General features: G+C 34.2%; 15 protein-coding genes, 1 non-coding gene and 1 pseudogene across 22 annotated transcripts in view; 16 read left to right on the top strand and 1 right to left on the bottom strand.

Annotated features, from left to right (window-relative positions):
* The first annotated feature begins 9,409 nt into the window (after positions 1-9,409).
* On the top strand, positions 9,410-9,516 carry LOC120579830 (small nucleolar RNA R71). The gene has a single exon (XR_005645573.1). It is a non-coding gene; the product is annotated as a small nucleolar RNA R71 (small nucleolar RNA).
* Positions 9,517-11,842: 2,326 nt separating this feature from the next.
* Positions 11,843-13,957, bottom strand: LOC25488486 (DPH4 homolog). Its single transcript, XM_013603344.3, has 2 exons — positions 13,754-13,957; positions 11,843-12,988 (listed from the first exon to the last, which is right to left on the bottom strand). The coding sequence occupies exon 2, from the start codon at positions 12,972-12,974 to the stop codon at positions 12,438-12,440; it is 537 nt and encodes a 178-aa protein (XP_013458798.1). The 5' UTR covers positions 12,975-12,988; positions 13,754-13,957; the 3' UTR covers positions 11,843-12,437.
* Positions 13,958-17,152: 3,195 nt separating this feature from the next.
* LOC25488485 (pentatricopeptide repeat-containing protein At3g24000, mitochondrial) lies at positions 17,153-21,753 on the top strand. Of its 5 annotated transcripts, none has more exons than XR_003010688.2 (4): positions 17,153-17,743; positions 18,480-20,273; positions 20,905-20,939; positions 21,274-21,751. XR_003010688.2 is itself a non-coding variant. In XM_013603343.3 (2 exons), exons 1-2 carry the CDS (start codon positions 17,247-17,249, stop codon positions 19,498-19,500), a joined length of 1,518 nt encoding a protein of 505 aa, XP_013458797.1. In that variant the 5' UTR covers positions 17,153-17,246; the 3' UTR covers positions 19,501-20,872. The 5 variants fall into 5 exon arrangements, 1 of the variants encoding a protein (XP_013458797.1); XR_003010687.2 differs by having other exon boundaries at positions 20,895-20,939; XR_003010686.2 differs by having other exon boundaries at positions 20,905-21,753.
* Positions 21,754-23,416: 1,663 nt separating this feature from the next.
* Positions 23,417-26,574, top strand: LOC25488484 (uncharacterized). Its single transcript, XM_013603342.3, has 4 exons — positions 23,417-23,645; positions 24,743-24,836; positions 24,948-25,052; positions 26,036-26,574. The coding sequence occupies exons 1-4, from the start codon at positions 23,500-23,502 to the stop codon at positions 26,303-26,305; spliced, it is 615 nt and encodes a 204-aa protein (XP_013458796.1). The 5' UTR covers positions 23,417-23,499; the 3' UTR covers positions 26,306-26,574.
* Positions 26,575-40,912: 14,338 nt separating this feature from the next.
* On the top strand, positions 40,913-48,450 carry LOC25488483 (serrate RNA effector molecule). Its single transcript, XM_013603340.3, has 12 exons — positions 40,913-41,457; positions 42,633-42,754; positions 43,914-43,965; positions 44,976-45,050; positions 45,155-45,229; positions 45,372-45,419; positions 45,570-45,638; positions 45,747-46,544; positions 46,644-46,689; positions 47,054-47,289; positions 47,378-47,557; positions 47,998-48,450. Exons 1-12 carry the CDS (start codon positions 41,105-41,107, stop codon positions 48,056-48,058), a joined length of 2,115 nt encoding a protein of 704 aa, XP_013458794.1. The 5' UTR covers positions 40,913-41,104; the 3' UTR covers positions 48,059-48,450.
* A 6,620-nt stretch (positions 48,451-55,070) lies between these two features.
* Positions 55,071-60,016, top strand: LOC25488482 (glycine--tRNA ligase, mitochondrial 1). The gene is made up of 9 exons (XM_013603339.3): positions 55,071-55,506; positions 56,413-56,795; positions 57,712-57,829; positions 57,917-58,111; positions 58,185-58,409; positions 58,559-58,618; positions 58,725-58,805; positions 58,900-59,305; positions 59,403-60,016. Exons 1-9 carry the CDS (start codon positions 55,141-55,143, stop codon positions 59,681-59,683), a joined length of 2,115 nt encoding a protein of 704 aa, XP_013458793.1. The 5' UTR covers positions 55,071-55,140; the 3' UTR covers positions 59,684-60,016.
* Positions 60,017-61,171: 1,155 nt separating this feature from the next.
* Positions 61,172-67,142, top strand: LOC25488481 (glycine--tRNA ligase, mitochondrial 1). Its single transcript, XM_013603338.3, has 9 exons — positions 61,172-61,507; positions 62,783-63,165; positions 64,243-64,360; positions 64,468-64,662; positions 64,768-64,992; positions 65,230-65,289; positions 65,395-65,475; positions 65,571-65,976; positions 66,402-67,142. The coding sequence occupies exons 1-9, from the start codon at positions 61,286-61,288 to the stop codon at positions 66,632-66,634; spliced, it is 1,923 nt and encodes a 640-aa protein (XP_013458792.2). The 5' UTR covers positions 61,172-61,285; the 3' UTR covers positions 66,635-67,142.
* Positions 67,143-74,667: 7,525 nt separating this feature from the next.
* Positions 74,668-80,813, top strand: LOC25488479 (CTD small phosphatase-like protein 2-A). Its single transcript, XM_013603335.3, has 7 exons — positions 74,668-74,821; positions 76,276-76,517; positions 76,667-76,797; positions 78,168-78,267; positions 78,994-79,500; positions 79,632-79,969; positions 80,346-80,813. Exons 2-7 carry the CDS (start codon positions 76,346-76,348, stop codon positions 80,505-80,507), a joined length of 1,410 nt encoding a protein of 469 aa, XP_013458789.1. The 5' UTR covers positions 74,668-74,821; positions 76,276-76,345; the 3' UTR covers positions 80,508-80,813.
* Positions 80,814-87,575: 6,762 nt separating this feature from the next.
* LOC25488478 (F-box/kelch-repeat protein At3g23880) lies at positions 87,576-88,814 on the top strand. The gene has a single exon (XM_013603334.1). It carries the CDS (start codon positions 87,576-87,578, stop codon positions 88,812-88,814), a length of 1,239 nt encoding a protein of 412 aa, XP_013458788.1.
* Positions 88,815-100,432: 11,618 nt separating this feature from the next.
* Positions 100,433-101,320, top strand: LOC25488475 (F-box/kelch-repeat protein At3g23880). Its single transcript, XM_013603331.1, has one exon. It carries the CDS (start codon positions 100,433-100,435, stop codon positions 101,318-101,320), a length of 888 nt encoding a protein of 295 aa, XP_013458785.1.
* Positions 101,321-104,209: 2,889 nt separating this feature from the next.
* LOC120579770 (uncharacterized) lies at positions 104,210-104,854 on the top strand. The gene is made up of 2 exons (XM_039832508.1): positions 104,210-104,392; positions 104,555-104,854. The coding sequence occupies exons 1-2, from the start codon at positions 104,290-104,292 to the stop codon at positions 104,785-104,787; spliced, it is 336 nt and encodes a 111-aa protein (XP_039688442.1). The 5' UTR covers positions 104,210-104,289; the 3' UTR covers positions 104,788-104,854.
* A 4,560-nt stretch (positions 104,855-109,414) lies between these two features.
* On the top strand, positions 109,415-110,395 carry LOC112420484 (F-box/kelch-repeat protein At3g23880). Its single transcript, XM_024780192.1, has 2 exons — positions 109,415-109,510; positions 109,847-110,395. The coding sequence occupies exons 1-2, from the start codon at positions 109,415-109,417 to the stop codon at positions 110,393-110,395; spliced, it is 645 nt and encodes a 214-aa protein (XP_024635960.1).
* Positions 110,396-115,313: 4,918 nt separating this feature from the next.
* Positions 115,314-116,834, top strand: LOC25488469 (F-box/FBD/LRR-repeat protein At1g78750). The gene is made up of 3 exons (XM_013603325.1): positions 115,314-115,345; positions 115,606-116,563; positions 116,661-116,834. Exons 1-3 carry the CDS (start codon positions 115,314-115,316, stop codon positions 116,832-116,834), a joined length of 1,164 nt encoding a protein of 387 aa, XP_013458779.1.
* A 4,676-nt stretch (positions 116,835-121,510) lies between these two features.
* On the top strand, positions 121,511-122,728 carry LOC25488468 (F-box/kelch-repeat protein At3g23880). Its single transcript, XM_013603324.3, has one exon. It carries the CDS (start codon positions 121,538-121,540, stop codon positions 122,726-122,728), a length of 1,191 nt encoding a protein of 396 aa, XP_013458778.2. The 5' UTR covers positions 121,511-121,537.
* A 1,077-nt stretch (positions 122,729-123,805) lies between these two features.
* LOC25488467 (F-box/kelch-repeat protein At3g06240-like) lies at positions 123,806-125,882 on the top strand (annotated as a pseudogene).
* Positions 125,883-129,458: 3,576 nt separating this feature from the next.
* On the top strand, positions 129,459-130,658 carry LOC25488466 (F-box/kelch-repeat protein At3g23880). The gene has a single exon (XM_013603322.1). The coding sequence runs from the start codon at positions 129,459-129,461 to the stop codon at positions 130,656-130,658; it is 1,200 nt and encodes a 399-aa protein (XP_013458776.1).
* Positions 130,659-138,397: 7,739 nt separating this feature from the next.
* Positions 138,398-144,179, top strand: part of LOC25488464 (F-box/kelch-repeat protein At3g23880) — a 14,601-nt gene continuing 8,819 nt past the window's right edge. For 2 of the 3 annotated variants that reach the window (XM_039832274.1, XM_013603320.3), the window contains exon 1: positions 138,398-139,641. In XM_039832274.1, coding sequence (XP_039688208.1) covers positions 138,501-139,613 — 1,113 coding nt within the window. In that variant the 5' untranslated portion in view covers positions 138,398-138,500 and the 3' untranslated portion in view covers positions 139,614-139,641. Of the gene's footprint in view, positions 139,642-140,837; positions 142,071-144,179 lie in introns of those variants that run through there. The other variant, XM_039832275.1, reaches the window with a different exon arrangement.

Here is a 144,179-nt window from a genome sequence, read left to right as displayed (position 1 = left end):
AAACCACTTGATAAAAATGAAAACATAGCAGCGGAATAGTTTTCAAAATCCAACAACAGCCTACGGCATTAAAGGCCTTAGCTTAATTCAACAACATTATTCAAAAGACAATACGGCTCCACATCAACAAGTTCCCAAATTCGATACATGGAAAAGAAACAACAACAATATAAATAACAGTTCCCATCCCACGTATCAGAGCCCTAGACACGACATTGAGCCACCACCAACTACTCAGGATCACCTGCAAGTTACCCATAGGAAGGGCAACATTTTCAAGCAGAAGGGGTGAGATTCACAACAATAAATATAGATATTAAAATCTTCAATTGAATCTAACACCCTAATCAACAACACATCATCTTGTAAACATATATGTGTATAAGTCACAAGCAACAACAACATCAACCACATACCATGATCACAATGAATATATATATAAATGCATATTCAACACCAACATCATCCATCAGATAATAACTGAAATCAACAGCTAAGACTCATGCAAATGACATGACCACTGCTAAGACACCCTCTTAGACTCCTTAATGAAATGCAATATGCATGTGGTACCAAACAGGACCGAAGCCCTCACCGCTTTTGAATGGTTAAAGCATTCATCAGGACCGAAGCCCTCACCGCTGTTGAGCAACTAGTACTCCAGGACCGAAGCCCTCACCGCTGTTTTATGCATATGCAATGGACCTACTTGTGTATATCTACATACAACTGACCATGCAATGCAACTCAATATGACTCCACTTTAATAATATGTATGATTCAACAATTGGCATACATTTCAACCATCATCAGTAATCATTAATCCAGTAGTTCAATCAACCAAAATAATGCATAATTATATATAACCATGCTCAAAAACAACAACATCAACCACTACTATTCGAGCTAGCAAAACAACATTCAGGAACTGTGCAGCTCGCCATGGCGAGTTCACAAAACACTAGCTCGCCATGGCGAGTTCAAGGCGAACTCGAGGCGAGTGGAAATCAGGTGCTCTCGGAAAAAATGCCATTTTCTCACTCAAATCCCAATTCTAAGTTCCCTATTCATCTTTTTAACCTAAAGCTTCCACCATTCATCTTTATTATCATCTAGGTACCTTAAACCATCCCCAAAACATCTTATAACAACTTTTCAAAAATCAAGTTTTAATCTGGGCTAATCGCCATGGCGAGTTGGACTGCTCGCGAGGCGAGCTATGAAGTTGCTCACTCGCCATGGCGAGCACAGCTACTCGCGAGGCGAGCGATGAACTTCTGTACGGGCAGAAAACTGGTTTTTCCCAAAAATCCCATTTTCCTTCCAATCACTCCCCAAATCAGTTTATAGATACATAATTAAGTGTTCTATGCAATCAGAAACCAATTCTAACATCAAAAACATGCTTACAACTTCAAAATCCTCATTCTATCATAAAACCCCAAATTCTCAATTCCTCACCAAAACTCTGTTAAACACAAAATCAGAATTCAATAACTACATTCTTGAAGTAAACCTCACCCTTACCTTAGAAATTGCAGAAAATTGCACAGCACAAAAGATTCCTTGAGTTCTACTTGCTCTTCTCTCCTTTCTCCCAAACTGTCAGTTCTTACGTACAACTGCTTCTAATCTTTCTTTTCCTAACTTCCCATTACTTAACTCCCTATATTTTCACTTAACTACCCATTAATTTTAATAATTATTAAATAACTCCCCAAACTCCAAAATAACTAATATTTCATACTTATTCTAATTATTATTAAATAAACTATATAATAAAATAATACATCACATAAATCACCCAAAATCACATATATACATATAATATAAGCATATACTCCGCATAAATCACCAACATCATATATAAATATATATATACTCCACATAAATTAAAATAATTAATTATAACAACTAGGGCGTTACCGAGAACATTGAGGTGCGTCTTGAGGATGAGGGTGCTCTGGTGGTGTGGTGTTGTTTGGAAGATGAAGAAGGTGATGTGTCTCGCCTTTGGAGTGATGCCTAGTGGAGCGGTGGTCGTTTGGAGAGACGTTAAACACTCGACATCATCTTGGAGAGGCGGTGGTAAGAATACTCATGATTAGTCTGGAGAGGCGGAGACAACAATACTCATGATCTACCTGTTGAGGTGGAGTTTCAAGGTTGAAGACATAATGGGATGTACACATTTTCTCGTTGATGTAGAGCACTCTCAGCTTGAGGTGGAGTTGAACACACCGGTAATGGTACGACTATGGAGTACCTTGGGTGCTATGCTCTAGTGGTGAGCAAGGGATTTCTTCATGAAGACGGAAGACATTCCGGAGGTTGAAGAATGTATAGCACAGCTTGCGGGATTACCCTAAAAAAAGGCCAAGAGTGATTGGATGCAAGAAGACCTTCAAGAAAACGGGAGATATCCTGTGTTAAAGATGTTATGGTGAATGCTTGTGGAACTACCTAAAATTCCTAGCGTAGTCTGACTGCAAGGATCTTCGAGAAGGCGGAAGACATTCCGATGGCTGAAGGGGGTTAAGGTGTTTACTTGTGGATTACTCTAAAATCCAAGGGTGATTGGCCACAAGTAGATCTTCAAGGAAGCGGGAGATGTCATGTGTTGAAGAAGTATGGTATAGTCTTGTAGAACTACCTGAAATAACTAGCGTAGTTGGATTACAAGAATCTTTGAGAAGGGGGAAGGCATTCCGATGGCTGAAGAGGTTAAGGTGTGCACTTGTGGAACTACCTAAAATTCCTTGAGTAGTCTGGACTCAAGGATCTTCAAAGGGCGGAAGGCATTCCGATGGTTGAAGAGGTTAGGGTGTAAACTTGTGGAGCTACTTGGTGTAGTGGGAAGCAAGGGAAAGAGCAGCAAGGTGGTTGATGGTTTGACATCATCACTAATTTAGAGTCAAGGTGGAGATTGTTATGAAAGTGACTCAAAATTGGAGAAATTGAAGTTTGTTGAAGCTGTCAAAATCGGACCACAATTTTTGGAGTAGAATTGGCACTTTCATTCGTAAAAAATCAGAGCACGATATGGAAAAATCATAGCACGATTTTGCGCAGAAGAATAAAAACAAAATGTATTTTTATGGGCCTGATTTGGTTCCAATTTATGAGGGATGCTTTTACTATAAATATAGATATTGTATCAGTGTAAACCTTGAGATAGAGGAAGCTGAAACAAGGGTTTAGAATGGCAACAAAACCTAGGGTTTGTATAGAGTTTGTCTATTTGGCAACAAACACTGGGGTTTGATGGTTGATTCACCTTGGGAAACACTATTAGGATTGAGTCTCTTGGTTACGGGAAGAGTTGGGGCTTTGGGTAGAATTAGGCAGGAGAGTTATTCTTGTAACCCACTGATATCTCTTTTGTAAAGTTACTCATCATATAGTGAAACGGAGGGCTGATTTCTCCCGCAGACTAGGTCAATTTGGACCGAACTGGTGATGAGATAAAACCGCAAGTGCACGGTCTTACCGAAGTAGTATAAAAGAGTATCGTTCCGACAGGGAGTAGTTCAATTCAATTAACTTTTTAGAGATGATTAGAAGAGAGAAGAGAATTGTAAGTTGGGGGTTTTCAAGCGTTTGAAAGATAATAATAATAAAAAGAGCCTTGGGATTGTTGGTTTCCTCTAAATGACAAGTCCTTCTCAAACCAAAACTATAAGCTTATAATGTTATGTTAGACCTAATTTCTCAAGACAGTTTCTCTTATGTTCCTCTAGCAACCAAGCCTATTTCGCTGACTTGATTACTATTAGATTTTGGTTCCTCTAACAACCAAGCCTATTTCGCTGACTTGATTGTTATTAGTTCCCTTGAAGATCGAAACTATATGTCTCAAAGATTGCAAATTCACTTGTTCGAATATCAAAGCTCCACTTTCGTTTTATGAATTGATATTTGGAATAATGGATAAACAATTATCAAACCCTCCACTTTCGTTTCCACAGTTTGATAATGGTTGATCCATGTTAAGACGGTGAATTCAGATAAGAAATTAGGGTTACATAAGATTAAGGCTTAGAGCTTGGTTTGATTAGGATTATGTCATTTAGACTTATCCAACAATCCCAAGACAAGGAGAAGTCTACTCACTCATGTTCATCGTAGACATGGGGGAGAAGAGAGAAAACATAAAAGTAATGACAAGAAAATAAAGGAAAAGAAAAGAACTTTAATTAGAAAAGCAATTGTCACTTATTGTATTCCCAGTAAAGATGAATATTTGTGATGGATGGCTACTCTATTTATAGCATTTGATCGACTTAAAATCTAAGCTATTACATTTGGGCTAAAAATATAGTAGCCTAAAATCTAAGCAAAAGCAGCAAAAGACACTCTGGAGGGTGGCACGGCCGTGCCTAGGCTAGCACGGGCCGTGCCAAGCTTCTGACTTGTGGGAGACATATTTTGTCTCTCAATCTTCATATTTTTGTGTCCAATCGGCTCCAAGTCCCTTTCTTTTGCTCCAAGACTCAATCCATCCAATATTCTTTCCTGAAATATAATAAAATGCAATTTAAAGTAAACTATCCTAAAAAGGAAATAATACTAATATAAAATTATATAAAATCTAAATAAAACTAAACTAAAAAGCATATTAAAATAGTCAATAAATGACTCATCAAACTCCCCCACACTTGAATCTTTGCTTGTCCTCAAGCAAAAGGCATAGACATGGCAGCAACAAAAGGATTAATATATGACACTTTGAATAAAAGCTTATGTCTCTCTCGAGGTTTCATTTCAATGTACACTAATCACAACTTCAAGCATTCCTTGTAAACTTATTCAACCCGATAACAAATTTCAAGTGAGTGTGTGTGTGTAGTCCAACCCTTTTCTTGCTCCTGTATAAGATAGATATTATGAGGAACAGGTTCTAACCTTAACACTAAAATGACCGAGAAATTTTTTTTCTTCATTTCATATAAGAGAAGTGGGAGAGTTAAGATAGACTTGATGAATTTATACATTTGGGGGCTTGTAGATGCCTAGGGGCTATCATTTCACATTGGAAGTCCGTGAGGGGGTATCCTTTCCTCCAAGTTTCTATGATCACCCTAAGTAGTGCTACAACTTGTTTACTTCACTTAGGAAGTTCCTCTTTTTAGAGGGTTTAATTCAAGCACAATTTATTTGAGAAGTCATCACCACATTTAGGAAGTTAGTGAGAGGGTATCCTTTCCTCCACGTGTGGTGATATCCTTCCGCCCCATTTCGGTTTACACATTTCATCACATTAGAATTATTCCCACATAAACTTATACTACTTTTACTTTGAAGATTTTTAAGGGTCCAGGTTACCATTAAAGCTAGAACGTGTTCCTTAAAATACCTACTCATACACTTACTCAAGGATTGCAACTAGGTGCTTTTCTCATTGGAGAATTAATTTCACAATAAAACTAAATGTGGGTATAGCAAGAATACTTATAATCACAAGAAATCACTTTCATGTACAAGAAACGACCATTGAAGAGACAACAAAAAAATTTATGTCATAATAAAACAATAAAAACAAGCTGCTTATTCATGCCTTTTACAATAAAACAAAACAAAAGAATAAAGTTCAAGGGAGTTTGGAAACACTACGACTAAGGACACTTTATTAGGCTCCCCCCACACTTAGTAGAAGCATTGTCCTCAATGATTCAAGATAGAAAAATAAAAGAGAAGGAGAGGAGGAAGAAGAAGAAGAAGAAGAAGAAGAAAAAGAAGGAGGAGGAGAAAGAAGGGAAGAGAGGAAGAGGAAAGCTCACATTTTTATCATTGGGGTCCATATGGAGGACCTTGGAGGTGAAAGTGGTGCATCATGTTCCGAAGCATTTGGTTGTTTTCTTCGGATATGTGGTTGCCCCTTTGGACATCGTTCCTTATGCCCATTAGTTCAACACCTTGCCTTTGTTGCTCGGTGCTTATTCTTTCGACCTCGGTAGTCATCCATGCCCATCTTGCATTTTCATTTGTGTCACCTTCATCAGGGTCAAGGTGCTCCTCATCATGGTGCAATTGTGCACCTTCCTCTTCTTGGTGCAAGTGTGCACCTTCTGCTTCTTCATGATGTTGGTCTATGTGCACCTGTGGGTCATCATGAACATACAACAAATTTTCTTCCACCTCGGTGTTAGTCCGAGATGGGTTAGGCAATAAAATCAAAGTGGGCACATTGAGCTTGAGTGTATAAACAAAGGGGATTCGGGGTTTTATGAAATTCATAGAGATAAGGGTTTCTATGTTGAGTCTATTGTTACCCTCAATCTTGTTTATCCCTTGGTCTTCACTCACGCCTAACCGTCCAGCTATGTATGTTATGATACCACCAACTACTATTTCTCCCCTACTATCGGACCTATTTCCTATAAGGGAAAGGTAGTCAAGCAAGTAAAAACAAGTGTTAATGGGTTGGTTGTGCAGCATAGCCCAAAGCATGAAGAGTTCATCGTTCCTAGTGTTCCCTAGTTCTGTCCTTCCCCTAATAGTGCAAGCCATTACCCTTTGAAGGTACCTAAGTACGGGGTTGTGAATGTTGCTAGCTTTGTTGGCACGTGTGTTAAATTGGTCAAGACCTGTAATTCGCTCCCAAAAGGCGGCGGGTTGATAGTTAACCGGTTTCAAATTTTGATCCCAAGAGTCGTGGATGAACCCCGCATTGGCGAAGCCCATCTCATCACAGAAGTGTTGAAGAGACATCTCGTAATCAATATTCATCAGCCAGAAAGAAACTCTATAATTAGGGTTATCGAAATTCAAACTATCTTTCGTAAAAAAATAGAACTTAAAAATTCATAGGTGAAATTCTCATACCCTCTCATAGGTTTCAACATATCAACCCATCCTAACCTTTCTAGCAGATTAAACACATTATCTTTGATTCCTAGCTTATTCAAGTCATGGTTATCAGGGTATCGGCAAGGGTGTAAAGGTTTAGAGATTAGAATTTTATACCTATCCCTTTGCATGTTATCCCTGAAGGTGATGCCATGATTCTTAGCTTGCGTTTTCTTCTTTGGAGGAGGTCCCCCGGATGTGCTTGCAACTTCTTTACCACTTCTATTTGAAGCCATTGCCTTGACCTTACTTTTGGTGTGGTGGTGGTGATGGTTTGGGTGTGGGTTGTTTTGGTGGAAAAAGGTTGGTTTAGTGATGCGGTGAAGGTTTAAGTGAGTTGTAGGGGTTGGGTTGTGGAGATTGGTGAAGAATTTCTGGTTTTTGGGTTAGGTTTATGAGGGTTACGAATTTGGATGATGTTGTTTGGATGGATGAAAGTGGTTTTTGAATGGTGGGTTATGATTGGAATGGTGTTTGTGATTGATTGGGTGGAGAAATTTTGGGAATTGGTGAGATTTGGGGTGGGTGTGGAGGTTTGAGGTTGTATGGTTATGGAGGTTTTAGAGAGAAGGTTGAAGGTAGAGAGATGTTTGTGTTTGAGAGTGAAGGAAGAAGAAGGCCAAAAGGTGTGGTTATACCTACTTGGGATCGGGCACGGCCGTGCCAAGCTTAGCACGGGCCGTGCCAACATTCTGGAATGCTGGCCTGTTTTGGTGTGTCAAGGTCTGGCACGGCCGTGCCAGTGTGAGCACGGGCCGTGCCAAGGTTCTGGAGGGCGAGGCTTCAAAATTTTCTGTTTTCTTGAATTTTACTCGGACAATTACCTACAAAATAATTTAAAATAACAAAAACAAAATAAAATAAAAGCAGTTAAATGCGTGGGTTGCCTCCCACGAAACGCTTCTTTATAGTCATTAGCTTGACGTTTAAAGAAAGTGTCCATTAGAAAGGATCAAAGATGTTGTATTGTGTAGATGACGCTAAAAAGCGTTCTTTCACATCATGTTCTTTGACCATATTGCAATAATAAAGGGCGGGACGTTCCTTAATGTTTTCAAACTCAAATCCTACCATGTCTTCACTCACTTGAAAAACTATCCTACCACTCTTAACGTCAACTATAGCACCCGCAGTAGCGAGGAAGGGTCTTCCTAGGATCATAGGGCAATCATGGTCTTCCTCGATGTCAACAACCACAAAGTCAGTTGGGATGTATATTCCTTCTATCTGAACAGGGATGTCTTCAACATATCCAGCTATTGGGATAACAGAACGGTCGGCTAACTTTAATATCATCTCGGTAGGTTTCAACTCTCCTATTCCCATCTTTTTAAAGAGGGATAGAGGCAACAAACTAACACTGGCTCCTAAATCACACAAGGCTTTGTCAACGGTTTCTTTTCCTATCACACAAGGGATGGCAAAACTACCTGGATCTCTAAGCTTTTGGGGTTGCTTCTTGATGATTGCACTACTTTCCCTAGTTAAAGCTATTGTCTCTTTGTGATCTATAGCCTTTTTCTTTGAAAAAATTTCTTTTAAAAACTTGGCGTATAGAGGCATACGAGACAAAGCTTCAGCAAAGGGAATCTTAATGCAAATCTTTTTAAGTATGTTTAAGAATTTAGCGAATTGAGCCTCCAAGTTGAGCTTAGTAACCTTTAATGGGTTAAGGGCCTTGTTCTTATCAAGTGGTTTCTTTATCGCATCCTCCTCACCTAGAAGCTTAACACTCCCTCCCTTGACACTTTTGGCTTTAGTAATGGTCTCTTCTAACTTACTGCCCCCAAGAGAAATAGCATTGACATGGGCTTTGGGGTTTGTTTCAGGTTGACCAGGAAAGACTCCTGGTGTTTGAGAAGAGGTGGCCACTTGTTGGGCCACTTGGGAGATTTGGGTCTCAAGCATTTTGGTGTGTGTGGCGATGGAATCAACTTTGGTATTGAGTTTGGAGAGAGAGTCGTTCAGAAATCCTGTTTGGTTTTTCAATTCTTGAAGATTTTTATTTTGATTAGCAATGCAGTTTTCCAATAAAATCTCCAAACTTGATTTCTGAGCCACTCTCTGGTTGTTTGTATAGCCAGGTGGTGCTGCTTGTCCATAGGAACCTTGAGGATTTTTGTAAAAGTTTTGATTTGGCCTCATTCCTTGGTTGTATTGAGCGTAATTCAGTTGCTCAATATTGGCAGCACTACCTAACTGACAATCAACACCTATATGACCGGTTATACCACAGATTTCACAAGGAGGGGATGCAAAAGAAGGTGCGATAGCATTAACATTAAGTTTTTCAAATTTTTGGGTTAATGGCTCGACCTTAGCAACAAGGTGGTTATATTCAGAGACTTCGTATATACCTGCCTCTTTCTTAGAGGGAGTAGGAGTGGTGACGGTTCTCTCGTTGGTCCATTGGTAGTGATTCTGAGCCATGTCTTCAATCAAAGCATAAGCCTCCGTGTAGTTTTTGTTCATTAGAGCTCCACCTGCAGCTGCATCAACAGACATCTTAGTGGTATAAGACAAGCCATTATAAAACGTGTGGACTATAAGCCACTTCTCTAGGCCATGGTGGGGACAAAGTCTAAGCATTTCCTTGAAACGCTCCCACGCCTCATAGAGAGATTCCCCATCTTTTTGATTGAAACGCGTGATTTGGTCTCTAAGCTTAGCGGTTTTAGATGGGGGGAAAAATCGGGCGAGGAATGCTCGCCTCATATCGTCCCATGAAGTAATGGAACCGACTTCTAGGGAATGGAACCAAGCGCTAGCTCTATCCCTTAAGGAAAAGGGAAAGAGATGAAGTCTTACGGCTTCTTGGTTCTCTTTTATGGTGCCACTGAGTCTTAGGAAGGAAGAAATATGGAGATTTGGATCCTCAGTGGGTGATCCAGAAAACTGATTTTGCTGCACCAAATTGAGTAGTGCAGGCTTGATTTCGAAGTTATTACCCGCAACCGTTGGGTACACGATAATAGCTTGTGGCTCTTCCGTTGTAGGAGTAGCATACTCTTTGAGAGTGCGTTCAGCCATAGCAGTATTATTTTGTGCCTCTCTCTTTTTCTTATGCAAAAACCTTTCGATCTCAGGAATAAATTCTCTGAGACTTTTACTTCTTCGCATAAGAAACCGAGAACCCAAGAAGTTAGTGGTAATACAAAAGAAAGAAGTAGAAGAAAAGAAGAAGAGAAGAGAGTTCTAATCACAAAGAAAGAGTTAATCAAATTAGTTTACTCCCCGGCAGCGGCGCCAAAAACTTGATGAGATAAAACCGCAAGTGCACGGTCTTACCGAAGTAGTATAAAAGAGTATCGTTCCGACAGGGAGTAGTTCAATTCAATTAACTTTTTAGAGATGATTAGAAGAGAGAAGAGAATTGTAAGTTGGGGGTTTTCAAGCGTTTGAAAGATAATAATAATAAAAAGATCCTTGGGATTGTTAGTTTCCTCTAAATGACAAGTCCTTCTCAAACCAAAACTATAAGCTTATAATGTTATGTTAGACCTAATTTCTCAAGACAGTTTCTCTTATGTTCCTCTAGCAACCAAGCCTATTTCGCTGACTTGATTACTATTAGATTTTGGTTCCTCTAACAACCAAACCTATTTCGCTGACTTGATTGTTATTAGTTCCCTTGAAGATCGAAACTATATGTCTCAAAGATTGCAAAGCCTATTTCGCTGACTTTGCAATCCTTGTCTGAATTCACTTGTTCGAATATCAAAGCTCCACTTTCGTTTGATATTTGGAATAATGGATAAACAATTATCAAACCCTCCACTTTCGTTTCCACAGTTTGATAATGGTTGATCCATGTTAAGACGGTGAATTCAGATAAGAAATTAGGGTTACATAAGATTAAGGCTTAGAGCTTGGTTTGATTAGGATTATGTCATTTAGACTTATCCAACAATCCCAAGACAAGGAGAAGTCTACTCACTCATGTTCATCGTAGACATGGGGGAGAAGAGAGAAAACATAAAAGTAATGACAAGAAAATAAAGGAAAAGAAAAGAACTTTAATTAGAAAAGCAATTGTCACTTATTGTATTCCCAGTAAAGATGAATATTTGTGATGGATGGCTACTCTATTTATAGCATTTGATCGACTTAAAATCTAAGCTATTACATTTGGGCTAAAAATAGAGTAGCCTAAAATCTAAGCAAAAGCAGCAAAAGACACTCTGGAGGGTGGCACGGCCGTGCCTAGGCTAGCACGGGCCGTGCCAAGCTTCTGACTTGTGGGAGACATATTTTGTCTCTCAATCTTCATATTTTTGTGCCCAATCGGCTCCAAGTCCCTTTCTTTTGCTCCAAGACTCAATCCATCCAATATTCTTTCCTGAAATATAATAAAATGCAATTTAAAGTAAACTATCCTAAAAAGGAAATAATACTAATATAAAATTATATAAAATCTAAATAAAACTAAACTAAAAAGCATATTAAAATAGTCAATAAATGACTCATCAACTAGGTCAACAAATTCTTTTGTGTTCTCTCTTCTTTTCTCTCGTTGTTTTCTACTTTTGGTTTGTGATTATAACTGTTTCATACACTTTGTTTTCTTTGCTTGATTATTCCTTACTCCACACATCAAGTTTATTATTGGTGTGACTTTTTCATCGAATTCGCACCAATGTTGTTACCGAATTTAATGACGTGCCCTAGGTGTGTCAAAACAAGGAAAAAAATTGGTGCACTTGTTCGAGTTGTCTGACACATGTTATATGAGCATCATACAGGTGTTGGACACCGATCCATGGAGTGTCGAAGCAAAGCAAAAAAACAATTTTTTGGGATATCAGTCAGAGTTGGTCTGACACATGTCGTACGAGTGTCAAACACCAACATGTGTCGGACACTGCGACACACCTAATCCTAAAGTTGTTTGTGCTTCATGGTAAATAAGTTGGTAATGATAAGCACAACCCCAACCCTGAAAATATAAGATCATAGAAATTAACCTAAGTATAAGTAAAGAACAATCACAATGTGAGTATAGAAGTTAGAAACTTCACAAAGGATAAATATTAAAACTGATAAATCACTGAATAGCTAAGCACAATTGTAGTAGCTCATAATACACAGTGGCTGGTGCTCAATATTCAAATAGTACATATTTGAAAACGTCTCAATTTTTCTTAGTTTAAAAGAAAATCTTTCCTAATACTGTGAATTGATTATAATAAGTGAGTGGACAATAAACTAATATCATCCTTTCTTAAAAAATAAAAAAAAAATAAAAACTAATATCATCCAATCCCAATTTTGAAACTCTACAATGAAAATGGCAGTTCCTGTTTCTGCCGAAGGATTTTTTTTACCAACAATGGTGATGTTGTCGAGTAGCATATAGCGGCACAACAGCGCTACATCGTAACTAGTGTCCTGTGAAACGCAATTCAGTAAATTGTTCTCAAATTGCGGCTATGGCAGCATCGTAGCATGGAGAAATTTGAACCAGTTACTACTTTCCGCGATTCGCAATTCACAGCACTTGATAATGAGCAGCTGCCATTAGTTTGCTATCTTCTGTAAACATAATAATAATCTCAATCCTCCTCAGTCATGCAAAAAATGTCAATAATTCAATTGTTATCCATACTGAGTATCAAACGAGCTTTTAACGAACAAGATCCACAAGGAAGAATCACGGATCCTGGTAAAGTATCACCATTGAGTATAGATATACTATTTCCATTTCTCAATAAGGAATACCCCATTTTCAACAATTCCAATGAGTCGACGGAGAAGTAATCACCACATCGACATTGATAAAACAGTTCTAATGCTTCATCGGCATCTTCAACTGTCATATCATGTAAGCTTAAATCTTCTGCGACTTCGGCAGCCAATGCATCACGCCTTGATCTTTGAAGCTCCTTGTCATATAACAAACGAGAGCTTGAATTGCTTAGAATTTCCCAGGCCTTTTGTACTTTGAGAAATCTCTCTGAAGTTGTTTGATTACTGTCGGATGTATCGTATGTCTTCAATAACTTATCAGGATGTAAATTGAGTACAGCACTTCGGTAACTAGCACGAATTTCTTCATAATCTGCATCTTCCTTAACATTGAGAACCTCATAATGAGTTTCCTCAATGCCATGATTGTCAAGAATCATTTTCGCAACGTTGTCTGCATTCAGCAAAGAAATGTCAGAAACAACAAACAGTCATACTATCACGTAAAAAGTACTAGTCTAGTCAACACAACTCGAACCATATTCCACAAATCCTCTTGTTTGGAACAAATCCTAAAATCCACGAAAATTGTATTTTTAGTTTCATATAATCATCAATAACAAGCGAAGAAAATCTGAAATATCTTAGCGAGTTAAAAAAAAAACATTCAGAAGGTTCAGTCCTCCAATAATGCACTTTTGAGCCCTTAAATCTCGAACAACACCTACGAAAATTTAACCGAAAACCACTAACATATTCGTCTAATAATCATGTTTCAATTCAAACAGGTACTGTTCCAAAATAGAACCCTTAAAATGACAACTTTCTAATCATTTTCAAATGTGAAATACTTCAATTTTAAACACTTCATCTTCAAAATGAACATAAAGCATATAAACTCAGAACACTGTTTGATTCATGATTTTTTTTCTTCTCAAGCAACTCAGAAATCATAATGCAATTATACAGAAACAATTCTTAAAGCATAAAAATGATATTTTGTTTTTTAATGCACTAAAATACTTATATACATTTCATTTAAATTTCCATTATCAAATTAATGAATACACTAAATACTTATTTCAAATTATAGAATTTTGGGGGAAATGGGATTTGATCATGAAGAAGTGAAATTAGACTAGGGAGTTAACAATTAAATACAGTGTTAATTTCATGATTAATGGAAAATAATCTAGGGTTTGGTCCAAAATTAACTTACTGAGATGGAGAGAACCCAGATGGTGGCAACGAAGGTCTTCGCCGTTTGTGGTGAAGGAGAGAGAGAGAGAGAGAGAGAGAGAGAGAGAGACAAGAGTGATGGGAGAGAGAGTATTATGGAAAAATTGAAGTAATCGTGAGGCTAGAATTTGATCTTAAAGGGAAAAAGGATCTTGGCTATTGATTTGGAGTTTATAATTTCTTTATGATTTTGCCGGCACTCTCTTTTCTTAAATGAAGAGATAAACATCACTATAATTCACATACACAATTTCCTTTTTTTTTTTTTTTAAAGATAAAATTCACTTACACAATTGTAAATATATATGGATACATTCGGATTCAAATCAAGTTGTTCGACATAATAATATCTACGTTTTCTATCGAATATGAGTTATGTAACATGCTCTTTTGAACATATACTTCTAACTTTTTAAAATTTAAAATGAGTGTCAATAAAATTTAAAAGTTAGTAATAATATTATTTTAAAAGAAAAGTGAAAATCAAGGTAATTATTTGAATATTAATATAAGTTGGGGGTTTAAACTCAAATTTACAACATTTCTATCAAGTGAGTTATGAGTTGCACTCCAACATTCGTTACTTTTTATAAAGGGTTTTTTCTTTTGACAACTGTCATTTTTCTATACTATAAATTGAAAACAACTTATAAATATGTTCCCCTAAAAGAAAGAATAAATCATTTAGGTCCCAAAACGTATCACATGCTATCAAAAACAATTTAACAAATCAAAAACAACCCATTATTTGATATATTAGTCAAATCAATCCAAAACATTAACTTGATGTTAACAATCGAACAATTTTTTTTTTCAAGAATTAGAGGGTTAAATATATAAAATATAAAAGCTTAAATGTTCTTTTGATCCCTTAACTATTTAATTGGTATAGCTTTGGTCCCTTAACTAAAAAAAAAATTGTTTGAGGATTTTAAGTTTATTTTTAGTCTCGTTTTGGTCCCTTCTGTTAGGTTTCCGTTAGGGTTTTAAAAAAAAGTTAACTCCTGGACACGTGTCACCTTGTCATTGGCTCTGAGTTTTTTTTTTTACAAAAAAAATCTCAAAGCCAATGATAACGTGACACGTGTTCCAGAGTTAACATGTGTCACCTTGTCATTGGTTCTGGAAATTTTTTACAAAAAAATAAAATATATATATTTAAAAAAAGGCAAATTATATGGTACACCCAACAATTTAAGTGTATTGGTACACCAAATCCTTAAATTAATAGTTAAATGAGTTATTTTTTGAAGGAAAAAATTATTTTCTATCACCTATAATTATAATAACTAAATCTTATTTGCCAAAAACGTCAACGCAATAAAATTTGATTTTTCTGAATTCTTATTACTCATAATAGAGAATTTTGATTATTTTTTACAATAAAATGTAAAAAAAATTACGATGATTTTTATAAAAAATGAAATGATGTTTTATCTTATAAAATGATATTTTCTAAAATATATATGTCAACAAACAACTATTTTCTTCATAAAAAATGATAGTTAAATTATAAAAATTATAAGCGAGAGTACCAGTACATCGTAATTTGCGGGTGTACCGTAGAAGTTCCCTTAAAAAAAATTAAATTTCTTTTTTATAAAAAAATATATATATTTTAAAAAAATAAATAAATAAATCTCAGAGCCAATGACGAGGTGACACGTGTCCACATTTAACGTTTTTTATTAAAACTAACGGAAACCTAACAGAAATAACCAAAACGAGACTAAAAAAAAAACTTAAAATTCTCAAACAATTTTTTTTTAGTTAAGGGACTAAAGCGATACCAATTAAATAGTTAAGGGACCAAAAGATCATTTAAGCCAAAATATAAATGTCTGGTACCGTTTGGCCAGACTTTTTTTCGGTCTAAAAGCTACTTTAAAACAAAGTTAAAATAAAGCTCTTTAAGAGCTGTTTGGCAAAATATTGTACAAAACTTTGAATTTATTTTTTGGTGGTGTCTGGGGTTCGAACCCGGAACCTTGCATATATTTATGCATTGTCTATAAATAAAAAAACTTTGAATACATTATGAATTAACATAATAAATAAAAAAATATCTAAAATATTTTTTGAAGGGAAAAAATGTTTAAAATATAAAAGATATATTTTTACCAATACTATATTTACTCAATGACGTTTATTTTGTGTAACATGAATACAAATTTGTATCATCATATAAACGACTTGTTAAATATTTGAATAGGATAAATAATTTAAGGAGGCTCAAATAATAACATAAATAATATCAAAGTAGTTTGGAAAATTAAAAACAATAATCATTTTTTTTTAAAGACATAAATCATCACAAACTCAAATATTTCTACTCTCCATCAACGCAACTCCTATTTGATTTCTAACTTTATTCATGTAGCCTCCATTTTGCACTCTTCCTGGATTATATGAACTGATTTCTTCATTTATATTGTTTTCTTCGTCACGCTCAATCATATCTATAATATGTATATGTGTGTATATATAATGAGAATAATTGGTTTTTTCTTTTCCAATTATACTCTATAACAAATTTTGTTATAAGAATACCATATTTTTAGTGTTGGTCAAAAAGATAAGAATTTATATATATAATATTATATTTGTTTACATTTGCTGGTGTCATTGAAAAAGATATGTTTAGTTTTTTTAATAAGAAAAAGATATGCATAGTTTGTTACAATACAAATGTGTAAATTATATATAAGTATAATTTTTTAGGCAACTACACTTGTACTTTTAATTAAAATCAAAATTTTATAAAAATAATTATACGCATTACACAACACTAACAAAAATTATACGCATTAGCATAACAAAACAAAAAAAAAACAGAAAGAGGAACATAAAGTATTACTCTAAACACTAATGTATGTGTATTTCCGTGGTTGAAGAAAGAGAATAAAAATATTCGGTGTCATTCATTGACAGCGTGAATACAAATATTTGCGTGGTTGTGATGATCAAAAGATATTGAAATTAATATATAAGTGATAAAAAGATAATAAAATTCCTTAAAAAAATAGATAATAAACTTAAATGGAAAAAATTAAATGGACCGGTTAAAAAAAATAAAAAAAAATAAAATGGATGAAAAAAGCGTATTGAAAAAATAAAACAAAAGGTTGCCGGCGGGAGTTGAAGAGAGGTGCTTGTGAAATAAATTGGGAAGAAATAGTTTTTTGAAGTAGCATTCAACAACTTTTGGTTAAAGCTCATTCCATTCAATTTTATGCATTCTAAAAAAAGTACTCTTTTTCGAAGATACTTTATTGATATTGTGTTTGGCCTAGCTTCTCCTTAAAAACGTAGAAAAATGAAAAAAAGTCGGGCCAAACGGTATCTTATAATTTGTCCTTCTAGCCTCACAAATGTTTGTGTCAATCATTCTTTCAAAAAAAAAAAAACATTGTTTGTGTCAATCATGTAAGAATTACCTTTGCTGAACCAAATTCACAACACAGTCAATAACAATGTCACGTAAACTCTTATCGTCACTACTTCGAACTTGCAAAACCCATTCCACTGTCTCACAATGCCATGCCCAAACCCTCCTCCAATCTCTCCTTCCAAACGTCATTCTTGAAACAGACCTTTTACTAGCCTACACAAAATTGGGTCTAATAAGCCACGCTCGCAAACTGTTCGACAAAATGCCACAAAGAAACATGCATTCTTGGAACATAATGATTGCTTCTTACACTCATAATTCAATGTATTTCGATGCATTAACTGTTTTTGAAGCTTTTAAACGATGTGGGGTGTTGCCGGATTGTTACACATTGCCGCCATTGTTTAAAATTTCTATTAGAATAGATGAATGTTGCTTGGGATGGATGTGTCATGGTTTGGTTGTTAAGCTTGGTTATGAGGAAATTGTTGTTGTAAATAACTCTGTACTTGAGTTTTATGTCAAATGTGGGACCATGTCTCAGGCTTTGTCTGTCTTCTCCAATCATAATGCTCCTCGGTATGAAAAATGTTTTTATAATTTATGCACCGTTGTTATAGTTATATGCCCAATAAGGGTCTTGTTTGAACTTATCTTATGGCTAATCCATCCAAAAGATATAAGCAAAATTTCATATACATTTTTGTTTATATTTCATTCTAGAGGGAGTGTGTATTTGCGAAAGTGTTTTTGAAGAGCATATGAAAATAGTTAGCTTATTTTTTGAAGGATTCATATGCTAAATGTGGAAGAGATTTTAAAAATAGCTTATTATTCTGTCCACTAATTGTTTTTAGCTTATTTTGATAAGCTTCTGCATATAGCTTATTGTCATAAGCTTTTATTAGCTCTTTAATTGTAGAAATACTCAAGCAACTTATACTTAAGTACTTATTAAATAGGTGCTTAATTGATTTGTGTATCCAAACTCTCCCTTAGTGATGCATCAATGCGCCAATAGCTATAGGTTGTACTTGTGGACACATCTAACATGCTGGAAGCACTTTAAATGCGATGGCACAACAACATTTTCTTGTTCTGGCATTGTGTCTAATGTGCTTCGATGCACATTTTCCACGTGAAGTGGTGCATGGTACGTGTCCATACCATTTTGTGAATCCAACAATGGTCAAAATTTGTAATGAATCCAATGGTACTTATCCATACGCACTTTGTAATGATTACCTACCTAGTCTCTTTCGTAACATATTTGTCAATCTATCTTGAATACCTTGTTTTCTGATATGTTTTGTAGAGACTCAGCGACATGGAATTTGATGATTTCTGGGTTTGGAAAGGCTGGCTTGTATTCTGAGGCTGTCCATTGTTTCAGAGAAATGTTGAAGTATCGAAATGGGATTGAGTTAGATCACATGACACTCCCTAGCATTTTGAGTGCTTGTGGGAAGGAAGGGGATTTGTTGAAAGTGAAGGAAGTGCATGGCTTTATTGTTAGGAACTTTGGTTTTGATGCTGATGCTCCCATTGGGAATGCATTGATTGATAATTACGGTAAATGTGGTAGCTTGAAGGATTCAGAAAATATCTTCAAGACCGTGTGCTATGTAAATTTAGTGACATGGACAACTATGATATCTTGTTATGGGATGCATGGAAAGGGGCAGGAATCAGTTGTTCTGTTTGAGAAGATGATGGATGAGGGGTTTAGACCAAATGCTGTTACTCTCACAGCTATTTTAGCTAGTTGTAGCCACTGTGGTTTGTTGGATCAAGGCAAGAAGATTTTTGGCTCAATGATTTCAGATTATGGATTAGAGCCCACTGCTGAGCATTATGCCTGTATGGTGGATCTTTTTAGCCGTTGTGGACGTCTTGAGGAAGCGCTTCAGTTGTTGGAAAGAATGAAATCTTCATCAGTGACAGGAAGCATGTGGGGTGCCCTTCTTGCTGGTTGTGTCATGCACCAGAATGTCAAAATTGGAGAAGTTGCAGCACATCATTTATTTCAATTAGAGCCAAATAATACTAGCAACTATGTAGCTTTGTGGGGAATCTATCAGTCCCGTGGTATGGTTCTTGGGGTTTCAACTATTAGAGGAAAGATGAGGGATTTAGGTTTGGTTAAAACTCCTGGCTGTAGCTGGATAAATATTGCAGGAAGGGCTCATAAATTCTACCAAGGGGACCTTTCTCATCCACTTTCTCATATAATTTGCAAGAGAGTATATGAAATTAGCAATACTTTGCTATCAACTAATGATTTGGGAGCAGCATATTTGCTACATGATGATGATACCTTTGCCATGCCTTTGTAGAACATTAGAGCAGGTTCATCTGAATAGAGTCAGGAAGATATCGACATCAAAGTAGTGTCTTTGCTAAATGATATGCTTATAAGTTATGATTCTTTTTGGTTACGACCGTCACCAATACTGTGTACAAGGCTTTATGTCTCAAATCATCTTTTGTGAAGATTGTGAGTCAAAATTTGATAGTTGGATGCAGCAGAAGACAAAGTATGTTAATTGAAGCAGTTGCCTGTTTACGAAAGTGTTCCAGTCATGACTTAGAATAAGAGTTTCAACCTCATTGATTGAAATAAGACCGAATTTCCGCTGATTAACGAGATTGTGAACTCATATTCTTGAGGAAAGCCTTCAAAAGTTATATCTAATTGTTCTTTGATTGAAATGGAGTCGCCAATTGTATTGCGTGAATCGATGAATCATTGAATTCAAAGTAGAAATTCGGAGGCAGAACAAATCTCCAGAGTAGAGAGGCGAAGTTGAGAACGAAGCCGACGAGCCTCAACATTGGTGTGTGCGTGAAAATACACATGAATCTTTTCCCAAAGATGCTAAAAGTGCTTGCAACCAATGGCTCGTGTTAGTATTTTGCTTGAGATTGTGGATTGCAACCAAGACAGCAACAATTACTCTTGCTGCTCCCATTTCAGATATTCTTCTGAGGTTCAATTGTTCTCACAGCCTTCAATGGTGTACAGTTTCATCAGAATTGAAGGATTGACGAGAAAATGATGAAGACGATGAGCTTTGATCACTGGTTCCACTTGCCAACACCACAGAAGGTAGTTCATAGATTCAAGCTTGCCATGGATCGAATTATACTCGCGATACCATTTTAGTTTCAGTGTTCATCACTAAATAGCAGAAAAAGAAACACTGGAACTGAAAAGTTCTTTTCTATGGTATTGATCTTGATTGATTTGATAAAATGGTGCAATCCCTTATCTATAGGGATGCAGTTAAGTTACAACTGTGTCAGCTCGGCATAACAAACTGACAGCCTGGCAATTGTTAAGAATACTATACATTAACATTTGAACTAAAGGTGTAACTACTCTAATAGGGTAGCAATTATCATAAGTAAGATGGTAGAAACCCACGATTTGGATATATGTGAAGACCTATATAGACCCTGGTAAGCTGAAATGTAAGATAGCTTAATTGTCATAGGTGGAGGAAGAGAAAGAAAAAAAAAACTAGACTTAAGTATTAAAAAGGATTTAGATTTAGATGGTTGGTCATTAGACATGATACATAGAAAGTTATTGTTGTATTGTTTGATTTATGTCTCTTATTTCAATTAGTGGTAAACAGCTTTTGTTGCTATTGTTAAAACTCTTTGCTAACTTGCTATCAATGTTTTTCCTATTCTCTTCAATGACTTTGGATGCTTTGTTTCTAAGGGTCATCCAGATCTAAACCAGTGCTAAGGTTTATGGAAATTATAGGTACGTTCCTTTTGGAAGGGATCCAAACATATCTGATGGTTATTTGGGTTATGCACTTTACTGGCAGCTTCAGCTAACCAATGCTTACTAGCTGCTTCTTGATTAGCTTTGTCTCTTCTACTATCTATATCACTTTCCTACATGATTTGGGCTATACTCAGATTATTCATTGTTTATTAAGTCTAGTAATTCTCATTCAACAAGATTGTTAATCTATGTGGATGACATATTGTTAATCTTGAGAAGATTCATGAAACCAAATCATTCTTAGACAATGGCCCTCAACTCTATCTTATCAACACTAGGCCTGATTGACTTTTGCTACTATTAACAGAGTCACACACTCTGTTTTGAATTTGAAGCAAGCACACTATGATGCAGCAGTTCGGATTCTGCATTACATCACTCAGAACAGGAGGCATGTCCTGAATTCAGAATGTCTGTAACTGGTTTCTCCGTCTTTCAGGGTCCTCCCTCATCATGTATTGGAACTCTGGAAGTCAAAAAAGCAGACTACATTATCTAGAACTTCATTGAAGCTGAATATCGTGTCTTGCTAACATTTCATGCGAAATTCAGTTGCTTTGACTATTAGCGGATCTCGAGCTTCTTGTGTCAGTGTCATGTCCTCTATTGTAATAATAAGTCTGCAATTTAAATTCTCCTAAATCCAACTTTTCACGAGCACACTAAGCATATTCAACTTGATTGTCACTTGGTTTGATGAATACTGAAAGTTACTTTTTTTAATACCATACTGAAGGTTACTTACTTTTGTGTTAGGAGTTTGGTTAATTCAGTTTTTTTAGTTTTGATTGGTCAGTTGTATATCTTTTTTGAATTTTTTTTTTTGGTTAATTAAGTTTTTGGTCCCTATAAATATCTGCAGTTTTGTTTTTAGCCCCTATAAAAATAAATCACACTTTTTAGTCCCTACAAAATTTTCCGTTAGTGTTTTTAGTCCCTGTTAAATTAAAATTTGTTTAATTATGCTTAAAATTTTAAATTTTTTAATGATTTTTTATATACTTGTTTAAAACATTATTTAAGGTTCCGCCAAAATAAATTACCTCAAAATTTTATTTTTAGATCCAAATTTTCGTTAGTTTTATCTTGAATTTTTGACGTTTTAAAAAAATTATATTTAATTCATTACATGTTAAAAAATTATGATTTTTTATAAAAGAGATTATTATAATGTTCTTAACATGTCTGTTAAAAATCATTTAAAAATATAAAAATTTAAGTATAATTAAACAAATTTCAATTTAACAGGGACCAACACATACTTTTAGTCTTTATAAAATTAAAATTTGCTTAATTGTGCTTAAACTTTTAAATTTGTAACATATATTTTTCACATACTTACTTAGAATATTATACTAAGTTCCTCCGCAAAAAAAGTAACTTAAAATTTTATTATTAGGTCCAAATTTTAATTAATATAATTTTGAAAATTTGGCTTTTAGAAAAATTCATATTTAATTCATTACATGTTAAAAAAACTAAAAAAATTTACAAAAGAGTGTCTTACGATGTTATGAACATGTATGTAAAAAATATTTCAAAAATTTAGAAGTTTAAGTATAATTAAACAAATTTTAATTTAACAGGGACTAAAAACACTAACAGAAAATTTTGTAGGGACTAAAAAGTGTGATTTATTTTTATAGGGACTAAAAACAAAACTGCAGATATTTATAGGGATCAAAAACTTAATTAACCCTTTTTTTTTTTTCTTCCGTCAGTTGTATTTCGAGTAATGGTCTAATGGATGACTGCTCTTGTGAACTTGAATATTTATCTTTTTTTCTTTGTAGTTACTTGAATATTTATCTTATTCGCATTGAATTGAAGAAATTCATTTAGCTATTCTCAATTTCAGATTTTTATAATTTTTTTTCCAGCTATATTCTTTCAAAGAAATTTACGGCAAAATAAATAACTCATACGGGTAATAAATTTACACTTTTAATTGAAGAGAGCTGGTCTGTAGGGAATACATTTTGGTACACTCTAGTCCTTCAACATTTAAAAATATGTCTCACTAAATTATGTGGATCTTACATAAACTCATTAAGATCTATACCAATTTCCCTTAAAAAAAAAAAAAAAAATCTATACCAATTTCTCCCTTAAAAAATCTATACAAATTTCTATTAAGAATGTGTTAAAAAGAATGAATTTCTGGTATTTTTGGTTTAGAAAACATTTCTCATTTTGTTTCCTTTCAAAATTATTTATTTTTACAAGAATTTAGTCTTTAAATGATTAAATCTAAACTACTAAAAAAAAAAAATCAATTTAATTCTTAAACTATCATAAAAACAACCAAATTTGTTAATCGATTAACTCTAAATAATTGGTGCGAGGATTTTTTTAAAGACTTTATACTAGTTGATTTTGTTAATTTATTTTTAAACGGTAAATTGATTTATTTATTTATTTTTGTGACATTTTAGAGACTCGTTTACGTCACAAAAACGACACAAGAAGGGTGCCGTTTTGGTAAAGAGAAGGAACAAAGCTGAGTTGAAAGAAAACGCGAAAAATCGGAGGGATGGAAGAAGATTTGGATTTCGGGAAGAAGGTTTCGATAAACGACGACACGATGGAAGTAGTTGATTCCACCAAAATCGTTGTTTTGCTTCGTAGTTTTCTCGATATTCAACAACGCAGAGCTCAAGCTTATTCCAAACTCAAAAGGTTCGTTACTTTTGTTTTTGATTCCGCGAAATTGCACAAAAATTCAACTTAATTTCTTCTATTTTTTTCATCTTATATTTACTTTACCTTATATCTATTTTGTGAGTATCTTTTGATCTGTAACCTATGGCAAATAATAATTGAAGATGACGACTCAGTTATCAATCCCAGAGAGCAAGATGACTGTTATTTTGAAATGTTAGTAGCTATGTTAGTTTCCGGAGATAAACCCGACACCTCCTAGTTTAATGTCCCTTAGCTCACCAACTGAGCTACCTACACGGAACTTTTATATAGGGGTGGGCATAGTTTGGTTCCGGATGAAAATTGAACCAAACCGAACTGTTTGGTAAATTTAAAATAACTGAACTGAACCGAACTGTTATTATAGGTTAAGTTGAAAAAATATAAAAAAAACCATCGAATTTTAGTTACCGAACTGTTTTATACAGTCAATATAATTTAAACCGTATCAATGCTGTCAACCGTGGAGTTGTTATTTGACAACACTATGTAGTTTGTACTGAAAGTCGTATCGTGAAACAATAACAAAATATGTTCAAATTCTGTTACGCTATAGTGACTATTAGACCACATTGTTCCATAATACATAAAAACTCAGGAACTGGATGTGACGTGACTATTGGTGAAAAATGATAGCAGGAACGAGACAGCCTAACGTTTAAATCTTGCCGGCTTGTTTTTGGAATTTTGACCTGATTCTGAGATGTGGTACTATAGCGGTTGTGGAAGCTATTATTTTGGCTGCTGCATCAGCCGCTATACTAGATTGTGCTGCCATTGTGTGCCATGTAGACACCACGGACTGATTTACTCTGTTATATTATGTAATTAAAGTCTAAAAATATAATTAAATTTCTAGGTTTAAGTTGGTTGTTTTTTTAAAAGGTTTTGTAAATTAAAATTTTACTTGTAAGTTAACTTCAATCTTAGGGAGTAATGCTAGTGTGCAGTGTGCACCTTTTTCGATTACGAAAATTCATACATTGTAGTAATAGGGCTAGTGGATCTCTGATAGTGTGTCCATGTTACTTGCCAAATGTTTCGTAATGACATTGAAATTTGACACTTGGCAGTGGATTTTCTGACTACATGACTTCTGGAGGGGAATTGGCTTATCAGCAGCTTTGCGGTGGAATCACATCAGAGTTTAATGATTGCTCAAAAAAGGTTTGACACATAATCCTAACATTATCGTTTTCTTTTAATATAAGAAGATTTTGTTTAATTTTACTGCATTCTTTAACAATGTTTTTTTTTTCTTTTTCTGATTTAGCATAGGTCCGTGAAATGGAGTCACTGTTTCAGAGCCCTGACTATAGCCGCATTGATCTAGCACAAATCCTTAGAGCTGTTCAAGAACAGGAAAAGCAGAAACTGCATCTGGTAACCCTCTAGTTTAAGGACATTTCTTCTACTAAAAACAAACTTCATTTGTTTGTATTGATGCATAAAACCTATGATCATTCTGTATGAATGTTCTTTTCTGTACTGTGTTCTTTTTATATCTTCTATCTGGCTGATGTTAAAGTTCAAACTCAAACATGCTGCCATTTATGTTTATGATGTTTTATGTGCATTATTGGTATATCGAGTGGGAACTCTTTGACCATTAAATCTTCGGCAATTCTTCTATTGTTAAATTATTGAAGTGTTTGTTAAGGTGGTAAGCACAGAAAACCTGTTTAATTTAATCAGCTATAATTAGTATTAGTGACATAGTAACTTGATCCTGTTGGAATGTTTAGTCAAATGTATCGAAGTTTCATACCCTCAAGGATGTTCCTTTATTTCCATGTTTGTTCAACCTGTTGAGGCATTCTTTGTTTGGTTAAAATATTAGCTCAACCTGGTGAATATCTAAATGTAGCCTTCTTTTTTAAGTTAAATCAACTTTTTACGAAAGTGCATCCTTGTTTATACCAAGATTAAGGCTTTTTCTTTCTTCTATATGACATGCTACCTCAAATCACCTGTTTTCGGAAGAAAAAAAATTATGAACTGTGTAACACCCTTGGTTGGATTGGATTAGGGTAGTTTCTCTTACTTAATACAAAAACTTCAGTCCTGGTGCGAAATCAGAAAACTTCTCCTTGATCAGACTTAACACATTACTTCTACACAAATACATTTCCGATCACACTAAGAAAAACAGTAATGATTTTGTTGAATCACTTGAACGGAACGATTATATTTACTTTGCTGTTCTTTCTCAAGTGGCGTTGCTTGCAGTTGGTTGACCTTGGATACCAGTTAGTTATTCTGCTTGCTCTTAATTGTCGACGTGATTTGAACTCTTATTGCTTTTAATCTGCACTCACCTCAATTCAAGTGTTTTGTATTTTGCTGATAATCACTTCACTTTAAAGACAGCTACCCTTCAGCTGTTAAAAAAAGCTGGTCGGCCATCTGAACGACTGGTGAGCCATGAGAATTGCAAATTTACAAAGCCAACAGAGCATGAGTGCGTCCATGTTAAGGAGATCACTGAAGCTTCTGGGACTGAAGAAGCAGAAGCAGATGCCGAGTATGATAATGCTTTGAATGAAGCTATTAGAGGTGTCCAGGATGCTGTCAATGTCATCAATGAACATCTAGAAGAAGTCAGATATGAGATTGCAGCACTTGAAGTAGAGTGATACTTTGCTGATTCAATACTTAAATGCTCTGTGCTAAGAGATATTGGCAGGTGTCTACAACCAGTGAAATGTACATAGGCACACTAAAATGCAGTTTGTGAATTTTGTTGTCACAATTTATATATTAAAATGCTGAAAAAATTGATTAAGAAAATTGATTTAGATGTGTTTTTAACACTTCCTTACTTGATTGTAATTGATGGTTATTTGGATGAGTACTCAAATTCAGACTTAAGTTTTAGTTGAGTCAAGTTTTTGTTTATGATAAACGAGCAGGATCATTCATGTTCTTTACATCTTCCCCTTTTGCTATTTTATAAATTAATGTCATTTATTCAACAATGTGAAATAAAAACCAAGCCTAGTTTCATTTACATGGGCATGGCAACCGGGTGGGGACAGTTTTTTCATTCCGGATCCCCATCGGATGGATTTGAGTATCCTCGCACCCGATCTCTAACTGGAGTGAAAAATATAACACAACCCCGTACCTAATGGGATTCAGGTATCCTCGCATGAAGTTGGACAACATATTGGTTAATTTTTTTATTAAAAAAATACTTAATTGCATTTTTAGACCTTTTTTATCACCATTTTGCATAATTATTAATTAGTCCATTTGTTTTAAAATTTGACAAATTTGGTCCCTCGATCAAATAATTAGTCTAAAATATAGTGATATGACATGTTTTAAATTGAAATTTTTAAGGAGTTTTTAAACAATTTCATTAGTGTTTTTTTGAAAAGGACAATTTTATTAGTGTTGATCTTTTCTCACCATCGAATCATATATCATATATCATGTCTTTCAAAACATATTATATCACCCGTTTTTTTGTCTAAAAATATGATGAAAGGATGAAAACTGTCAAATTTTAAAATAGAAGGACCAAATCTGCAAAATGGTCAAAATTGAAGGATCAAAATTGCAATAAGCAACAAAAAAAAACAAGTAAACACAACAATGTCATTACAACAATCTGATTTTTTTTTTTAAAAGAAAATTTCGAAGAAACGGCTTCTTTTTCAACCCCATAATTTTTAAAAACCCTTCTTGTTTGGATTTACTCATTCGGACAGAAAAAAATAATACTTTTTTGATCGAATTTATTCAAATGCGAGAAAAAATTATATTGTTTTTCTATTAAGAGGGGTGCAATATAATTGTTGTTTTCCTATTATGAGGCTAATTTGGTTTTGAACTTTTTTAACTTGACTGTTTTATTTGTTTTAATCACACAGAAATTTAAAAAATGATTTTAAACTAAACTCTCATAAGTGTAGAAAAAATTACATAATAATTTGTGGAAATAACTTACTCAAAATATAGAGAACAATCCAATTGTTTGTCACATTGTACAAGAGCTAATCTAAATGTGAGTTTGGCCCTAAATGATAAAATAATAGGCTCCCATGAAGCACACCTTCTTGGATTGGCGCATAGTGATGTCACCCAAAACGCTATGAGAATTTGAAGATGGAAAGATTAAGTGCAAGTATACATTGTCCAAGTTATAGTTTAAAAAGATATTGATCCCACAAGGATAGGGAGCTATAACTTCCTATAGCTTTTTAACATACAAATTGTTTGCAAGAAAATAAAATAAAGGTTAAAATATGGTTTTGGTCCCTGCAAATATGTTTCGTTTTGATTTTAGTCCCTGTAAAAAAAATTTGTTGTTTTTGGTCCCTGCAAATATGTCTCATTTTGGTTTTGGTCCCTGACCCCACTTTTATTATGATTTGCACACATGGCACATGATGACTGGACTCATTTATTTAAGAAATAGTCCCTGCAAAATCTTTTGATTTTCAAAAAGGTTCCTGCAAAATATATATTTTTTTAAAAATAGTCCCTAGAGGGAAGGGACTATTTTCAAAAACAAAATATTTTGCAGGGACCAAAAACAACAATTTTTTTTTACAGAGACTAAAACTAAAACGAGACATATTTGCATGGACCAAAATCATATTTTAGCCTAAAATAAATTATTTGTCACAACAATAAAGTAAAGATAAAGGTTTGAGAAAACAATTAGAAAGACTTAGAAACTCTCAAAGGTAAAAACGTGGTTTAAACAAAGAATCAATTATGACAAAGCTTTGCTACGATATACAAAGTTATAGCTTTTCATGGCTTCTTGACAACCTGGTGGCCTCTAGGAGATGTTTCACTCGACAATCATGTTAAGCACGTGAAGACTTCCTCTTGGAGGCACAATCACATAATCTTGACCCGCAACATTGCTAGGTTAGGTCATTAACAGTTCGAACCGAAGTAATACTATGTTGAGCCTTTTGCCTATCACAAGAGTCCTAGTTGGATCTTAGCGCTTCCAGGCTCCTCCAAGATCTAGTACTCGTGCAAAGTAACCTCTTTTTTTCTCATCACCTTTCGGTTCATAGGAACGTAACTCATATCAAACAAACATTTTCCATTCCTATACCTTTTCGGTTTCAGGGAACAATATCATCTAAAGCAAAATAGATCAAGTTTCACTTTTAAAGATTTTGAGTTAAAACAATTTGTTTGAAAAAAGCACGAAGTTGTAGCTTTTAAATCTTAAGCAAAGAATATCATAATTTTATCATGTTTAAACCACAGGAAGGGGTTTAGTTCATGATAAGTTTAACCAAGAAGATGAAGGTAATATGCAACATAAATAAAATCATGAAAAGCTAAATTGATAGATAAAATAGTGCTAACAATATATTACAATCCAAGAAAAAAAGGTGAGTTTGAAGTATCACCCAAATAATTTGTAACTCTAAATCACTAAGAACTGACACTCATGCTCATCTATGAAGAAGATGAGATGGAGTGAAAACTCTAGTGATGCTAACCCTAGCTGGACTTCCCCACTCAATTCACAAGTGTAAAATTTCGGACCTTTGGCACTAATGTGTGGTTGTCCTTTTGTGGTACAAGGTCAACCACTACAAGTTGTACCATTTGATCAGTTCCTCTGTGAGTTGTCCTTATCTTATCCTACCTACTCCAAGCATATTCATTTATTCCAAGTACTATCAATCATCGGCATGAGCTCATATAACTTAATCATTAAGCAGTGAGAAAGAGTCCCATGGACTTGTACTGCTGTATGACTCGGTTGGCGGTCATGAATGCTACATCCTTCCATATCTTCAACGATGCATCATCCATTCCACGTTGTCGCTTGTCATATCTCCAATGTCATTCTTCACCTTGTTCCATCAAACATCTAAAACAAGCATTACTAGTTCAAAATGGTCAAATAACACAAAAACTAATTAAACCATAAAATCTTGAATAGACATTGTTTAGATGCTTTAGGCCATGCATTCATTCAATTTCTCGTTCATTATGGGAGATAAGTGCAACATGATAACCTATACTTAAATAGGATAGACCTGATGCAAGCCAATAAAAAATTTGAAGCCACAAAAAGTCAAAAACCATCCTCTCCTACATATTAACTTAAAAAATGTTACTCTTTGAGAAATATACTTTTTTGCCTTAACACTAGCTTAAAGCTTCACATTATTGCTTTCAAACATCATACACTCTCTGACTCAATGAAACAGAAAACTCATCACTTTTTGAGAGAACCCTTGAAGCAACATGACACTTTTTCGTTAATCTCGATAGACCTTTCGCCGTTATAAGAAAAAGGTGCATCAGGTTACCCTACAATACCCCCTTTTGAGCTACAAACTCCTTAGTGGGATTGAAGAACAGAAATCGACACCAAATTCAAACAAGACTGCATCCACTTTTGCCATAAACCAATCCTCCCTAACACTTTCTCTATTTTTTTATGACAAATGTTCGTATATTAATTGTTGATATTAGTAATTTTTCTATTGTCATGATTCGAACCTTAATCCTTTAACTCCTTAACCAACATGTAATCAAGTCAATAAAACTCATTTTAATATCAAAATTAACATAATTAATCAATTATTTAAAAATTGCATAAAACTCAAACGAGATTGGTTTTTATAGAGACAATATTTCAAGTTTTACTTGTATGTCTTTGAATTCGATGACTTTGTCTCTATCTTTCTCATAATCAACAATTCTCTCTCATAAAATAATTTATTTCAATATTTCATTTATCAATTAAATACATAAAAACTCAAAATCTTCAAAAAGTATTTTCTCAATATTATCTTTTTTTTGTACGCAAAAGACAATAGTCATCAGAAGAATAATAATATTTAAACATGAAAAGTTGACAACATTTTAAGATAATTCTCGATTTTTTTTTTTTTGCAATAAAAACAAGGGTTATGCTAACCGGTGCTCCAGGTTAAGAAGTCGAATATAGGAATATTTTTATTAAATGTTTAAATAATGACCTAAAAATGGTAATGTTTGCATTCAAAGTTGTGTAATAAATATATTAAATATTTTCTCTTTTGACTTAAAACTTCCTCTTCTGACTCTCTGAACACGGGATACTAGTTAACATTACCCTAAAAACAATAACGAGACAGTAAAAACAACTAGATTTTTTACCCGTGCTCCGCTCTGGTTTATTGTAAAGAGATTGACATACGAATAATAAAATGCAATATATAATTGGTAACGGTGAAAAAATAATTTGTAAGGTCACGTCTTTCCATTTGTAAAGTTCTAAATATCAAAATATATGATTTTTGTGTTGTGTGTGAAATTTTTACACGGTTTAGGAATTTTTTTTTGGAGAGAAACACGTTTAGGCCTTGGTATATATAACCAAGTTTACATGGAAATTAGGGAAGCCGAGTTTGCATGAAAATTAGGGTATTCTGTTTGTGTTGTGTGTGAAAAAATATTGTAAAAAAAAAAAAAGCAAGAGGATAGCAAAAAAAAAAGGCAAGAGGATAGGAATGAAATTGGTACGATCTATTTTTTTAGTATTAAATAAGTACAAAATATTTCCTTAAACAAGAAAGTGTACAAAAAATTGTAAAAAAAAAATGTATAAAATAGAAGGCTTCAAACGTGATCATTGATAGATATGCTCATAGTTTCTAGAATAAATGTGCAGCATCAAATAAGTGTAGAATGATTAAAAAAAATAGACCATTGACCCGTGCTAACGTACGGGTCATTTTAAGAAGTAAATATTCATCGTAAAAATAAAACAATGTAGTTCGCTTGAATGTAAAAATTGTCGTGAATCAAAACATAATGTCAATTACGATAGACTTTGTTATTGTTCCATAATTCTAAGACGCAGTTCCTGTTACTTTAACATAACATATAATTTTAAAAGGGAAATTGAAGTTCGTTGACATGCAAATAGTTTCAATAAATAAGAAAATGAATAGTACACAAAAAAGTCATACACATTACGGAAAACTTCTATGTAGACTATGTAGACCACATTTGATGCAACATCGGTATCATCGCCGTCCTCGTCATTAATCAATATATCTTTAAACCACCCCTCGAGCAATACGTGTGAGTAGGATATGATGGTTGAGCAATAAAGAGTATTACTTATCACTATAAGCACAAAATAGTGGAACAAAATTAGGAAATGCCCAACATTTTAGGATAAAGATTAATATGAATAAAATGAAATTAATATTTTTGATGGGGCATTTCTTTTTTTTTTTCTTAAGAATTGGCATGTAAATAGGGAGGGCGCAGAACAAATGGATGCGCTTGAAGTGGAATAAATTTAGGAAATGCCCAACATTTTAGGATAAAGATAAATACAAATAATATGAAATTAATATTCTTGATGGGGCACTGTGTTTGACTTAAGAATTGGCTTGTAAATAGGGTTTAGGGGCGCATAACAAATTATTAGGATAGTTGACTCGGGTTAAATGTAGTAGTTACTTGAATGAGAGGAATTAAGATTTTTAGTTTGTTTCCACCCAAAACATATTTTAGAGATGTGGATGAAATCTCTTACTTATTTAAATGAGAGAAATTAGGATTTTAGTTTGTTTCCATCCAAAAGATACTTTAGAGATGTGGATGAAATCTCTTAGTTACTTGAATGTGAGAAATTAGGATTAGGATTTTAGTTTGTTTCCACCCAAAACATATTTTAGAGATGTGGATGAAATCTCTTACTTATTTGAATGAGAGAAATTAGGATTTTAGTTTGTTTACATCCAAAAGATACTTTAGAGATATGGATGAAATCTCTTAGTTACTTGAATGAGAGAAATTAGGATTATGATTTTAATTTGTTTCCACCTAAAACATACTTTAGAGATGTGGATAAATCTCTTACTTATTTGAATGAAAGAAATTAGGATTTTAGTTTATTTCCACCCAAAAGATATTTTAGAGATGTGGATGGTATTTCTTAACTACTTGAATGAGAGAAATTAGGCTTCAATTTATTATTGCCACAAAAAAAAAAAAAAGGAAGGGCGCATACCCCTTAAAGGAAGGAATTTTTTTTGCCATTGATGGAAAAGGTTTGCAATACATTTTTAAAGGATTCTAATGTTGACTAAAAATTCCCATTTTAAGTTTAACATATTACAAATAGGGTCCGGCTAACCGGTGCCCCCGGGGCACGGGTTAAGCATACCATAAAAGGAAATTATTACCATAAAAGGAAACTGTTTTTGACTTTATTATCAATTAATTACACAATTTCAATGCATTAACTACTATATAATTTCCTTTTTCATATCCTTAACTAGTGCACTGGGGGCACCGGTTTGCATTTCCCTTACAAATAAGACAATTAATTATTTGAATATATGCTCTTTTAGGAATGTTACTAAAATGAAATAATTGTCACCGAAAGGTAGTAATTGTTAGTAATAATGTTACTAAAAGTGTCACCAAAAGGTAGTAATTGTTACTAATAATGTTACCAAAAGTCATGTTACTAAAATGTTTTAGTAACTCAGCCATGCTACTAAATTGATTCAGCAACACAAAAACATACACAAACATATAAGTTTCCCTTGTTAGCAAAATTCACGTTACTAAATTGTTTGAGCAGCACAAACACAAATATATAAATCAAAAAGCAAAGCAAGCAAGGCTAAATTATTTATGAAATTCAAGGGACATTTGCTAAATTCAAAGACAAAAAAAATTAGATTCTTCCAAAACTCTAAGAAACTAAAACTTAAAATTCAAACTGGAAAAGTCTTGCACAATTTATCTAAACATGGACTAATTGTAAATAATATCAAGGTAAATGGTATCATGTGACCCAACCATCGGAGTACCCCCCTCTAATCTTCACACCTTCGCGGAGCCAGCGAGCTTCCACAAACCTTTTCCAACGCCCTCCTATCTTGATGTGTTCATAAGGAATAGTTACAAAAGTTAGCTCACACACCCATATGTTACCGCAATCGTCAATAATGTTCACAATTGTTAAGAGTGTATCAAGCATCTACGGAACATTGCCGGTGTAAAAAAGAATCTGCAAAATTAGAAATCCATGTAACTTATATCAACTAAACGGAAAAGGAACAAAAAAAGTTAAGGTGGACACGAAAAGTGTATCATACCATGCAACCTTTAGTAACATCATACTCAGTTAATTTTTTTTCGAAATCAAGAACAATGTCACTGATATTGTGACGATAAGCGAGAAGAGATGTTATTGGGGGGAGATAGTCATCGAAAGTTGCTTGCAAATTCATCTTGTCAAGAAGGAAATGCATAGGGGATCAAAAACCGGGTAGGGGATACTCTTGTGAAACCTATCAGTCAACCGTATATCAAACTGTCCGTCACCCACAAAAACCAAGGTAATCCAGGCACCAAGACCGATTTCGTAAAAGTCACGAATCGCTTTCCATCCCTTTGTGAGAAAAAATGCTCTGTTTACTTTGACGACCAATACTTCAAACTTGTTGGACTTAGGATCAGTCAAGATTGCATAGCGCCCAATTTGATCTCCGAAATCACCGCCAAACATGTTTGGCAAGTGTAACGCCCACTTTTAATTAATCGATTATTTAATTGAGTCTAGACGAGTTATATTATATTTATATAACATATATGTGATTTACGATGATTTGAGATGATTTATGTGATATGATGATTTTTATGAGAAGATGAGACTTATTTTGTTGTTTAATAAAATAAGATTTGAAAATAAAATAAAATAAAATATTTAGTTAGGGGTTGTTTTGAGATTTTAGAGAGTTTTGGGGGAGAAAGTGAGATAAGATAAGATTTTAGGAGGAGATATAAAAAAGAGAAAAAAACCTAGTTTTTAGAAACACTATGTACGTACGACTGTTTTTGGAGAAAAGGGAGAAAAAGCCATAGAAGGGAGAAGTCAAGGTAGAAAGCTGCGATTTCATCAACTAAGGTAAGGGTGAGACTAATGATTCAGTAGTATTAATCCATGTAATTTTGATGATCAAATTAACAAGTTAGGATTGAATTAAAAAGTTTATGAAATTAGGGTTAATAGGTGATTTTGATGATCCAATGATGTTAGGTTGTTAGATTGATGCTTAAAACGTCCTTTGACCTTAGATCATGAATAGGATGAATTCTGGAATCGAAATTAGGCTTTAAACCATGTGAGTTGTGGAATTTTCGTGAAAAACTGCATTCTGCCCGAGCCTATATTCATCGCTCGCCCTCGCGAGTTACAAGTCGTCGCTCGCCACAGCGAACAACCTTACCCGCCGTAGCGAGCATGACCAGAGAACATGTTGAATTCTGTATTTTTGACTTTTTAGTTGAACCTTAGATGCTTTTGAGTGCCTAAAGATGTTTATTAAAGATTAAATGATAACTTAGAATGAGATTGAACCTGGTTTAGCTTAGAACAATTTTAGTTGGGATTCTGGCTTGTACTCGCTGTGGCGAGCAGATGCTCTCGCCTCGCGAGCACTTCCAGAACTGAGTGCAAGTGAGAATGTTGTGATCTGTGTTGCTTGAATTGATTAGGGATGGACCCTTAGGTAGTAATGAGACCTATATAAGAAGTTAACTGCAATCTGTGAAGCTTATATGAGATGTTTGTGTCGAATATGATGTATTATAATGTTTATGTATTACTTGAAGATTAATTGTATACATAAGATGTTGTTGAATTGAATTGGTATAATTATCATGATTGTTGTTGTAATCTGCCTATGTTGCTATTGTTATTCAACTAAGTTGCATGAGTCGATATAAGATGATTAAGATGATGTTGAACCTCCAAATTATTGGATATATATGAGATGATGATTAAGATGTTTTAAGAGATTGAGTCCATGCATTAACATACATTTGTTGGAGGCTCATGCCCTGGAGCTTTGTACTCACCACGATGGAGCATTAGCTCAAAATAACGATGGGGGCTCATGCCTTGAAAGTATATTAATACTAAAATAATGTTGGGGGCTCATGCCCTGAATTGGTACCACATGCATATAAGAGGTCTAAGTTGCATAGTCGCATAGTCGAGTCAATGATGAATGATGTTAAGATGTTATGAGATTTATGATGCCTTAATGAAGTGATTACTTGATATATTATTATCTATGATGCTATGATGTTTTAAGATGCTTATGTTGAAGATTTATGATGTTAATTATGATTTTTGAATTATATTGATTAATATTATTGTTTTGTGAAATCTCACCCCTTCTGCTTGGAAACGTTGCTCTTTGTATGAGTAACCTGCAGGTGATCGAGCGTAAGTTGCTGTTGTGCTGTCGTGAGTGGCCTTGCCTCACTGAGTCTTAGGTTGCTCTGATACGTAACGGGATGGGGTTTATGATATGCATGCTTCATTTCTTTTACGTATTTGACTATGATGTTTATGACTTGTTTTGCTTAACTAAATTTATTTGAGATATTATGATGGGGCCTGCGTGCCAAGACAATTTATGATTTTAAATTAACTCCGGTGCGATGATTGAGATATTTTGTTGGAAGTTAAATTATTATTTAACTATTTTAGATTAGGTGAAATGTGATATCCCGTCTTGTGATGTTTACTCTGATTTATGTTAAGAAATTTTTACGTTGGGAAAACGGGATGTTACAGCAAGCACACTGCACCCTAAAAAAATAACAAACAAAAACATCACAAACGTTAATAAAATAGAAACAGTACAAACATTGATAAAATATAATGCAAATTAATAATTAAGAATATATGGAAATCAATTAGGTAGGTTTTAGGAGGAGGGAAATTAGGAAATCATAGTTAGAGTTTGGAGGAGGGGAATTAGGAAATATGGTTAGGTTTTGAAGGAGGGAAAAGTGTCTACAATTTTTTAGGTAAAAAATATGGCAAAAGAAAATATGGAAATCAATTAAGTAGGTTTTAGGAGGAGGGAAATTAGGAAATCATGGTTAGGGTTTGGAGGAGGGGAATTAGAAAATACTAGACCATTGACCCGTGCTAACGCACGTGTCATTTAAAAAAGATAATATTCACTGAAAAATAAGACACTGTAGTTCGTGTGAATCTAAAAATTGTCGTGAATCAAAGCAAAATGTCAATACCAAAGACTTTGTTATTGTTCCATATAATTCTAGTACGTAGTTCCTATTACTTTAAAATAACATATAATTTTGAAGGGGAAATTGAAGTTCGTTGACATGCAAATACTTTCAATAAGTAAGAAAATGAACAGTACACAAAAAAGTCCTACACATTACGGAAAACTTCTCTGTAGACCACATTTGATGCAACATTGATATCATCGCCGTCGTCGTCATTAATCAATATTTTTAAACCACCCCTCGAAGTAACCCGTGATATTGCGACGTACAATTGTCCATGTGAAAAAATAGGAGACGGTAGGTAGACACCAACATGTTCTAGCGACTGACCCTGCCTCTTGTTAATAGTCATTGCAAATAAGACAGATATCGGAAACTGCCTTCGTTTAAATTCGAAAGGAATTCTATTATCAGATGGTGTTAGCGATAACCTTGGAATAAACACCTTCTCACCGATATTAGAATCATATATTACCCGTCCTTCGAGCTGATATGTACCCCTTTCTTCAACCATGGACCTGAACTTTGCCACCAAATCTTTTCTAGCTGTGGCGTGAATACGTCCACCCTATTGACGAAAACAAAAACATTAAACAGCTGGTTAAATTACATAACTAAAAAACAACGATGACATTACTTTAATTTTAAAGCTAAGAGTGCAAACATGCAGAAACCTTTTCATCGACCAGTAACATGTTCATGAAAATGATGCTAGTGGGGGACCTTCTTCTCTCGAATCAACCAAATGTGAGCAACTCGCACACACATCTTGAGATTCTTTCTTCCTCCAGAAACAGCTGAGATTGGAGTGTATTTGGCAGACATCATTGGCTTGTTTTTTCCTTTCCAAGAAAGAGGATGCTTATTTAGATTGAGATGGTTTGGCTAATAGGTTATGATATATTTATAGGAAAAAGGTGCAATACGTGTTAGTAGGATATGTCGGTTGAGCAATAAAGAGTATTAGTTATCAGGATAAGCACAAAAAAGTGGAACAAAATTAGGAAGTGGCCAACATTTTAGGATAAAGATTAATATGAATAAAATGAAATTAATATTGTTGATGGGGCACTTTGTTTTACTTAAGAATTGGCATGGAAATAGGGAAGAGGCGCAGAACAAAGGGATGTAGTTGAAGTGGAATAAAATTATGCTCAACAATTTTGGATAAAGATTAATATGAATAAAATGAAATTAATATTTTTGATGGGGCATTTTTTTTTTACTTAAGAATTACCATAGTAGACTCGCCAAAACATATTTTAGGGATGTTGATTAAATCTCTTAGTTACTTGAATGAGAGAAATTAGGATTAGGATTTCAATTTGTTTCCACCCAAAACATATTTTAGAGATGTGGATGAAATCTTTAGTTGTTACTTGAATGAGAGGAATTAGGATTTTTAGTTTATTTCCACCCAAAACATATTTTAGAGATGTGGATGAAATCCCCTAATTATTTGAATGAGAGAAATAAGGATTTTAGTTTGTTTGCACCAAAAAGTTACTTTAGAGATGTGGATGAAATCTCTTAGTTACTTGAATGAGAGAAATTAGGATTAGGAATTTAGTTTGTTTCCACCCAAAACATATTTTAGAGATGTGGATGAAATCCCCTACTTATTTGAATGAGAGAAATAAGGATTTTAGTTTGTTTCCACCAAAAAGTTACTTTAGAGATGTGGATGAAATCTCTTGGTTACTTGAATGAGAGAAATTAGGATTAGGATTTTAGTTTGTTTCCACCTAAAAAATATTTTTGAGATGTGGATGAAATCTTTAGTAGTTACTTGAATGAGAGGAATTAGGATTTTTAGTTTGTTTCCACCCAAAACATATTTTAGAGATGTGGATGAAATCCTGTAATTATTTGAATGAGAGAAATAAGGATTTTAGTTTGTTTCCACCAAAAAGTTACTTTAGAGATGTGGATGAAATTTCTTAGTTACTTGAATGAGAGAAATTATGATTAGGATTTTAGTTTGATTCCACCCAAAACATATTTTAGAGATTAGGATTAGTAATTGTTAGTAATAATGTTACTAAAAGTGTCACCAAAAGGTAGTAATTGTTACTAATAATGTTACTAAAAGCTATGCTACTAAAATGCTTCAATAACACATCAATGCTACTAAATATAGTTTGAGGAGCACAAACACAAATATATAAATTAAAAACCAAAGCAAGCAAGGCTAAATTATTTATGAAATTCAAGGGACATTTGCTAAATTCAAAGACAAAAAAAATTAGATTCTTCCAAAACTCTAAGAAACTAAAACTTAAAATTCAAACTGGAAAAGTCTTGCACAATTTATCTAAACATGGACTAATTGTAAATAATATCAAGGTAAATGGTATCATGTGACCCAACCATCGGAGTACCCCCCTCTAATCTTCACACCTTCGCGGAGCCAGCGAGCTTCCACAAACCTTTTCCAACGCCCTCCTATCTTGATGTGTTCATAAGGAATAGTTACAAAAGTTAGCTCACACACCCATATGTTACCGCAATCGTCGATAATATTCACAGTTGTCTTGAGTGTATCAAGCATCTGCGGAACATTGCCGGTGTAAAGTAGAATCTGCAAAATTAGAAATCCAAGTAACTTATATCAACTAAACGAAAAAGGAATAAAAGAAGTTAAGGTGGACACGAAAAGTGTATCATACCATGCAACCTTTAGTAACATCATACTCAGTTAATTTTTTTTCGAAATCAAGAACCATGTCAGTGATATTGTGACGATAAGCAAGAAGAGATGTTATTGGGGGGAGATAGTCATCGAAAGTTGCTTGCAAATTCATCTTGTCAAGAAGGAAATGCATAGGGGGATCAAAAACCGGGTAGGGGATACTCTTGTGAAACCTATCAGTCAACTGTATATCAAACTGTCCGTCACCAACAAAAATCAAGGTAATTCAGGCACCAAGATCGATTCCGTAAAAGTCACGAATCGCTTTCCATCCCTTTGTGAGAAAAAATGCTCTGTTTACTCTGTCGACCAATACTTCAAACTTGTTGGACTTAGGATCAGTCAATATTGCATAGCGCCCAATTTGATCTCCAAAATCACCGCCAAACATGTTTGGCAAGCATACTGCACCCTAAAAAAATAACAAACAAAAACATCACAAACGTTGATAAAATAGAATGCAAATAATTAAGAATGGGTATATTTCGCAAAAAACACATACAACATCAATGTCATATTCAATGATATATGATCTGTATTTCAGTCTCAGCTTGTTGATTGCTTTGTCAAGATCGGAAAGAGGGTTTTTCACCAACAGACCTACAAAAGATTAAAAGGGATTGAAAGAATGATTTATACTTTACAACATCGAGGAATAAGAGCAAAAGTCTATATATTTAGTATAAACCAGAGTGGAATGAAGATATTGTTATCAGTGAGGCAGTGGTATGACAGCAAAGTCTGAATGTTTCTGGAAGCCATGTTGATTAAGAAATTTTGGTTTAAGAGAAATGTATGGTTTTAGAAAGAGATTTCAGTTTAGGAGAAAGGATTAAAATATATTGGTGAGGGTTTGGAGGAGGGGAGTTAGGAGATATGGTTAATGGAAATCAATTAGATAGGTTTTAGGAGGAGTGAAGTTAGCAAATTATGGTTAGAGTTTGGAGGAGGGGAATTAGAGAATATGGTTAGGTTTTGAAGGAGGGAAAAGTTGCTAAAATATTAGGTTAAAATTAGGGCAACAAAGCTTTGTTTAAGAATAAGAAGATAGTTAGGTTTTGAAGGAGGGAAAAGTGGCTACAATTTTTTAGGTTAAATATTAGGTGGAATTAGGGCAACGGTGTTAGGTTTATAAATAAAAGAAATCAAATAACTGTAGAAAATTGGTGCGATGCATTCTTTTAGATGAAATTTGTTAGGTTAAATAATTTATTTTAGATGAAATTTGTTAACTTAAATAATTGCAAACCTAATAAAATAAATGAGCGGAAAAAAATTAAGTTAAATTGCTACAAATGTACAAAAATTAATAAATAAGGATTATGTTAAATTGCTTCCTATCTAACAAAATTAATAAATAAGATAAAATAATGAAACATAATTATTCATAAAGTTTGTGTAAAAAAATAAAATAAATTTATCCATAAAGTTCGTACTAACTTTTTGGTGGTTGAAATACTAAATTCTTGTCTAAACTCTACAAATTGACTCCCGTATCCGTATCCTGCAGCTACGATGGTCCACACATGAAGATGCCATCGAGACAAAAGTAAAAGAAATCAACACTCTCATCTCATCTCATTTCTAAACGCATAAAACCCAAACTCTCAAAATCAAAACCAAACCCATTTCATCATCCTCTTCTCTCCATTCCTAGCTAGGGTTTCCATTCATCTCTTCAATGGCCGAAGTCGAAAATCTCCCTCCCGAATCACACGACCGATCTCCCACCATCACCACCGCTCCACCTCCTCCCGACGACGATCTCCCACCTCCACCTAATCCCAACCCTCGTCGTCGCGATTTCGACCGTCGTGACGACAGAGATTTCGACCGCCGTCCTCACCGTGGCGGCCGTGGTGGCCGCGGTGGCGGTGGTTACTACAACAACCGTGATAGAGACATCAAACGCCGTCGTAGTCCTAGCCCTAACTATCGTGACCGCCGCTATTCTCCTCCTCCGCAACAGTCTCGTCGTTCTCCTCCGCCGTATAAGAGATCTAGAAGGGGTAGTCCTCATAGACCTAACGACAGGTAATTGCATAATTTAATTGAATGCTTTAATCGTTTAGTAATTGAGGTTTTTATGAGTAATTGATAGCATTTAATTTAGGGTTAGGTTTTATTTATCTTAACTGTAGATTAGGGTTACTTGTTTTAATTTTGAATTTTGTGCATGAAATTTTAGATTGCGGTAGTAATTATAAGCTTATACAAGTATTTATGACGAAGTTAAACTTCAGAGCTTGTAAAAATTATGAAAAGCTATTGTTTACAAAACAATTTTTTTGTTTGTTTGTTAAGATTCAGTTTTTTTTCTCTCTTATTCTTTAGCATAATTGTTTATTGGGATGATTATCTAATGAAAAGCCATCGTTTATAGTTCTAAGGCCTGTTTGGATTGACTTATTTGAATTTATCTACTGGAGTAAGTTTCGAGGTAATGTTTGGGAGAACTTATGAAAGTAGCTATTGACACTTTTCAATTTTCAGCTTAATTTCATAAGTTCTCCAAGATAAAACTTATTTGAAATTAAATTTTTTGCAGCTTAATTTCACAAGTTCTAGCATATGAGAACAATTTATAGCATATTCAAAAACAATTTAACTTTATTTTATCTTTTCCGATAGAAATGACTTATGTAAGCTTTTGAGTGTTTGTGCTATAAGCTGCAAATAAGTTGTTTATCCAAACAGGTCCAGAAGTTATTTATATTCAACATGTTTAAATGAAATTGTGTGCCTATGGACTTTTATGGTTTCTGATGTCTTACAAATTGCACCAATTGTAACTGACTACTTTATAATGAAAGGTTATATGTTGAGAGTCATCAGTCATGCACTTTTTTGATTTTTCATGGGATTTGTTCGAAGGATTTTGTTCTTGTTTGTTGTATAATGTAAAGGATTTAACTTGTATACACTGTTAGTGTAAAGATGTTTTACGCTGCTAATCAATCTTAACTGGCGGATCATTAAAAACATTGGACTTTATTCATAACTATTTTTGAAGTCATGTATTTGATTGGTTGTTGGTTGTGATTTGCTGACAGTGAATACAAATTACACTCATATAAAAATCTATTTAGATTATATAGTATGTATACTTTCCTGTATTATTTGTTTTCTTTACATCCATTTACCCTATGCATCAGAAACTATGTTAATATATTCCCTCCTCCAATTGCTTTGTTATGTGCGTAAAACAGGTTTGGCCATGATCACTTTGGTGGCTATGAACGGGGAGGTGGAAGGGGTGGCTATGCAGATGATAGACCTGGTGGCAGATTTCCACATCGATCTGGAGGGGGATATCAAAACGGAATTTCTGGTATGTCATTAGTTGCAAATAATTATCAAATATTGTTATTCTAAAATACCTATAAATGCAATTTTTTTTAGCTTTAGTTTCTGACTTTTTGGTTTGATTGAACTTATTAGACTCAGCGATACCCATCATTGTTTACTGATACATATGTATGCATAGCAGCGTAGTTTCTTTTCTTGCTTTTTATGTTGGGGTTTCAGTGTTGCATTTGCTCTTGCTCCCAAAGCAAATGTTAGTTAGTGGGTATAGGTTGATATTTCAGTATCCCTAATCTGAGTTGCTGCACACTTTTGTAACCCAATCAATGTGATTGTTGTTTTGGAGACTATTCTTTCAGCACTAGTAGCATGTAAATTAACATGATTAGTCCAGATGTGTGAAACATACTGTCTAAAAGATATTTTTCATTATCACATATATTATTATCATAATCCCATAATTCAGTATGTATTTTATGATTCTCTTTAGTCTATTCAGTGTTTTTGGGGTTGGCCGCTTGAGGGTCACTATGCTCCGGTGTCATTTGTAGTTCTTTCATGCATCATGTTTAATAAAATACTTCTGTAGTAAAAGGTTACTTCTTCAGACGGTGCATAGAAAATATTAGTATATCATTATGAGTTATAAATTACTCGATCTCTTTTTTTTATGTATATCCTCTATTGATTTTTTTATTTTATTTTATTCTTTTCTCCTGATGGAAGTCAAATTATTTCCATTCTTGTCATTCAAAATTGAGCATCAAATCAATTTTTTGCGCTGTAATATTGCGACATTCAATGGCAAGCATGCTGTTTTTCAGCAGTCTTAAAAAAGAAAATAAATATCAGATTGAAAAGATTGTCTTTGTTTGCTGTTCAGTGGTTTAAGTGGGTATTGTTTCTCTCACGTCCCCTGCATGGCATTCTTAAACCAATACTGTTTTTTTTTTTATTCTCTCCCCACCTCTTAATGGAGGGGTGTGTTTGTGTCCCCCTGGCTGTTGTTTGGTATTTATATATCAAGCTTACCGTTATCTAGTTCTAAATCTTGATCAATTAATTGGGAAAGGTTTGTTATAAAATAACTCTTACTACGAGCTATCAAGTATGTATAAATTTCTTTTTAGGGTGATGTAAATTATTTTTAATATGTTTTTTATGTTATGGGTTTTATTTTGCAGATTTGGATGCCAATCGCGGTTATGCAGATTTGCCAAGTGGGGGTGCTCGAAGGTCAGTTTTGTACTTGACAATTTAAACTATGAATAACTTATATTGCCTGCCTGTATCATGTATTTCTTTGAAAACAGACAACAAATCTCATCAATGAAGGTTATTGACAAACGAAATATGGCAAACATGCCAATATACTAAGAGTGCAAGATCTGTAACATGAGATCTACAGATTTATTGTTAAGAATTCTTTGAAAACAGACAACAAATCTCATCAATGAAGGTTATTGACAAACGAAATATGGCAAACATGCCAATATACTAAGAGTGCAAGATCTGTAACATGAGATCTACAGATTTATTGTGAAGAAATTTTCAAATATTCTTAGTGGCAATGTTCCAATATCTTGAATGGGTGGCTTGATTTGAAGATACACCTTGTTGTAGTGATTATACAAGATCAGTACCAGATCTCTGTTGAGTGCTACTATTCGTTGAACCGCTTTGAGATGAAATTATGGATGTTCTTGGAGGAATTTGACGTGCGGGGGTGTGATGTGAACACCCCAATTCTCCTATGGTGATAAATAGGCATATGGAATTCAGATCCAAACAAAATGCTCTCTGCAGGGAACAAAATACTAAAATATTATAGGACAGTTGTTGTTAAGAAGACTGAGGGGCTGTTTGAAAGCGGTGGTAAAGATGAGAAATGCTCTCCCCATTTTGTCAATTTGCCACTTCTTTCAAACAATCCCAAAGTCTTCTTTGGCAGCTGGGGGACCTGGGGCTTTATCACATTATCTGTTTACTTTGAGGAAGATTGGTTTCAGGCTCTATGGAGGAGGTTTCTCTTTTGTTTTTCATTTGGCTGCTTGATTTGACATGTATGGTGTAGACCTTAAAAGCATTAACCTAGATGAATGATAGTCAAATGGTTAGGGATAGAGGGAGGCCACAGAAATCCTGATTTGTGGGATGATGGTTGCTTTTATTTTACTGTATTGAACTTAGCAATGTGATATTTTGGGGAAAGTCTGTTCACTTGAAGAGCTTGTGAATTATTTCAGAGAGGGTTTGATGTCCTATAAGCAATTCATCCAGGAGCTTGAAGATGATATACTGCCATCTGAAGCTGAGCGTAGGTAAGTTTAAAAAAATAACATCCTTTTACGTTTTTCCTTAGCTCTTAGTACTAAAGAATTTGTGGTATGCCATTGATGAATGATGTTGCAATTTATTTTTCTAGATACCAAGAGTACAAGTCAGAGTATATTACTACCCAAAAACGAGCTTATTTCAATACCCACAAGGATGCTGAGTGGTATGTTTTTTTTCCCACTGCTGAAATTTCAATTGACTCTTGAAATATTCTCTTTTGTAGAGTATAAATTAGCATCTTGTTTCACGTTGAAACAATCTTGTGTTCATTCCGTTAATTGATTTTGATCTAAACTTTGATGTAGGTTGAAAGATAAGTATCATCCAACAAATTTACTTACAGTAATTGAAAGGTGAGTTTTTTCAAAACTTGCAGTTTATTGAAGAGCTGAACGCAGCTCCCTCTTTATGTTGATGAATGGTAGAGAAATAGTCAGGAAGACTAATATTTTGATTAAAGATGTCTAATTATATTCAATCCTGTCTGGCACATAATCTTTTAGGAGGAATGAAAATGCTCGACGTTTGGCAAAGGAGTTTTTGCTTGATTTGCAAAGTGGAACACTAGACATGTATGTTTTTGTCCTCTCTCACTTTATGTGTGTTTATGCCTTCTCTTCCTCCTCACGCTTGCCTAAATTCATTGAATTATGAGAGTAATTTAATTATGATTTGTGCAGAAATCCAGGTTTAAACTCTGCATCCACTAAATCAGAGCAAGCCACTGAGCCCAATTCAGAGGAGGAAACAGATGCCGGTGGTAAAAGAAGAAGACATGGCAGGGGATCTAATAAGGACAACGATTTCTCTGCTGCTCCGAAGGCTCACCCTGTCAGTTCTGAACCTAGAAGGATACAAGAAGATATTCATCAGGTTCAGGCTGTTGTTCGTAAGCTTGACAAGGAAAAAGGGATTGAAGATAATATTTTATGCACCAATGATCATAGTAAAAATAGTGACAAGGCTCGCAGTGGATCTGTGGGCCCTGTAGTAATTATCCGTGGCTTAACATCTATTAAGGGCTTAGAGGGTGTTGAGCTACTGGACACGCTTATAACATATCTTTGGCGGATTCATGGTGTAGATTATTATGGAATGCTTGAGACTAGTGATGCCAAAGGTTTTAGGCATGTGAGACCAGAAGGAGCAAGGCATGAAGAAACAGCTAAGTCGGGGTCAGAATGGGAGAAAAAACTTGATTCATTTTGGCAGAGAAGGTTGGACGGCCTGGATCCCTTGGAAGTAAGGACTGCAAAGGAGAAGATAGATGCTGCAGCAGCTGACATGTTGGATCCATATGTTAGAAAAATTAGGGATGAAAAGTATGGTTGGAAGTATGGCTGTGGAGCCAAGAGTTGCACAAAGCTTTTTCATGCTGTTGAGTTTGTGTACAAACATCTCAAGCTAAAACACCCAGAGCTTGTGTTGGAACTAACATCAAAATTGCGGGAAGATCTTTATTTTCAAAATTACATGAAGTAAGTATCAATTAACTGAGCTTTTTATTTTTGTTTAGTGGTTAATCTTGTAAGTGGTGGTGGAAATATTTAAATATATTTATGTTACCTTCATTGTAGTGATCCTGATGCTCCTGGTGGAACGCCTGTCATGCAGCAATCTCAGGTAGAATGGCAATTTTATTTACCATACAATTTTATATCTAGAAGAAAATTATTACAAATGATGATTCTTGACTTGCTAAAACCATCTTTGGGATCACATGTTTTGAAAACATTTTGGTCTCTTGTCTACCTTAATATAGGATTTTACAAGCAACTTTGCAGATGTGGTCTGCACATCTTGTGCAATTAGCAATTTTTTGATTAAAACTTTCCTTGAAATATATGCTGCTATCTATGGGGCAAGGAGCATGATGTTTCACAATAGGGAAATTTATTAAGCTTTCCAATATATTTCTGCACGAAGTCATTATGGTTTGATTCTAAAACACCCATTCTCCATTTTCTTTCTTCCCTCTCTATTTAAGGACAAACCTTTAAAGCGAAGGTTACTGGAAGGCCGATTGAAAGATGATCGTGGGAATCGGCGAGACCAGGATAGGAGCGACAGAACAAATGGAGATAGACCTGACAGTTCGCCATCCCATGAGAGGCAGTTGGGAAACCGTGATGAAACGATGTTCGATGCATATGGTGGACCTGCTGTATCATTCAACTCAGATATGCCCCCTCCTCCAGTTTTGATGCCTGTACCTGGTGCCGGGTTGGTTGCTCTTTTACTTCTCTTCAATCTATACAATTAAAAGATTTATTGAGGTTTGCTGGTGCTCATATAATTTATACCTATTCAGGCCTCTGGGACCCTTTGTTCCTGCTCCACCAGAAGTTGCGATGCAGATGTTTAGGGATCAAGGACCATCTTCGTATGATCCATCAGGAATGACGATGCGTTCTGGTCCTCACATAGGGGGACAAGCCTCTATGATTGCTGTTCCTCCCACCTTTAGACCTGATCCCCGACGGATGCGGAGGTACTTATTCTGCTAGACCCTTGTTTATATATGTTCTCTTTTGGTATCTCCAAATCAAACTATTTTGTTTATATATGTTCCCTTTTGGTATCTCCAAATCATACTATTTTTTATGTGCCCTTATATATGTGATTTTTAGAGCTTAATCTGCTTTGCAACATGTTATTTTATTGTATTTTACCTGACCTCAGAATGCTTAGTGCATGCATGATGGTTTTTTCCAGTTCCAGAAAGTTGATTGACATTTTGGGTGTTCTCCAGTAGAATTGGTTTTGGTTTTGGAACTGTTCTAACTATGGAGAGATATTTCTAGCTTTTGCCTATATACATAATCTTTTACTCAAAAGTTATCCATCCATTATCTAACATATTGAGTTGTTTGTTGTATGTGATTGACTGTTTAGTGGAATGTTTAAATTAATTTCCTAATCGTGGTGCAGTTATCAAGACTTGGATGCCCCAGAAGAAGAAGTTACTGTCATAGACTATCGGAGCTTGTAGGTTTCACTGGTTTGGCTGATTGAGATTGGATTGGCAGCATATCTATTTTAATTTTAGTCAACTATACTCGGCATCAGCAGCAATCTAGTTGTAATAATGGGGGTTAGATTTCGTTTCTTTTGTGCCATAGATGTTGTAACATTAGAAGATTTCCCGAGCAAAATGCTACCTGGCTGCTATATCTTATTTTTATAAGATGAGATTGCATTTAAACTGAGATATTTATAGAGATATCAATCAAAAACTACCTCCCCGGAACAGAAAAAGGTTTTCGTGGATAATCAAACTATATTCTGATCCCACTTAGCGGGATAAGGCATTGTTGTTGTTGTTGTGGATAATCAAACCATGGTTAAGAAATTATGTTGGCCTTGTATCAGGTCTTTTCCTATTGTTTGTGGATGTCAGTGACCTGGGTTTTAATCCATGTCAAATTGTAAACTACCCAAATCATAATTTCGAATTGCTCAAGAATTTCCTCAAATGTATTTTGATTTTTGGGATCATTAATTTTGACAAAATATGATCTATTTGATTACAATTTTAAAAAGAAATAAATTTAAAACTTGTTTAGTTATTGTTCTCTAATTATTTGCTCACAAGACTTGTTCGTTTCTTTGGTAAAATGCAAATTTTTTTCTTTCACTTTCTGGTTTAAATTGTTTCTAGAAAAAAAAAAAAAACTATCTGTTGTTCCATAACCACTTGCTCTGTTTTGCCTTCTCTTTTTTGTTGCCACAAGCAAATCAGTGTTGTCATCGCTCATCGGTGATATTTTTTTTTTTTTTTTTTTTTATTTTTTTTTTGTAAATATTGTAGTACGGTGACCTATGCTGCTCGAGCATTATACACCATTGTTGTTGCATGCCCAACTTTCCAAACAGAAAAAAGGGGACATGCACGGCCCGTTTAAGTTAGTTTTACACTCATCTAATGAGAAGAATTGAGAATTGGGTCTCTATTTCTCAAAAACGGTTATAATCTATGCTTACATGTCAAGGTGATAGTTGTTTATGGAATTATGGTATAGCATCTCCATTGAACTCTTCATTATTATAGAATTTATGGTTTTAATATTTATTTACAAATTATTTTATAGGATAGTTTTTACAAACTTAAAAAAGGAATCAAGTAGATCAATGAAATTTCAATTTTGAATTAAAATTGTGGTTGAAAGAACAATAAACTTGGGACCTATTTATAGCCTAGAACTAACAATGTATTAAACTCATTACAAGGCAATAAAGGGAAGATTTCAAGAGTTTGTAACATCTTTTTATGATTGGGTAACGTGCACGATCGTGCTTGTGAGGAGCACGACCATTCTCCCTTTTAAAAATCCGTTCAAATACTGCTGGCTGAAGGGCGCACACCCATGCCTACGGGGTGCACGGTCCTGCTCGTAGTCACGACATTTTCTGCACTTCATGACAAAGGCTCAACACAACCTAATGCATTTTGAGCACGATTGTGCCTATCAAAAGATGGTTTTTTTCCCTAGATTTTTCTTCTCTTCGTTGGCTTCTTATCCTTACTTTTGATCCAAGTACATTGTTCTTAATTATGTTGATTTTGGAAACAAAACTAAAACTAATATAGTTCTAAAACGAGACTAAAATAAACTAATTTTCATTGAATTTAAAAGCTAAAAACAAAGTAAACTACAACTTAACAAATTTTCCATGCTTGAATCTTTGTTTGTCCTCAAGCAAAAGACAAAGAAAATCAGTAACACAAATTAGTAGGAACACAATTTCAAACAATTTTTTTTATTTTTCAAAGGCTTTATTTTCAGAATACATGCTTTATTTTCAGAGTACACTTATCACATCCCTAAATACTTTCAACCCAACAATTGTTTTAAGTGAGTGTGTGTGTGAAGTTCAACTTTTTATTGCTCATGTGTAAATGGAATTACGAGAAAAAAAATTGTAACCTTGGTGATAAACATACAGATAAAATGTCACATTCATTTCATATAATCTTCTAGGTGAAATTTTTTTCTTGGTCACTTGATGTTTTTTATTTTCTTTTTATTTTTATGGAAAAACTCAGAGTCACTTTTTATTAAAGAAAGACATTGTTATCACTTTCTCTCTATTTTTAGGACCACTTATATTATATTTGATGGTGATCCTATTTATTATTTTTCTTGTGCTCTGATCCCCTTTTTTACACCTTATTATGACATTTTTTTTTCCCCACACTAACTTACATTATTTTTTTGTGAACTTTTAAAATATGCTTACTACCAAAGTCCTTCTTGTTCCTGAAAATGTCAATAGACCCATTTACTCAAAGTCTGCAACTTTGTGAATCTCTAAATAGACGGGTTCACAATAAAACTTATGTGAGTTTAGTGAAACACTTAAATTAAAAGCTATGTTTACATGCACAAATTCATCATAAAACTCAGCCTTTATATATTGTGTCTAACTTGAAAATAATTTGATCTTTTGGTCTACAAAACGACACTCAACTTTATCTTGCTCTAGTACTGAAAGAGAGTAATGTGGTGTTGCTAATGTGTTGCTGAATCTTGTTAGCTTCTAAACTTGTTGTTAGAACTCCAGTCATCAAAGCCACTCTTGTCTATTGTGACAACGTTAGTGTTGTTTATTTGCCATGTAATCCTATCCAACATCAACACTCAAAACAAAACACATTGAAACGGATATCCATTTTGTGTGTGAAAAGGTTGCTAAAGGTCAAGTACGTGTTCTACATGTCCCATCTTGCTATCAAATAGATGATATTTTCACCAAAGACCTTCCACCGTGATTATTTGATGATTTCAAAGATAGTCTCAATATTCATCAACCTCCCGTTTCGACTACGGGTGCGTATTAGAATAAAAAATATTCACTGTGTAAATTATTAATATATTGTACTCCCTCCATTTTTTATCTTTTGATGTTTTAACTCTTGGCACAAGTCTTAAGAAATAATTAAAGTATAGAAAAATTTGTATGTTTTGGACTAAAATGTCCTTATTTAGGATTAAATTCCCAAATGTCACAACTCCTTTAATAATTTTAGGGTAATTATCCATGAACACCCTTTTTTCATACCACTTTACATACACCTTTCATTATCCAATCACACACTGCCATGCGGTCAAAATCTGTGACTCATCCCATCCCGCCAAAACATTTCCCCTCTCTCTCCACAGTCTCTACAGCCATCTCTGCAGCACCATTATTGTAACGTCCACTTTCGTTTAATTAATTATTTAATCGAGTTTGTGCCATTATATTATATTTTTATAATATATCTGAGAGTTTTGTTGAATTAAGATGATTTAAGTTGACTTGGAAGATTTGACGTGTTTTGATGATTTGATAAGATTATGAGACTTATTTTATTGTTAAATAAAATAAGATTTGAAAAGAAAATAAAAATATTTAGTTGAGGGCTTTTTTGATATTTTAGATAGTTTTGGGGGAGAAAGTGAGATAAGATAAGTAATTAAGAGGAGATATAAAAGAGATAGACCTAGTTTTAGAAAAACATTGTTGTACGTACGTTTTTGGAGAAAAAGGGAGAAAAACCAAGAGAAGAGCAAGAGAGACCTTGGAGGGCTGCGATTTCTACACATTAAGGTAAGGGTGAGACTAATAATTCAATAATGTTAGTTGTTGTAATTCTGATGATTAATTGACAAAGTTAGGATTGATTTAGAAAAGTTTTGGAATTAGGTCAAAACCCTAAAAATCGATGATCAAACGGTAAAATGGTGTTAGATTGATGTAGAAACTGTCTCACAACCTTAGAATATGTTTAGGATGAATTCTGAGATTGAAATTAGGCTCAGAACCTTGTTAGATGATGATTTTCGTGTAGAAAGTGCATCATGTCCGAGCCTAAATTCATCGCTCGCCATGGCGAGCTATGAATCTCGCCTCGCGAGGGATGAACTTCATCGCTCGCCACGCGAGCCCTTCCCTTCGCCTCGCGAGTCCTTTTGGTACCGCTCGCCACAGCGAGCAACCTTACTCGCCATAGCGAGCTAAGGCAGAGAGCATGTAAGATTTTGCAATTTCGACTTTTAAGTTGGACCTTGAGTGCCTTTGAGTGCCTGAACATACCTAGTAATGATTAGGAATGAATGTAGGACAAGATTGAACCTAGAACAACATTAGTTGGGGAGTTGACTTGAACTCGCCATGGCGAGTAGATACTCTCGCCTCGCGAGCACTTCCAGATTGGAGTGTATTGAGTGTTTGTGCGATCTGTGTCGCACGTTTTGATCAAGAGTGAACCCCTAAGTGGTAATGAGACCTTATGATGACGTTTAATGCAATCTGTAAAGCCGTTTAAGATATGTTGATATTAATTGAGCATGAATTAATGTATTATACATTATGTAAGCTATGAATGAAATATTATGATGCTATTGAATTGCAATTGGTATATTGATATCATCCGTTATTGTGACTTGACTATGCTGCTGCTGTTATTTAACTAATGCATAATGTCTATATATAATGAATAAGATGACGTTTAGCTCCAAATTATTGGATGCACATTGATATGATGATTACGGTGATTTGTTGATAAGAGTCCATGCATTAGCACTCATTGAGCTTAGTCCTCACCACGATAGGAGTTTTGTCCTCCGTACGATTATTAGGAGCTTTGTCCTCCGCACGTTTAAAGTATATTAATACTTATGATGACGATTGATACCACATGCATATAAGAATTCTAAGAGCATTGTCGCATTGTCGTGTCTAAGATGCTATGTTGTTGATGATGGTTGAATATGTGAATACGTGATAATTGTTTATCAAATATGCAAAGTTGTTTAAGATTGATTATGATGTTAATGTTAATTTATGATTCGAATTACATTGATTAATATTATTTTGTTATGAAATCTCACCCCTTCTGCTTGAAAATGTTGCCCTTCGTATGGGTAACTTGTAGGTGATCGTGCTTAGTGTGCAGTTTCCGTCGTGAGTGGCCTTGCCTTCACTGTGTCGTCTAGGTCGCTCTGATACGTAACGGGATGGGGTTGTCTGTTATGCATGCTTCATTCTCTTACGTGAAACATTTATATTATTTTTATAATGTTGATTAACTTCTGAAATATTTTGATGGGGCCTGCGTGCCAAAACGTTTTATGGATTACGATATAATTTCTGCTGCAATGTTTAAGTTATCTGGTTAAATTATTATTTAACTGTTTTGGATTATGTTATATGTGATATCCCATTGATTGTGATGCTTACTCTGATAAATGTTTTAAAAAATTTTTATATTGGGAAAACGGGGTGTTACAATTATAAGCCGTTGGATTCAATCAAACGGTTGTGATATAGGATACAACATAAATTGAAGTAAAACATCTAAAAACTGTAAAAGATCTTGTATCTTCTTGAATCCGCCTTCTCTTTCGTAGCCACACTCACCCTGCCTTGTTCACTCTACTTCCAAATTTTCTTCTCATTTTTAAAGACATATTTTTACCGAATCAAAACATGTTTAAGCCATTAGTTTAACAAAAATAAATTCTTTTTTCCTGTGGGTAACAACAACACAATGCAACAAGTCGGCAAAGTGCCAATCATCACTTATAGATATGAAGGTGGGAAATTTGAAAGAAAAAAAAAAGGGTAAGATGCCAACAACATTACTTCTTTAACACATGATTGCCAGAAATAGGAAGAACGTAATATCAACACAATAGAATCAAATAAATCTCATTTGTTAACAGAACAATCATCAAATTTGAGAAAAAATTGCTAATTTTGCATAATTCCAAACAACACAGTCAAACTCAATACAAAGAGAAAAAGATGGAAGTATTTACAAAAACCTAATAATCAAAAGAGTCACCACCGGCCACCGGAGAGAGAGACAAGGCGGAGGAGAGAGACACCGAGGAAAGAGGGACAACAGCCAGTCATGAGAGAGAAATTACGCAATGGGGTAGACGTAGTGGGGTCGAGGGTGGTGGATGGAGGTCGTTCAAAGAGAGAAAAGGTGGGGAGAACCAAAGGGATGAAGATGGTGGCGCCGATGGTGGTGCGTGTGTTTGTGATGGCGGCGAGTATGGTGATGTGTGGCCGTACCGGCGAATGTGAATTGTGAAGGCCAGATAGAGTGGCAGTAAACACGTAGGTGAGAAGAGGGAAAAATGTTAAGTTTCTAAGGATTTTACAAAAATGCCCTTCATTTAATGTTAAAATATCAATATTGCCTTGCCACATGGGGGTGTATAAGGGGAGGTTGCCAGCTAGGGATGTATGAGTATCGGGGCTCATGATTTTATTATGCGTTTTTCAACACAGGTAAACTTGAAAAAAAATATTAATTATACTAAAATATCAAAATTTTAGAATTTAGTTGAAGTTCTAAAACATGAAATAAGATGGAGAGATTATATTTTGTTAGGATACTTGGCGTCCAAGTATATGGTATCCTTATTTATTAATTTTATTATGTCTGCAACAATTTAACCTAATTTTTTTCCGCTCATTTGCTTTATTAGGTTTGCAATTATTTAACCTAACAAATTCCATCTAAAAAAATGCATCGCACCAATTTCATTCTTATCCTCTTGTTTTTTCTTTTTTTTTAAGAATATTTTCTACACTTATTTGATGTTGCACGTTTGTTTTAGAAACTATGAGCATATCAATGATCACGTTTGATGCATTCTGTTTTATACTTTTTTTTTTCAGCTACCCTAATTTCCATGTAAACTTGGTTATATATACCCGAATTATTGATAGGATTACCCAATTTTCTTTTATAATATTTTCAGATTTCATATATTTTATGAAGTGTTTTATTTTGTCTACTATGGATTATCACGTGTTATTTTTCACCGTTACCTATTATATATTGCATTTTATTATTTGTATGTCAATCACTTTACAATAAACTCAAGCGGACCACGAGTCAAAAATCTAGTATTAGTTTGACATACTTGATACTTGAAGCCCAAGTTAAGCTGAAGAAACTTGGTACCCAAGACAATCATTGTGTAAATACGAGGGGCACTAGCCGTTGTTATTGTTGAAACCTTAAATTGTCAACACTCACCAACAACAACAACAACCGAACCTCTTCCAATGGCCACCGCCGAAGAATCTCTCCGCAAATGCCTATCAGAAAAACTCTCCGCAGTCGAAATCCAAAGCAACACAGTCCGTTCACTAAAATCTTCCTCAGCTCCTAAACCTGACATCGACGCCGCTGTTCAAGCTCTTAACGCTCTCAAACTTGAGAAATCCTCCATCGAAAAGTCACTTGAATCTCTTCTCTCTGCTTCCGGCTCCAATTCCCGTAAAGCATTCCGTAAATCAGTTGTTAACACACTTAAACGCCGTTTCTTTTACAACTCGTCGTTTCAAATTTACGGCGGCGAAGCCGGTTTTTTTGATTATGGACCTCCTGGCTCCGCTGTTAAATACAATGTTCTCTCTTTTTGGCGTCAGGTAAGTTTTAAAAGTTACTAAACCTGTAATTTTTTATACTATATTCGGTTTTGTTGTAACGAAAGTTGAGTTTGAGTGAATTGGTTATGCATATATTTGGTTCCACGTTTGAAGTAGTTAGAGTTGATTTTGGATGTGTAAAATTGATTTTGACATGTTTGTTTACTTGAGTAGAATTGATTGTGCCCCTAGATTTAATCTTTAGCTTGAAGTTAAGATTTGTAGCTTCTGAGTCTTAACATGATTTTTACCTGTGTATGTTTGATACTGCAGCCATAAGAATTGATTTTGATTGAATTGATTCTGGATAAAACTGAGTTGAATGTATCAATGTAAAAGTGGATTTAACAATAAATTTTAGGCAAAAGCTACAAATTCTAGCATCAGCTAGAATCAATTCTACAACGAAAATCAATTCTCCTTTAAATCATCCAAAACATTAAATCATCCAAACATGTACTAAACTTTCTTTACAATTTTCACATATATTGAAAAGAAGTAGAAGTTTGTTGTGTATATTAGTGATTTTGTGTATGACTGTTGAAAAATATATATTTAGTAATTTGAAATTACACTTATATTTGAGGACTTATAATTTAAGAACAAATAATCGGTGTTGTCCTATAGTAGGTATACCATAGTAGAATTTCAATACATTCCAATTCTGCAATACGCCATATAGTACAAAGTGTTTGTCAAATAACGACTTGTAGGCTTGTAGCGTATAAGAATTTGAGCAAACTGCAATTTTCTGTGAACCGTTGCAGATAATTTCCATGTACTGACAGTAATTTATTTTCTTTGCCCGTGAATCCAATCAAAAGTTTTATGCTAACAATATATATAAATTAAATTTTAATAAATCAAATCCTAAAGTTATTTTTGTTGTTGTTGGGCTGCTGGTAGCATTTTATGTTGGAGGAAAAGATGCTTGAGGTTGATTGTCCCTGTGTGACACCAGAGGTTGTTCTGAAAGCTTCCGGCCACGTGGAAAAGTTTACCGATCTCATGGTGAAGGACGAGAAAACTGGAACGTGTTACCGTGCCGATCACTTGCTCAAGGATTATTGCAATCAGAAGCTTCAGGAGGATCTCACATTGTCATCAGAAAAAGCTGCAGAGCTGAAACACGTGCTTGCCATGCTGGATGGTTTCTCATCTCAAGAACTTGGTGCTAAGATTAAGGAGTATGGTATCACTGCTCCTGAAACCAAGAACCCACTCTCTGATCCTTACCCTTTCAATTTGATGTTTCAAACTTCCATTGGTCCCTCCGGCTCAGCTCGTGGGTTAGTAGTCGCTTCAAACCCCTCATTTTCTTTTCTTCTTCTTCTTTGTTGTTGGTGTTTATTGTGATTTATGATTGATCCCTTAAAACAAAGCCTGATCCAAAAATAAATTAATTTCTATCACACCAATGAGTCAACATGCCACAACACAGTTAAATTGTGTGTGCTTGGCCACAGCCAAAACCAGTGTCACAAGGTAGTTGAGTGGGGAAGACTAGAATTCTCAAAATTTAATTTATTTGTAGCACATCAAAGAATCAACATGCCACAAGGAATTAAAATTCCACGAGTTGCCACATTTGCTGTGCCAATCGAAAGAAATTAGTCTTATAGATGGGAAGGCCAAAGTCTACAACTACACGTATGCCAGATAGCTTTAGCTCGAGAACATGTATGTAAATAAACAATGAATTGTAGATTATATATTTGCTTTGCAAACAGGACAAGTGGCTGACCTTGCAATAAGGACATTTAGGGATACCCAAGATAACATAATCAGGAATGCATGTGTAAACCCTTTGAGACAGAGACTTTAAAAGCTCAAAATCAAAGGCACTCCTCTAATTATTTAGAGCCCATATGCCACTAGAGAGTAATAACCGTTCATTAGAGTGTTGTAAATGATTGCATCAGGTCCACTTTGCTTGACAATCATTTGAAGAAAAAAATAAAACAGGCATCAATGACACGCTTATCTTTGCATACACTATTAATGATTGTGATGTATATCACAATCATCAGTAGCCTTTGCAATAATAAACATGTAAGTGATTCCTGTATTTTGGTCATGTGATTTTTACCTGGTGCATTCACTTACAATGCTCTAATCCATGGGTATTTCACCTGAAGTATTAAAAATTTGATTATCATGGTAACTGGTAAGGTAAACATTTAATTCCTTTTTCAACTGGAACAGGTTTATGCGTCCAGAAACTGCACAGGGCATATTTGTTAATTTCAGAGACTTGTACCATTACAATAGAGACAAGCTACCCTTTGCTGCTGCACAAATTGGACAGGCTTTTAGAAACGAGGTTTGTTGGTTTTTTGTTTGAACTAGCATTTGGTATTGGTGTTTTTGTGGAATTGGGATTTAGTTTGGTTTCTGTATCTTTCTGCAGATATCCCCCCGTCAAGGGCTTCTCAGAACCCGTGAATTCACCTTGGCAGAAATTGAGCACTTTGTTGACCCCGAAGATAAGTCACATCCTAAGTATGCCAAAGTTGCTGACCTCGAGTTTTTCATGTTCTCGAGGGAGGAACAGATGTCTGGTCAGTCTGCAAAGAAAATCCGTCTTGGGGAAGCTGTTTCAAAGGTCAGTTTCAATAATAGTGTGGTAGTTTATTCTCTACTAAACCACATTTTTATGATTATTGTGATTTTTGTAGGGTATTGTTAATAATGAGACTCTTGGTTATTTCATTGGGAGAGTATATCTCTTCTTGACGCGTCTCAGTATAGACAAAGACCGCTTGAGATTTAGGCAGCATCTTGCCAATGAGATGGCTCATTATGCCGCTGACTGTTGGGATGCTGAGATTGAGTGTTCCTATGGTTGGATTGAATGTGTTGGCATCGCCGATAGATCTGCATATGATTTGCTTGCTCACTCGGTAATTGCTCTGATTAACTGAATGCTTTGTGATAAACTTTAATAAACCAAGACAACGCATATTTTATATTTATATATAATGTAAATTCAAACTGGTTTCCTTACATCTGGTTTCCTTATTCTCATAATGCTTTTGTATTCATACTGCAGGAGAAAAGTGGCGTTCCGCTGGTGGCTCACGAAAAATTTTCAGAACCTAAGGAAGTGGAGGTACTGTTTAATGCTTGATGGTGTTGATTTATTGGAAACTTCATACACAACTATAAGAAGTCCTTTTTCATCATTAATTGACTTGATATGTGAATTATTATTTCAGAAATTGGTTATAACTCCTATCAAGAAAGAATTGGGCCTTGCATTCAAAGGTAGTCAGAAGATGGTGGTTGAAGCACTTGAGGTAATTCGTGGTGTAACTGTTTGGTATTTAGTACTGTGACTTTCTGCAAATAGCTACTTGCATTACATTTGAAAGATGGAATCTTCTCTGGCAGGCAATGCGTGAGAAAGAAGCATTGGATATGAAGGCCGCTCTGGAATCAAAAGGTGAGGTTGAATTTGAAGTGTGTACGCTTGGGAAAACTGTAACTATTAATAAGAGCATGGTGAGCATTCACACGGAGAAAAAGAAAGAGCATCAGCGAGTTTTTACACCATCTGTGATTGAACCATCCTTTGGGATTGGACGGATAATATATTGTCTATTTGAGCACACTTTCTATACAAGGCAGAGTGAAGCTGGGGATGAACAGTTAAATGTATTTCGCTTTCCTTCACTTGTGGCTCCTATTAAGTGCACTGTTTTCCCTCTGGTTAAAAACCAGGAGTTTGAAGAGGTTGCCAATCTAATTTCCGAGTCGTTGACTGCTGCTGGAATTTGGCATATGATTGACATTACAGGTATGTTGTTAAAGTTAAATATATTAAATGGCTTAAACCTGTGCCGAAGCTGTCAACTTTCCTTGTATACACAATTTTGTTGTAAAAATGTTACCAGGTACATCAATAGGAAAACGGTACGCAAGAACAGATGAACTTGGTGTGCCTTTTGCTATCACTGTGGATTCAACAACTTCAGTGACTATCCGGGAGAGGGACTGCAAGGATCAAGTGCGTGTTGACGTGGAAAATGTTGCCACTGTTATTAGGGAGGTAACCGAAGGCCAGAGGACATGGGAAGATTTGTTAAAACTCTCAGGTGTACTTACTGCTTGTGCTTCTCAACCTGCTGCCTCAGATTCCGTGTCATCTGCTGAGTTTGAGAAGATAATGGGCTGAATTGGCTTCTCAAAAAGCTCAGATTCAAGATCAGTCAGCAAAGATTGGCCTCCTGATCAATCTAGTTTATTTATTTATTTTTATGTTTTTATTTTTATTTTTGGTCAAGTAGTCTATTGACTAAAATTCTTTTTTTTTCTTTTTAAGGGGAATAAGTGAGCGTGATAATTTTAATGTTATCTTGTTGCTAATCCAACTAAAACTAAGGATAAAAATACAAAGAATAGATAGGATATGATTTACTAATAGGTTTAGTTTATCATTTTCTCTTGGTGCATCAAACAATGAATTTAAACATGATAAGATAATTTTATCATATATCATGCTTTCTTATCTTGGGCACAAAACAGCCTCTAAGAACCTTTAGGAACCCTTTTGTTTTTATGTACTTTTATGTAATTTTCAAACATTTCTTCAAAAAAAAATTGTAATTTTTTAACATTTAACTTTTTTTTTTTCTCTTGATGCACTTGTATGTAAAAAAATTACGTTTAACTTATAACTAGTAAATAGTAATGGTTGTCCTCGTAAATTTAGCTCAATTGATATGAGCAATGCACAAGGTCTGGGTTCGAACCTTGACCACCACAAAAAAATAAAAAAAGTATTCTCTCCGTCTCCATATGTAAGTTCCTTTTGCATTTTTCATATTTCTTAAGAAAAGTTGTCAATGTAATTAATGTGCATGTATTGCGTGTTAATATTACCAAATTGTCCTTTGTTTATATGTGTATTAAATTTGATTTTTCATATTTCAATATAAGTTATTAGTATTAATTAGGAGTATGTTTAGGAAAATAATAATAAATGCATCTAGTAGTTTAAAAAGGAGTTTACATTTAAGGACAAAAAAATAAAGTCAAATAGATGCTTAAATACATGAACGAGTAAATAGTAATGGTTATGTGGAGAGATGTAGCGCCACTTGTGCTCAGGCAAGACAACAAAACTCATATCCGTGGTTACCCGCCCAAACCAAACCAAATTTGACGGGTTTTCCCCGTTTTGACTGGGTTTGGGTATGGGTATTTCCCGTTTTCAAAACACGGGTATGAGACGGATAACGAGTATATGGTACCCACCCTGAACCCATACCCAAATTCGTCCCGAATGCAGAAAATTACTTTATGTTAATATGCTATGTTATTTTGTTTGATAATTGCCGTCTTATAAAAACTATCATTGATATTTTAAGGAGAAACTAAATCAATTGGTCTAAAAAATGTTAACGTGAGCATATTGCTGGATAATGTATTACAACATTTCTCTAGGGGTTTCTATTTTTTATTAAAAAAAATATTAAATGCGGGGACGAGGATGTGGCGGGGATACCCAAACCCGTCGGGGATAAGAATGTGGTTCAATTTCTTATCCCGTTGAATATAGATAGGGTAACGGGTAAGTATATGAAAATCGGAGATGGAGATTGGGAATGTAAAACCCGTCCCCACCCCTCTCCCGTTGCCATGCCAACTTGTGCTTGCATGGGTTTAAGTTTAACAACACTTGAGTCAAAGAGCTACAGTTACATCCACCACAAAACCTTGATCATAATTATCTTCTTCCCTCCCTTTCATTTCCACAACAACAACAACTACTCCCATGGCCAGCACCGAAGAATCTCTCCGCAAATCCCTTCAATCTCTTCTCTCTGCTTCCGGCTCCGATTCTCGTGACGCATTTCGTCAATCCGTTGTTAATACACTTGAACGTCGTCTTTTTTACATTCCGTCGTTTAAAATTTACTGCGGTGTCGCTGGTTTTTATGATTATGGTCCACCTGGTTGCGCGGTTAAATCCAATGTTCTCTCTTTCTGGCGTCAGGTAACTTTTAAAAGTTACTAACTCTGTCAATCTGTATACTATACTCTGATTTTGAGTGAATGGATTATGCATGTGATTGGTTCCAACACTTTGGGAGTATGATTTTGACATGTTTGGTTGTTTTCCAGGAGAATTGATTTGTAGCTTTTGAGTCATGATCATTACATTGAAATTTAATGGGAAACATAGACCACTTTACATTCAACTCATTTTTTTTAGTAAAATCAATTTTACAAATTCAACTAATTTAACGTGATTGTAGAACCAAACATGCACTATGTGAAATTGATTCTGGCTGACCGTTAGTTAAAGATAAAGTGATTTATGCTTATATACATTTTGAAAAAATCAATTCTAGAATAAAAAACTCCAATTTCTAGCTTAAGTTTGAATCAATTCTTGAGGCAAGCAAAATCAATTATACTAAAGAGCGCCAAATATGTCAAAATCACTTTTACACATGTAGAATGAATTTTGGTTCATCCAAAAGTGGAACCTAACATTTACTAACCTTCCTTCACAATTTTCAGATATATCAGAAAGAAGTAGAAATGTGTTTAATGTGTCTATTTTGTGTATGAGTGTTTTTAAAATACTTTTTGCATAAGAATGTGTTCGATTTTGACTTCAACCGTAGTACTAATTTATAACAAGTGTCCTAAGAGCAAGGGGGAGTTTTGGCGCAACGGTAAAGTTGTTGTCACGTGATTGAAAGACCCGAGTTCAAGTTCTAGAAACAACCTCTTGTCTAAAGAACATAGTAAAGTTGCGTACAATACACCAAAATGGTGGGACCCCTTCCCGAACCCTGCGTATGCAGGAGCTTTAGTGCACCGGTCTGTCCTTTTTTAAGTGTCCTAAAGGCACTTGTTAACATTTCCCTTATTTAAGTAAGGTATATGAGTATTTGGGGGACAAATTATTCTTCTCGGGAAGGAACAAATAGTAGCATTATTGCAGAGTTAGAATTTATACAAGTAGTTATTATTCCATGATACAATATTTAGAAGATAGCGTTCTAGCGTAGTAGAATTTGAGCAAACTACTATTTCTACGATCCACAATTGACAACACTGTAGATTATTCCTATGGGCCAATACAACAACAACAACAACCAAGCCTTATCCAACTAAGTGGGATTCCTCTATACCAAAAGATTAAATTTGTTTTGCACGTGCATTCAATCAAAAGTTATATGCTAACAGTATTTTAAATTAAATTTTAATAGATCAAATCCGAATTTTATTGTTGTTGTTGTTGTTGTGCTGCATGTAGCATTTTGTTTTGGAGGAAAACATGCTTGAGGTTGATTGTCCCTGTGTGACACCAGAGGTTGTTCTAAAAGCTTCCGGCCACGTGGAAAAATTCACCGATCTCATGGTGAAGGACGAGAAAACTGGAACATGTTACCGTGCTGATCACTTGCTCAAGGATTATTGCAATGAGAAGCTTCAAAAGGATCTCACATTGTCATCAGACAAAGCTGCAGAGCTCAAACACGTGCTTGCCATGCTGGATGATTTCTCATCTCAAGAACTTGGTGCTAAGATTAAGGAGTATGGTATCACCGCTCCTGAAACGAAGAACCCACTCTCTCATCCTTACCCATTCAATTTGATGTTTCAAACTTCCATTGGTCCCTCCGGCTTAGCTCCTGGGTTAGTAGTCACTTCCATTGTGAATTATGATTATTATTATCATTATTATTATTTTGGTTACAAACCCAAAACAAAAGGGTGATTTCTTAGAAACACAACCAACGCTCATTGGTAAGTCCACACATTAGAACACTAAAAAAAGATGTGATGAAGTTCAAAATGCCACTTATTAGCCATCAAATTCCTTATGAGCTCTATCTCATAATTGGTGTGAAGATGATAGGTGTGCTTTGCTTCCCTCACCAAATTAAAAGTGTGCAGTGTGTCTGAATAGAAAATCATATTTTAAAAAAAATCAGACTCCCTTCACAACTTGATGATTGGTCCTTTGAAACAAAGCCTGGTGTGTGTGTGTACTTGACCAAAGCCAAAATCTGTGGTACTAGCGAGTTGATCGGTAGACTAGATTTGTCAAAAAAAAAAAAAAAAAGAATTGTAGCCCATCAATGAATCTACATACCACAAGGAGTTAAAATGTGTGTGCTTGACCAAAGCCAAAACCAGCGTCACAAGGTAGTTGAGTCATGAGTGGGGGAGACTAGAATTCTCAAAATTAAATTTATTTGTAGCTCACCAAAGAATCCACATGCTACAAGGAATTAAAATTCCACGAGTTGCTTTGCTGTGGCAATTGAAAGAAATTAGTCTTATCAATGGGAAGGACTAAAGTCCAAAACCACACGTATGCAAGATAGCTTTAGCTCGAGAACATGTAAATAAGCAATGAATTGTAGATTATATACTTGCTTTGCAAACAGGACAAGTGGCTGACCTTGCCACTTTATCATGCATGAGGACCTTTAGGGATACCCGAGTCATCAGAAATGCATGTGTAAACTCTTTGAGACATAGATTCTAAAAGCTCAAAATCAAAGGCACTCTTATATCACAAGCATTAGTAGCGTTTGCAATCATAAACATCTAAGTGATTCCTGTGTTTTTGGTCATGCGATTTTTACCTGGTGCAATCAATTACAATGCTCTAAATTCTAATCCATGGCTATTTCACCTGAAGTATTAAAATTTTTATTATCATAGTAAGGTAAAGCATTTAACTCCTTTTTTCAACTGAAACAGGTTCATGCGTCCAGAAACTGCACAGGGCATATTTGTTAATTTCAAAGACTTGTACTATTACAATGGAAACAAGCTACCCTTTGCTGCTGCACAAATTGGACAGGCATTTAGAAATGAGGTTTGTTGGTTCTTTTGTTTGGACAGGCATTTAGAAATTGGACAGGCATTTTGTATTGGTGTCTTTATGGGATTGGGATTTGGTCTGGTTTCTGTATCTTTCTGCAGATATCTCCCCGTCAAGGCCTTCTCAGAGTCCGTGAATTCACCTTGGCAGAAATTGAGCACTTTGTTGACCCTGAAGATAAGTCTCATCCTAAGTATGCCGAAGTTGCTGACTTGGAGTTTTTAATGTTCCCGAGGGAGGAACAGATGTCTGGTCAGTCTGCAAAGAGAATCCGTCTCAGGGAGGCTGTTTCAAAGGTCAATTTCAAATAATAGTGTAGTAGTCAGTGCCTTTTTCATCCAAGAATTGTTGTCTATTCTCTACTAAACCACATGTTATGATTATTTTGATTTTTTTTTCAGGGTATTGTCAATAATGAGACTCTTGGTTATTTCATTGGGAGAGTGTATCTCTTCTTGATGCGTCTCGGTATAGACAAAGACCGCTTGAGATTTAGGCAGCATCTTGCCAATGAGATGGCCCATTATGCCGCTGACTGTTGGGATGCTGAGATTGAGTGCTCCTATGGTTGGATTGAATGTGTTGGCATCGCTGATAGATCTGCATATGATTTGCATGCTCACTCGGTAACTGCTCTGATTAACTCAATGTTTGTGATAAGCTTTCAATACAACTTGTATTTTATTTATATTTACAGTATATAATATAATATCAAATTGGTTTCCCTACATCCAGATTCATCAACCTTGATGTCAATAATTAAAGGGGGCAAAATGTATTTTATATATAAAATATAATATGTAAAAGCAACTAAGAAATTTCTCATATTTTAATGTGTGGTGTACTACATTATCATAATGCAGGAGAAAAGTGGCGTTCCGCTGGTGGCTCACGAAAAATTTTCTGAACCTAAGGAACTGGAGGTACTGTTTAATGCTGTTGGTGTTGATTTATTGGCAACTTCATACACAACTATAAGAAGTCCTTGTTCGTCATTAATTGACTTGATATGTGAATTATTATTTCAGAAATTGGTTATAACTCCTATCAAGAAAGAATTGGGCCTTGCATTCAAAGGTAGTCAGAAGATGGTGGTCGAAGCACTTGAGGTAATTCGTGGTGTAACTGTTTTGGTATTTAGTACTGTGACTCTCTGCTAATAGATACTTGCATTACTTTTGAGAGATGGAATCTTCTCTGGCAGGCAATGCGTGAGAAAGAAGCATTGGATATGAAGGCCGCTCTGGAATCAAAAGGTGAGGTTGAGTTTGAAGTGTGTACGCTTGGGGAAACTGTAACTATTAATAAGAGCATGGTGAGCATTCACAAGGAGAAAAAGAAAGAGCATCAGCGAGTTTTTACACCATCTGTGATTGAACCATCCTTTGGGATTGGACGGATAATATATTGTCTATTTGAGCACACTTTCTATACAAGGCAGAGTAAAGCTGGGGATGAACAGTTAAATGTATTCCGCTTTCCTTCACTTGTGGCTCCTATTAAGTGCACAGTTTTTCCTCTGGTTCAAAACCAGAAGTTTGAAGAGGTTGCCAAATTAATTTCTAAGTCGTTGACTGCTGCTGGAATTTCGCATAAGATTGACATTACAGGTATGTTGTTAAAGTTGAAGTTTTCATTAACAATCAAAATATACCTGTAGATTATGTTATAAATAAAACTAGATGTTTAGGCTTGATGATTACATTAATGAATGTTTAAAAGAAATTTTTTAAGAACATTCACCTTGTAAATCTTCAAAACTAAATGTTTCTCCTGAGGATAGTTTGCTTGGATGGGCATTGGGCAGGTGATGTGTTCGTGAAGTATTTTTCTTTGAAGCAGGCTTTGTTTTTGGTCATTCAACCCTTTATATTCAAATGTTTTTTCTTGATGATATATATATATTAAATGGCTTAAACCTGTTCTGAAGTTGTCAACTTTCCTTGTACACGCAATTTTGTTTTAGGAATAAATTTATGCCGATTTTGCTGTGACCAGGACTAACCTTTCATTTTTGTTATAAAAATGTTACCAGGTACATCAATAGGAAAACGGTACGCTAGAACAGATGAACTTGGTGTGCCTTTTGCTGTCACTGTGGATTCAACAACTTCAGTGACTATCCGGGAGAGGGACAGCAAGGATCAAGTGCGTGTTGATGTGGAAGAAGCTGCCTCTGTTATTAGGGAGGTAACCGAAGGCCAGAGGACATGGGAAGATGTGTGGTCTACTTTTCCTCATCACTCTTCTACAGCTACAGATGATTAAATTTAACTAATTCACCAATTTGACCTTTCATGGTTTTCTGTTGCAATTATTTTTGTGGTGTTTGAGCAAATGAATAGAGCTACAGGGATATCACCAATTACACTACATACCCATTTTTGAATCGTCCACTCATTCTGTAGTTTATTACACAACTTTGACAAGTTTGTGGTTTTTCCCAATTGCTTTAGTGTAGGAACTTACAAGTGCACATGCTAGTCCTAGCTGCTATTTGGCAACTCAACAATTCTTAAAATCATATTGTTTTTTGTTTGTTTTTAGTTTTTATTGTGGATGTGTTGCATGGGGTTGTGTCATGAAGCTCAAGCCAAACCACTGATTTCATACCACTCTTCATAGAATTTGAAATCAGGTTTATGAGGCCTACAACTTTACGTGTGCACCCCCATATGATCTGTCCAAGGGTTCTTTCGAGTTTTGAGTTTGTAACAGATAGGTCCTTTAAATTATTTGCAAGATTACAATTCAGTTAACTTTTCTGTCTCTAAAATCTTTTTCTCTGTCCTCTCTCTAGCTTAAGCACCGTTGTTCCTCCCTTCTATCCAAACCAGTCGGCCAGATGTAGATCTCTGGCAGTGGTGGTGCGACGAGACTTCGTCTCCGCACCACCTTCTTCGTCCCCCTCTTGGGTTGTTCTCCAAATGCGTGTTTTTCTGCATTTTCTCCGGTCCATTTCTTGCTCGCGTTCTCTCCGATCTGTTCTAGATTTGTTTTATTCATGGATTGAGGTGGTGATAGGGAGGTGGTGGTGAGTTGTTGTTGTTTCCGGCTTCTGTTCCAGATCTGTTACGGTGGTTCGGCGTAGATCTGTTATGGTGGTGGTGTTTCACAAAAGGGTTCATGGAGATTTTTCACTAGAAGGAAGCAGGTTATTCACCATGTCAACTCTAAGCCTCTTCTTGTTTTTGGTGGTGCTATTTGTCACGCTAGCATATTATTACTTGCAAGTATTACTTGCTACAAGACTCCTATGTTTGGGATTCAAGGAGAGCACAGAGGTACTAGGCATAGTGACTTCAATGAATGTTTGCTTTTGGTGATAGTAGCCGGTGATTATATGGGATTCATGTCTGGATGGGTTGCTTTGGGAGGGTAAGTGAGAGTATTGGTTTGGCTTGTGGGTGTTTGTGTTGTGGAGGTGTGATTTTGCATCGGGGTTTTGTGGGGGTTGTAATGGTGTGGTTTGGATGGGGTGGTCGTGGATAATTTTGGACTCGGATTTGGTGTCGGAACGCTTTGTGGACGGGAGCCATTAAGACGGGGTGGTGGGTGTTGTTTAGGTAAGGAGGTGGGTGTGTTTGTGGTGTTTGTTGTTGGTGTTTTCTTTTGTGGGCCACCTCTGTTATTCGGGTCCATATCCGCCGTCGCTAGCTCTTCTTCGTTTTGGGTTGTTTTCGTGTTTCAGGTGCTTTGAGTGTGCGTGTCCTTCGAGCTGAGCCTCTTCCTTTTTGAATTGATTTATGTTTGCACCACCGTAAATCATGTCGATTGCCTTACAATTTGCAGGTTGGATTCTGGTGGACCGGTTAATTTTGCTTCAAGATCAGGAGTTGGTGTCTAGTTGCAATCTTGTTTGGCTTGTTATGGTGTTTCTCTGGTGGACCGTGGGTAAAGGGTGCCCTTCAAATTTGGTTATGAAGACTAATGGGCCGATCACTTTTGATTCGAGATCGAGAGTCAGTTGTTTCATTCAAGTTTTGTTTTGGGCTTATTTTGGTGTTCTTTCGGTAGACCAGAGGTTGAGAGGTGGCGGAAGCTGAATGATCTTTTCAATAGGACATTTTCAGATGTGGCTCAATTATGGTAATAAGGACATGGTGTTTGAATTAGAGAGGTGTTTCTTTTAGGGTGAGTAGAGGCGAAGGGTGGTTATGGATATCGTTTTTCAGTGGTTGTTTTGTGATGGAGTTTGTTTTAGGTGGTGAAGTTAATTTTGGTGGGTGATGTCCTCATGGGTGTTGAAGGTAGGGGTTGATTAGGGGTTGTGTGTAAGGGTGTCTTTTTATGGTGTTTAATTTGGGTGTTCCCCTTATATACGACGCCTTTAACTTGTAGTCTCTGAATCACCGGTCTCTGTTCGTCTTGAGCAGCGATCTGGTTTTTTAATAAAATTTGCTATTTCAAAAAAAAAAAAAGTTAACTTTCTATAAACAAAAAACCTGAGTTGACCTTTAATTGATGACATGGCATGTCTATATTAACAATTTTTTTTATTCAAACCCAAAAATTCGTTTATGTTCGTCATCTTCAATCTCTTTCAATCTTCAACATATCCAACAAATTCATTCATGTTCGTCCTCTTCCTTCCATGTTCATCTAACAGTTTTAATACCCATCAAATTTTGCCATCTTTATCTCATTTGCATCTTTAATTTCAAAATCTAACAATCCCAAAAACAAAACAAAAAAACAACATCTTCAATTTTTGAAACCCAATTGTTATCTTTAAGAAGAAGTGCTTTTTAGGAACCGTTTCTGAAACCCTTGTTCTTGATTTGACTCATTTATTCTATCATCAAATTGCTTACTTGGTTTTTTTCTAAGGTTTGATTATTTTTGTTCAAACCCATAAAATTCCCAATTTCTTCATCTGCTTTCTTACTTTTGTTTAATTTCTTTTTCATTGCAAGTGAAGTAAAAAGGACACCTATTAGATGAATTTTATGTAGTGGTGTATGTGCTTTTTTTGATACCGTTCGATGTTTTGAACATTGAGTTATCAATTGGGTGCCATGGATCTGTTAGGAAGAAGCTCTTGATGCCTTTGATGTGAATTGAACTTATCGAAGAAAAGGAATTTGATGGGAATTTGAAGCAAAACCCAAAAACGAAATGGAAGAAGGATTGAATCTTTTGGGTTGATTCTGTGACCCAGTTGAGAGGAAGTGCAAGAGAAGTTTGAAATGAATAAAAATATAGAAGGAATAGGGTGAACTAAGGGTTTAGAACTTTAATTAAATTAAAATTAGTTTTTTTATTACAAGAGATTATTGAGTTTTGAAATGGAAGAGAATGAATAGAGATGTTGATTTCTTTTCTCGGATGAAATAGAGACGATGAATTTGTTGGATTTGAAGATGAAGAGGGATGGAAGATGAAGATGTAAGAAAAATGATGAATATGAATGAATTTTTGAGTTTGAATAAAAATATTTTTTTGTTGTTGATGTGGACTTGTCACGTCATCAATTAACGACAAACTCACCTTGTTTGTAACAGAAAATAAAGTAAAGGGTAATGCTGCAAACAGTTTAATAGTTAAATGATGACCATGGAAAAAAGAATAACTTAAAGGAATAATATATTACAAACATAAAACGACCTATGGTGTAATTTGATCTTTTTTTTGTTATTTTTATACCAAAACATACTATTTCTTTTACTACTATATACATAAGTGGAAACCTGTTTTGTTTTGTTACGAGGTGCATTTGCAATGATATAGTCGACTGTTGTTATGCAATGTATGATCATGTTATTGAAATCTACTGTATTAAAGTAAAGCTATTCACTTATTGATGGCCAGATTAAGCATGTCTACCAAATCGTTTACCAAGTAATAAAGTGATAAGTAGAGTATCGTATCCACATGGATTTTCGTTTCGTGTAAACAATTCATGTTACTTATTTGGGAACAAATTAAGTAAATAAAGAGATAAAAGTTTAGAGTTTTTCAATTTAATATGTTTGCAACAGAGAAAAGTTTACCTGTTTAATTGCAGAATGTTGGTCACGGTTAGGATTCTCTGAATCTCCTCTATTTATTTGTTGGAATTAAATAACAGTCAAGTCGAGTTCAATTATTCTAAGTAGACTATTTAAGTGATGAGTTCGTTGGAACGTGATAACCTAATCAGCTGTCAAGTTGCACCTGCTGGTTGCACGATGATCCTTACGTGCGAGGTCTTACTCTCTCATAGATTTGGTCTATCCTTCGCCTATCAAGTTGCACCTGCTAATCCAAGTGACGGTGCGTGGGGGTCTTACTCGCTTAGGAGTAATTGAAACATAAACTTAAATTAGAGTTCGTAAATTTCCAAAGGTACGACTTCCCAATGTTCCTAAAGGTTCCTCATATATGAATCTTAGAAGTACATAGCACACTCTCCCTCTCGGTAGTTCTACAAACGGGAAGCTCTATCAGCGTCTACCTTACGAATGTGCAAGAAGAATGGAGTTACTGGGCTGATTTAAGTTGTGAAGTCACTTGTTTCCTTAATTACTAGCTACTACCTGATTTCAGCAAATGTTCATCAATATTAGGTATGTCACCTTCCTAAGTACTTACATCAGGGTACGCTTGCTTTCGGTTTGTTTTACTACTTACTAATTAATTATTTCTTGGTTAAACAAATATAAATATCAAGATATGAATATCAATAATAGGCTTTGTCACTACCTAAGTGCCTAAATTAGGGATATGCTACATAGGAGACAAAATCTTATGCACTACAGTATAACTAAATAGCGAACATAAAATAACTGAATATAAGATTTTAAATTAAATAATTATCCAACAAACAAAATTGAGGTTCATGTTAGAACCCTAGCCTGAGAAGATTTAGTTACCCATGGTAACCAAACACAAATTACAAAAGAAAAAAACATACCCTAGATAAACCTTGAGTGAGGAGAGAGATCCTTCCTTGAAGCTCCTAGTGCCTACTTTCCTCTTGAACCGTTTTGTTGTGAATGAGGAATGTGGTATTTATAGGGAATGTTTCCACCTGAAGTTGGGCTAAATTCGTGGGCTTTTCGCCCCAAAAAGTTACAAAATAACAACGCCTTAGGGTTGCAAGGAACATGCGCGAGAGAGGGCTTTCAGGCTCCAGGCGCCTACTTTCATGCAGCAAGCGCCCAAGTGCAAATTCCTGGGCGCCTGCACCCCATTCTGTGCGTCTGGGCGAATGTGAGTCCATGAGGTGTTGAAAATACCTGTTTCTTCGTGTTTTCGGGTGTTTGCTTCTCTGTAAGATGTCATGGAACTTTGGAACAAAATTCCTCCCTCTGTAACGTCTTTTGAGGCCTCTTGAATCTTAATTCTTCATCTTTCCAAGGATTTCCCAAATCTTCAGATGTCTTGCTTTGTCGATATGCATGATTTCTTCTTGATTTTACAACAAATCATCCTAAAATTGCTATGTTTCGGGAATAATAGAATTACAGTTCAAATATAAAAAACATTTCAAATATCCCGAAATCATAAGCAAATGATCTAATACTCCTCTATTATGCTTGTAAAACCTACTGAAATTGACTGAAAAACATGCTAAGAATAACGTAAGATGACCTATCATCACTTATTCTTATTAGAACAATTTACAAATGTCATTATCTTATGCATCTAATTTCTCACCAATTCTTTACTCTTTATTTGCTGCATTTTTTTTAATATTACCAATTATCCACACATTCAATTATATAGGGTTTTCCCTTAAAAAAAATAAAATTATATAGGGTTTTGTAGCAAAAAGGAGGTGGAGGAAGCATCACATTTTCGTTCTTCATCATCCGTGTAATAATATTTCAGAATAATACTTTTATAAAATCAGCAATTCAAATAAAGATCTTATAAAATAAATAAAATTTTAAAATATCCTTAACATGGTTGTGATTACCTATTCCAAAACACCCCTTTTAACACAAAGAAAAGTTCAAATTAACAATTACATTTCAAAACGATGATAATTTTACAAAAAAGCTTTCTATTTTCAAAACGAAGTAAAAAGAAGAGACATTTACACTCATTTTTCAAAAAGAAAACTTTGAAAATATCCACTTTTAAAAAATCAATAAAGACCAAATATGTAATAATATTCAGAAAATACCACCTTTACAAATCAACAATTCAAATAAAATAAATAAAATTTTAAAATATCTTAAACATAAATTTGACTACCTTTTTCAAAACACACCTTTTCACACATTATGTTTTACTTTCTATCTTTATTCTTTTATTTTTCGTATCAATACCTGTTTTTCTTTGTAAATTAATGATTATCTCAAAAGTTGTCATCAAAATGGTTGTTTAAATAACACATCTCTTTATGAAAATGAAGAATTCAAATAAAAACATAATTGGAAAACACTTGGTTGAGATTACCAAGCCGCCGACCCTAACTCTCTTCTCTCTCACCATTGACCGTCTGTTACCCTTCTCACTCTCACCGTCCGTTTTTTGTTCCTTCTCCTCCCTCCGTTTCCTTGTTCTAACTCCTTCGTTGGAGCTTTTCTTCTCTCCTCCCACTTCCAAACACAACCGCCGCCATGTAGATATCCGCGCGGGTGGTGCGAACGGCGGTATCACAGCCGCGTCACCACCTCCTTTCCCCTTTTGGGGCTGTTAGAGCAACCGCCGGCGTGTGCAATCGCCACAATATGCTTTGTGATTCTTAAAACTCCATGGCCAGCGCTCCTCTTGCAGATCTGGATGCTGGTTTGACGAGTTGGTTTAGTTTGCAAAGCCGCCGCCGCCTTACCCTTGGAGGTGACGGTGGTTCTATTATGTTTGTTCTGACTTTTGAGAAAGATTTCGGAGCCGCCTCCTCCTCCGGTGGTTGTTTGGTGTTACATTTACGTTTTGAATGTGCTTCGTACCAGGTCTTCAAGGCTAGAAATGGTCATGTCCTGTTGTCTGTCGTTGCTGTGATTGGTGGGTGCGGGTGTAACCGTGTTGGCGGTGCTCGTGGTACTCAGTCTCGTTGATTGACCATCCCTCGATCTGGCTTTCAATTGGATTTGAGTTGCTTTCTGTTGGATTTGGAGAAATGGTCGTGAAGCTTACTGTCGCAGCATAATGGGTTTGTAGGCGTGGGGATCCGTATCCGTGTTGGCGGTCGAATCTCCCACCTTCACGAAGTTTGACACTATAACTTGGGGATGTTTCAAAATCCGCATCAGTCTCTGATGTTGGACTGTTTGTCTCGAAAGAGACGCTTTGCTTGTTGCTGTCGCAAGGAGTTGTTGGTTCTTGGTTCAATTTCATGTTGACGGATGGTCCATACACCTTATATTAGGCATCCACCGGTGTTGTTTTGATTTTTTTGTATCCCCCGATTGGGTTGGCATACACTCTGTGGATTGACTGAGTTAGGTTTATGTCCCCCCAGTTTTTTTGTATTTTTTTTCCTTTTTTTAATGATATATATATATATATATATATGAGCACCTGACATAGACTGGAATCTGCAAGACACTCCAACTCTGTTGAACTGTCTTCTATTCCTTTTTATTTCGTTGGACTCTTGGCTTATCAAAAAAAATAAAAATAAAAACATAATTAAGATCACATAAAACAAATAAAAATCCAATCAATCTTTTAAATAATTGTTAATATATTTTCAAATCACACAAAAAGAGATAATTCAAATAAAAAATTCGTTCAAAAAAGGAGAAATTTTAAAAATAAATCATAAAAAAGGTAAATTTATTAAAATCAGATACACTTAAAAAAGGTAATTTTCTTTTGAAATTTTCAAAAATAAATCATAAAAAAGGTAAATTTATTAAAATCAGATACACTTAATAAAGGTAATTTTCTTTTGAAAAATTAAACTACACATTATTTAAAAAATCAATTGAAAGGATACTTTTAAAAAAATCAATTTTCTTTTGATGTATGTGGTCTATTATATCGACCACATACATCATTCATTCAATAAATCTAAAAAAATAGACTTTTATTTATAATAGTGACCATATAATGTATATGATACAAATTCTTATTTTATCAATCGATCAATACTTTCATAGTACATTTAAGGCGCACCAGAGACACATGCGGAAATAAAATCGCATAATTTGATGTATTGGGCCAAAAAAGTTTAAGGCCCATTATATTTTTTAAGACACCTGTCGCCGCCTTTCTGAGGTCTCATGACTTTCACTTGGGTTAAAATCCCAATCACACACGTGTCACAATTTCGCACCATTAGATCAAGAGTTAAGAAAGAAAGTCAAATCCCAATCGTTAAAACTGATCCTGATCTTGAGTTTGAAAGTGTAGTTGAAGTACAGTTCTATATAAAGAGATTCTAACTCAAAAACAATACAACATTCCATTGACCCCTTTTCGCTTCCCTGACTCATCTCTCTCTTTCTCTCTTTGAGTTCTAGAGAGAGAAACTCAACACATAGAGAGAGAAAGAGAGAGAAATAAACCATAGCTTAGGTATGTGTTTCTTTTATATCTTGAACTTGTTTCAATTGTTGTTTGCTTAATTGAGTTCTTGTTGTTCTATGATGTTTTTCTTTTTTGCGTTAAATTGTATGAACTTTGATTTGGTGAATTGGGTTTTTGCTTAATTGTGGTTTTTTATGAACTTGATTTTTAATTTTTTTAAAGTTTTGATTTTTATGCTCAATTTTCGTTTTCATTTCTTGCTTTGATTTTTTTTTTTTTTTGTAAAATTGTATATGAATTGTGGTTTGATTAATTGGGTTTTTGCTTAATTGTGGTTTCTTATGAACTTATATTTTAAAAGTTTTGATTTTTATGCTCAATTTTGGTTTTCATTTCTTGCTATGAGTTTTTGTTGTAAAATTGTATGGATTGTGGTTTGATTAATTGGTTCTCTGCCTAATTGTGGTTTTCTTATGAGCTTGATTTTTAATTATATTTATTTTAAAAGTTTTGATTTTTATGCTTGTTCTTCTCAATTTTCATATCTTGCTTTGATTTTTTTGTTTTTGTGAAATTGTATATATTATGGTTCGATTAATTGGGTCTTTGCTTAGTTGTGGTTTCTTATGAACTTGGTTTTTATTTTTGTGCTCAATTTTGGTTTCCTTTTCTCAATTGTGAAATTGTTTGAATTTTGGTTTGATTAATAGGGTCTTTCCTTTGCTTTGTTGCGGCTTCTTATCAACTTGATTTTTAATTTTTAAGCTCAATTTTGATTTTCTTACCCTTTTTGACCCTCTTCAGTGATTTTTCCAACACCATTTTTTTCGTCAGTAATTGATTATTCTTTATATTAATTTTTTATTTTTGTGAAATTGTATGAATTTTGGTTTGATGAATTGGGTTTTTTTTTTTGCTTAATTGCGGTTTCTTATGAACTTATTTATTTTAATTTCTTAATTTTTAATTTTTATTCTCAATTTCGGTGATTTAAAATTTTCATTTTTGACTTTCTGGCAATAGAGAGCGCTAAAAGAAGATAAGGCTTTGTAGACTTTTGGAAATTTTATCTCAGGTTGAATAAATTTTGGATAGGCCAGTGGTGTATTTACAATAATTTATGTGTGTGTGTGTGTGTGTATATATATATATATATATATATATATATATATATATATATATATATATATTATTTACTAGAGTATCATTGATCTTGTTTTGTTGAAGAGTTATTTGAAGTTCGTGAAATATGGACCGTGATTATTGACTTCAATGTTTTGGGGGTTTTTATAGCTTAGATTTAGTTTTCGATTTCATTGTCATAAAGATAGATGTCATTTGTCGAATTGTCTTGATTTTGAATCTAACTTGAAAATTATAAAGAAATCCAGCCAGTTTTCTGATGTAGATTACCATAATTTGTGTATGATCCATTTATTTTTTCATTTCATTTTATGCGAATATGTTTTGTATGACCTGCATTTTGTTTATGTTTCTTACAGGTTAAATGCAAAGGACAATCTGCCAATAGGTTGAAATGATCTTAAACTATTCTTCAGAAGCCCAGCATTGATGCCAGCAGTTAAAATGGTGGCCAAAACTCCTACAACTTGCAAAAAAGATGGGAGGTATCCTCATGTGTCTCAGAAGTCAAATACAATATCTAAAAGACCATGTTCAATGGTTGGAGTTACCGATGCAATGGAAGATTTAGATATATCATGCCAAACATATCTTAATGGTGGTAAGCTTTTTAATACTTTTAACAGATTTAGAGACCCAAAAAGAATAAAATGCCTTTGATCTTGGCATTGGAAAAGTTGCTACTATGAAGTTTTTTATTTTCATATAATGCAAGCAAAGCCACTTATTAGTTACACATGTCTGATGCAGGTTTTTCTGTAAATAAAGAGTATTCAAAGGAGCGTGACTATGATGAACACCAAATGTCATGTGATGAAGAAACAATTTTGGGGAAGAACAGTCTCCCATTCAATGGTTGTGCAGATTCGCTAGTAGAAACGGTAAGGCTCACCTTCATTTCATGGATCTTATTCGTATGAGTTGCTGTCTTTGTTAAAATTATGTTTTACATGCATGCAACATGAGTGCAAATAATGATTTTTCTGAGTGACAACTCGGTCCTCATTTGTGGGGCATGAGTACGATGTTTGAAAAGAAATATGCAGTAGTTGGTGACAACAATTTTGCTATGGTTGACACATGTTGCACTGACATTTCAAATTGAAGATGTGTTTGATCTCCAACATGTGTCAGTGTCGATACCAACATGACACGACACATGGTTTAATTCAATCACTTCCATTTTCTTTTAAAGTATTATTGGTGTCTACATGCCAGTGTCGTATCTGGATAGTGTTTCACTGGTTGATGCCATTGGTTTTGAATTTGACGTTGGGATAGAATTTGTTAAAACTTTATATTATTTAGTATGTTTTTCGTATTTTGTTTGACAAACTCACAATGTTTCTTGTTGACTCATTGTGAGTTTGAGGGTAGATGTTAGATAATAAAGTATTGGACTTAAGTTATTGGGCATTTATATTAGTAAGTTAGAGTCCATTAGGTTTCGTTATATATATTCTCTTATAACCTCTTGTAATGTTAAGCTATTGGTATTCTATGAAACTCTAGCTGTCTTTGTTAGAGGTTATAAGAGAATATAAACGAAACCTAATGGACTCTAACTTACTAATATAAATGCCCAATAACTTAAGTCCAATACTTTATTATCTAACAACTACCCTCAAACTCTCAATGAGTCAACAAGAAACATTGTGACTTTGTCAAACAAAATACGAAGAACATACTAAATAATATAAAGTTCTAACAGAATTCATGCGCGCCATTTGATGCAAGTTATTTATGATATTAAAGAGTTGATCTGCGTGTTGTCTGCTTGATATATAGTTTTCTGGATTGTGTTTTCATTATCTTGTAACCTTAGATTCTATATAATGATTGTGTATATATCTATATCTTAGTGTTGCTTCCAATTACTATGTTTGCTCAAAGCATTACTTGATGTCTGCAATGCAGGACTATTATTGTATGAGTAGTAAAAATTATTGCATCTACATTCTTGTCGTTTTATATGGTTTAGGAGTATTGATGTTATTTCTATTTTGTCGCTTTATTATTTTTTTGTGCGTGTGCTCTAATCTAAGATTTAGTTGTATGTATTAGTGATTATAATTTAGAGTTTATAATCACTAACTTCTTTGATTTGTGAGTTAGGAATTTTATATTCAATGTAAATCAGTTAATTGCAGTATAATTTGACCACTTTGTTCATATATTCTCAAAAGGAAAATAATGAACAGTTTATGTTTACTTCGCTTCACATTACTCAATATGAGTTTTTTTATGGCAGGATTCTTTTCCGGTTTCTGTTTCTGCAATGTCAGATTCAGATACATTGTTGTCTTATTTTAACAGGCCTGATGATGCCCATTGTAACTTATTTGAAACAGGTACCCACTTGAAACCTTACCTATTAGAATACTGTTTTTTTTTTTTTTTTTTTTTTTTTTTTGGCGTGGTGATAATAAATAAATGTAATTAAAAAACTAATAAGAAGCATCTAAGTTGAGGATATACCAAATCCTTAGTTAAACCAAAAGGTAAGAAGATACTACCTCCAGTCATTTTGTAAGAGACAATTTCATTGGTCTTCATTATAAGACAGGGAAACGAATTTTCAGAGTATTAATTGTTTGAATTTTTTTTATATCTTTATTTATGTTAACCACAAATCCACATATTTACTATGTAAGTGGATTTGTTTAATGAGTATTATTTGTATCTTTGGCAAAACAATTTGACATTTACTCTTTTAATTAAATACCCTTTATTGGACTTGATAATTTGGTCTTTTATTTTGTATAAGAAAGACTGAAGGTAGTACTTTTGTCCATTGATCAAAGCACCAAAACTGGACATTATATCTTAAACTCAGTATAAAGTGATAATCTTTTAAGATTAATTTCCATCCTTACAAGCATTTAGAACTTGAAAACATTCAATTGAAGTCACCTAGCTATGGGGCTCATTGATATTGGAACCTAATCAATATAAATGTTTGATGGATACATTAGTTTAATTCTAGCTGGTGGCTCCAAGTAGTATAATTGTTTCCTATTATTTTCACTATTGTACACTTCTGTTTGTAACAAGTGTGTAAACTTTGGTCTCTGCAGTTAATAAGGAACAAATGACTAACCCACCTGATCAAGCGGATGACAGTAACTTTCCAAATTTCGAAATACCTGATATGTTAGACTACTATGTGGATGAATCATTCTTCGGGTTTACTAGTGATGGGATCAATCCATTTGACGATGGTCTCGACTATAGTACCTTTTCCGATCTTGAATTTGCTGGACCAAATTTGTTATATGATCTTCCTAGTACCCTTGACGAAAGCATAGAAGCAGCAAGCTACCAATATGCAGGATCCTGTGAAGAGTTTCAGGAGCCAATACCTGATTCTTCATGGTTCAATGTCATTTGCCATCAGGCCAAGCCACTTTCTGAAGAACATGATGCCAGGTCATGTCAGCTTGATTCCCAAAGAGTAGATTATACTGATCCGGATATATTCATAAGCTTCTTGGAGGTATCAGATGAATCCAACTCATTGCCAGCTCTAGTAAGCAAGGAGACAAGTAAAAGGAAGCATGTTACCCTTGTTCTTGATTTGGATGGTAATTATAATTCTTCTGTCTGCTGATGTGTATTTATCGTTGTAGAGTCTCATATATGTGCCTTAATTTGTTTCAGTTGAAACTTCTTATGTTAAAATGTATAAAATAATTTTGTTGATTCACCTTCACAGAAACACTGATCCACTCTACAATGGCGCAATATGATAGTCGTGCCGACTTCACAATTCCAGTTTTACTTGACAAGGAGTACACTGTCTATGTGCGAAAAAGGCCCTTCCTCCACGAGTTTTTGGAGAGAGTATCGAAGATGTTTGAGATCGTCATTTTCACAGCAAGTAAAAAGATTTATGCTGAAAAGTTGCTAGATGTTCTTGATCCTGACAAAAAACTTTTTTCTCGACGATTATACCGAGATTCGTGCATCTATCAAGATGGCACCTTCACCAAAGATTTGACAGTTCTTGGAATTGACCTAGCAAAAGTAGCCATAGTAGACAACTCTCCTCAGGTATTTCCTTCATCTTCATGTTATAATAGGTTTTTATCTATTTCATTTATTACATTCAGTTATAATAAGTTTTTATCTACTTCATTGATTACATTCATGATCCAAAATATTTGGCATTATATCGTATTACATATTTGGTGTTATGTCAATCGCTTAATTTGTGATATATTTATTCCAATTTTCATGAATCTCCTATACATCATTCATAATTTTACAGCATGATATAAATGTATCATTGGTGATCATAAATAGTCCTTCACAGCATAATGTAAATGTATCATTGGTGATCATAAATAGTCCTTTTATATTTGTCTGGTCCTTTATTTATTGCCTATGGTAAATAATACTGAAATTTCAAATTTTTGTTCATGTTTAGGTGTTCAGACTGCAAGTTAACAATGGGATTCCTATTGAGAGTTGGTTTGATGATCCATCTGATTCTGCTTTGATTTCTTTACTTCCGTTTTTGGAGAAACTCGTTGATGTGGACGATGTTCGACCGATTATCGCAGAGAAATTTGAGAACAAGAAGAATTAGTTTTGCATATATTCCGGACCTCCTTGCCCTTCATAGAATTAGTCAATTACTCTAATGATCTTAGAATACCGCATCAGTCAAAAATGACTCTGCCTAGTTGTCTTGCACATTTTAGTTTGACTCTAGTGAGTTTTCAGAAATAGCTATGATTCTGGGGTAGCTTGATAGTATTTTTAAAAATTGTACATAAATAGTACAATAATTTTTATTTCAAGTTTTGGATTTTGACTTGTTAAAGTGTCGACTTACTGAACTGCAGTACAGAGGCTGTGTTAATTAATGGGTAAAGTTTATATTTCAGATGTTTTTTGTTGTTGTCTCTTGTTATTTAGTGTCCCTTATAAGCTTCCCCCCCTCCCGCTCCCTCTCTCTCTCTCTCGCTATATATATATATATATAGCCTATGTTTTGTATCAAGGTGGTATCTCAGAATCACGGTAATCTACTGTGACTTTTTGAAAGCTACACTTTGTAGCTTCTATAAAATCATGGTGGATCACCATGATTCTGACATAACTACCGTGATACTAAATACACACATAATGTCTCTCTAGACAAACAAAAAGGCTAGTATGATGATTTAGTACTTTACTTTGTAGGTCAGTACTAACTGGCAGAGGTTAAATACATCCTTATGACATGATTATACTATATTTGAATGTCAAATTATAGAAACCAAACTCAACAAAAGTGAAAATTTTAATATGATCTTCCAAACACCTGATATGTGAGAGTAATATGTGGATGAAGTACTTTAACATGATCTGATCTGCATTATTCATGTCTTTGGAATGTTTTGATGAGTTCATGAGATTGTTTCTGAACTATTGTTGTGAAATCATTTTTGAGCCGAATATGAAGTACTTGAGTCTTTAGCATATCATAACCGATCTTTGTTGTGATAAGTTTGCTATCATTAAAACATCTAAAAAGGTATTGTGTTTTTCCGAAACAATTTAGACGGTAATATAATTCCTGCATTGTTAGGCTCATAAAAGCTAATTGTTTAAAAGTAGTACTTGTTTATCATTAAGTCAGATACGTATGATTACCAAGTATTAATGTATGACAATTTGAATTATATTCTTGATAATAATCTATGGTGTTGTATTTTTGTTCCCTCATTCCTGCATCCACTTTAGCAACTTCTGTTTGATATTTTTTCAAGCACATCTTTAGTCCCTGGTTGCTCTCCCTTTCATTTTGAACCACGCCTAGAGAGAGAAACTTGTCACATAACCATTATTAGGTTAAAAATTTGGGTTGAGATCAAAATTCAACGAGTAATATTAGACAAACTAAAAAGATCGATTTTGTAAGGATGGAGACTATTTTTGGGATCATGATAAAAGAGAGGGATAAAAATAATTTAAGTCAAAAATAAAATTATTAAGGGATTTAGTAGATATCATAATTTTTTTTTTTGTTTTGTTAAAATAGATTAAATTGTAGTGCATATTTGATTATTAAGGGAGAGAGGAGTATAAGTTTTATTTTTCAAGGGAGGTGAGTGTATATTTTAACTTAAGAGAGGAGATAAATGTAATTCAAGGTTCTTTTAGGGGAGAGGAGTGCAACAGAATCAACATGCATTCTCTCTACATGCTCAAACCACCTATATTTTCTACTACAGGCGCTATCGCAACTCTCTTTAATTTCGTCATTTCTAATTCTATACCATCTAGTCTTACTACATGTACTTGCAAAAGTACAATAATAGAATCTAGGGTTTAGATTGGTTATGTGATGCCTTCAGAATGCTCCCAAAAGTGGTATTTATAGCCTCAGAGGAGCTTCTGTTTCCGTGACTTAGCCCTAAGTAACTTGGGCCCTAAGCCGGTTTCAAGGGCGGCGCCCATGGGAGGGCGTGCCCTAGGGCATTTAGGCCCTTTTAGAGGGCGCCAGTGCCCTTTTGGAGGGTATCTGATCCTTAGAAGTACAATTGACGATCCGTAGCCCCCAAGCACGAGTCTTGGGAGAAGGCGAAGTGATTTATATAGTCGATAGTCCACAACCCCCCAAGCACGAGTCTTGAGAGAAGGCAAAGTGATGAATAAGTATAACAGTTGAGGCGACACATTTGACGGGCACACCCATGCGTTCCAGAGTCTTTCTTGAGGGCGTTTAAGCCCTTAAGAATATAATGGCGGTCCACAGCCCCCAAACATGAGTCTTGGGACAAGGCGAAATGATTTATATAGTCGATAGTCCACAGCCCCCCAAGAACGAGTCTTGGGACAAGGCGAAGTGATTAATTATAATGTTGCTCTTTTGATATCGGAAGATGGGTGATATCTGCATTTACATGTTCTTAGGAGAGTTCATGGGTGTATGGTATGGGCAAGCCCTTTTTGGCGATATAGTACTCTGTAATTTCATTGTTGATGTAATTTATCGGGGCGAGTTGTATATGGCATCCTAAGTACTTGTGACTTTTATTTTGGATGTAACTTAAAGCGGGCAAGTCCTTCTTGGTACTTTGTATTTTAGTTTTTCTTCGTCTCCTATTCGTGTTGGAATTTTATTTTATTTTTGTTTCTTGTAGTGTTGCGCTCTATTTTGCTTCGATTTGTCGATTGTTTTTCAGTGGTATTTGTGATTCTAATTCCTTTGGGCGATCACAATGTTGTTTTTGGTTATTTATTGTTTCCTTCGAAGTGTGTCCTTTATTTAGCTTCGTGGTGCGTCGATTTAAGTGATGCTTGCGATTGCTGGCGATTGCTATTTCCTTTCAGTCATTTTCTGGCGATTGCTGGCGATTATCTCTTTGATAACCGTTGACGTTTTGTGGCGTTTATGGAGAATATGTTGACGAGTTGAACTTTTCTATGGTGTTGCATCGAATTTCGTACCATAATTTATGCTTCATATTTTACCGTTGTATCTTTGTAGGCGAACAAGGTGTGCAGAATTTGCGTAAGGTTGACATAGATAGATGTTCAGGGCCTCGAAGGGTTGACAGTACATTCAGTGTCGGGTAGGGTTGACGCTTTCGTGCAGAGCCTCAAAGGGTTGGCGTTTAAAACTGTTCAGAGCCTCGTAGGGTTGGCAGGGCATTCAGGTCCTCGTAGGGTTGGCGCTTTCGTTCAGAGCCTTTAAAAGGTTGACGTTCAAAACTGTTCAGAGCCTTGTAGGGTTGACAAGGGGTTCATGGCCTCATAGGGTTGACGCTTTTGTTCAGAGCCTCAAAGGGTTGACATTTAAAACTGTTTAGAGCCTCGTAAGGTTGGCGAGGCATTCAAGGCCTCGTAGGGTTGACGCTTCCGTTCAGGGCCTCATGGGGTTGGCGAATAATCGATGTTCAGAGCCCCCTTTAAGGATTGATGAAATGTCGACATTTAGATCCCTTTTTAAGGGTTGAAGGAAGTCGACGTTTAGATACCTCCTTAAGGGTTGATGGAATGTCGACGTTCAGAGCCCTTTTAAGGGTTGACATAATGGCGACGTTCAGAACTCTCTTTAAGGGTTGACGTTTTAGGCTCCCTTTGAATGTAGAATTCCTTGTAGATTTCGTAGTAGTTATATCTGAACAAAGTAGAACAGTAGAAGAAGGAGAGTTCTAAGAAAGTAGGGTGCCTCGTTAAAAACCTGCAAAACAAATCTCAACGATCGAGAAAGGTTAGAATAACTTTGTGTTTCATCTTTAAGCTTTTATTGACGTGACCGTTGCTTCTACATTTCATTTTGGCGTGTTGTTTGATGAGTTCTTCCTTTTGTTTAACCTCACCCTTGGAGGGCTTGTTTGTCTCCCAAACTTTATTTATCTGAAATATAACGTTACTTCTAAACTTCCAAAATAAAGGAGTCTTAATCATATTCGATCCTATTTTATGAGAACTAATTACTCGTTGTCTTCTCTTGTTAACTCGCCCATATTTTCTACTCCCCTTTCTATTCTTTTCATTCTCTTACTAACCTTCTTACTTGATTAGGACTAAGTCTTTTTCATTCTTTTCATTCTCCTACTAGCCTTCATATTCTTCTCTTGTATGTCTTCACTTCCTCCTATGAAGTTAGGACTAAGTCTTCTGCTGATATTTATTCTTCTACGTGGGTCTGACGCAATTAATCCATTATTTATGTTTTTACTAAACAGTTAGTTCAGTTCAAAAAGTAAATGATACATGAAAGGGGATCCCATGAAAGAGAGGTGGGTCACTTGAACCTCTTAAATACCAAGACTTTCCTCGCCATAATCCCTCATATGTGACCTTTTAACAATACTCCACTTTACTTCTGCCACGGGGAACCTAGTGTAGTCTGTCTTCTATTAACTTGGTCCTACCTCTTGTGTTTTACTCATCATTATTTTTTTTATTTTCTTCAAATCAAACAAAATATTTTCTCAAAATATATTCGACAATATTTTCTTAAAATATATGTAATAAAGAAAGAAAGATGAGTAAAACCATTGTCCATGGTGTTGTTAGCATCGAGAGAAACCATAATGAATTCATCTCCTCCTGCTTATGTGGATGACTATAATGGTTATGAATTGTGGTCCTCTTGTTGGTTGGATCTTCCATAGTTAAATAGATCCAAAGTATGTATACCCTCCATTTTCGTGTGATCCTGTTCCTTTTCAAAATAAGATATAAGCAAGTTGAAATTAACGAGATAAATAAGGGAATCAATTACAGACAAGCATAATTGTCTAATGTATACAAATAAGATTATTTAAGTATGGCATAATAACAAATTTTATTCTCCAAATCAAAGATAACCGCCCAACAGTAAAAATAAAATGATAACTTTCATGAGAATCAAACAATTAATATCAAAGTCATAGTTTACTCATAGAAATCGCTTAAAGGTAAAGGTATTAAGAACCACGCTAGAAGATTATTGGGATACAAGAAAGATAGAAAGAAAATAATGGTTCTTCCCTTTGAGATGCGATTTAACCCAGGTTCGAAAAACGGCGATGAATTCTTTCAGGCATTAATGGTGACGGCAGACGATGAGGAGTCGATAACACATAGTGATTAGAAAGATTGATCGCTTCGAGGCAGTTTGATGTTTGATCGTTTGATGGCTTCGTGGGAAAATTGAAGTCGAAGCTGGTTTGGTATTCGCCGGCTCCTCTTTTTAAGGCTTATGAGTGTGGTCTAGGTTAGTTTTAACCGTTTCCCAGAGACGGCGCCAACTGTATTTGCAAAAGTACAATAATAGAATCTAGGGTTTAGACTGTTTATGTGATGCCTTGAGAATGCTCCTAAGAGTGGTATTTATAGCCTCAGATGGGTTTATGTTTCCGTGACTTAGGCCCCTGTAACTTGGGACCTATGTCGGTTTCAAGGGTTTCTAGATGTTTCTAGAAGCATCAGAGGTGGTGCCCATGGGAGGGCGCACCCTACCACACTTAGGCCCTCCTGTAGGGCGTCAGGGCCCTTTTTGAGGGTCTCCGGTCCTTAAAAGTATATTGACAATCCACCACACTTCTAACACAACATCCTCATCTCCTCTACTCTTACTTTATTCCCGTATTGGTTCTTTACCATCCAAAACTTTGTCCAATACAACATTGTCGATCGTATCGCTGTCTGATAAAATTTTCACTTCCACTTAAGCGGTACTTTCACATCACATAAAATACCTAATGCACTCCTCTATTTCAACCACCCATCTTAGATTCTATGATTTACAACTCCTTCTATTTCTCAGTTGTTTTATATTACAGACCTAAGATATTTAAACATAGGCTAGAAACGTTTCGCCTCTTGTTAAAATTTCATTCCATATACTCCGTCTTGCTTCTACTCAAGCGAGAGAAGTGCATTTCTAAGGCTTGTCTCCAAGTCTCTAACCTCCCTTCCTTTGACTCTCCAAGTAGGACCGTATCATATGCAAAAAGTATACATCTTGGCGCTTGCTCTTGGATGTGTTCCGTAAGCACATCCCAAACTAAGTGTAAAAATAAGGACTTAGTATTTTAACCATGGTGCAATCCTATTGTTATGAGATAATCTCCGATGTCTCCACCTTGTGTCCTAACACTGGTTGAGACTCCCATCATACATTTCCTTTATAGCTTGAATATAGGTCACTTTAATACTTTTTCTCTAGGGAATCCCACAAAATCTCCCTAGGCACTATATCATATGCATTCTACAAATCTATGAAAACTATGTGCAAGTCTATACGATACCGCTCCATCATCCGTTATAGTATCTTTAAAAAAAAATCATCCGTTGTAGTAAGTATATTGCTTTCATTGTCAATCTCCTAGGTATAAAACCGAATAGGTTTTCACAAACTTGAGTCTCTTTTCTTAGCCTTCGAAAAAAAACGTAAACTTAATAAAAATAATTTTCATAAAAATATAACATTTTTTTTTTAACTAAGTCATTCAATTAATATGATATTCTAGAATATAGTGTGAAAACTGTACAATATTCATTTAATTTTAATAAAACTCAAATATTTTAATTCAATACCAATTTTTAAAAAACCCAGTCAAAAATAATTTTAAGAATTTAAATTTGCTTGTTTTGAATATTACAAATTGAAAAGTATATTAAAAGTTTTTTTTTTGAAGGATATTAAAAGTATATTAAAAGTTGAATACAGGGTTTTGTCAAAAAAAAGAAGAAGTTAAATACAAGGTATAATAATAATTAAATGTTTTTTTGTCAATTAAGTCAAACCTTTAATATTTAATAAAAAAAATATCATAGTCAAACATAAACATTTAATATGATAGTCAAAGATATGATTTGTAAATTGTTAAATCACAAAAATTTGTTATACTTATATTTTATAATAACCTTAAAAAAAGTTCAGTCAAAAATAATTTTATAAAGAAGTAAATGTAATTATATATAAGATTGAAAATATCACAGACATTGATAATTGCTTTCTAGAAATCTGGATTGTAAAAATATAATTCGTTGACTTATAATATTTAGTATTTTCCGTTATACTTAATATTAAAGTTATTTTGTTTTGACCAAACATATAAATAATTGTTTTACGTAAAACTATTATATACAAAACATAATTAAATAAAAAGCAATGTTTTCTTATAATTAGGGTGTTCATTTTCCAAGAGTCTGAAACATAGTCACAATGAGTGAGGCCATTGATAAAAATGACTCCACTTCTTCTCAATCACCTACGAAAGAAATTTCTATTCTCAATGCATTGCTCTCAATTGTAACCATAACATCACTCTCTTTGACCGACCCAATCCATGCACAACCTCTTCCCACCCTTCCTCTAGATCTCATTGCAGAAATTTTGTGTTGGTTACCTGTGAAGTTCTTACTTCAACTCCGATGCGTTTGCAAGTCATGGAATTCTCTAATATGCGATGCCAACTTTGCCAAAAAGCATCTTCGTTTGTCAACCGTGCGTCAACTCCACTTCCTAAGCTATTCCAACCGTTTACACAACTATATTCTCACCTCTCACCCATTCCACTCTATTTTCACAAACATAACAAACGACTTCACACAACTTGAACTTCCTCCAAATAATCATGATGGAGATTATTATCTAGTTGGTTCTTGCAATGGTATCCTTTGTCTTGCCGATTATAATGAAGGCTTTGTTATTTTGTGGAACCCTTCCATTAGGAAATCAAAGGAGTTACCTCCTTTTCAAAAGCCAAAAACTCTTCGTCACGATGGTATGACATATGGTTTTGGATATGATCCTGTTACTGATAATTACAAGGTGGTGGTTATTTTACACTACTATATACATGATATTAATGATAATTATGTCAACAAAATTGAAGTGAAGATTCATACTTTGGGGACTAGCTTTTGGAAAAATATTCAGGAGTTTCATTTCGATGGCCACACTATTGAGGGACCCGGACATTTTGTGGGTGGCGCAATTAATTGGCGGAGTTTGAAAGATTTAGGCATGGAAAATTCATGTTTTATTATTTCTTTTAATTTGAAAAATGAGTCTTTTCAAGAGATTTTGTTGCCTGACCATGAAGAGATAGATACAAGTGATTTGAATTTGGGTATGTTGAGGGATTGCTTGTGCATGATTTCTGGTGATGATGTTTGGGTTATGAAAGAATATGGAAATAAAGAGTCTTGGACTAAGTTGTTCACTGTCTGTCACATGCAATATCCTTGTAAATCTTATGGCTTTACCAAAGTAATAAATATTTTTGAGGATGACCAAGTGCTGCTGGAGTTTATAGATGATTCTATAGACGATTCTATTGAGGGAACCTGGATATGGAATTCGGTTGTTTACAATTCCAAGAATGATACTTTTAATTTTACCAAGTTTGAAAGCACCCCAGAAATCTGCATTGAGAGCTTGATATCACCTTGTTCTTAATGCGAAGACGTAGATGCGGTGCAATTCACTTAAGCATGAGATTCTAAGGAACCTATATTTTAATTTATGTTTATGTTATTTCTTTTTTACTTGTTGAGATTAATAAATGATTGCACCCCAGAAACTTGCGTTGATAATTCGATATCACCTTGTGTTATGTTACTGTAATACCTTGTTTAAAGTTAATGTGAGCAAGCTATGCTTTTTAAATTCTTATTTTTGTTTGAACGACAAATGTTAGAATGTTAATTGTTATGTTACGTTTTCTCTTTTGTCATTCTAGTTGTATTTTTTCCTAAAATTTATTGAATGCTTTTTATTTGCATGATGTTACAATAATCCTTTCAAAAAGAAAAAACAACCCAGTACCCTCAAGTATACAAGGGAAAAGAGTTGGTTGATGGAAATGACAAAAGCACGACCGAAAAAAAAAAAAAAAACCAGAATCAATGTAATTTTGTGTGTATGTTTTTTTGACTAGGGATCAATGTAATTGAGTTATTCATAACATATTTGGATATAGTGGAACTGCTAATAGTTAAACTGTTTTACATATTTTCAATGAACAAGTTAAGCTAAAAGAAATATTTTTCTAGTGTCTCCACAAAAGTATTTGTTTACACCAAATTTAATTAAAATTTTATCATAACAAAATTGCTCTTGTTCATATAAATATTCGGAAAACGCAATTTTCATCACTCATTCTAAAATCTTCACTTCCTTTTTCTCAAAAATGTCAATGGATATGTAATCAAAGAAAATGAATGATTAAAGATTGAATTACAAGATCTTTCATTAATACTTTCTGTTAAATGAATTCATGTATGCCTACATTATTAAAGTTTATGTATGTTTAGAAATCCAGCTTTTATGTAAACTAAATTTACATATATATACGCAACCCGTGTTTGTGTGAGTTTACATGAACTGAGTTTGGGAAAGCTTACGTGAACTTAATATGTCAACTGAATTCATGTATGCCTACATAATTAATTTTTTAAGCTTAGAAATTAAGATTTTATGATGTTAAGTGAGTTCACATAAGTTTACGTGAACTGAGTTTACATGAATTTAGTTTGCATAAACTTAAGTGAACCGAGTTAATGCTCAACCATGTGACAAAAATTCAGAAAACGAAATTTTTCATAAAACGATATAATAAACCTAATAAAAAAAAGGGATGTATAAAGTTGCATAAAAACGATCATAAACTACGTGTGGACATTAAATGCAACGATCTTGAGCTTTTCACTCACTAAGCTTCAAGTTTGAGCATTTTTAATTCCCTTCCTTAACAATAATATGAATTGTTTGAAATTGAGATTCAACAAAACAATTTATTGAACTCTTGATCTTGCAGAAATTCAACATAAGCTTATAAAATGTTTTCCAGAAACTAAATTAATAGGTATATGATTATTGAGATATTTAACCAGTTTTCTTTATTAGGCTGAAAATAGCATCACTAATAGAAGAATAATGTTTGCAAGTCATTTCTATACTTTATGTGGTTATTGTTGTGAATTCCGATCTCAAAACGTGTCACACCAATACGAAATATGATGTGTGGAGCAAAGGAAAGTAGTAACCACTAATAAAGTGTGTGCAAGCAATAATCAACAAAAAACAGCACCTAGATCTAATCTAGGAAACAAGTGGAAAAACACAATACACAAGATAAAAGGAGAGGGAAGAAGAAAACAAAGACACCAAGAGATTGTTCACCCAGTTCGGTCCAAACTTGACCTACTCTGGAGGAGAGATTGTACTCTCCAATCCACTATCAATGAGTTCTTACAAAAGAGATACAAAAAGAGTTACAAGAAATTAGATTTGACAAGTTCACAATGAACAACCCTAATTTCTACCCTTTTCCCAATCTCACCAAGACACTCAATGATTTTCTCTCTTCAAGGTGTTTCCCATGTTTCCCAACCCAAGAGAAGCTCTAATCAAAGACTCTAAACCCTAGAGTTTCTTCCTTTGATTTCCCAATTTTCTCTCTCTTCCAACTCTCCTTCAAATCTGCACAAGAACACTTAAATACTAGCCCTCTACTGATAAAATCGTGTCACGATTTCCAAGTCGTGTCACGATTGGTGCGTTCGTCCCAAGAAACGACCAGTCCTTATCATGGAAACTTAACGAGCAAGTTTTCAAATCGTGTCACGATTTCCCACAATCGTGTCACGATTTGGCACCCTGCAAACCAGCTCACGGCATCACGAAATCGTGTCACGATGCCAAATTCGTGTCACGATTTCCCTGTTCTTCCAGACCACAAATTCGAAGACAAATCTCAACATTTCTCCACCTTGACTTCTAATTTGGTGGTGATGTCACTTTAACCATCAACCACCAATCTCCCTTTTCTTTTCCCTTGCATCCAACTATACCAAGTTGCTCCACAAGTCTACACCAAACCATCTTCAACCACGGAACGTCTCCCGCTTCCTCGAAGATCACCTTGCATCCGATCACCTTTGGTCTTTTAGGTAATCACACAAGCCACACCATACATTCTTCAAACCCCGGAATACCTTCCGTCCTCATGAAGAATTCACATGCTCACAACTAGAGCATCAACACCTAAAGCCTCCATAGTCGTACCATTCTTGGTGTCATCAACTCTACCTTAAGTTGAGCTTTCTCTACCTCAACTTCCAAATGAGTACTTCCACTATGCTTCCACCTTGCCACTCCACCTCAAAGGTTGATCGCGAGTATTGTTCACACCGCCTCTCCAGACTAACCATGAGTATTCTCACCACCGCCTCTCCAGGCTAATGTTGAGTGTTTAACGTCTCTCCAGACGAACCACACTCTACAAGGCATCAATACCAAGGTGAGAACCCTCACCTTCATATTCCTCCCAAAAACTCACCACCAAAGCACCCGCATCTCCGTACTCCTCGGACACAACTTGCGCGGAGCTCTCATTGTCCTCCGGACAATCCCTCTTGAAGTGACCCAACTTGTGATACTTAAAGCACTTATACTTATCCTTGTTACCGCTCTCTGAGCTTCCTCGGTTACCTCTACCTCCACCATTTCCTTTTGAAACACTAAGGCCTTCACTGTTTTCATCCGCTCTCAAGTCCTTGGACTTGGTCAACTCCTTGGTTCTTAAAGCCGCTTGAACTTCTTCCAAGGTGACAATGCCTTCTTTGCCATAGAGCATGGTATCCTTAAAGGATTCAAATGATCTCGGTAGAGCACACAACAAGAGTATAGCCTTGTCTTCGTCCTCAAGTTGCACCTCAATGTTCTCCAAATCATCAAGGATTTTGTTGAACTCCGCCAATTGTTCAATCACGGTCTTTGACTCCACCATCTTGAATGAGTAGAGTTGTTGCTTAAGGAATTGCCTATGAGCCAAAGACTTCGTCATATACAACGATTCCAACTTTGACTACATCGATGCCGCGGTTGGTTCCTTCGCGACATCCCTCAAAACTTTGTCCCCGAGGCACAAGACAATGGCACTCCTAGCCTTGTCCACCATCTCGGTCTTCTCCTCTTGTGACATGGTGGCCGGTAACGCACCTTCACCATTCACGACTTTCTCACACTTTTGTTGAATCAACACCGCTTACATCTTCACCTTCCATAACCCAAAATCGTTAAGCCCGGTGAATTTCTCGATATCCCACTTTGAACCCATGGTACTCACCAAACCAAATCACTCCTATGCCCCACGGTGGGCGCCAATTGTTGTGAATTCCGATCTCAAAACGTGTCACACCAATACGAAATATGATGTGTGGAGCAAAGAAAAGTAGTAACCACTAACAAAGTGTGTGCAAGCAATAATCAACAAAAAACAGCACCTAGATCTAATCTAGGAAACAAGTGGAAAAACACAATACACAAGATAAAAGGAGAGGGAAGAAGAAAACAAAGACACCAAGAGATTGTTCACCCAGTTCGGTCCAAACTTGACCTACTCTGGAGGAGAGATTGTACTCTCCAATCCACAATCAATGAGTTCTTACAAAAGAGATACAAAAAGAGTTACAAGAAATTAGATTTGACAAGTTCACAATGAACAACCCTAATTTCTACCCTTTTCCCAATCTCACCAAGACACTCAATGATTTTCTCTCTTCAAGGTGTTTCCCATGTTTCCCAACCCAAGAGAAGCTCTAATCAAAGACTCTAAACCCTAGAGTTTCTTCCTTTGATTTCCCAAGTTTCTCTCTCCTTCAAATATGCACAAGAACACTTAAATATTAGCCCTCTACTGATAAAATCGTGTCACGATTTCCAGGCCGTGTCACGATTGGTGCGTTCGTCCCAAGAAACGACCATTCCTTATCATGGAAACTTAACGAGCAAGTTTGCAAATCGTGTCACGATTTCCCACAATCGTGTCACGATTTGGCACCCCGCAAACCAGCTCACGGCATCACGAAATCGTGTCACGATGCCAAATTCGTGTCACGATTTCCCTGTTCTTCCAGACCACAAATTCGAAGACAAATCTCAACAGTTATGACCTTATGTTTAATTAATTTTTACGAAGTTAAGCATTTAGGTGAGAGTGTATATGTAGTGACCAGAATTAATTTCAATTTGTTGTAGACCATATGTGTGCTATGATTAATAAAAAAAATAGTAGGTTAGGATGTTGTATAAATGCTGAATTAGTTGCAATTCAAAAAGTTAGTTAGGTTAGTTGGGTTTCTTTCATTGCAAGTCACTAACTAACCAAGATATTTAAGTTTCTTGAGAAGCTACTATGATGTATGAGTACACATTGATGTCAAGAATGTTGCATAACCAAAAATTATGGACTTCCACTCTCTTTCTATTTCCTCTCACTATCTGTCTCGAAATCTGTATGTGTGCAAGTTCCAATAACTGATAACCAAATCTTAGTGTTCTCGAGAAAGATTTAGTTTCTAATCATCCATTGATTATTGAAGAGAAAATGATATGTTCAATGGACAATCATGGTAATAGTCTGTTCTTCCAAAATTTGTTAAAAGAAAGTCCTTAAGTTTTGATGATACTAAGGCATGTACAAAACATGTTTGAGAAGAATTAGGATTCTTTAATGTGTTTTTAAGTGTGTAGGAAATTCTAAGTACAAAGAGAAGTTCTTCCTCTGGTCTAAGTCAAAGCTCTAGACATGAAGTGAAAGCTCTGGACTACGAGACAAACCTCTAGACAAGAAGCCTAAACTCTAGACCTTGTTGAGCTCCGTGTCATAGATAAAGACAAGAATAAGGTCAACTCTGTAGAAGTCAACGTTGGAGTACAAGCCTCTGGATAGAGATTCTATCTACCAACATTGACTCAAGGATTCGCTAAAGATGCATGCAACGACTCTATGCTTAGAAAGGAAAGTTTATTATGACTTAAGAAAGGAAGTAATGTTATTTAAAAGCATCATTGATGAAATTGAATGACTAATATGCTGACTACATTTATAAAGGATATCTCATCAATAAATCAGGCATTCAAAGACAAGGGATATATTTTCTTTTTGTGGAAAAAGGTCTTTTATTGGGAAATGCTATTAGTGGGAAATGTTTTTTCTTTTCTAGAAAGTTGTTGTTTTCACCTTTGGCAAGACAAGAGATTGAAAATGTTGTTGTTGATTTGGCACTCGACTATTTCAGAAATTTAACAGACTCGCAATAACTTTAATTTCTTGGCTTCTAAGAGGTGTGAGCCCTTCTTATTTTGAGTGGTATGTAAATTATTTGGATTCTGTGTTAAGGTGGATGGTTTTTTAGCTTATTGATAAGTGTCAAATTACTGGTATTCTTTATTTGAGAAATGCTAGCAACACACACTTTTCAATACTTTCTCTTTGATTGGTTAAAATTGACATAGGTCCCACCTAATTTATATGGGACCCATGTGAATTTAAACCAATTAAAGAGAGCGTGTTGAAAAATGTGTGTTGTGAGCATTCCTCTATTTTCTATAGCACTTATCAAGATGTTTTGCAACTAATTTCATTATAACCCCCCATGTGAATTTAAACTAATTAAAGAGAGTGTGTTGAAAAGTGTGTGCAAGCACATGCGCTAGAAGTTAGGGCAGATCATATGAGACATCTGGTGAAAAGCTTGATTCGCTTGGCGAGCTGAGCTAGGTGAAGCCAAAACGGAGTCCTCGAAGGAAAAGCCAAAGTCGGTTTGCTAGGCGAGATTTGGTCCTCTAGGTGAACTAAGGTGGTTCAAGAAAATATCTGAAGACAACTTGTTTTTCCTCAACAGAAGAAACTTCAGTTGGCTAGGCGGGCCTTACTTTTCCTAGAGAAGTTAACATTTATGTACCTGTATAAATTAAGGTGTATGTCATTTCTGTAAAGTTAACAATTGTTAAAATCGAACCAAAATAGAGAGAGAGACAGAGAGCAGGAGTCACCATTGGAGGGCTAGGAAGCTTGGAATCAAGTTTGTTGATGCTTCGCCAACATCTATGATGTCTCTTATGTTAGTTATGGATAACTAAAATCTCCTTGTGTTGGGATTGGATGTTGTTAAAGTTAAGAATGAGAGAGAACATGTATTACGAGTCTGTTTATAGATTTATGATTGGATCTGGATTTATGGCTGAATTAGAGAGAACCTGTACGAGGAAAATCATAAATCATTTTTTATCAAAATGATGGCGTTGATGGGGAATGCGTCAAATTAGATTGATTTTCGCTTGTTAAACAAAGCTTATGTTCTGTTCTGTAAAATTTTCTAAGCAAGCCTTCTTTTCCCAAGGAACCAGAGAGAACATGTATATATTTGTCTCTATTTTGTAAATTTTGCTAGGCAAGCCTAAGTCATCGATCTAGCGAGCCAAACTTAACTTTTAAATATTTTTGTTTTCTTAGTTATTAATTTTTCCTTATTTTAGTTTAATTTTCATAACACAATTGGACACTTATTGTTGGTATAGTTGTTTGACTACTGTTTACACGTGGCAAAACACCAGAAAGTCAGATGCTTTAATTGTGTTCAATTAGTCGATAGTCAGATGCTTGGCAAGAAATTAACTAAATGGCAACTCGTGGTATATTGTAGCAGAGTATTTATGTACTCTCTTGGATCCGACACTAAATGAAGAATCATGTGAGCACATTATATTTTTGCCACCCATGACATTTACACATTCGAAGCACAGAAATACACTTCGGTTTCATACCAAGGGAGCACATCCATGGTTGACAATCAGAATCAGCAATACATTGATAAACCCTTGTAATAAAAAATGAGATTAAAATTAAAGCTGCAACTAAAATGGGATAATATAATGTGTACAAATTAGGGAAGAAAATTTTAAAGGTTATAAATGGCTTACGTTCAGCCTTCGTTGCAACCAGAAATAGGAACAGAAAAATAATCATACTATAAACATAATTGACAATTTTAGCCATATTTTCCTCCTTTGTTTGTAAGATATGTATTTATCACTTTATTCCGCAACGTGAACCAATGAGCGACAACTATAAATTTTTTCATTTATTCCTTTTGATGGTTTCAGCCAATGACCAAAACGAAATTTTAAAATTAATTAAGGGACCAAAAGTTCAATTAAGTCTAAAATAAATATAAATTGAAATATGAGAAAAATCGAAAATGTAATAGTATTATGACACACACATATAATCACAGGCTTAGAAGTAGCAAAACTATTTTGTAAAATTAAATATTAAACATATTATAATAAGCGGTATGGTGGGAAAGAAAATGTGATATGCCAGAATTGAAGTTCATGGTGATATATCTAAAATAAAAAGAGAAGAAGATAATCTAAATAATATTTGTTGCTGTCTTATTTCATTTCATTGTCATTATTTTAGAGTACAAATATATAGCTAAAAAGTTCTTGAAATTATAAAAAGAAAAAAAATCAATTTATTGGTTGGCAAGAAATTAACGAAATGACACCTTGTGAAATGTTGTAGCAGAGTATTTGTGTACTCTCTTGGCTCTGACACTAAATGAAGAATCATGTGAGCGCATAATATTTCCGCGACTGTACCGGAACACATTTACACACTTTTGGATTCATGCACTTTGGTTTCAAACCAGGGGAGCACATAAATGTTGGACAATGAGAATGATCAAGACATCGATAAATCCCTGTAATAAAAAAAGAGAAAAAAAGTGTAACTAAAATGAGATACTATATCGTGTATGAAGTAAACAAGAAATTTTTAAATAGTTAGAAATAGCTTACGTTCAGCCGCCTTTGTTGTAACTAGAAATAGGGAAAGAAAGATAATCATACTATAAACAAAATAGACAATTTTAGCCATGTTTCCCTCTTTTGTTTGTAATATTTGTATTTATAACTTTATAGTTTATAAAGCTCATCATCTTCTTAACATTATAAATATTGAAAAATATCCATTAAGTACATCAATAGGTTGTGTTTGTCCTTTCAGTATACTAAAAAAGTGGTTACACAAAAAGTTTTTCTTAATATTATATTTACTAGCGAAAAGACGGGAATTCACGTGCTCATCTTTCCGCTCTTTTTATTGCGCTAACGTTCGAAAATTTTGAACGATGTTTTTATTTTTTATGAAATTTTGATTTAGATTAAAACTAAAAATATAAATGTTTGTTGTTTCAAGCTATAACAAACCAAACTAATCATGATTATCTAGTTCAATGACACAAAAAATATAACAAAAAAAAATTATCTAAATTTGTTTTTTCTAATGACACAAACAACAATCTTTATTATATAAAAAGTTATTTAAAGGTATAATTGGGATAATGAAAAAGTAAGCATAAATATACTCGTCTAGTTTCTTACATTTTTTAAATAATAAAGGAAAAACAAAATAGACATATATATATATATATATATATATTATGTTTGTTACATTTTTTAATATTTAAATTTATTCTTATCTATTTATTACATGTGTTCTTTCTATTAAAAATTGAGGGCATTTTTAGAAGAAAAAAAAAAAACCAGTCGAAAAGAGCTGAAATGAGTTGTTTTCTTTATATATAGAATAGATTACAATTCTATTTTTTTTTTAAGTAACAAAATTCTTCTATCTATTTATATATATATATATATATATATATATATATATATATATATATATATATATATATATATTAATATATTAATTAGTTCTGCGGCGTGAACCAATGAGCGACAACTATACAATTTTTTTTTTAAGGAAACTATACAAATTTTTCAGCCAAAATGATCCAAATAAATAAACAACAAATACTTTAATTTGTTCGCTTTCTATCCATTTTCCACTTTAGTTTATTTTTTGATGCCAATGAATATGCCAACTGGAAATTTTAACACAAAACGTCAAGTTTTCCTCCTGGAATGATAATAACTCAATTTCTTCCCCTCTTTATTTTACATTTCTTCTTTCTTTTCAAATAATTAATATATCAATTGCAATATTTTTTTTTTTGTGTAACAATTATATTTCTCTTGACGGTTGAGTTATACTAGAGGAACTACCAGGTATCCACCATCCCATATTTTCTGATCTATCCTGAATAGTAGATTGGCGACTAGTGCGGTGAGCTTGTTTGTTCTTGATGCTTGAAATAGCGGGAGTGGCGTACCTTGAGTCAGTATTCATATAAGATACCATTCTCTTTTGTTGTTTTTCGAGTTCAGAAAAGTACCTTTTTAATAAAATCGAAATCACCACCGAAGATAGGACCGGGTTGAGTCACGACCAGACCGCTTTATGTAAGACGTTGCACGACACTGCCAGAGTTTATGCAAGGTAGACTAACAACCGTGCCGCCTCCAGGATAAAACAGCCCAGTTCACCTGTTCGATTACGTACTGCACCGTAAGTAATCGTTCGAGAAATAACACCCTCAAATATGGTTTAATCAATCGTTCGATTAAACCACTCTATATGGTACGTAGACCACTCGAAATCGACGGGACATAAATGAGTAGAATAAGAAGAAGGACTCGTCAACACAAGTCGAAAAAGAGAGAATAGAGGAAAAGCGCATGAAGCATCAACTGTGAATTTCAGTGTAAAGAATAGGTGAGGGGAGTTCTCCTTTTATAGGGAGAGATCGTAACAAAAATAGAGTGATTAAAGGGATTAACTCTAAAACAAATGGTGTTTGTTTTCGTGTGGATATATCTGGAACCTTCCGGATACTTTATTGGATCGGATCAGAGCGTAACAAATTTAAGCGTGTTCGGATTAAACTTTTGAAATCATTAACCTCAATTCTCTTTAAGCTCAAGCTACTTCACCAAAATCCTCACTCCCCTCTTGAATCCTAGCTTTGCTCTTCCCTTTTTTTTCACTTTGTTCTTCCTTTTTCTTCTATCTTTTCTTCTCTCTTTATTCTCTCTATTTTTCTCTAATCACCCTTTAAATTGTGATATGGCTCCCGCTTAAGTATACTTTAAATGCCACATCATGCAACTATTTGCTACTTAATAAAAATAAGAGTCACGTTGATGGATGGACTACAGGTCTAAATTTTAAAAATAGAGTACTAAACTTGCGAAATTAAAAATAAGATTAAAATTATAGATTTGTTGAAATATAGGGATCAAAATTGCATTTAATTATTATATCTATTAGAGAAGGCGGATGACAATCCTCTTCTTGAGTTTTAAAATCTACTATGCTTAATTAGTTGTCTAAGGAACCAAATGTTTTGAAATCTATCACCAATATGCATTTTTAGAAATTGTGGCTGGATCAAATATAATCACACAAAATCGGTTTGTAAGGTGAATATTGCCTCCACTTATAAACACACATTCATACCATCTTTGATATGTGATGTGAGACTCTTTAGAACACCTCTCACGCCCATCACTATTCAACTATGTGCCTTGATTTAAAATGGTCGAGAGTCCGATACAGAAACCTGATAGCAGTTTGATCAATGGATATTGAATAAAGCTCCAATATCGTATTGAAATTGGACATAACTCGTTCTTATAAAACCAAGTTTACAATTTTAGTAAAAATTTGAGTAAAACAAAAAAAAACTTTTATTCCAAAAAATAAAGCTTATTGCTTGACCTAAATTTTGAATGGGTCAGTTCAATAATAAAAATGAAAAAAAGCGATTAAATACTACGAGCATAGCTCAGCTGATAGAGACATGCATTGTTATATGCGGGGGCCGGGATTCGAACCCCGGACACCCACTTATTCTCTTTGAAAGAGGTGAATTCTAGCTGCTAGGCTACTTGACCAAAAAAAAAAAAAAAAGAAATTTATATGCTTATTTATTAAGGACAAATTTACATGCAAGGTCCAGGTTTGAACCCGGCCACCATAAAAAAAATGTTTTTTTTTATATAGAAATGAAGATTAACAATTCCAATTTCCATTAGGGTTCAGACCTGAGACAGAGAAAGAAACAAACTTTGATCATGGTGGCTTCAGGTAGCGGCCAAAACTCCGACGCTTCTTCTCTGTCATTGATGGATGAAACAACCACCAACATGGAGCTGCTATCAACAACCACCACGGAAGCCCTAAGAAGCACCTTCAGATGTCACTCACCTGTCCTCAACAGAGCCGCCACCACCTCCTCGTACACTCAATGAATGGGGCTTAAGGTCGATGTTGGGGTTCACCGATTTCCTCCGTTTTCAACGCTGTGTTCAACGCTAACATCATGCAGACAAAGGTTAGGTATCCTCCCATTCTGAACGTTGGATATTTTAAAGCTGTTGGTTCTTGTCATGGCATTATCTGTGTTCTAATTCAGCATTACGTGGTTTTTTGGAACCCTTCCTTTGGAAAATTTAAGATATCACGCATTTTATTAGACTTTGTTCGAAATTATGGATTTGGTTATGATCATTTAAGTGATAACTATAAGGTGGTTGCTGCTTATTTCTATGACGGTGAGAGTGATAGTACTGATAGTGATGATGATGAGGAGGAAGAGGAGGAGGAGGTTTTCAAGAAAACTAAAGTGGTGGTTCATACTCTAGGTACCAATTGTTGGAGAAGGATTAAAATGTTTCCTTGTGCTTCTGGTGTTCCTGTTGGTGAATCTTCGGGGACATTCGTAAGCGGCGCTATTAATTGGGTTACGTCTAAGGATGGAAGCGAATTTAATTCTTTGTTTTTTGTTGTTTCACTTAATTTGGCTAATGAGTCTTATCAAGAGATTTTTCAACCTGATTATGGAGACCTAAATGTGGTGTGCTTGACATTAGGAGTGTTGAGGGATTGCTTGTGCATCTTTGCTCACGGTGAGTTGTTTATAGATGTTTGGATTATGAAGGAGTATGGTAAAGAGGAATCTTGGAGTAAATTATTCACTATTCCTTTCGCCAATGCTGAAGATCTTGGTTTGTATCCCTGTAACAAGGCAACATACATTTACGAAGATGAACAAGTGCTGCTGGTGTCTAGAGCTAAATATATATCGAAACCGAAGTTGGTTGTTTATGATTCTAAAAGGGATACTTTTAAACTTTTGAATATTAAAAACATCGAAAAGAGGATGGTTCCAACCGTCTATGTTGAGAGTTTGATAACAACTTGTTCTTGATATTGAGATGTTGGCTTTGGCTATGTCACTTGATCATAGGATTTAACTGCAATTTATATTTTAATTTTCATTTATGTTATTTATTTTATATTCTTGTTTTGATTACCAGTGCCTTCGTAGTTAATTAACAATTGATGGATTCTTCTGATTGAGAAATTTCTATGTTTGTGTTTCATTCATTTGTTAGTTGGATTTATTGGTTCACAATCATACTACATGGTTTGTGGGTTGATTTTCTAAAATCTTTGTTTATCTTGATGTATTCTTCAGCTGGTTCTTTCAATAAAACAATGTAGAAATTCAAATAAAATGGAGTGGATTCTTTAGTTTTATATTGGTAGGTTTTAATCTTGATGTTCTCAAATTAAATTTGGTCGTTATATATTTTTTGTTGATCACCCTCCGGACTTGGATGAGCTCATTTAGTTTTGCTATAAGTATCTTGTCTATTATCTTGTAGATATGAAGTGGCCTACATGTTTTTGGATTCACACTTAGTTGTTTATGTTTAGTAGGTTATGATTGATGAGTGTTAGTGTTTGTTTGAGAATTGGGTTTGAGTTATTATCAACAACAAAATAGAATTGCTTTTGAGAATTGGTAAACACTGTTGATCTATGAGGAGCGTGATAACTACTACAATTATTAATAAAATCCTTGTTTGTTTTTATGAATAGTCCATCACAGTGGCGGTGAAACCGCCCCATATCTCCGGGCACGCACCCGGGCTTTGGCCCAATTTTTTTGCAATTTCTTATGTAAATTTCTTATATAAATTCCTATAAATTGCGTAATTTCTTTATATTTTTTGATTATTTTGTAATTTCTTATGTAAACACCTATTAATGTGTTGCAATTTTTTTTTGCCCAGACTTTATAATAATCTCCGGCATCATATTTGTGGATTATAATTGTGCCTTCTGATTTATTAGTAGTCAATGATAGAGTAAATACAATGAAATATATATCTGGATTATATTTGTAGATAAATCGATTTATGAATAATTTTCAATAGTATTTTAATTTTTTAAAAACGCTTAACAATAGTTTTAGCCCCCTAACTTTTCTAAAGTTGCGATTCTGACCTCTAAGAAAAAAAAACTACAAACCGCCCCATAAGTTTTGCATCTGTGACACTTTTGGCCCTCAATGTCAATTTCGACTTGATCTACGCTGACGTGGCACCCTAAGATAGGTGCCATGTGTAATTCTTTTTTTTTTTTTACCAAAAATTGGCCTTGGGGCCAAAATTGATACAATTGCAAAACATAGGGGACGGTTTTATAATTTTTTTCTTAAGGGGGCGAAAACTGCTATTAAGTCTTTTAAAAATTGTAACTAAAATTATACAAACAAACATAATGAAATATACACACACGTTAGTGCGGTAAAAAGAGCATACGACCGCCTGTTATATATTAGTATACAATATTACATGTACAATATCATTCTTTGAAATTACATTATTATTGAATATTTTATTAATATATTTAAAACAAAATATATTCGTAAATAATGTCAATATCATAAAAATAAAGCTAATTGTAAGTTGGTTATATTTATTTACGAATTTTTAAGTAAATTACTTGTGACATTTTATAAGTGTTTATTTTTAAATATTGAATTATGTGTCCCTATTTACTTCATAACTAAAGAGAAAACCAAAAAAAAGAATTGAATTATGTGGTTTTGTGCAATTCAATATAGATAATATTTTTAAAGACCGAGTTATGCAAACGAGTCATTCGATTCAATTTGATTCAGTCAAGCAGTTCGACCATCTACTCAATGATTCGACCAATAATTCAGTGACTCAATAGCCTTACCAATTTGATCACCGAGCTAGTTTTTAAAACTATAGTATACCTCCGTTCCTTTTTAATGATCACATTTTGATATTTTACACAAACCAAGACAATCAACAATTGATACTACTTTTGATGCAATAAGCTATACTTTTACTATAATGACCTTATTCATTTAATATCCCAGTTCATATAATTCTCTCTCCGCAATAAATAACTAAGGACAATATTGGTAAAACAACATTTAATGTTGCATTGAACTTTGAAAGTGACAGTTAAATAGAAACATAAATTTTCTCCAAAAGTGACACTTAAAAAGGAACGGAGGGAGTATTTATTTTAAGTTTTTAACTTGTATTTCCAAGATATTTGGTCAAAAAAGAAAACTTGTGTTTCCTAAAAAATTTATATTTCCAAGACTCCGTAAAAAAGAAAAAAAAACTTGTATTTTCAAGGTATACGTGTTTGACCCTTATATACAGGGCTGTTTCTATGAAGTTGGAGGCTTGGCTCTGTATGTGAAAAGAAACTCGTAATAAAATAAAAATGTACTCCCTCCGTTTTAAAATTAGTGTTGTTTTAGGCTTTGACACACATATTAAGAAATGTAATGAAATAATCATTGAATATAACGCTTTTACTAAACTGCCCTTACTTTATAAGAAAAAGTCAAAATTAAAGTTGCATTGGAAATTGTGTGAGAGAAAAGTTTGAAGAAAAAAATTAAAGTTGTATTGGAAATGTAAAGTGACATTAATTTTGAAACAAATTTTTTTGGTTAAAGGGACACTCATTTTGAAACGGACGGAGTATTTTTTATAAAGAACAATCTTCTATTTAAATTTTTTAAACAATAAATACAAGGTGTCATATATATGTTGTACACCCAAAGGTAAAAATCACCACCATATACATGAGGAACCTCAAACCACCAACCCAAAAAAACACTCATCTAACACAAAAAGTAAGAGGACCCAATTCTAAAGGCCTAAAACAAGACAACCGAAAAGGAAAGTGGAAACGTGGGAGTAATGGGATAGTACTTAGTAGTACGACTGACCTATAATTTTTTCGAGGCTCATATCATGGGGAGGCCCAACTCCATTGAGCAGTTTGCACACCCTAAGGTCTAGCCTGCTTACACACACGTAAACCACTCTAAAAATGAACAAATTATCTATATCCGAACTCAAGATGGATATCTCAAGGAATTTTAATCTCAAGTTGGCATTTTTGGTCGCTTTCTTCTTCTTCTTCATTGCATCAGGTCTACTTAAATTTTTGAGCTAATTTTCTACACATATGCATCATCTTGTGATTTGTTTTTTTACTTCAATCAATTTAAACTTCAAATCTTAGCTTCACGTGTTGGTTGTTGTATAAAACATTGTTATCAAATCTCATATTCATCAATTGTTTACGTATGCAGCTATGTGGATTAAATCTGAAGCAAATGAAATCAGTAGTTTCGTCACATCCTCTCAGACAGATACGTATGGTGATGCAGGTTGTCCAAAATCTTGTACAGGATTAACTGAATGTGGGCATTGTTGTGATAGTAAACCTAAGAATGATGGAGCATATTATATTCCAACCTGTAATGAGCAGCACCTCTGCGAATGTGCTAAATTTATTCCACCTGCACCTCCAATTGCGAATTGAGTTTTGGAATATTGGCATGCAACCTTCATGTATGAATGAGAAAAAAACATACATAAAAAATAAATAAAAGGATTGCATATTATTATACATTGTTCTGTACTCAAAATTTATTTTTATCTCTTTGGGGGTGCCATGACATCCACCAAATTTTCCTTATATAGTGTAATATAACAACCAGAATTGAGCTACTACTGTGCTAAGAGGGTACCATAAGTTGCTCTAGGTTGCCGGTTTAACATCTACATGTCTCCTTTTTAACATTTTTAAGAGGATTCGAACCCACATCCTCTTGCTCCTTTAAGGACATTCTATACCACTTAACCAGTTATTAATTATTGATAATATTTGAAACAATTTAATATAAACAAATTCTATGATACATAAAAAAATAATGTGTTATTTTTTGAAGAGAAAAAATATTTTATATCACCTATAATTATAATAATTAAATATCATTTACCAAAAACGTCGACGAAATAAAATTTAACTTTTCTGAATTTTTAGTAATCATAGTAGAGAATTTTGATTATTTTTACAATAAAATGTAAAAAAAATTAATATGATTTTTATAAACAATGAAATGATGTTTTTTCTTATGAAATAACATTTCATAAAATATAAATATCAACAAATAGCTCTTTATTCCATAAAAATAATAGTTAATTTAAAGATTTTTGAAGTAGGAGTACCGGTACACCTTAATTTGCGGGTGTACCGTAAAAATTCCCTTTAATATATATTCCATAAAAGTTTGGCACCCCAACAAACAAATTAACTCAAGAACTGCCATTGGGCACTGCTACAGGTTCACTATGGCTTTTGTTTCGTAGACTGTGCAGTTTGGAGATTTAAGATTTTGATTTTAAGGTTTTTGTCAATTTAAAGATGACGATGAAGAAGACAGTGAACATATGCAAAAGAAGTTGGCTTTTCTATGTTTTTTTTTTGTCAGGTTTTTTTAGTTTACTTAAATGGAGTTGATTATAAAGATGGTGAAGATGTTCTTTATTTTCTGGGTTTTATTTTTTCAATTCAAAAATTTAAAAAAATTAGGATTATCATACGTGGTGTGACAACTCAATGTTTTTTTTTTTAATTTAAAAAAAAGAATTTATTTGTGCCTGTTTTGAAAGATAAAGCACTGAAGTGTTAGAAATAAATAAGATAAAAGACCTTTCGAGTAATTTTGTCTTTCTTTTATTTGTCTTGATTGATCATATTCATCTACTTTAATATGACTTTGTTTGCAGGTTTAGAGGGGAAGAGAGAGGAGAACTTTGGTAAAAAGGAAGGATCGAGTGGAATGAAAGGAGAGTTTTGGAAGGAGATGATTTTAGGAGGTTCACTTTATTTCATAATACAAAATCCTCATATTTTTTAAGGTTTTTTTTTTTTTTTGGAAGCGGAGGGCATTGGTAACTAGAAAATTGTATTGGAAGAGGATTTTAAAATTGAATAAAAAATTAATCAATTTTGAATGTTGTGTGTTTAGCGATTTATGGGTTTATGTATTATAAGTCGTGCCTGTCTTTTCTACCGTGTTAACGTGTTTAACTCATTAACATTATGTTTTTGTTTAACATTGATATAATTTTGATTTATATTTATTGAAAAAAATTATTAAAATTAAAAGAAATATCATACTATTTTTTTATAAAGCTAGGAAATTGAATAAAAGGATAGTTAGGAGGAGCCTGAACCTCTTGCAACAATTAGATCCAACAATTAGATCATGTTTATCCTTGTGAAAGGTAAACTTAATGAATCTGTATGCATAAAAGAAGAAAGACTTAATTGCACTTTTGGATCCCTATTTTTCCAAAAGTTGCGGTTATGGACCCCTAACTAATTTAAATACAAAACAGCCCATTATGTTTTGATTCTTTGACAGTTTTGGACTCTCAAGGCAAAAAAAATTTTTAAAAATTGACACGTGGCACCTCACTTAGGGTGCCACGTCAGCGTTGACCGAGTCAACAATGGACTGGGGGTCCAAAACTGCCAAAGAATCAAAACATAGGGGGCTGTTTTGTATTTAAATTAGTTAGGGGTCCATAACCGCAACTTTTGAAAAGATAGGGGTCCAAAAATGCAATTAAGCCAAGAAGAAACAAAAGCAGGTGTGGAATCCCACCATTGAGAGGAGAACATGGCAAGGCTTTGGCCATTCTTGGCTAAGGCATCTGCTACCAAGTTCCCTTCTCTGAGAACAAGCGTACAAGTGCTACTGATCTGAGAGCTAGATGTACATACAGTTGTGCCAGCGCACCAACATTTTCAATGGCACCCCTTCTTGCATTTTGAAGGCTTTAACTACAACAAGGGAGTCAGTTTCAATACAGATATTGTGAAGGTTCAAAGTGGATTCCCGTTCAATGGCCAACATACATGCACAAAACTCTGCTTCCAGAGCCATAGCATGGCGCCTAAGAAAGAGGAAGAGAAGTTTCTTATAACAAGAAAGATCATACATTTTGTTAAAATAAGAAAAGAAAGATCATGCTGATCACGTCTTACTAAACTTCCTCTTCCTCTGTCCTAAAATAACCGAGTCATTTGCATGAAAAAATTATCCAAAAATAATTGGCATATCTTTTAAATGCAAAGTTAATTACGTTTTTCCAATTATAACTTTAAGGCTTAATTAATCATTCAGCCCCTTAACTTAATTCTTTATTTCATAATGATCCCTTAACTAAAAAACTTCTCAATGTGGTCCCTTATGTATTCTGCCGTTATCTATTTTGATACTCACTCACTATTAATTTTTGATGTATAATATTTTTAATATGATTATAACCGTTCGATTGCAGGTCCATAGTATATTACACTGAACCATCCACATCTAATTTTTTTCTATTCTTCTCCTCCTTCCTATTATTCCTCTTTATCTTCATCTAATTATATAATTTGAAACCCATATCAATTTCTTCCTCCATTACCACAACAACACACAATTAATACAAATAAATCACCATAAACACCTAATTTTTCTTTCCATTTCTACATCTTCGCCCCCCTTCTTCAACATCTCGCTCAAAAACAAAAATCCAACATTTATGAGCAAAAAAACATCTTTTTAGGTTCATTGAATAAGTAATATATTTGACATGTATATAGATCATGTACATTAAATCAATATTTTAGATTCATTCATTAAGTGATGTATAATAAAATTCATATATATTATTAAATGAACGAATCAAAAATATAAATTTTAACTTATAATAGTAACTGAAGGATGTAATTTCTTACTTATAAATATAACTAGAAAGAAAGTTATTATTGTATGGCCAATGCTAACCGGTGCTCCCGATGCACTGAATAAGGAACATTAAATAGGCAATAAATAAATGGATCTCACTTGATTTACCTTAATCAAAGTGTAAAATATTGCAATTAATTAAAATTAATAATTGCTATATTCAATATCTCTCTGCCATCATCAATACTATATTCAATTTTTTTTTTTGATCTTTCAAAAAATAAAATATTCAATCTTCTTTTTTATGCTACGTTCAATTTATTAGGTATTATTCCAAAAAAAATTGTTCTTTTTTTTACATCTTGTCTTTATGTTTTATTTTATTTTATTTTATATTATCGTTTTTATTTGTAGATGATAAATAACATAATTGATGATGTTAGTGCTACAAAAACAAACAATAAATACAACTATATCTTATTTTAATTAGTGGATTTACATCTCAATTTAATTTTGTTAAACCAATTAAGATTCATTTATTTATTGTCTATTTATTATTTCTTATCCAGTTCTTTAGAGCACTGGTTAACAGCATCCTTATTGTATTACCGTATTGCTAAAAAAAAATAAAATCCTAAATATCCAGTTCAAGCACAAGCCCACATAAACCACTGCATGTATCCGTCCCTGAATGGATGTGTCAAGAGTGGACTAAATGTGGAGTATTAGGTCGATTAATATACCAATTAATTTTACAAATTAGTTAGAAGTTACTTAGAAGAAAATGGAGAATTTTATAAATTAGTTAGAAATTAATTGAAGATAAAAAATCAGTTACAAAATTAGTGCAATTATAAAATGTAGAGTATTAAATAAATGAGTGTATTAATATTAATCGGTGGTGGAATTTGTAATCGAAGGTTGAAGGAAAAAAAAGATTCCATAATTTTTTCTATGGCTAAAGTGCACTTGTTCCCCCTTAAGTTTTAAAAAGTTGCGATCTTAATCTAAAAACTACAATTTTAATCCTCTAAAATTTAACCTCTTTGCATCTTTGATCATTTTGACCAATTTTGACTCAGTCAACATTGAGTGGCATGCCACGCGTGCAATTTTTTAATTTTAAAATAAAAAGAATTCCACCTCACCAATAAAAATAAAAAAATTAGAATGTTTGAAGAAAAAAATAGAAAAGGAAAAGAAAAAAGAGCACAAAAACGCGATTCATCTTCTTTCCAGAATTCTTTCTCCATGATTCTTTATGCATGATCCAACCCGATTGTAGCACAACAACAAAAACATCACCTCATTTTCTTCTTCTTCTCTTCGAAATAAAAAGCATCTCGTAATTGAAGGGTGTGGAAAAGCAGATCCAAATAAAAGGGGTTTAAATCAGATGACAATGAACCAAAAGCATGTGAAATGGAAGATGAAGAATCGAATCTAGGAGCGAGAAGCCTGTTTTCTCGACCACCACCAGCAGCGGCGCCGAATCGATTCAAAGAGAAGAAGAAAAAGGTAGAAAATTGAAAAAGGATTGGATTGAATTTTGAGGCTAGGTTATGGTATCAGATATTTCTCTCATCTTCATTCCATGAATCACTTTTTTTTTTTCCTTCTTTTTTCTTTTCCTTTTCTATTTCTTTCGTTTTCTTTCTCCATGATTCTTTCTTCTTTCCATGAATCACATTTTTCTTCACATTCAACTATTTGATGATGGTGGAATGAAAGAGTTCCATTAGGAGATTCAATACGTTTCCCCATTTTATTCATCCCGGATCCACTTTTAGCTTTGGACATGTTCATTCCACTCGTAATTGTAATTATAAGATTGTTGCTGTTTCTTTTTTTGAGGTCAACAAATATGGAGTTAGTGTTTATACTTTGGGTACCGATTCTTGGAGGAGGATCCAAGACTTCCCATATTCTGGCCCCAGTCCTATGCCTGGAGTCTTTGTGAGTGGCACCATTAATTGGTTGACATATGATGCAAGTAGTTCTTTGCATGTCATTGTTTCTCTTGATTTGGAGAATGAGTCGTATCAAAATCTTTTGAAGCCTGATACGAAGAAGGATTATTGGATCTTGGGGAAGTTGAGGAATTGCTTGTGCATCTTTACTGGTAGCAAAATCGATATGCTTGTGGATGTTTGGATTATGAAGGAATATGGAAATACAAAGCCATGGACTAAATTGTATACTGTTCCTTACATGGGAGATCAAGTTTCCTCTTCCAAGGCTTTATACATTTCAGAGGATGGCAAAGTTCTAATGGGTTTTCAAGAGTTGTTGTTTGTCTATGATTCCGAAAATGGTACTTTTAATATGCCTGGGTTTCAAAATATCAGTGGTTGGTTAGACCCGGAAGTCTACGTTGAGAGTTTGATATCACCTTGTTCTTAATGTCAAGATGTTGATGCTATGCTATGTCACTTGTGCATGCGGTTCAACTGCAAACTATATATGATTAATTTCTGTTTATGTTGTTTATTTTATGTATGTATTGTTGGATCATTGTTAAGTAATTGTTTGTTAGTTTCAGTAGTTTGTTCTTTCATCGTACCTTGCATTTAAATAGTTACATTCATAAATTGTACGTTATACAATGATTCAAGAAATAAGTTAACATAATCTTCTTTCATCGTACCTTGTTTTTAATCCATTTCAGCTTTTGTCTTTGGCTTTCAGGTTCTATATTAGTAGGACATATAATCATAGCATTTTTTTAGTTCATAATTTGCTTTAAACATGCATAGGACTACCATTTCAAGATTAATATAAGGGTTCTTTTCTCCCCTTTGAATTTAGATGTAGTAAAGTTTGGATGTATGTTTTCAACAAGATCAATATAGTGCTTGAAAATCAAGTTTAGTGATGATGTACCTAAATCATTTCTCTCGTCAGCAGCAATGCTATCACTTTGAGGCAAGTATACACCTACGTCAGGACTAAGAGAAGAACTAGAAGGAGAATAAGGGATGGAATGTATTAGAGATATATAGTTTAGTTACAAGTAGTATTAGTCCGTGTAGTATATATAGTTGTAACCACCCCATAAGTGGGACACTTTTTACTCATTTGTAATATTCCATTTCTATCAATACAAAGAGTTTGTTAGATTTCTCTCCTTCCTTCCATGGATGTCATGTTTCCTAACAGAATGTTGCAATAATCTTCAAATACTGAAGGGAATGAAACAGGATCAGTTGAATGCTGTGAAAATAGATAAGCCTGTTAAAACTGAACATGTTTGGTAGTTTGAGACGAGGCTGTGTCGAAGAAGTGGTGGAAGAAGAAAAGATAGTGACGATTTGAAGTCTATTGAAGCCCATACGTCATTGTCAATTTCTTCTGGTGAGTCAGAGATAACGGAAAGGTTATTACTGTTGTTCATTGTGTTGTTTGTGCTAGCTAGTGCTTGTGCCATTCGTTGAGGTACTATTGCTATCTCTATTTATATTATTGTCTAAATCTAAAGCTTGATATATGATGAGTTATTGTTGTTCTGTTCATGACAACAGTTTGAGCTAGAGGTAACCTCAGTGTTTTGTAGAGACTCATGGAACAATTTAGCCCACAAATTTAAAAAATTTGTGCACTAATCGGACTTTGATATTTCATCATGCATCGTGTGACATAAAAACAATGTAAAAGTACTTGGATGACATTGAGTTTTGGACTTTTGGTGACTTTAGTGTATTTTGATGAGAGAGAATGTTTTGTTAGGAGAGAGATAGAGACAAAGTCACCAATGTCACCCAAGTGAAATCCCTTTTAATGCGGAGGGCAAGTATAATCGCAAAATAACGGGATTTAACGACTCCAACGACCTCTCTCCCCCATCAGCCCAGACTATTCATTTAGGCATCGGTAAAATAAAACCCCTTTTAATTTATTATTTTGTTATGTATGGTCTGTTCTTATCTTTGCTAGAATATGAAGATCATTTGTATGCTTTGAAGTTATCCTAAGGTGATGGTACAGGATGTTTTGCCTTCCACTATGATTTCTCAAGTCCCAAATGGTAACTGCATTTTATTCTATTACTACACAATCATTTGCTTACCATTCTATGGTCTCATATTTTCATTTTATGTATATGATTGTTATAGAGTTCCTGTTATATGTTATGAGGACATGAATATGTTATGACATAAAAGTTTATATGTTTCGATAATGGTTCATTTTGCAGCATGCTGGCAGAGAGACAAAGATATCTTATGGTTTTTTTTCCTGTTAATTGCTTTTTTTGAAGTATTATCATATAGTATTCTGAATAATAGTAGATAATATAACTAACGAAAGAGATCTTAAATCTAATTGTTTTGTGCTTCAAACGAAGAGTCGTTGTTTGGTTTAGTGACTTTGTTGAGTTTATGTTGATGTTTCTTGCAGCAAAGAGAACAGTAAAAGAAGAAAAACATGCATGGAGGTAAAAGGTGTATGTTAGAATGCTTCATATAATGTACTTCCTTAGTCACATGCGTGGTCATTCAGAACAGCCTCATCTCTTTCGTGTTCTTCATCTAGCTTCAAATGGAGTTTATCTCAAAAGTGAAACTAACCATGTTCCATATTTTCATAATGTTACTTATAAATGTGCAATGATCATTAATCTGTCGCACATAGTTCTAAATTTTGGTTCGCAACTCCAATTGTGGCTGCAATACAACCATGTTTTCACAACTACTTAGAAAGAATGTTAAGAGATGGCTTGGTGAATTGAAAGGAAAAGACTTGCCTGAATCCTTTGCTTGATCCTCCAAGAGGTTGAATGATACCCTTCTTACTTTTCCTTCCTACCTTAACTGTACATGCAATATCCATAATCAGTTTTGTAACTGACAATTATTGAAGTATATGAAATACAAGAATGTCCTCAAAGGATCACAAATCCACACTTTCCCTTTGGTATGTACTTTAAGATGATCATTACTATCCCATTTTTATTATTCACATTGATATTGAGTATGGACATATATAATTTCTATATGCACATTATTACCTTATTATATAATTTTTCTAAGAATGTTAAAGAAGAATCATTAAGTTGTACATTTAACGAAAAGAAAACTGCCGAAACAGTTGCTGAGTGAGAAGAAATATTCTCAAGTACACGTTGAAGAGGAAAAATTTAAACATCAGATGAAAAACATCAAATTCAGCAAGAAACTTGAGGGATAAAGCCATTGATATGGCCTATTATTGAAATTTAATGGTCATTTTTCTTCTTTGTTTTTAGGGTTTCTCTATACAATGTTTCATCGAGAGAACTTGCTATATGATCATTTGTCGCTAAAATCTAATTCCATGCGACTGCAACATTGATCCTCCATAATTGTCAAGTGGCTACATGTGCACAACTAAATCAAATGTTGTATGGTGCATAACTTTTTCTTATTATTAGATTAAAGATCGAAATGTTGTGGACATCATCCACACTAAATTTTCTTTATCTTCTCTTCTTTCCCCCAACATCTCCTTCCGCCTTCCACTTTCCACTTTCATTGGTATGCTCCATGTCTGCAAATTCCGGCCACCACCACATGAAAATCTTTACAGCCTCTAACTTTAGTAGAATTCGTGTATACGGCAGAAGCTAAATCACAGACATGGTTCTCTCCACACAAAAGGAAACTTTGTGAAACTCATATAAACTACTTTTTGAAAAGCCTCTAAATTTCACAGCCTCTAACTTTGTGAAACTCATATAAACTACTTTTTGAAAAGTTTCTTATATCTTAGTTTTATACTTGCCTTGCTTATTTCTGAATTGTCTTCTTAACTGAAAGAAGTCAGGTCAAACAAAAGTTGTTAAGGAGATCTTTTTAAAATTAAGAGACCAATGCCAATTTTATATATTTTATTGTTACTTAACTCAAGTTTTTTTTTTTTTTAGGGAAACACAAGTTATATTCTATAAAATAATTAACTCAAATTATTTTATTGTTATATTACAGGTAACCATTAATGTTTATACTATTATAAGAGTCTCTAAAAAAAATCAACTTTTTTTCATTTCAGAATTAAATATGAATTTTTAGGTGACAAAAACATTAAAATTAATATTAAATTCATTTCTGGTTAAAAATATTCTAAACTTTTGCAAAAAGAAATTCTATAATGTATTAAATATGACAACAACAATATAAATTGAAGAAATATTTTAGATATATAAGTAAAGGGTCTTGTTAACGAGTGCCTCCAGACACTCTTTAAAAATTCTAAAAGAATAAATTATTTTATGAAAAAGTTAAATATTTTGATTTGCAATGCATTCATTACATATTACATATATTTTCATAAAAAATTATCATTTAAAAGTCTTAACGAATTCTCCAGGTAGGAGTGTAAGTGGTTCGGACAAAACCGAAAAAGTATCCAACCTTGTTTAGTTCGGTTCAAAACAGAATCGAACCAACCTAAACCAATCTAGTTTGGTTCGGTTCTTGGTTTTTAATTTTTGAAATCCAAAGAACCGATGAACCGAACCGATGCTAATCTCACTCTCCATTTTTGTAATACTATCACTCCTCACATACACTTATGATTAAACTCAAAATTAAAGGCCAACATAAAATACTTCATAATTCACTCACTTTCTTCCATCATCATCTCATCTCATCACTCACTCTATTTCGTTTCTAATAGAAAAGAACACTAGCCGCTAGTCACACCTAACCCATCGTTCCTCACCGCCGCTGGGATTGTCCATCTCTTGTTGAATTTTCATGTTAGTTATACAAAATTAGTTTGAAAAATAGAGAACATGAAAAACAAAGTTCTATGAAATATTTGAGTATGTTGTATGCATGCAATACAAATTTGTGAAAATATGAATTTTTTAATTGTATTTTCAAACAAACCGATTCAAACCAAACCGCCTAGTTTGGTTCGGTTTTTTTTGAATAAAAGTAAAAACTGAACTAAACCGAACTGATGCAGATTTCATAGGTTCAGACAATTTTTTGACAAAAAATCGATCCAAACCGAACCGTTACACCCCTAGCTCCAGGGCAAGTTAAGATCCTCTCCATTTAAACTTTTCTCTCTTTCTTCCATTTGTAGAGATAAAGAAACAAAAAATCTTAAAAATAATTATGGTAATCTCCATTTATTTTTATAAATGGAGAAGATCTCAACCCCCGGGCAATCAACATTTCCCATAAGTAAAGCAAAAGCATGTTGGTAGAGAGGACATTATCGTCCTTAGACAAAACAATAATCAATCTCTTATGAAGAAAAGGAACAACGGCGAAAGTGAAGGAAATTAGAAATCACATAAACCCTAAACTAAAATTTCTCAAACAAATGATTCAAAATGCATTGTCTTCCGAAGTCGAGGCTTACAAGGTATGCATCAAACTTGGTCTGCCCTCTTTCTATATGTTATTATCGTTTTTTAATTAGGTTACATTTCTTCATCAGTAAACAAAAAAATCTAAAACACAATTTTGAAGAGAAACATTTCTTTGTCATCTTTTGAGATTGTGGCCGTATGTGTTTTGTTTTTTTTAATAGTTTTTCCTCTAATGAATGAATTTCATTTCATTTCCATCCACATGCCTAATAACTAACAATCAATACCTTCTCCCATTTTCATTTTCTTGTAGAATTCTTTGTTTATTTCTCAAACAACAATGGAGACACATAAGAGGCAAGGACAACAAAAATAAACACACAATCAATGACTTGACAGATGATGTTCTCCTTCACATACTATCTTTTTTGAAAGCCAAAGAGGCAGTCCAAACTTGCATTTTGTCCAAAAGATGGATCAATCTCTGGAAAATTCTACCCACTCTTACATTAAGTTCTTCACACTTTAGAACCTCCGACAGTTTTGAAGAATTCGTTTCTCAGATTTTGTCTCTTCGTGATGGCTCAATCACTATCCGTGTTCTTGACTTTCAGCGCAATTATTGTATGGAGCATAGCCTACTCCAAAGGATTATTAAATACGTTGTTTCACACAATGTCCAGCACTTGATAATGGATTTCCCCTGTGATATTAATCATTTTCCATCATGCTTCTTTTCATGTCAAACTTTAACGTCTCTTAATCTTTCTGGTTTCCATATATTGTTTGGTCACAAACTCATATTTCCAAATTTTTTGAATTTACCAGCATTAACAAGCTTGTCTCTGAAGTATTTTGCCTTTCAGCGCGGTGATGATAATGTTTGTGTCGAGCCATTTTCAACATTTAAAATGTTGAATAGTTTGATCATTGATTGTTGTATAGTTATGGATGCACAAAACCTTTGCATATCAAGTACCAAACTTGTTAGTTTTACTATCCTTATGTGTGATTGTGATCTTGAGACCTATATCGGAACTTATTTTGAACTCGAGCTATATGCTCCATGTCTTCATACCTTTTCTTTTACGGGTCTTTATATTCCAAAACTTTTTGGGAGCAAGAGCTTTCTTTATTCCATCAAACATCTAAATATTCATTTATGGTGTTATTGGAACTTGAAGTCGGCGGAAACTTCACCACTTCTACTCAATTGGCTAGTTGAGCTTGCTAATATCGAATCACTGACAGTGTCTTCAAATACTCTTGAGGTACTTTATATTGTATCGATAATTCTGATTTATAAATGGTATTTAATTATAAATTTTATCAAAAATATAACTCATCCTATGCTTCTTGATTGCTTAGGTTCTTTCCTTGGTTCCTGATTTATTGAACGTTGAACTCTCTTACTTGTGTAACTTGAAGTCATTGAAAATAAAAACATACCTATCTTCATCAATACCTGACGGAATGATAGACTTATTGATTCAAAACTCACCATCGGCAAAGGTTGATATCTTACAAGATATTATAAGGTGAAAGGTGCATTCAACAACTTTTAAAGATAGATTGTTTGGTTTAGTAATGTTATTTTTGCATCCTTCTCTGTTTCTATTTACCCTTATTTAGAGAAACAAATGTGTATATAATGTATGCATGTAGACGTGTGCATCTTGAATCACATGTACATGTAAGACTAATTTTAATTATCTTCTATCTCATAATATTAGCTTATGATATAAACTTTAGTTACTAACTTGTGAAAAAAACTTGATTGTAGATAAAATATGTTCAAGATGCAATAAAATACGTTCTTATTTGATTCAAGATCTACAAGTATACTCCAGTTGAAGGACTTGCAGGAAAATGCAATAAATTGATCGGTTCTTGCAAAGTTGTGAAATTAAGTGCATACAATAAAGAAAATATGGCATTCTTGAAAGTTGTATTGTTCGGATTTTCAATGTTATCAGGATCTAATTATATTGAATTCATTGAGGAATTCCACACCGTGTTGTTTTTGTGTGCTTTGAACTTTTGACTTAATCTTGATATGAGTTTCTCTAATACAAGTTAATGTTTGAAACAACTAGTCTTTTGACCCGTGCAATAGAGCAAAAACGAATATGTTATAACAAAATAAATATATAGTATCTGATAGAAATAGTTTGATAAGTATTAAACATGGATATTATATAGTAATGATAACATATTTATAATATATCGTAGTCTAATTATTGTTAAAGTTTTATGTCATCATTATACATTACAAAATATTTCATGATAAACGTCATTTGAGATCGTAGTGGTATATTGTCACCATCTTTATCAGTCATTACTATCTTCAATCCATCTCTTAAAGTGACCTTTGATATTGCAACATAGAGTTGACCATGCAAAAACATGGATTTGGCGAATAAATTCCAACTTTTTTAGGTGATTGCCCTTGACTCTTATTAATAGACATTGTAAAAAAATAAAACAGCTAACGAGTCTTCTTTGAAACTTAAAAGGAATATTAATGTTAAACAATGAAAGAGATAACTTGAGTATAAAAACTTTCTCACCAACATTACTTCCAAATATCACTTTTCTTTCAAGCACAAACTTTCCCATCCTAGTTATGATTAATCTTGTTCCATTGCATAATCCTAAATTTTTTTATCAACATTCCTCAAAAGCATCACTAATGCTCTAACCTTTAATCTGATCTCGTGATTACATAGCCATATTTCATAACATAATTGATAACAAAATAATAAACATAGTGTAGTTGAGTCACCACTTCATTCCACCTATTGTATTTTTATTTTCTTTGGTTTCGGCCTTCATAATCATAACATTATCTATCCCATCAAAACCAATCTTATCCTCAAGGTTGTAAAAATTGCTCCTAGTAAAAATTGAAATAGCTTCTTATTTTAAAGATTTTTTAAAATCTTAGTATTAAAGAAAAGTTATAGCAAAATGATGAAATATTTAGAATAATATTTTAAGAGAAGCTATTCAAACCAATTTTTCATTTGAATTGTTTTTTTTTAAAAAAAAATCTGTTATAAAACTTATAGTAAAAAGATGGTACCTATAAAAATCATTTTTACGGTCAAATAGAGTATAAAAATGGTAAAGGAAACAAAATGGCATTCATGCAACAAAAATGCTTGCTCAATTCGGAATTTTGTTACATTACTTTAGTGTTGCATATGAATGATGAAATCAAACACAGTTCACAAAATTTACGATCAACCTTCTCCTATAAATATTAGAGTATTATATTATCTTAAAAATGGTGAAATGAATATTGACATTCTTCAGGAGGTCCAAAAAAGAAACCGAAAATCACACCTATCATTATGAGGTGTCTATGAAACTACAATTTCTGATAAATTTGTAACCTATGGTTCTTCAAGCTCAAATGATCCCATAAATATTCTTTAACAAATCTTTCTCTTCAAAAGACATCTTTGCTGATGTTTTGGTAACATTCATTCTAGCCAACAAAGCATAAGGTCCAATAGGGAATGTATGGGTATGATCTTATGAAATAAGCTCCTAAAATATCCATTTAATAAAGCTCTAATATCCCATAAAATATAGTTATCCATGGCTGCTTCTCGGTATTCACATCAAGGAAATAAGCAATTGTTTTGTAGCTCAACTATTTGTATGAAGCTTACTCAGATCAATTAAAATTGAAAAACAAAGGGCTTGCAACTGAATTCAGAGGCTCTACACAAATATAAATTGTTAATGTCGTTTAATGGAATGAATGTTGCCAAGAGCACCATGAAGCTTTTGAAGACCCTTAATTTTGATTTGTTTTGCAAGAAGTGATGCAATGTTGCATGTAAATGACTTATATTGATTAATTGTTTAGATGTGTGCATGTTTATGTTGTAGTTATAATTTTTAAGGTTTATGTAAAATTTGCACTCCAGTGTTTGATGAAATGTTTGAATGAGTTTTTCATTGATTGTTTTTAATTTCTTATTGTGTAGATTTGAAACAATGGTCGGGTGGATCGACGTTCATGCACAATCGAACAGCGGAGAACCTCAGCGGTTGAAGGTTCAGTGCCTTGGTGTAACGCTAAGAGGTCTCAATGATCAACTTGATGAATTCAACCAAGTAGTCAACCCCGGAGACACGAGGAGAGTGGAATGTGTTTGCTATAAACGTCCAACGCTCGACGACGGGAGAATATCATTCAGTTGGATGGAATTAACGAACGATGAAAACGTGAAGAACATGTTTTCGGAGCACTGCATGTTCCAGTGGATCGATATGCGGGTAACGTTGCTGAGATCAACTGAAGATATCATCAAGAGTCTGATTCCACCAGAAGATCGTGATTAGGTAGGGAATGCACCTTCCAACTGCAACAATTGTCTTACCTCTGAAATGGAAATTCAAACTTGCTAAATGCCAGGTCCCCAACATTCGCCCAACATTCATGTTTTTCTTTTGAAAAGATTAAATTCTTGTTAGGCTGGTTTAGATGAAGGTATTGAAGTGTCAAGGAATGAACCTCGTTTCGTTGGCACTTGAATAACATCATCTAAAGCAAGCCTAACAAAAATTTATTCTTTTCAAAGAAAAAACATGAGTGTTGGGCGAATGCTGGAGTCCTGGTGTTTAGCAAGTTTGAATTTGACATTTCAGAGGTAAGAAAATTGTTGTAGTTTGAAGGTGCATTCCGTACCTAATGTAATGTAATGATACCACAATGTAATGTAACGTAGATGAAATTATAACTAAATAAAATTGTCTATTTTTTGAATTAATGTTGTGTTCTTGTCGAACTTATTTATTCAATACGCCATTTTTATTTGAATTAATGTTGTGTACTTATTCTAATTTATTTATTCGAATTTCGTTTAATTTATTAATTTACTTTATTCTAAATTATTTTATTTACTTTATTGATAAGAATAAATTTAAATATTAAAAAAATGTAACAAACACTATATTTTTTGGTTACAAAAATTCTAGGGTGAGGGGATGGTGCCCCAGTCCAAGGAAGGGAAACACGATATGAATATATATGTGTAGTTATTTTTCAATTATCATTTAAAAAGTGTAACAAACTAGAATTTAGATTATATTTTTTTTCTTTTGCTAAAAAAAAAAACATCGTTGATAATTTTAAAACGTTAGCGTAATAATAAGAACGGAAAGACAGTCTCGTATGTGCCCGTCTTTTCACTAGTAATAGACAAACTATAAATAAATATGTATACATGAACCCCACATAGGCACTAAAAACTGGAGAGCTTCATTGTATATGCTTCAACATTTCATTAAATTGACATTTTTTTAATTTAATCTAACAATATTAATAGAGATATTTTAGTTATTATGGGTTGTAATTAGGGATGACAAAATAAGGCGGGGTGGGGACGGGTTTTACCTTCCCCATCCTCAAACCCTACTCCCATATACCTACAAGATACCATATCCATATCCAGTAAGGATGAGAAATCGAATCACATCCCCGTCACGGTCGGGCTCGGGTATTCCCGCCTCATCTCGATGATCGCAATGGATTTATTTTTATAAAAATAAAAGTATTTTGCACCCCTGAACGTAATTTTGTAATGCATTATTCAGCAAAGAGATAACAATTGGTGACTATGGTGAAGGAGAAGAGAGAGGTCGATAGAGTGTGAGACATGAAAGGAGAAAAGAGAGAAATATGACAAGCGAGTGTCATCTAGAAGTGTGAGACTTAGATTGTGTGAGTGAAATGATTCAAGGTTTGAGTTTCTATTTATACAAAAGGGTAATAAATTGATTTTCTATATTTGGGACATATTTGGGCATGAGTTCGGGGTGGGTAGATATATCCCTGTTACCTGTCCCATATTTGTGTTTTACAATCGAAAACCTAAACCCAGTCAAAATGAGGAAAATTCGTCAAATTGGGTTTGGTTTGGGGGTATGAATTTTGTTGTCGTGTGTAACCAGACACAAAAGTATCATTACTAGACAAAAATCAACCTTTTTTCACACGAAAGGTGTGGATTAAGCTTCAAAGACCAAAACAAATATTCACACCGTGTTTTGTTTTGATAACGAGTAGTGATGTGATGGATAGTATAAAAAAAAAAGTTGCACGAAAACGCAATGAATTACGGAGGAAAAAAAACGAGAAAAGGGATACATAATAAAAACAAATTTTAAGCAAAGTCAAAAACACTCATCCGATACAAATTTGTTCTATTTTATTTGAGAAGAACGTTATGGTGAAATTTCTTGTAAATCGCAACACAGGACGGAAATCAACTATGTTGCTAAGATGGTTGAATAGAATATTCCAAAGCAGAGATAGGGCGCCACTGCCCACTCTTCCATTCGATCTTGTGGCGGAGATTCTGTGCCGGCTTCCTGTAAAGTTACTCGTGCAGCTTCGCTGCCTCTGCAAGTCCTTTAATACTCTAATATCTGATCCCAAATTTGCTAAAAAGCACCTTCAAATGTCAACCAAACGTAACCGCCTAATGTTAAGATCTACCAACAACTTAGGTAAGTTATTTCTCTATGATTCTCCAATCCAATCTATTTTTTCAACTTCTAGGGTAAAGCAGACACAACTCAATTATCCAAACAGACTAATGAATAGTCACTCTTGCGCATACTCATGCGACGGTATCGTGTGTATCGCTAAGACCAACTTTAATAGTTGTGCTGTTTTGTGGAACCCTTCCATTCAAAAATTCAAGATATTGCCTCCTTTGGAAACTTCACCAAACAGAAGAGCCTATATTTCTTTGTATAGCTTTGGGTATGATCATTTCATTCGTAATTATAAGACTGTTGTTATTTCCTTCGTCACGGACAATTCCTTCCGCGCGGGCAAATATGAAGTCCGTGTTCTTGCGCTGGGTACAGATTCTTGGAGAAGGATACAAGACTTCCCATATTTAAATACATCTAGTAAACCGGGAGTATTTATGAGTAGCACCGTTAATTGGTTGACACATGATAATTTAAGAATTTTGATTGTTTCTCTTGATTTGGAGAATGAGTCATATCAAAATCTTTGGACCCCGGTGTTGCCTCGTACGCGTATTGCTAACAATCATGACTTGGGGGTGTTGAAAGATTGCTTGTGCATTTTTGCAAATTGTGATATGTTTTGGGATGTTTGGGTTATGAAGGAATATGGAAATACAGACTCTTGGACTAAATTGTACCACGTTCCTTACATGAGATATCGAGGTTTGTGGATCAACACCAAGATTTTATATGTTACCGAGGATGACCAACTTCTGATGAAAGTTCATGAATTGGTAAGTAGTAGTAAAGTGAAGTTAGTTGTTTACAATTCCAAAAGTGGTACTTTGAAGTTTCCTAAGATTCAAAACATCGATTATTTGATGGACCCAGAAGTCTACATAGAGAGTTTGATATCACCTTGTTCTAAATATTAGTGTGTGTGTCTATATATATATATATATATATATAACATTTTTTATGTAATTTATTTTATGCTGAAAAATTGTTATTTCAATTGTTTGTTAGTTTGAGTTGTTGGATTGTATTCATGTGTACAACTATATGTACTCTTGTTTTATTATCTATTTAGGAAGATTGAATTTAATAAAACAATGAAACATGATTGCAATAAGAAATAGCACAAATAGCTATTTTAGTTACTACTATATGATCCTCTCTTTACTCTGTTACTCTCTTTCTCTCAACTTTATGTACTTTTGGTGTATGGCATCTTAATTAGTCCTTCTGATGATATTGCCATTAGATATTCTTAAAGGAGGAGGTTTTGCAGAATTACTTTGGTGAGATGCTTAATCAGTTCACAGTCACAACTGTACGAAGTGATGATTTAATATGAGTTGAAATTTACACTTTTACCTGAATTTCACGGTCATAAACCCTTCCCCTTGGAGTTCAACTCAGTTGATTGGGAGTTGCAACGCATGAGATATATTGTATCCTGTTTGATTTGTATTTTGAAAAAGTTGATTCGACCTAAATAGTATCAGACCTTTCTAACATTCTGTAGGAAAAATAAAGTGATCAAAAAATTACATTTTTAGAATCAGGCTGGGTCTGTCGGAGCTTGACTCGTTGCTTCTGCTCTTGCAGACATGGGAAGATTATTTCTAAACTAGAAATAACTACCAACCATATGATTTTACAGCGTCTTAAAGTATGATTGCATTGGTTCTGTTCCTACCTTGGAGGGTCAAAAAGTTTATTTTTGTAGCAAAATACATTAAGTGATGAATAATCATACAAATTAATTTCATGTTATAATTCAACTACATAATCTTAAGAAACATTACCAAGTAATTTTGGATTTGAAATTAGTAAATATGTATTCACCAAAATGGAGTCTATGTCTCTCCAACAATGAATATATGCAATAGGATCCTACCTTGGCTATCATGTGGTGATTTTTTTGCTTTAATGATGGATTTACTGACTGGAGTCTTGGTATCATAGGAACCATGTAACAGTTGTCAATTAAGCAGCCTGTGATAGAAATGATGCAGAATTTCGTCCCATCTTTTTCCATGGTTTTGGCTTTGGGTCATTGTGGACGTGAGGTCAGATTTTGGACAATCGTAGAATTTCATAGTAGATAATTTTTGACTGTAGTTCTAATGGGAAATATACAATTGTTGTATACTTTCTTATCAGTGCTTTCTATTTCACTGTGGTGTACTAGTACACTGTTGTATATGGATTTTGAATGGAGGTAAAAAAATGAACGACCGTGTTACAGACTCCCCTGCTGATCTAGAATTAACTCTAACGCAAAGGAAATTCGGCTAACCTATTTCCTTGCAAATCCTGAAGGACACTGCTTATGCCTGCCGATCCTGGCTTCCTTACAAAATTATTTTGCAATTTATTTTTTTATTTTCAATCACAACTCTGTTTTGTTGATGCCAACCAAATTTACCAGAAAAACATGACACAGAAATCCATAGTTCCTTTCGAAACCCTCCAAGCACTATAGCTCGATCACGATCTGGCATTGGAACCAATGCTCCAGACTTTATGAAATAGGTAACTCAATATGCCACCACTGCAACATGGCCATCCAAACTTGCTAACTATACCTGCAATGTAAAAATAAATGACAAACAACTTACTTCATTCGAACTACAAACCGAAGAGTAAGCTTTATTGGAATCTCGTATAATATTTAATCTCCACAGTTTACTATTAGTATTCAACTTCTCTTGCATAAAAAACCACACGAGAAACTCTGCCCTTGGAGGAGCGACCCATCTCCACACGCCACAAACTGCATGCATAGTACCATTTATCTCGAGATACACTTTTGACAAATTACTGGGATTACAAACAAGCAATCATGCTAGCTTTAACAAATTTTTCCTCTTTTACTCTTCTGATTTGCTGCACTTAGTTGTTGAAGTTAAAGCTTCAAACTGATTCTACTTGACTACCTCTATTAACATTGATCTGATAGTTATAGGCTTTGAGTTTCTTTCTTATATATGCTACTCTTTCGTCTGCTATTTCCATTTTGATGCTCAAATTGTTCAGAACATTGGATAGATGAACATAACAATAATAATGGTCTAAAACATCGATAATGGGGCTGAGTCGAAGTTGTTTGGAATTTTGACTTTATGATCTATATCGTACCCTTTTGCATTTGCGTATTCCTTGGATTTCTACCTTATTATTTCTATCTAAAGTGAAGATGATTATATTGTGGATGGATAGAAACAGTAGTAACACACAAAACATACTGTTTCTAAAGTATACATATGGTTGTTCAAATTGACAAAAACAATATGTAAAGAAAGATTGTGGCAGATATGCATGGGAATAAAAAAAATATGGTAATTAAGAGTCGAGTACAGCAACATGGTAAGTAAAATTGACAATGTCGAAATTGTAAGATTGGACAAAAAAAAATCAATTGAAAACTAATATAAAAAATATATATATTGGGAACCATGGGATACGATCACATGAATATAAAAATTAAAAAAAAAAAAAGAGATACGAAAGGAAGTTTTTGTTTATACTTTGGGAACAGATTATTGGAGAAGAATAGAGGACATCCCATATGATTACTCAATCTGTCGATCGGGAATATTTGATAGTGGAATATTTGTGAGTGGTGCTGTTAATTGGTATGCAAAGGATGAATCAGATAGTTTGTACTTCATTCTTTCTCTTGATTTAGAGAATGACTCATATCGAGAGCTTTACCTACCTGATTTTTAGAATGAGTCATGTCGCTCGAAGTTGGGTGTGTTGAGGGATTGCTTGTGTGTATTTGACACTAGTGAAATGTTTTTTAATGTTTGGATTATGAATGAGTACGGAAATGAAGAGTCTTGGACTAAATTGTTCCATGTTCCTAAAGTTCACAATCATCAGGGTCTCAGGGCCTATAAAGCTTTATATATTTTTGAGGATGAGAAACTGCTGGTGGAGTTTTTTTATGTTGAAACTTGCGATAGGAAGTTGGTTGTTTACGATTCCAAAACTGCTACTTTTAATATTCTTGAGTTTCAAAACAACTATGCTCAGATGAACCCAAAAGTCTACATTGAGAGTCTAATGTTACCTTAACTTATAGCATGGATTCAACTTCAATATATATATATATATATATATATATATATATATATATATATATATATATATATATGTATATATATATATATATGGTTAGTTTTTTGTCTGTGTTATTTATTTTATATCTGCTTTGATTCTTGGTGATTTGTTGGATCATTGTTAATCAATGGTTGATGGAATATATAGGTTCAACATTGTTTTAATTTTCAATAGTTTGGTTAATTTGAGTTGTTAATTCTCTCACATCTTGCACTATATTTTAAATTGTTCACAATCATGAATTGCATTAAATGGATTGTCATTTGATTTTCTAAGATATGTGTTATGGTGTAGATGTTACAATGTCTGCTTAGTGTTGCACAAATTTCTTAATGTTTGTTTCAAATCTTGCAGAATACATTATAAACAAAACTGGATATGTTACAGAATACTATTGCGATGTCGTTTTTTTAAAGAATATTGAATATCCGTTTTTACCACATATGTAATGTTAATATTAGAAATGAGATGGAAGCTATTTTTATTGGATTAAAGGATGTACAGGGTCGGAGTTACAAATTTTTTTAGGTGTGAATAAGGTTATGTGTGTTATTACTTGTTACAGCAAATTTGTTCACTATCTGTGATAAGAAGTTTACGATCATGAACTAGTTGGATGAGGTTTATATGTCTTCTTATTCTTATAATGAAGTGGTGTTTCATTCTATTTTTTTAATTATGTGATATCTATGACTCTTCCAATAGAACCTTAGAACCATGTCAATGTGCTCTTTTTTCCTTATGAAATTCTTTTCTTTTGTCTTTGAACATGTTTCGACATTTAGGTACCACTTTCTTTGAGAAGGTTTCGACATTTAGATATTACTTAAATAATTGTCTTTCTAGAGCACTTATGTGCTGATACAAAAGGTCTCTGTTTTTACTCAAAGTGAAGCCTTTCTAGTTAGTTACTCTACAAATATCGTATAAAGGTTGCAATTCATTTGAGCTTCCGGTTTATGTAGAAACTTAGTCAATGAATTTGTATCTCAAGCATAATGCATTTGTTGAGATCAATTTATTTGTCAATGAATCCAATGTTAATATTCCTGACTTCCCTAAGACTACTGCTAGATACACTAGCAAGTATTTGTTAGCAGCCAACACTCTGACAATATCGAATTCTATATTAAACTTTCCTTCTTCTACAAGGTTTCTGGAACATGGACATTGGATAAACTTTTTAACGATGTGCTTAAAACTTGAAATAATATTAGTAATGTTGTTGGTTGAATTTTTTAAATAACAGTTTCCTGTATGATGATGATTTTGTCTCATTGTTTGTTATATTGCACTACATACTGCAGAAAACAGGTGTTTAAAGCATGGAAGCTTATAAGTTATATGAGTCCTACTGAACCTGGAAACAAAGTGGTGTTGAGTTTGTATTTTATTTCATTTTACTAGAAGCAATTATTTGTATTCAGAAGAGTTTTGAGCAATTAAGACTATTTTAGTTTTTAATTCAATTTTGTATAACACCTGCTACTGTTTTTTGTTTTGTATCTTAAAACATGTTTTATTTCATAAAAATGACAGAGATGGAAATTGCCTATCAGTGGCAAAGATGCAGAAGTAGTTTTCTTGTTCACATTTCAATTTTAAAGCAACGGTATATTGGAGCTTAAATGTTTATTGTTATCCTTCATCTTTGGGATTAAAAACTGATACTTATTTGAGGGTAAGATTGAATATAGAAATGATTTGATGATATGCTGATTTGGAAATATGGGAAGTGGGTTGTAAATGCAACTATCGTAAGCAGTAATTTTACAATAGACAAGATACCTAAGATGATACTAATTTGAAGGATTAAAATGGTTTTTGTGATCATATTCCACTATATGTTTTACCATGGAATTTGAAGATCTTACTATTTTAAGTTGAAACATTAGAGGTGCTCTTAGCTATGTGAGTTATCGACATGCTAGGAGTAGGACTCAACAAGTTTCCAGAATTTCACTAGTCTCAGGAATTGGTCCGGTAGAATTGTTACTACTCAACGATTGAAAAGTGTGGTAAACATAAATGTCCCTTTGCAACCTATCCTTTTAAACGATTATAACTGACATGAAACCTTAACAGAAATGTGCATAGCTCTCTGGCATAACACTGCTTTATCCTATTTTTAGACCTGTCACTCATGGTGGACAACAACTTTAGCGTGCATCAAAGCTCCCTCTTAACAATTTTTTATTTACAAAACAGGTTAAAATCTGCATAATCAAAAGAGAAAACGCTGTTGTTTATCCAAAAAAAATGCACTGCTCCTTTCCAATTCATATTTCCGGGGATCGTTTGTTAGAGAGTATAGTTTCCTATCAATATGCTGCTTCTTCAATATTCAGTTTAAAAGTTGGAGAGCAATCAAAATCACATGTGCCCATTTGTTCTACATTTCTGAACAAGAATTTCAACCTACCATCAAAGGAACAATTAATAAAGAAGTTCAGTGTATTTGGCGCAGTAGATTCTTCAAGCACAAGTGTCTTTTGTTCGATATTATGCCGATACTCAAAAACTTCCAGTTTTCAAAGTTACCAAACAAACCAAACATGTACTAGTATAGATCAGTGAAACACCGTTAGAACTGGTTTTGCATAAAAGAACTGGTTCTTTCAAATATAGTTTTTTTGTCATTTGTTTGTATTAATATAAGAACAATTTGAATTCAGTGAACCTCAACACAATTTAGTTAGTTTCTTACTACAAACTTACTTTTACTTAATTTATAAGAATGACTAGTTATTAGGTTATTGATGTTACTTTCACTTAAATTAAATAGAGGATGATTTCTTTTTTTAATTTGAGCAAGGCATCTGATTTAATGTGGCTGACCCTTCAAATACGTATTCATCTTTTAAAGAAAAAAAAGTTTCCAAAATTTTCTCCGAAGTGACCCTTCTCACCTTGTTTATTGGGCCAAGTCTATGGTGCGCAGGAAACATATGTTTTACGCTACATATAAGGTTGCTCTACGGTTGGATCAATAAAACGAGAAATACAGGCGCAACCAAAAATAAAATGTATTTGGACACACACGCATAAAAAAGTAGTTACATTTTAATCTTTACAAATAACATATTAGATTAGTGTTTCTTCTTTTACTTTTTTTCCATTTGTGTGAGTGTGCCCAAATAAAATTATTTGTGGTTGTAACTAAGCAAGTTATTCTCCAATAAAGCTCACTATTAAATTAAATGAAATATGATTTAATTTAGTGATCTCTACATGGAAAATAAGCTTGTGTGTGGTGTGGTGCAATAGTACTTTGTTTATGCACATTACACAAAACCTGTTTTTTATTATCAAAGTCTAGGGCGTTTTTAAAACGTTTTATTATCTATAAAAATCATATATAAAATAAAACCCTGCTCTTGTTTCTCACCAATCGTCTGAACCCTAATCCACCACAAGTGGAACCCTAATATCCATTTCACACCATCCAAATCTTACACAGTATAAAACCATACTCTTGTTTCTCACCAATCGTTGCTTCAAGATCTTCTTCTTGCATTTCCACCCGAACAAATGAAGTTTGGTACCAAGGGAGACGACCGAAACACCGTTTCCACTCAGTTAATGAAGAAGAAAAGAAAATACGCTAAGAGGCGGAGATCGCCTACAATCACCGGAACCTTACCAGCTCTTCCCTTCGATCTGGTTGCTGAGATTTTCTGTAGGCTTCCAGTGAAGCTCCTCCTTCAACTTCAGTGCCTCGGAAAATTGTGGAAATCTCTAATTTCCGATCCTAAATTCACAAAGAAGCATCTTCAATTTTCAAAGGTTTTCCAGCACAACCATCACCTTATCGCTTACACCACGGGAGTCATAGATAAGCTAATTCTGAAGGATTCCACAATTCCCTCTATTTTTAAAGCAGCAATGTCAACCTCTCGCATCAGGCTGACCAAACTCTGGCCCCCTGATATTTTGGACCGTGAAAGCATTAATCTTATGCGTGTTTGCTCTTGCGACGGCATTCTTTGTTTGACCCATGAGGGTTACTTTTTCGGGCATTCGGCTGTTTTGTGGAACCCTTCCATTAGGAGATTCAATATGCTTCCGGCTTTGGGAAATCCAGGAAAAAAAGTTCGCGGTTCCACCAAATATAGCTTTGGATATGATTATTTCACTCATACTTATAAGATTGTTGCTGTTTCTTTTTTTTATGACAAAAGTTATGAAGTTCTAGTTTATACTCTGGGTACGGATTCTTGGAGGAGGATACAAGACTTACCATATTATGGCTACATTAGTGAACCAGGAGTATTTGCTAGAGGTACCATTAATTGGTTGGCACATGAGAGTAGTTCTTCGCACAACATTGTTTCTCTTGATTTGGAGAAGGAGTCGTATCAAAAGCTTTTAAAGCCTAATTTGGAGACAAATAGTTGGACCTTGAGGGCGTTGATGGATCGCTTGTACATCATTGCAAGTTTTAAAACATTTGTGGATATTTGGATTATGAAAGACTATGATAATGAAGAGCCATGGAATAAATTGTACCGTGTTCCTTACATGCAAGTTCATGGTCTCTATCCCAATGACGGTCCTTTATATATCACGGAGGATGACCAAGTGCTAATTTATTATAAACATTGGGAGGAATTGATGGTTACTGTCTATGACTCCAAAAGTGGTACTTTTAATATGTCAGCGCGTCAAAAAATTAATGGTTTTTACAGTCCAGCAGTCTATGTTGAGAGTTTAATATCACCTTGTTCTTAATGTTATTAGTTAGATGTTATGGTCAGTCACTTATCGCGAGATTCAACTAGAACTTATGTTACCTTTTATTAATGTTATTTATTTCATGCTTGTTCTCCTTATTTTCGATTTCACCGATCAATTTTAAATCATGGTCAATGTAATCTACAGCTTGAGAAATTTCCATGTCATATTCACTTGATCGTTAGTTATTATTGTAGATTGAATTTCTAAGATTGGAGATACGGTTTAGATATAATGTTGCTAACTGCTACACATATGTTTTGATGGTTGCTTCAAATCTTGAACATTACATTATTAAACAAACTGAATGTCTGAACATGTTATATATATAAGGAGTGTGATCATGTCGGAATTCTTAATTATTATGTTAACTACTACACATATATCAGGTGTTTCCCCCACCACTAAATCATTCTGCACTTTTATCTTTCTTCAATCACTTATATGCTTCGGTATTAGGGCTGTAGCCGCTGTCACTGTAAACCTTAGCAACGGAAACAAGTTTATGAATTGATGATGTTGTGCAATAAAATTAAATTATAAATGTTAAGGATTGTCGATAGAAGAAGGAAGCAAAAAAAGGGTAATAAAGACTTGATGTAAGCCGTTATCGATGGAGGAACACACCATATTTCTAATAAAAACAATAATCTAAACCGTTATTATAATCTAGATGTTGTTGTTTTGTGATTATTCAATTTTAGCGCATATGTAGCCTTCTGATGAATGGGATTTCGTGCGGTTTTGGTGCCTAACCGTAACTAAAATATATTTCTCTTTTTGGTTAGTTTACTCATTTGAAATTCTAATAAGGCATGGTTGTTTCATGTAGTTTTGGACTGGCTTGATCCATTGTCTTCAAGGATCAATGTTCTGCAGTATGTCTTATGAAGGTAGGACTTTTGATTTATACATCTCTTTTGGAGAACAAATTGGTTGTAATGTTTTGAGTCCTTAATCGTTCTATGCAGTAGCTGACTGAATCGATAAACAGTAGTTGCAAAAGTGATTGGAAATATTCACTATCTGACTCATTCAACTCTTCCAGCAAACTAGAAACTTAATTAGATAACTCTTTTGGAGAACAAATTAGTGATTCTCCATAAAAATAAGATTGACTTCATTTTATTGTCTAAACTTTAGGATGAGGTTGTGACATCTGAAGGTGCTTCTTGATGAAGTTGTATCATTGGAGATTATGAATTTCCAAGGTTATTTAATATTTAACTTAACAAAATATATAACTCTGATTTTTAATATATATCTCGCCTGTTTAATGTAGGTGAATCCCAGGAATATTCACATTTGTAGCTACACTAAGTAACCTTGTTTTGACATTCATGTACCGAAAGGAATTGAGCAAGTAGAATAATATGTTTGATTATTTTTCAGTTGAAATGGCCGAGAATATACCATAGTTGACAAATATCGGCTGAAGGGATGTAGTGTAGAAGATTTTAAGCAGACCGCTATTGTTCTGTGATACCTGATTTAGTAATATATATTTTCAAATAGCGTATAGAGCGTTGTATCCTAACAAAATTTGAACAAAATAATTTTTTTTTGCGATCTGCGATTGGCAGAACTAGAAATTACTATTCCAAAAATTACCTCTTAAACCCAAAAATCACCTCTTGCTGAAAATTGCATGATTTGTCTGTGACAAAACAGAAACATTGTATGTTGTCTACTACATGCTTCATGGCATACCTACTCCCACAGCAAAAGAAAAATCTCTGTTTTGTTCCTTTGAGGAACCGACCCCAAATAAACAATCGGTAATTGAGACCAAACTAAGACCAGCTCCTTCACCATTCACAATAAGCATAGAATGAATAACATAAATAAAAATTTAACATATAAGTTGAACCTAACACCTATGATGAAGTAACATAGCTAAACCAACATCTCAACATAGATTGTTGGAACACTCCTATAACCGACGTTTTCAATCATAAAAAAACCAACTTTAGTTTTGACATATGTAGCTGTAGACACCAACATCACTTGTTCATCTTCATAAATATATGTCGCCTTGTTACAGGGATACAAACCAAGATCTTCAGCATTTGCAAAAGGAATATTGAATGAATAATTTATTAAAAGATTTTTTTTTTCCATACTCCTTTGTTGTGAATTCGGACTCAAATCACACCAATACAAACTATGATGTGTGGAGCAAAGGAAAGTAGTAACCAAAATCAAAGTGAACTCAAGCAATAACAACAATAGCAGCACCTAGATCTAATCTAGGAATCAAAGTGAAAAGCTCAAAACCACAAGCAAAAGATAAAGAGAGAAGAGAGAAACAAACACACCAAAGATTGTTAACCCATTTCAGTCCAACTTGACCTAATCTGGGGGAGAGATTGATCTCTCCAATCCACTATCAATGAGTTCTTACAAAGGGATACAAATGGGTTACAAGAAATTAGCTTAAACAAGCTCACAAAGAACAGACCTAATTTCTACCCATTTTCCCAATCTCACAAATGAACAAGACACTCAATGATTTTCACTCATCCAAGGTGTTTATAATGTTTCCCAACCCAAGAGAACTCTAATCAAAGACCCTTAACCCTAAAGTTAACTCCTTTGATTTCCCAAGTTTTCCTCTCTTGAAGTTCTCTCTCCTCTTCCTTCAAAAATGAGCTGAAACACTTAAATAGTACACAGTGACAGACAAAAATCCCATCGTGCCTGTGAAAATCGCGCTACGGTTGAAGCGTACGACCCAAGGTACGACAACCTTATCCACAAATCGCGTCACGGTTGCACAAAATCGCATCACGATTTGCTTCAGCAAAAACCATCCATTCTGCCAGCAAAATCGCGCCACGCCTCTGAAAATCGCGCCACGATTTTCAACTTTCACATCATCACAATTTGAAGGTAATTTCAACATCCTTCATAACCCAAGCATCTATAAACAACTTAGAAGCCACCTAAATTCTCTCCCTAAGCACACCAACGAAAAAAGGAAGAATTAAATTCAACCCTGTCCTTAGACGCCACACCTAATTAATAGCGCCGCCTGCAAATGTTCCCGAAGATTCACCAACAGGAACACCACAACGACAAGGAAACTTTTTAATCCTTCTCCAATAATTGGCACTTAGAGTATGAATCATAGTAACATAATTCATGTATAACGTGGAGAACTGAAAATTGGTACAACCGAACCAATTCCCAGTTCTTTTGCGGACTGATTCGCATAAATTTGTAGATCGATTTGTTAAAGGTGGGGTAACAATGAGCATACCATCCCAAAACAACACGAATTTAATTAAAATATTACTTAAATTCTTTCAACTCTCTCTTGGAAAGTTAGATAATAAATAATTTACAGTATTATAGGAGGTATTTTTTAGATAAACCATAAAAATTGTATACAAGACATTTCTTAATTGTATTGTATCATACTGTAATTAATAGTTAAACAAAATTAGGATATCTTTAAGAATTTTTTGCTAAAAATATTGGAGTATCTCAAAAAGATAAATCAATAGAAATCTTGGCTAAAACAAAAAGGAGAAGAAATTTATATAACCAAAAATTGTGATAAAAGAAAAGAAACTATCGCCCCCATATTAAACCTAAAGTTAAATATACACACGGCTTTGAAAATTTATATAGATAGAATATAATGATGTTGTACAAACCCTGTTTCTTGCTATCCTCGTGAGCTTCTTAGTTCAGTTGGTAGGGACAATGCATAATATATGCAAAGTTCAGGGTTCAAACCTCGGCTGCCACCACAAAAAAATATGCTACCTCCGCCAGAGACCTAATATCCGAGCCGTCAATACTCACTCTTCCCTTTGATCTCATCTCTGAGATCCTCTATAAGCTATCAGTGAAGAAACTCCTTCTACTTCGATGTGTTTGCAAGTCCTTCAATTCTATAGTCTCCGATCCCAATTTTGCAAAGAACCACCTTCGCTTGTCAATCCCGTGCCACCACCTCATCGTAAGCAGTATAAACAAATTCCCTGATATCTTTCCCAACAAATTACCTGATATCTCTCTCTTTGATATCACAATCCCCTCTGTTTTATCAACCTCTAATGTCACGCCAAAAGAACTCCATTCCCCTGATAGTATCAAAGAATATATGGTTCTCCTTTTTGTGTGTGCTCTTGGGACGAAATCCTTTCTTTCGTCATGCATGAAGTTTTTGCTGCTGTTTTGTGGAACCCTTCCATTAGAAAATCCATTTCATAATATATCTTAAGTACTTTCAGAATCTCGTCATTTCTCGCATAACCATGTATCAAATGAGAATAAGTAACATCACTCGGCAGAAACCCTTTATCTAACAATACAGTCAATATTATTCACCTTCTCCACATCCCCATTCTCACAAAGCTTCTCAGCCACCTCATCAAACAAGAACATATTCATAAGTCTCACCCTAGCCCCGAACCCCTTCGCTTCCGTTTCCCTCATTTGTAACACTCTGTTTTCCCAACTTGAAAATTTATGCAAAAATTCATAGTAAACAACTAAACATGATGCTACACTTCTTTAAATCACATAAATCATATAAATAGACTCTAAACCCAATAAAATAATTAAATAGGGTGTTACATCATCAATCCGTCCTTTCTCACAAAATGCTCATATAAACGACGTGTAAACAGATGAGTTCTCACTAAAACCTCTTCTCACCATCTCATCATACATCTCCAAAGAAAAATCAAAATCCCCTAACCTAACTTTAACATGAACAATCAACGAGTAAGCAATACAATCACCAATCATTTTATTCTACAACAATTCAACAATGTAACTAACTTAATGTTGTTTTTTGGATTTCCAAACTGTTGTATTTGGATTTCCAAATTCTATTATCTACCGAAGTTGTTACTAGGTTGAGTCACGACCAGATCGCTCTCTTTAAGACGTTTCGTGGCACTACCCAAAATTGTGCAAGGCAGACTATCAACCACGCCGCCTCCAGGATAAAACAAGCCCAGCTGCAACTGTGCGGTTAACTACTGCACTGTAGAAAACCGTTCGAGAATTACACCCTCAAATATGGTACTAAGACCACTCTTTAATACTGAAACCACTTTAATATGGTATTGTTACCACTCTGTTATGGTGCTGAGACCACTCAAATATGGTGTTAACACCATTCTAACTTTAAGTTCTCCAAACTATCAATATGGTACTACGACCACTCAAATATGGTGATACCACCATTTCTCCTCAAATAAAAAATATTGAAATACTTTTTATATATACCGTTAAGATCATTCTTAATTTCGACGGGACATTGTTCTTCCAAATAGGGACTATGATCTTAAAAGTACTCTTTAATCTGAAGGGACATATATTATCGAAGGGACTATGTTTTTAAGACCATTCTTAATTCCGAAGGGACATTAAACCGAAAAAGGGACTATGGTCTTAAGAACACTCTTAAATCCGAAGGGACAGAAAAAGGAGATGAAGAGAAGAAAGACTCGTCAACACAAGTCAAGAAAGGGAGAAGAGAGAAAGAATTCCCGACAACTCAATGAAACTCTTTGGTGTGTTTTTTGAGCTGAGTGGAGTTCTCTATTTATATAGAGATTATGTAACTGTTTTAGCAAAAATTGCGACAACAATTACTCTAATGGATAAGATTAAAATGGAGTTTTATCCATTAATCAGTTCAACAACACTTGTGGATAGTATCAAAAGAAACAAATCCACAAAAGTGGAGGTAACAAGCTATTGGATTTGAATGAAGAAAATATAATAATAATTAAATTATTATTCTTATCACAACCACCATAAACTAAATTTATGGAAAGTGATATTCTCTATAAAATAATAATTACTATTATTTTTATCATTATCAAGTATTTAAATTAAATACCACAATTTAAACACTACTAATGTGTGTGTTCTATTTTATGTGAGACCCCCACACTCTATTTTTTCAATTCACACAACATTAGATCAAAGTATAATTACTTGGTGTTTAATCTTCCAATTTTTCATCCAACATCACATCAATGTTCCAACACTTAACCAACTCACCTCCTTTTTTCCCCTCCTTCTCCAACATTCTCAAAAGCAAGAAGAATAAGAATGAATTTAAAGAGATTGAACGATGCACTATGAACTCAATTTAATATATTATATAATACTATTGTGATGTCATTTTCTGAAGAACATCAAAATTCAATTGTAGAAGATATGTAGTGCATAAGTAGGTTTGAATATTAGTAATTAGTTGTTAATAATAGATGTTTTCGCAATGAGGTGGATGGTATTTGTTAGTGATTAGAGGAAGTAGATGGTGCTAGTTACAAGATTTTGGTTTATGAAAAGGCTTATTTGGAACATATGAGATATTTTGTACCAAGACCACACCCGTCCTTTTGTGAGCTATTCTATTCAAGCGGTGTCACCACTGCCAACAGTTACTGCTGCAAATTAGGTCCTTGCATATCTTTCACTGCTTCTTTCTGAAACCATCAATTCATGAGCTTTTAATGAACTCTGCAGTTCCTCAATCTTCAATGTCTTAACATCTTTTGATTCCTGAATTGCCACCACAATGAAATCAAACCTTGAATATAGGGTCCTCATAATCTTCTCAACTATTTGTTGATCAGTAATAGTTTCATTATTACAAGTCTTCATCTGATTCACAAGATTGATGAGTTTGGAGATGTATTCAGAAATCTTGTGATCAACTTCCATCTGCATCAGCTCAAATTTACTCCTCAGTGATTGAAGCTTAATCAATTTCACTTTATCATCACCTTCATGATACTTTGAAAGAATGTCCCATGCTTCCTTTGAACAAACTGATTTTGAGATTCTTTCAAAGTTTCCTTCATCAAGACTCTATTGAATCAAGAACAAAGCCTTGCAATCTTTCTTCTTCAATTCTGTGTTCGTTCCTTTGCACATCAGTGGCATTCGCAGCTAATTCACCGACACCATTCTGCACAACTTCCAACAAATCATGTGCTCCAAAGAAATTCTTCATCACTGCACTCCATCTTTCCCAATTGCGTGATTCAAGAATTGGAAGATGAGTGTTGAAACTGCTGCTACCATTCATGGTGATTCCTTCAACATTTCTTCCTTCAAATTGCGTGATTGAAGATCTTGATTACCCCTTAGAACGAAATCACAAGCTATTGATGCCAATTTGTTAGCGCAACAAATAATGCTTGTCACACAAGCAATAGAGAAACCAGAAGCAGTTTTGGTTTATTAGGGTTTTGTGATGTTGTGAATTAGAGAGAATGAGAAGAAAGAGAGACAATGAATTGAAGAAAAGTAATTGTGTTATTGAACTAATGAGAATTTACAATGAAGGTAGCTTATATACACCATCTAGTTAGGTAGCTTGAAGCACAAGCAATGTAACAAACCCTAACCTTTTATTAGTTACACTCTAACAAACTTGTAACAAACTTCAAAACAAACTAAAACAAACTAAAACAAAGTGTAATTAACCAACTAATTACACTCTAACAAACTTGTAACAAACTTCAAAACAAACCTTTTAGTCTCGTTTTGATCCCTTTTGTTAGGTTTCCGTTAGGTTTAATAAAAAAACGTTAAGTGTGGACACGTGTCACCTTGTCATTGACTCTGAAATTTTAATATATTTTTTTTTATAAAAATAATATTTTTAATGTAAAAAATTCACAGAACCAAGAGAGAGAATGATGTGGAGGGGTGGTAATTGAAAAAAATGGGGATGGTGTGTAAGCTGACGGGATACTTAGCTATCAAATAAGAATGAGCCTTCGCTAACGCTTAGCTGTTGTTGAGAAATGGCGCAGCGATGAAGATGAAGATGAAGACCCAATTCCAAACAACATGATCCTTACTTCTCTGTCACAGATGGCGGAAACACAGCTTCCTACTCTTCCAATCGATGTCCTGCCTGAGATTCTTTGTAGGCTTCCCATCAAATTACTCGGACAGCTGCGGTGCCTCTGTAAGTCTTTCAATTCTCTTATTTCTGATCCAAAATTCGCAAAAAAACATCTTCAATTGTCAACAAAGCGCCACCACCTCATGTTAACATGTATACGGGACCAAATCTCAAGTTCAAGTGAGTGGATTTTGTGTGATTCCCCAATCCCATCCATTTTTTCTACTTCTACTGTTTTTACACAGACACAACTTTACCCTCCCAATACTATCACAACTTTATTTTCCCATGGACAGAAATTTGTCAACTTAAGGTGCTCTTGCGATGGCATCTTTTGTGGTGAACTCAATGATAATGATGATGCTTCTTATTTTTTGTGGAATCCTTCCATTACAAAATTTAAGTTATTGCCTCCTTTCCAAAATTCGTTTCAAGGTTTTTCCGTAAGCTTTGGGTATGATCATTTCATTCATAATTACAAGGTCATTTCTGTTTCTACAAAAAATGAAGTTTGTGTTTATACATTGGGGACTGATTATTGGACAAGAATAGAGGATATCCCAAATAATTACCGCATCCATAGTATCGGAACATTTGTCAGTGGCACTGTTAATTGGTTCGCAACGGATGATTCAAGTATGCATTTCATTCTTTCTCTTGATTTAGAGAAGGAGTCATATCAACATCTTTTGCTACCTAATTCCAATTATGATTCGTCCATGTTGGGTTTGATGAGGGATTGCTTGTTTCTCTCTGGAAGTAGTAGTAGTGATATGTTTATGGATGTTTGGATTATGAAGGAGTATGGAGATCAAGAGTCTTGGACTAAATTGTACATTGTTCCCGACATACAAGATCATGGTCTCAAACCCTTTCAACCTTTATATATTTATGAGGATGACCAACTGCTGCTAAGGTTTTATGCAATGGAAGGTGGAAATATCAAGTTGGTTGTTTATGATTCCAAGACTGGTACTCTGAATATTCCTGAGTTTCAAAACAACTATGAACAAATAGGCTCAGATGTCTACATTGAGAGTTTGATATCACCTTAAGCAAGGATTCAACTGCAACATATACATGGTTAGTTTTTGTATTGTGTTATTTATTTTATGTCTGATTTGATTCTTGGTGATTTGTTGGATCATTGCTAATCAATGGTTGAGGGAATCTATAGGTTGGACATTACTTTTATTTTCAATAGTATGGTTAATTTGAGTTGTTGATTCTCTTTAATCTTGCATTATATTTTAAATAATTAATAATCATGGATGACATTAAATGGTTTATCATTTGATTTTCTAAAAAGGTTTGAGAAATCAGTTCAGTTGGAAATAAGTTCTTTAATTTTGTACTCAAATCTGTTTACTAGTTTTTGAGCTATGGAAAGCTGGTTCAGAATAAAAAAATTTGTTTATTCAACTATGTTAACCTATATATAACTAGTTTTAAACTGTTTTCAACCAGCTTAGTTTGAAATCACAATCTTGTTCTCGAATTTTAAACCACATCGGTTTGGATATAAGAAAATACTGAATTATTGAGACTCTGGATAGAAATTGTTTGAGTTATGTTTGCATAAGAGTATGAATTTTATTTTAAGAGTGAGGATATTAGAGTGTTCTTTTAAATGGTTTCAAATACAGTAGGAGATTGGTGCTATTTTTTCAGTTGAAGTTAAATTGCATGATTCTCCATTGATTATGGAACGAGTCCAGTGTGTTGTGCTTTCACTTGGTTGTTGGCTGCATGTATACCCCTGTTTCCTGTTTATTTCTATGCTATATCAGCTCAATATTTTCTTCTGATGTGTTGCGAGTTTTGAATAGTTTGTGAAGTTGATGAAATTGGAGTTTCATCTTTTAATACCCTTCATCTGCTCTAAATTTTCTGATACGAGTGAAAACAATTCATCATCAGACCCTGGCTAATGTAAATAAGTTTGTGTTAAGGAAGATGAGTGCTAGGAACACTGTATTTCCAACATTCATTATGTTATTACTTATTGGGTGAAATCTATGTGGGTCCCACCATTTTATGCGATAACAGTGCATCTAATACTCATGTATCCATCTTGTGTGGGAGATATTGTCTCCAAATTATTGAAGATGTTGAGTTGAGTGAAGGATTGACTTTCTTTTTTCTTAATGGTTTACTTGTCTAGTACAATGAAAATGACATGCTTGTGTTGAGTTCGTGAAAGGCTTGTAATCTAAATTTATGGAAAAGTTTATGCAAGTTCGTGGACTTAATTGTGTGTTTTTTTCAATTGAAACCAGTCGTCCTACTGTTTGAAGACCCACCACATCAGTGAACACAAGTAGATGTTGGGTTGCAGAAAAAACTTGGTGAAGGATGCATGAGTTTTTCTAAGAAGATTAGAATAAGGACGGTCTGCAAAGTATTGATGGATTATAACAAGAACACTTTTGCTCATTTCTACTCGCTAGACTTATTCATGGTGTCTTTTGATCCATGTAGCCATCTCCACTTAGTGGGATAAGACTTGAAATTGTTTGTTGTTCTTTCCAGACTTATTTATTTTCCTGCATATTTTTTTATATTATCGTTCCTATTTTGTTTCATGTATTCTACTTTGAGGGGATTTATATATCTGAATATTTTTAGTTTATGTGTTTGATCCTTTTTTGTTTAATTTGGAGTATGGTGTCATGTGAACATCAGTATAAGAGGAATAGGTCCAGTTAATATGTTACAACTCAAGTCTATGGATTGGAAATTTGGAATAAGATCAATGTAAAAGAACATCTGGAATGGTCAAATATTATGTACGTTTTAGTGACTATTAACAAATAGTGCTTAAATTACAGCATGTGCTTTTCTGTTTTAGAGTCTATTATTGATAAGAGGAATGCCAGCAACACTCTGTTTTGAACAGTCTATAATACTCATTCTCTTATTAGTTTAAATCATTGTGGGTCTACACTTTAGAAATAGAACCCACACAAAGTGGTGGGACATCACTTATTTGATTACGACTACGTGAAATGAGTTTATACTTTATACTAAATTTGAAACCATTTTAGTTATAACAGCCAATTTATTTGTTAGTCTGTAGTATGGTTTATGAATCATTATTTTATACAGACTAACAAATATAGAGAAGCTGAGATTTAGGAACAAACAAATGCCAAGTTACATGCATTTGTTGCAGCAGAAGACACTGGTGGTGTATTTTCTTTGCTTTGTTTTCTGTCTTGTATTTTGATTTTGATTGTTTTTCCTTTTTAATTTATGGTTTGATTTTTCTTCTGAGAATCTAATCATTGTGTACATGTCTTCATCCATGAATATGTATACTTAACAGAAATAAAAATTCGAGTTATGTTTGAGTTATGTTTGCATAAGACTATGAATTATATTTTAGGAGTGAGGATATTAGAGTGTTCTTTTAAACTGAATGGTTTCAAATACAGTAGGAAATTGGTGCTATTTTTTTCTATTGAAGTTAAATTGCATAATTCTCCATTGATTATGGAACGAGTCGAGTGTGTTGTATTTTCACTTGGTTGTTGGCTGCATGTATACCCCTGTTTTTTATAAAAAGATACTTAACTATGAGCTCAATATTTTTCTTTAATACCCTTCACTGCTCTTCATTTCTTGGGTAAAACAAGAATAACTAAGATATATATATGATTAATTTTTATTCTGATATGTTGTGACTTTTAAATAGATTCTGATTATTCGTAAAGTTTCCCATGATAGTTTGGGATTAACGTGGTCATTCTCTGTCTTATTGGACTTTTATTTTTTTATACACTAGTCTAATATGATAGTGTTCGTTACTGGAAATTAATAATTAAAGATAGGAATAGATGATATATTTTCTTAGATTTTATTCCTTTTTTATTTCTCATTGTTCTTGCAAGGTTTTTCTTCAATCTCAATAATCTTCTAGCAATGCTAGTATCTAGATTTGCTAGTTGGTTTGAACTTGTTTCATATCATGTTAGTATTTTGCCCACTCTCCGAAATACCTTTACTATGGAATTGGCTCACTCTTGTGCTCCCTAATATATAGTTCTCGTTTCTGCAATTCCTGTTGAAGCGTATCCCTCTTGTCTTCTATATATATATATATATATATGAAAGTCATAGGTTGCTATTTCATACTCTAAAACATGTAGCATTTCAATTCTCCAAACCCTGCAGTTCTAAAATCAGCGCACTATATGTTTTGTGAAGATCAGATTCTTTCAACACTTGCTCTTTTGATTATCATAGTATCATATACTTCACATGTGTATAAAGAATTCACAACATTTAGCTTTCTAAAACTTATAGTGAGTTTGAAATATAGTTCTATGCCTCATTTTCATTTATTTTTTTTCTAGTTCTTAGAATTAGAAGAATGCTGCGTATATTTGAGTATTTTCCTAGACAGGTAAAAGGTGAGGTTGTTAACAGAATGTCAACATGTTTATCCTTATATATGAGTGCTTGGGTATGTGGCTTAGTGCTCATCCTAGTCGACTGCTCTATAGGGCTTCCCACCATACATGTTAGTCATCAATTTTCTAAAGAAATTAACATGTTATTATTCTCGTGGTAACTTTATGTGTTGTTAGTGCTAAATTAATCATATTGTACATTAAGTTTTATATTTTGAATTAACGGTTACCATTACCACTCAGTTGGTTTTGATGGTAATTATTATTCGAAACATTTTGGTTTCTGTTTTGACCTATGAAGCACGGATACGGACACGGACACCGGACACGACACGGACACTTGACACGGCGACACAACTAATAATTTGAAAATATCACATAATTCGCTGCAATTACAAGTGTCGGTGTCGTGTCGGTATCGGACACGACACGTGTCCGTGCTTCATAGGTTTTGACTTATTACTGCCCTTTTAATTGTGCATATGTTTGATTTGTTTTTGTTGTTATTGTTTGTTTAGTGGTGTCTAGTTTTGTCATTGGCTGAGTTAAACTATTAACAGGATAAATGCCTAGCATTTATTCCATAACTGCTAGGTATTCACAGACTCGAGTGTTGATAGAGAGATGTGGGAGATGGTATAAACTGAATGAATCCCAAACAGGGTAAAGACAGAGTGTCGTGATTCAGAGACAAATGGCTGCAATGTTGCGCACAGCATTGGGAAATGGAGTGAGTGACCGCACTTGCGGTACAAAAACTTGATTCAGTTTTAGGATCTTGGCTGCGATTTTGTGATTTCACAATCTTTGCTACGGTTTTGCGATTTCACAATCTTGGGCTCTTGGCTACGGTTTTCTCAGCAAGTGATCTTGTACAGGATTTCTTGTGTGGGACAATTAAGATCACACGATCTTACGATTTGAATCGAGATTTTTGATAACCTTGATAGTATGCACAAATTCAAATTGACAATAACCATTAAAGTTTTTATGTTTTAGCTTTTGTTTGTGATAGTGGGTAACGGTCTACAAGATAACTGATTATTCTTGTTGAATGATTAATGTGAAAATGAAAGTTTTGAATATTTTGGTATTTTATTTGCGAGGGTTTTAAAGTTGTGAAAATGATATTATTGAATTCTTCTTACACACACGTAACACATTGTACAATTCATAACATTGGTGAAATGACGTGGATATGATTGA

Source organism: Medicago truncatula, chromosome 3 (genome assembly GCF_003473485.1).
Source record: "Medicago truncatula cultivar Jemalong A17 chromosome 3, MtrunA17r5.0-ANR, whole genome shotgun sequence".
NCBI lineage: Eukaryota > Viridiplantae > Streptophyta > Magnoliopsida > Fabales > Fabaceae > Medicago > Medicago truncatula.
This window is presented reverse-complemented; position numbering and strand designations above follow the sequence as displayed.

Coding starts and splice junctions, on each gene's coding strand:
- LOC25488466 (XM_013603322.1), top strand. CDS start 129,459: ATGAAGTTTGGTACCAAGGGAGACGACCGAAACACCGTTTCCACTCAG.
- LOC25488478 (XM_013603334.1), top strand. CDS start 87,576: ATGAGTGAGGCCATTGATAAAAATGACTCCACTTCTTCTCAATCACCT.
- LOC25488483 (XM_013603340.3), top strand. CDS start 41,105: ATGGCCGAAGTCGAAAATCTCCCTCCCGAATCACACGACCGATCTCCC. Junction 45,639..45,746: donor CAAAGTGGAACACTAGACAT/GTATGTTTTTGT, acceptor TGATTTGTGCAG/AAATCCAGGTTTAAACTCTG. Junction 47,290..47,377: donor ATGCCTGTACCTGGTGCCGG/GTTGGTTGCTCT, acceptor ATACCTATTCAG/GCCTCTGGGACCCTTTGTTC.
- LOC25488468 (XM_013603324.3), top strand. CDS start 121,538: ATGGTGAAATTTCTTGTAAATCGCAACACAGGACGGAAATCAACTATG.
- LOC25488469 (XM_013603325.1), top strand. CDS start 115,314: ATGCATTGTCTTCCGAAGTCGAGGCTTACAAG. Junction 115,346..115,605: donor CCGAAGTCGAGGCTTACAAG/GTATGCATCAAA, acceptor ATTTTCTTGTAG/AATTCTTTGTTTATTTCTCA. Junction 116,564..116,660: donor TGTCTTCAAATACTCTTGAG/GTACTTTATATT, acceptor TTGATTGCTTAG/GTTCTTTCCTTGGTTCCTGA.
- LOC25488484 (XM_013603342.3), top strand. CDS start 23,500: ATGGAAGAAGATTTGGATTTCGGGAAGAAGGTTTCGATAAACGACGAC. Junction 24,837..24,947: donor TTAATGATTGCTCAAAAAAG/GTTTGACACATA, acceptor GATTTAGCATAG/GTCCGTGAAATGGAGTCACT. Junction 25,053..26,035: donor AAAAGCAGAAACTGCATCTG/GTAACCCTCTAG, acceptor TTCACTTTAAAG/ACAGCTACCCTTCAGCTGTT.
- LOC25488485 (XM_013603343.3), top strand. CDS start 17,247: ATGTCACGTAAACTCTTATCGTCACTACTTCGAACTTGCAAAACCCAT. Junction 17,744..18,479: donor TCCAATCATAATGCTCCTCG/GTATGAAAAATG, acceptor TATGTTTTGTAG/AGACTCAGCGACATGGAATT.
- LOC25488481 (XM_013603338.3), top strand. CDS start 61,286: ATGGCCAGCACCGAAGAATCTCTCCGCAAATCCCTTCAATCTCTTCTC. Junction 61,508..62,782: donor TTCTCTCTTTCTGGCGTCAG/GTAACTTTTAAA, acceptor TGCTGCATGTAG/CATTTTGTTTTGGAGGAAAA. Junction 64,663..64,767: donor TCAGGGAGGCTGTTTCAAAG/GTCAATTTCAAA, acceptor TTTTTTTTTCAG/GGTATTGTCAATAATGAGAC.
- LOC25488486 (XM_013603344.3), bottom strand. CDS start 12,974: ATGATTCTTGACAATCATGGCATTGAGGAAACTCATTATGAGGTTCTC.
- LOC25488482 (XM_013603339.3), top strand. CDS start 55,141: ATGGCCACCGCCGAAGAATCTCTCCGCAAATGCCTATCAGAAAAACTC. Junction 58,112..58,184: donor TTGGGGAAGCTGTTTCAAAG/GTCAGTTTCAAT, acceptor TGATTTTTGTAG/GGTATTGTTAATAATGAGAC. Junction 59,306..59,402: donor GCATATGATTGACATTACAG/GTATGTTGTTAA, acceptor AAATGTTACCAG/GTACATCAATAGGAAAACGG.
- LOC25488479 (XM_013603335.3), top strand. CDS start 76,346: ATGCCAGCAGTTAAAATGGTGGCCAAAACTCCTACAACTTGCAAAAAA. Junction 76,798..78,167: donor CAGATTCGCTAGTAGAAACG/GTAAGGCTCACC, acceptor TTTTTATGGCAG/GATTCTTTTCCGGTTTCTGT. Junction 79,501..79,631: donor CCTTGTTCTTGATTTGGATG/GTAATTATAATT, acceptor TCACCTTCACAG/AAACACTGATCCACTCTACA.
- LOC25488475 (XM_013603331.1), top strand. CDS start 100,433: ATGCAGACAAAGGTTAGGTATCCTCCCATTCTGAACGTTGGATATTTT.
- LOC120579770 (XM_039832508.1), top strand. CDS start 104,290: ATGAACAAATTATCTATATCCGAACTCAAGATGGATATCTCAAGGAAT. Junction 104,393..104,554: donor CTTCTTCTTCATTGCATCAG/GTCTACTTAAAT, acceptor TTACGTATGCAG/CTATGTGGATTAAATCTGAA.
- LOC112420484 (XM_024780192.1), top strand. CDS start 109,415: ATGGAAGATGAAGAATCGAATCTAGGAGCGAGAAGCCTGTTTTCTCGA. Junction 109,511..109,846: donor TCAAAGAGAAGAAGAAAAAG/GTAGAAAATTGA, acceptor TCTTTTTTTGAG/GTCAACAAATATGGAGTTAG.